This window comes from Phascolarctos cinereus, unplaced genomic scaffold (assembly GCF_003287225.1).
Source record: "Phascolarctos cinereus isolate Bilbo 61053 unplaced genomic scaffold, phaCin_HiC Scaffold_726;HRSCAF=1367, whole genome shotgun sequence".
NCBI lineage: Eukaryota > Metazoa > Chordata > Mammalia > Diprotodontia > Phascolarctidae > Phascolarctos > Phascolarctos cinereus.
Window position 1 is genome coordinate 388,794,124 of NW_027556098.1, and position 117,243 is coordinate 388,911,366.

Here is a 117,243-nt window from a genome sequence, read left to right on the forward strand (position 1 = left end):
GGACGGTAGAGATCGGGGCATATCAGGATACTCCACGTTGGATACCAAGGGGCAAGACTGGGAAAGATATTCCTTGTGTACTAAGCTAGATGGTTTGGGAGCTCCTCGAGACACCATTAGGTTCTTATATTTTGAGTCTGGATTCTTCTCTAAAAGGTCTTCCATCAGCAGAGAGCGCAAAGCAATCTGAATGGACAAGGTCTGAGGATGGTCTTTACTAAACTCAACATCAAAATCCTGAAATTTCAAGCTCACAAGACCTTGGGCTCCTAAGGTCAAATCTCCACTCAATTGAACCTGAAGCTCTGAAATACAAAAGTTGGCTTGGATCTGTGTGAAGGATTTTACTTCCCTCACAGACAAAGACTTCTGAGAAGTACTGGAAAAGCTAGAATGGCTAAATAATCCATTCTCTTTCCGTTCAACACAGGGCTCACCACCAGCACTCAGGGAAGGAAGAGGAAAATTAGGGCTAGGTGATGAGGAAGAATTGGATGGAAATTTATTCAAGTCTTCGCTGTAGACTAGGTTGTCCAACGTTTGTAAAACTTGCTCATATACGTGTTTTGCCAACACCACCTGCATTTGAAGAGATAGACAGTTACTCAGTTTCTCCCATATTTAAGCTGATGTGAACTCTTCTGTGAGATTTCTTATAGGATTTCTTGTATAAAAGTTATGTCTCCCCCAATTACACTTTAAGTGAAGAACAGAAAAAGTAGATTAATATAATCAATTAGACAATGAAAAACTAAAAATAAACTCAATAATACAACATACAACAAACCCTATAGCATAAATTACCAAGGGAAAATGTCCTAATTGAAAAGAATTACTGGGAAAATTAGAAAGCTGGCAAGCAAAAATTAGACCACCATCTCATACCATGTACCACAAAAACTCAAAATGAATATTGCCCCATGTTTTATAGAAAAAAAACTGAGGCCATTTGCCATGAACCACCTCTCCCTTCTTTCTTGTTTCCTGCCATTCAGATGCCTTCTGCCACTATCTCCTCCTTCACTTGGCCTTACTTTACCAAGACTAACCCATCTACTGCTTCAAGCGATCCCATTCCATCCTTTCTCCAACAGATTATCTCCTGTCCTCCCACTCTTAACGCTTATTTTTAATCTCTACCTGCCTAATGGCTCATTCTATATTGCCTACAAACATGTCCATGTTTCCTCTATCATCAAAAAACTTGAACCCTTCCATCCCTGCTACATACCATTCTACATCTGTTCTGTTTTCTTCTCTCCTCTTACTCTCTTTTTAACTCCTTACAATCTGGCTTCCAATCCTAAAATTCCACCATAACTGCTCTCTCCAAAGTTAATAATGATCTCTTCATTGCCAAATCCCAATGGCCTTCTCTCAGTCCTCATTCTCTTTGACCTCTCTGCAGTCTTTAACACTGTTGATCAGTCTCTCCTCAAGCAACAAGCATTTATTAAGCACCTACTATGTGCAAGACATGCTGCTTAGTGTGGGGGACACAAAAAGAAGCAAAAGACAGTTCCTGCCATTAAGGAGCTCACAATCTAATGTGGGAGACAATATGCAAACTGATATATACAAAACAAGCTATGTATAGGATAACTGTTGTTGTTCGGTTGTTTTACTCACATCCAACTTTTTGTGACCCCATGTGGGGCTTTCTCGGCCAAGATATTGGAGTGGTTTGCCATTTCCTTCTGCAGCTCATTTTACAGAAGAAGAAACTAAGGCAAACAGGGTTACATAACTTGCCCCAGGTCACATAGCTAGAAAGTGTTTGAGGCCAAATTTGAACTCAGGTCTTCCTGACTCCAGCCCAGTACTCTATCCCTCTGTACCACCTAGCTGCCCTATACAGGATAATTGGGAAATAATTAAAAGACTGCTGACTTCTTGGCTTCCTTTAAGTCCTAACTAAAACCCTACCTTCTACAGGAAGTCTTCCCTAACCTCTCTTAATTCCAGCACTTTCCATGTTGATTATTTCCTATTTATTCTATATAAAGCCTGTCTGTACATATTTGTTTGCATGTTTTCTTCCCCATTAGATTGGAAGCTTGTTGATGGCAGGGGCTATCTTTTGCCTCATTCTGTATCTGCTGTGCTAAGCACAGAATGTGTAGGCACTTAAAAAGTTGTTCTTGATTGACAGCAGGATCTTAGTGTTATCAATCACTACTTAAAACTAGAAATCTGTCCTGATATTCATTACAATGGGGTTTTACTATTAGCAGTCATTTAAAATCACAAAGCAAATATTTTGGAAATGAAAAAGTTTTTACCTGAACAGGATTGACAAATTTCCCTTCAATCTTCATAATACTTGAGGTTCCCACATCATCTGGGCAATGGGTGAAGGTCAGCTCACATTCCCTCTCTATAGGGATCTTTTCCAGTTTAAATTGGATGGTGGTATTGTTCAGAATGTGGAAAGCTAACAAGACGGGAAAAATAACTACGTTCAAAGAATAGTGTAAATTTAAAGCAACAATGTACACTTTACCCTACTCAATGTTACTAACGACCAAATGCAGCATCCATGAGTTTAATTTGGCTCATGAGGCAGCCTGGAACTGAGGGTTATTCAGAAAAAGAACAGTATGGAAATTATAGTTAAAACCAGTTTGCAATGTACATCCCAAGACTAGTATCTAGAAGTGATAAAAGACCAAAGCCAGTTGGCATGAGGATGAACACTTTCGTAGAATCAATTCAATTCAATTTACAAGTATTAAGTTCCAACTGTACAAGGCCATATGATATGGTAGACATTGCACTCGTTCAATGTCAACAGCAGGGCACCCTAACTTTCAAGATCCCACCCACCTCCAACTAAGCTGCTTGACACTTAACTAGCTTCAAAGCACATCATGATGGCAATTAATCTCTGAGCCTTGGTTTTCTCATCTATAAAACAAAGGGGTTGGACCAGATGATCTCTGAGATCCCTTCTATTTATAAATCCTATGAGGCTATGAATTTATGTTCTTATGACTTGTACTTGACTAATGGGCATATAAAAGCACTTAAAAGACCAGGCTGCTAAATAAATGTAAATATCAGCCTGCAATGATGCTATTATTGGTAATGTTTTTACAAGTTTCTATTCATATGACCATCATCTATAGCAATGAGTTATAAATTCATATACTGGTTTTTTAAATGGAAATTTAACACCTAAGACTCAGAGCAAACAAAGATCAGAAAAATGCACCAAACATACTGCACTGAATAGATTTTCAGATTTTTCCCATGTACTCATTGATTTGGCAGATTTTTTTCCTCTTCTTTTCTTGACAAATATTATTTGTTCTAAGGAATGGTTCTCTGGGAGAGGAAAGGAGAGATACTAGGGGGACAAATCTGATGACCAAAAAAAGGATATTTAAAACAAAACAAGGGGAAAAAATCTGATGAAAAAAATTTATTTAAAACAACAACAAAACAAAAACATAAAAACCCAACATAATCTAAGGTTTACTTGAATTCTATAGATACCTACATTATTTTGGTCTATAATTATTAGTCTCTGATTGGACTCAAAATGAGATCCTATTCCAGGTGATCTGGATTAACAGCCTTGTAAAATTAACAAGAAGGACCTCCTAGCTACAGTGAAAGACTCTTACTATCAATCATTCTAGCCCATGTGGACTGGAATACGTAACCAAGAAATGTCAATGGCAGCAGCTAGGTGGCGCAGTGGATAGAGTATCGGCCCTGGAGTCAGGAGAACCCAAGTTCAAATCCGGCCTCAGATGCACAATACTTCCTAGCTGTGTGACCCTGGGCAAGTCACTTAACCCCAATTGCCTCATTAAAAAAAAAAAAATTTAAAAAAAAAGAAGAGTCAATGGTCCCAAAGTCAAATCAGACCTTTTCACACTTAGCACTTCTAAAGAATTGCTCATTGAGATATCTCTCTAAATAATCATTCATAAAATCACCTTAACCTCATAACGTACCCCTTTCCCTAGGAGGTCCAAGAAGAAGCTGTGCTACTCTCATTCATGCATTTTGCAGAGGAGATATTCCTACTTTAGGAGTGAAATTTGACTACGTGACCTCTAAGATGTTACGGTTTGCCATTTAAAACAAGTCTTTTTTGGTGAAATATGACCTGAAGTGAAGGGAATTCTAATTACCCCTTCTCTAAAATAAAAATTCATTATCTGTGGTTTTTGAACAAATTCTTCTAGGAGATTTTCCTTTTAAAAGCAAACTACCAAATGACCTAGGATTGGATTCCTGAATTCCAAAGAGTCACATAACTCACCTTGACCTCTATGCAGAGATTCAAAGAAATCATGTCGGGTGAAATGAGTTTCCTCCTGGCTATTAACACTGGCAGGACCAGAAGGAGGGTGGAGAGACTGGCTTACTTCAGATCCAGAACCTTTCCTGCCTGCCAACTGAGTGCAGTTCAAAGAATACAGTTTAATATCTTTGATTTCTACTTGAAGCCGGTCACTTCTTGATTCATCTTCACCTGCCACAAAATTCTGGATGAAGATCTGTCCTAAATGTCCTACCAACAGCTCAGGACTTCCAGGCTTTCGAGGAATTGAGACAACGGGTGATTCTATGTTGACATTTAAGATAAGCTTCACAGTGTCACTGACAGTTGTGGATAGGTCAAAACCATAGACCTCATTTTCCTCAAAGATAAAAGGATCCCGAGGCTTTCGAGGTGTTTCAAAGAGAGAGACCATCTCACTGTACTCTGCAGTTTTGGTGGCCAAAACTGTGGTGACTTTGGAGGCTGCACTTTTCAGCATGCTTTGGAAATTCTCTTCAAGTTCATCCATGGACAGTGTTAATTCCTTTAGAAATTTAGCAGAGTGGTTATAATGCAGGGATGCCATCTTCAGGTTAAGAGAACACTCCTGTTTAGACTTCTCAACAAACGTGAAACTCAATGCTTCTGTGAGGGCGGCATCTTCCATTTTAACAAAGAGAGATTCAAAGTAGCCAATATCACTAACAATGTTTTCATAGTCTATGGAATTTCCAATGCTGACAACATACTGGTTCTTGATATTATCTTGCGTCAAGTCCATTAGCTGTAAGCAACCAAGAGAACCATTCACATCAACCCTATTACCCATGGAGACATTCACTTTGGTTCCACCTATACTTGCAGTTGCAATTTTTCTGCCATATTTTTCCCCGTTTGTCATTCCCACCGTCCGAAGGAGCAGCAAGTTGAGTCTATGAATATCCACTGCAACCTCTGTGTTTTGCTCATAAGTAGACTGAAACGTTTCTTGTTCCCCAAAACTTCGTTCAAAATCCGTCATCAAAGGCTGAGGGCTTGAATCATCTTTTTCCTTAGGAAAAGATTTTTGAAGAAAACCAATCAGCTCTACAATTGTTTCTGGATTCAAGATGATATCTAAATTATTTACCTGTAATGATATTACCTGGAGAGTGCTGTCTAAATTCATTGAGGGGCATTCTGAACTAACAAACTGGTATTCTAACTTAATGAGTGATTCCTGATCTTTGGCGACTATATCATTAAGTGAAACATTAGTGGCCGCAATACATCGATCGTTCAGCGTGGCTGCATCAGGTCCAGAGACAGGTGACTGAGCCCTGCTATCCCGGAGGCTTCCTGTTGGGATATCAAAACTCAAGTTCTTGTGTGAAGCCATCAAGAGATCAAAATCAGCACCATAAGTCTGCATAGTGTCCACCAGGAGTAAGCCATGGACAGTGAGTGACACCTCAGCATCATAAGGCCGCTTCACAAAATGAGCATTGGTACTAAACACTTTGAGCACAGAAATATAACGACCATTGCTCTCCACACCAAGCTGCATACAATTAACTTTAAACTCAGCTAAAAGGAGCTGTGACTCCACCAGAACCTCCCTCGTGTGCTGCTCCAAAACCACAACGCTCTGAGTCAAATTCATTACTGAGTCTTGCAAACTCCCTCCTTGTGCCTCTTCGGTAAAAATCTTCTCCTTGATCAGGACATCAGAAGGCTTCACTTCCGATGTGGTCAGGAGGGCAAAGCAATTCTTCAAGGCAGATATCTTATCCTCATTGATGTGGATTTTCAAATCTGGTAAATTCCCAGAGAGCACTGCCCCGGGGTACCTGGGATCTGACGTATAAATCAATCGGCGTTCCAACTGTAAGTGCACGTTGAATTTTTCTACCACGTGGGTTGGCCCCACATCAGTGTCCTGAACATGCTTCCAATTGTCTTCCACTCGTCCAACCATGATCTGGAGGTCCATAAATGACAAGGAATACCTCTCATACATCTTTGTGCTCATTAAATGGGCTTGAAGTTGCTCTTCACTGAATTCAACTGCAGGAAATGGCGGGGTCTTCACTTCATTCCTGCTGCTCGTCTGAAGGGGCGGGGTGTTGGGGGGGGTGGCAAGAGGCGTCTTATATTCATCATCACTAAGCTCATTCACGTCAGAAGAGGAACTGTCTGTGCTTTTCTTCTTACAATCATCTGTAGACAGAAAGGAGAAAAACCAACATCAACTTCTCTTCTCCATTCTGATAAACAGCGGCCTTCTTTCCTTCGACGCAATTTTAAGGAAGACTCAAGAACTATACATTCCATTCAAAAACTGTGTCTATTAACTGGGGAAAAGCTGAACACGCTGTGAATCCTGAACGTGAGGGAATATTACTGCACCAAAAGAAACAACAAAACACAAAGATTACCAAGAAATACAGAAAAACATATGAAATTATGCCAAGTGAAGAAAGTAGAATTAGAGCAATGATAGCACATTGAATATAATTATAAAAAAGGATAACAAGACAAAAGCAAAAGAGATTATAAAGGGATATAAAAGCAAACAGGAAGATTTTATTATTTTGCTAAAATTAAGATAGAAGTTGTTTGAGCAAATTATAACGATTACATACAATCTTTTTTTATTTTACTGTATATCTAAATGTTTTTGTAGATATTCACTAAGCTTAGAAATAAGTTAAAAAGAAAATTTACTTTAAAAAAGTTCTGCCTCTACAGTCTGTAGTCATGAAATGTAGATCCAGAAACAAAAATAAAAGCCATGCTACATGTAATTAGTTAATTACTTACTGTATCACCGAAATCATTTTTAATGCCTAAAATATTTAGCTTTATAGAATGGTTAGCTGTATTCTGTTCTAGATTTGGTTGATGATTTTGCTAAATAATTCTGATAAATTTGGTTCAAAATGTCTTACTATTTATTACTTCATATCGACAAATCATTGTCAGAAAGTTGTAGATTTTAGGAAAGCAGATTGGTAAGTAGGCTCCCATGGAATAAAATTCTTCAGGGGAAGAAGTCAGCCCAGGAGGGATAGGATACACTCAGGAATAAAATTCTGAAGACATATAGGGAAATGATCCCAATGAGGACAACAGGAGTAACTGATCAACTTAGATTTTAAAAGGAATGTATCTGCATCCTCGGCCATCACCAGTCATCCTGACCTTTGTCTTGCCACTGGGCTCCAATGACTCGCAAGGAGAGAGCAAGCCGACTGCTTTGCAAAGCTCTGCCTCACTCAGATTCAATTCATGCGCGGGTCAAGACATTACGTTCATGATGTCCTTGGTCCTCCTCGAGAACAAAGATGAACAACAACAAAAGAAATGTACAAAAGATGGCAGCAAGGACAGGTAGCAAAGAATGATACCACAAGGGTGTAGCATGGTCCTGTAAAGATGGTGTCAGGAAAACTAACTTCAGAATGAGCCTAGGCTGGCAAGACTAAAAAAAAAGATTGGTTTATTTTTTAAGCTACACCAGAAGAAAGGGGAGATGGGATCAAAGATGATCTAGGCTTCTGCTTGAGGTGGAGAAGACAATGACAACTCACAAAAAAGAACAGGTAGAGCTGCTCAAATCCTTTGTTTCTATCTTCTCTATGTGGAAGAATGGCCTCTCTCCACTGCACATAACAGAATGAAAATGAGTAACAGGGAGTCGGTAACCAGAATAAGTAATGAGATAATAAGAGAACACTTAGCTTGTTCTTGATAAATACAAGTTCCCTGGCCCAAATATATTCAGAGGTCCTGAAAGAATTGGCAGGTATAACTGCGGAGTCATTGAAACTAATATCTCAGGGGCAGCTGGGTGGCGCAGCGGATAGAGCACCGGCCCTGGAATCAGGAGGACCTGAGTTCAAATACGGTCTCAGACACATAATACTTCCTAGCTATGTGACTCTGGGCAAGTCACTTAACCCCAACTGCATCACTAAAAAAAAAGAAAGAAAGAAAGAAAGAAAGAAAGAAAGAAAGAAAGAAAGAAAGAAAGAAGAGAGAGAGAGAGAGAAAGAAAGAAAGAAAGACAGACAGACAGACAGACAGACTAGTATCTCAAAGATCATGAGATGAGAAGATTGGAAAAGAGCAAATGTGCTCCCAATTTTCAAAAAATGAGAGCGAACAGTCTACAAACCATACACTACTGACTTGCCGTTGATTCCTGGGAAAATTCTAATACAGATCATTTAAAAGATGGCTGGTTTGCATCTCAAGAGGAAATCAGTGATTACAAAGAATTAGCCTGACTTTATCAAAAACAGAACATGCCAAATTAATCTCATTTTTTTCTGACAAAGTTATTAAACTAGTGGTCAAGGGGACTGCTGCAAAGACAGCTTTTCATAAAGTACCACCCACTAATCTTGAGAAGAAAATGGAGATATTGATTATACACAATTAAACAATTTAAAGGATTCAGACCTGGTTCAATGTGCAAAAGGCAGGCAGTCCAGCCCCAGGGAGCTGTGGTTGGTCTTGTGCTATTGACCATTTTTATGGATGATGTAAGTAAAGGCACAGATAGTATGCTCCCCCAATCTGCAGGTGGCACTAAGCTAGGAGGACGAATAACACACTGGATGACCAGGTCAGGATTCATCTTGACAGGCCAGCGCCCTGGACTGAATCAAATAAGAATTCAATGGGGAAAAACGTAAAGTCTGAAACGTGGGTATTAAAAAAGTCACTTTCGGCACAAATAGGGGAATCACAGACAGACAGGAGTTGTTCTAAAAAAAGATCTAGGCATTTTAGCAGCCTGCACAGCACATTATGAATGAACAGTGTGATATGACCATCAAAAAAGTTACTGCAATCTTGGGCTGCACGGGACAAAGCTTCCCATGGAGAAGTATGGGTCACCTTTACTTGCCCTCATCAGACCTCATTTAGATATCTGTGATCGGGTCTGAGTGCCCCAGTTTAAAAAGAATTTTGATCAGCTAAAGAGTGTCCAGTGGACAACTAGGCTAGGAGATGGCTGAAGAAGACTGGGGGCGGGGGGAGAACGGATACCCTAGGCACATGATAGCTGTCTCATGAGGACAAGGGATTAGACTTGTTCGATGGGGCTCCACAGAGTAGGACTAGGAACAATTGATGAAAGTTGCAAAGCAGCTGATTTATATTTGATGCCAGGAAAAACTTTCTAACAATTTAAGCTATCCAAAAGTGGAATAATCTGACTCTTAGAGAAATGATGGGCTCCCACTCCCTGGAGGTCTTCAAACAGAGGTTGGATGACCACTTACCAAAAATGTTACAGCAGATAAGAAATGATGAGCAAGTGGACTTCAGAAAAACTTGGAAAGACTTGTATGGACTGAGGCTGAGTGAAGTGAGCAGAACCATGAGAACGTTGTACACAGAAATAGCCACACTGTGCGATGACTGACTTCTGTTTTGTCTTGTTTCTTCTTTCTCATGGTTCCTCCTATTAGTTCTAATTCTTCTCTACAACATGACTAATGTGAAAATATGTCTAATAGGAATGTATATGTAGAGCCTATATCAGACTGCACACCTCTTGGGGAGGGAGGGAGAGAAAATTTAAAACTCAAAAGCTTATGAAAGTGAATGTTGAAAACTAAAAATAAATTAATAAAAAAATGTTACAGCATGATTTTAGGAAAATGTAGAAAGACTTGAATGAAATAATGCAGAGTGAAAAGAGCAGAACCAAGAGAACGCTGTATACAGTAAGAGCAATAGTGTCCAAAGACTAACTGTGAATGATTAAGCTATTCTGAGTTATTAGATTCATATCAACTACAAAGGACCTATGAAGGAAGATGCTATCCATCTCAAGAGAAACAGCTGATACAGGGAACTGTGTATTGTATAGTTTCACATATATGTCTGGGTCAAATGTTGGCCTTCTCTAGTGCAGGGTTCAGAGGGAAAGACGAAGGGAAACAGCTGGGAACTCAAATGTAACCAAAAGAAAAAAAATTTTTTAAGAATATTATAGGGGCAGCTAGGTGGCCCTATAATATAATAATATAGTGGATAAAACACCAGCCCTAGAGTCAGGAAGACCCGAGTTCAAATCCACCTCAGATACATCTCACTAGCTGTGTGACTCTTGGCAAGTCACTTAACCCCAACTGCCTCACACACACACACAAAAAAGAATATTACAGCAGAGACACCTTTCATGAAGGGGTTAAACTATATAAAAGCTGAGGTCTCTTCCCATTTTTAAATTTTGTGATTCATTACAAAGAATTTTAAATATACTAATAATGAAAAGAGTATCAGACTTACTAATGCAAAAAGTACCTTTTAGATCTAATTAGAGTTATGAGATCTACCTTTCTGGAATCTCTTTATGAAACAAACCAAGTAAAATCTCTAGCTCTCTACTCTAAAAATAAAACAACTAAAAACACTAAGCACACAAAATATCAGGACATTATAGACACCTCATTGGGGGGAGGTAGTAGATCACTCTAAGAATGCCCTTACCATGTTTCCTCTAGTGCCACCCATACCTTGAGTGTTGGTCAGCAATATCCTGCCCAGGTCCACGACAACTAACACAGGATTCTTGAATTTGAAATCATCAGGGAATATCACCTGAGGGGCAGAAATATCCAGCCGAACCGTCCAACGTTTGCTCTCCTCCTGTGAAAATATTTCAAATGACAAATAAGCATTTCTCACTCTAACTCTTGAAATGGAGCATCAATTGAGCCAGCGACTCTGCCGATGGAGTTGAAGCTCTGCCTGCTAAGACAGTAGGATCCCTGGCTCCCCTGCAGCCTGGGATCTCCACACACCAGCTGAGATGCTGAGACTGCGGCCCTGCTCTGCTACTTGGGTCTGAGCTCCATACTGGCTGTTTCCCTCTGCCTCTTTTCTTAGCACGCTGCCCAGGGCCTTCCTAAGTGAGCTCACCAGCCCTGCAGGCAGGTTCCCTTCTCACTCTGCCCCAGATCTGTGCCCTCTCTCCTCCCCTTGGCCTCACGAATGCCCCACTTCCTTCAAAGCACAGCCTGAATGCCCCACGACACCTCCCACACAAGGCCTTTCCTGATTCCCCAGCTGTTAGCTTTTGAAACTCCTTTAAATTATTCTTATATACATTTTATATATGCTTATCTACATATGTGTTCTATTCCTCCACAGAAAGGCAACTTCCTTTTAGGAAAGGAATGGTTCATTTCTGCCTCTAGCAGTGAGCACGACGCCACAAGTGCAGTAGGTGCTTGCTTGATAAATGCTTGTTGAAAGGAGCTGATTCTGTTCCACTGAAGTAGATTTGACTCCATGAAACTAAGGACCCTGTCCTAGTAATCTTTTTCTATTTCCCAGTGCTCAGCATAGTCATTCGCACATTGTGAGCACTTTATAAGTAGCTGCTGAACAAATACACGTCCAAAACCAGTATGACAGGATCTTCCTAACACGAACAAGGATCAGATCTGAAATGTTTTCTTCACAGCCACACAGAGCCAGAGGCGAAGGCCCATGCCACTTGACCCCATCATGGGGGTCAAACACAGCTCCATTGTGTTCATTTCCACAAATCGATGCCTGCTTATTGCAGACCCAGGCCCTTGCTTGCCATGGCCTACAAGATGTGAGCTGTCGAGGTCCCTGAGCCTTAACAGGGTGAGGCAGCATGCCTTATGAGACCAAGTGTCTAATTTTTACATCTAACTCCAAATTGGGATCAGCTGCTAAAGCACTTAACAACAACCCAACAGATCAAAGGCATTTAAGTACAACCACTCACAATGAAATCACCCACTAGCAAGCGGTCAATAGTTTGTCGGATTTCGGCCTTTGTCTGCATTTTCAGTTTGTTATACTGTCTTCGGGCAGCTTCGGCAACTCTCAACTCAAGTTCCGACTGATAGCCAAAACCTGGAACAGTGAAATTAGACAAGAAACCAAATGGACTTTTGGCTGGCTAGATGGGCAGAAGAGTTGAAGGAAGTCTCTTCCTGGAACTGTTACTTCCCTAAGGAGAACCATGCTCAAGAAAGGGCAACAACCACGAGAGTTCCCTATAGCGATATGCCCTGAAGTCATCTCTAACAAATGAGATAGTGTATGGAGGCGTCTTCAATTAAAGGGGTCCTCGAGTTCTTCGACCACATTACACTGGACCTAAACCACTATATCCTAGATGACTAAAACATTAAAATTTAGTGGCAGAGGAAATAACTCCTATATTATGTATCTGGAAAAATTACATTTTAGCTAAATTTTCTTTTTCATGGAGTGCTTCAAAAATAACACAAAACTGTCTAGGAGAATTGCAACAGAGTAGTCAATTATTACTGCTCAAAGGAAGCAACACAGACATTGTTCTTGTCCTCCAGGCCTAGTTCCCTGAACCTTTCTGTTAAGGCCTTAAATCAATAAAGGTCAAGTAGGTTCATCATCAAAATAAAATATGGGCTCTGAGGAAATTAATGTTAACAAGAAGCTGACTAAAGGGGAGAAAATAATACTTTAGGATCTTGCCTTCTCTGCAAAAAAGTCAAAACACCAGGATTCTTACTATAATTTAAGAACTAAGGGAAACCATAATTATTTACTGCACTTATCTTTCTACTGCTGTTATGGAATGAACACTGCTAAAAGCTTCTACAAATGACCAGGAAAATTTAAAAACTAAAAAAGAAATGAACATAAAACAAAACAAAACAAAAAAACCAAAAAAGTTAACCTGAGGTATGAACCTTTCCCTTGTAGAAAAAATCTGCTACTTTCTTAATGGCCTGAGGATTATAAACAATATTCAAAGGCCTGGTGCTGACGTTCAGCCTCCTCTCAAAGTGACTGTGTATTGGATTCTTCTCATAGAGCATCTCGAAAACTGGAGAATCTGGATCAGTGGCTGGAAAGAGAAAACAGATCTAATAAGGAGGAAAGATGGCCAAACAAAGGCAAAGAACACAGAGGTCCTATCTGGGGGAAATCTGTAAATGAGATGAAATGTACTAAATTATCTCTTCAGCTATTTGGCATGATGATAACACTGTACTGGCAAAGGACTTTGCAATGATTTCTACTGACTAATTCTAAATGGCAGCACCAGAAAGAAAACTCATACAGTCTTCACCATTACTACAAGTGAGGAAAATGAGGCCCTTTTTAGTGGTTTCTAGGTGAAGGACTTGCCAAACGGCCACAACAAGAAGCCGCAACAAGAAGAGTTGGGCTGTGTTCACTTGGCATGACCAAAGTAACATCATTCCTAATGGAAGGCATTACATTCTTCTACTTTTCTGATCTCTTAAGTTGGCACAGTAAGGAAACATACTATATTTAATCCGATATAAAGAGCATATTTAATATAAAAAAATCTGCAATCTCAAAAACCTGTGAAAACTTACCAGGACACTGATCACTTCTGTCTGAAGATGTTGTTTGGAGACCAAAAGACTGTGAGACACTGCCAACTTCTTTTTGCTATTTTACAACACAGAATACACAGGAGGGTAGGCGAGTTAGGCACAACATGTATTTTTCTTCAACTTCATGAGGAAGTGCAAGCCTTTAATGCACCTTAAATGTATGCTCAATATAAAAAACAAAAAATTACAGGTCATGTCCACGCTGTACTTGAGAGAAATTACTTTATATTGTTTTTTGCTTATTTCACGGGTTTATATTGTCCCCCTGATGAGCTCAAGTCCCTGCTAAATCAGAAGCTGTGTACCCAACTTCTTATATAACCCTACCACAGTAGCCTGCTCTGTGCACTGCCATCATTTCAGTTGATTCTGAATAAAATACTAAAGGGGAATGGATTCTTCCAAGTTTAGAACAAAGTCGCTATGAACAGAGTGGTAGCTAAACAATTTACTAACTTAACCCTTTGGCCAAGTTTGGCCTAATAGGACCAAAGGTCACTTGAGATACTTCTATTTCTCCCCTGGCTTGGAAAGATATACAAAGTATACCCAGAAAGCAGCAAAGGACAGGCTACATACGAATTAGAGTCAGGAAGGAAGAAATTCAGCTATTAGCCTCCAAATGCAGCAGGACAGGTGCTTACACAACTCTCTTCCAAGTCAGAAAATACACCGTACTCCAACTATTCAGGGTGACTTCAGGACAAGAATTTCCAACAAGTACCATCACCAAACTTGTGACAGATAAATTTAAGCCAATCCATCTATTTCTTAAGAAGTGGTCAGATGGTGGAGTGAATAAAATTAGCATTCATTATCACCTGCTTGAAAAAATTTTTCACTTGTCTTAGGGATTTGAAGGGATAATGACCAACACTCTGGGCACACATCAAACTACACCATGGTACATACAGGGTTAGGGAAGACAAGAAGGGGAAACATCGTTCCTTCAGTCACCAGGTCCTGGAGAAATAATCCACCCAACCGAACCAAAAGTAAAGAAGAATTCCTCCGAGGCAGGGACTCTGCTAAGAGTTTCACATCTGGAAAAGACAAATTCAAGAGCTGGTATTTTGCCATGTCAAATTGAACACATCAGTCATACTTCAAGTTTTAAATTCTGCCAAGGCAGATCATGAGCCCTCTCATTCTCAATAGCTGATCAACTCAAGGGGCGAGGATAAGGAACGTTCTTCACTTAGGAGTCTTTTCAAATGTAGTTGGTAGCCTGCCTTCAGACCACACAGCCAGAGCCCACAGCTGGGGCTTTGGGAGGCCATGGACCCCGCTCAATAAGCGGTCTTATAGTGAAGGCCTGATGACCACTTGTTGAGAACATGTACAGAGCCTCGGTCAGTGGCAGACAGGACTTGATGGCTTCTGAGGTCCCTTCCAACTCTGGGATTTCATAATGTTATGATTCTGTGAAGCCAGAATTCACTCTTGGTAACACTGAGTTCAAATTCACCAGAGACACGTCTTAAAATTTCATGTGTATTATCTAAGCAGAATGCATATCTGCACTATTCATTCATACAATAAATATTTATTAAGCATTTACTACGTTCTAGGCACTGTGCTAAGTCCCAGGGATATAAAAAGAGGCAAAAGACAGTCCCTATTCTCAAAAAGCTAACAGTCTAAGATCACAGGATTTGGTATTAGAAGAGCTCTCAGTTAGAGCTTAATTCAGCTTTCGCTTCATTTTTCAGATAAGGTAGCTGTGGCCTACATAGCAAAAGTAGCCTGCCCATGGTCATACAGATAGTTAGCTAAGTGACAGAGGTAAGATGTTAGCCCAAGTTTCTTGATTCCAAGTTCAGTGTTGTCTACACTACACCAGTCTATCTCACTCCCCTAACATAATTACTATGTAAAGAAGCTTGGCAAAGAAGTCCAGTTTACTAGTTCACAAAAAGTTCATGCCAGCCCAGTTCTTCCTTCCTTACAAAGGCTAGCACAGGAATATAATTAAACGATTTGGCATTATTTATTATTCAGCCTTCATAAACTCTTGCTGAACTTGGGCAAGTGGCCACTTCGGGGCTGAAATGAAGAATTTAAAAAAATAGCAAGAATACAGCACCAAGATGATGGCTTTGATTTCAGGTCACCAAGCTGATCAAATATTTAGGAAGCAGTTAAGTGTACAATGCCTAGGGAGATGAAAGGCAGTGGATGAATGTCTCTCCCCTACCTGAAAATTCGAGCTGCATGAAAGCACTCTCGTTCCCTGGAGAAGCCCCTTTCTCCTGATGTAATAAAGTCACCATCCCACGCTGTAACTGCAAATTCAGTTTAGCAAAGACATGGTCTCGCTTTGTGAACGTATTCATGCAAGACGCATCTGCAGTTGGGTCAAAAAATTCTTCGGTGCCTGAAGAGTGGAAGCAACAGAATCCTTTAGATGAAGCATTTTAATGAACAAGAATTCAAGCACTCCGAGGACAGTTATGACAACACTACCTGGCTATGACAGAAATAATGGGGGAAGAAGGGAGAAGGACTCACAGGGAACAGGTAGAGACCTCATTTTGTAAAGAAGCAGCTCTTTGGAACATAAAGAAATCCAGACGGACTTTTATGAAATAATGCAAAGCAAAAATAACGATAATGATGATGATAATAAAAGCTGAATCAGAACAATTACAACAAATATGTGTACAGTAGTTTAAAGTTTTGCAAAGAGTTTTGCATACACTATTTCATTTGATCTTCCTAACACCCTTCTGAAGTTACTACTCCAGGCCATGTCATCCCCGCTGGATAGATGAAGATGAGGAAGCTAAGGCCCAGAGAGGGTAAGTGACTTGCCCCTGGTCACACAGCTAGCAAATATCAGAGGCAGGATTTTAAACCAGGTCATCCTGACTTCAAGTCCAGTCCTCTAACCAGGAAGCCAAGCCACCCCTACATGCTATTACCAGATAAGAGGAAAAGTGAATGAAAATTAATGGACTAACAATCCTGATGGAGACTCAGAGATTAATAATGAAAAGTTACTTTATACAATGAAATTAATCCATTTAAACATAAGGAATTACACTAAGCATGTCTAGTTGTATTTATGTTCAATACAAAGTTTTTTTAATAAAACATTTAATTTAAATATATACAAAATACTGCACAGGCTGTGAGCAGAGCCAAGAATGGTAAAAGAAGGGAAGAAGACCACTAGCCTTAGTCTTAAGCTCAAAAGTAGCCTCAAATTTAGCAAATAAAGAACTATTATGACTCATCTATGAAAGTTAGATATTTTTTCCTTCATAACTACAAGAGAATTCAATTTAAACAGGGAAAAAAATAGGAAAATATTTGTTAAATTAACATGTGGATTCCTGGCAGGGAAGGGCGGGGTAAGGAAATAACTTTTTATAAGGACTTTTAACATCTGATTATTAAACCAACGAGACAAAAAGTTGATATTCTATTAATCCTACACTAATATTCATTTCTAGCTCAGAGATTTAGGACTAATAACTCCAGTAACCAGTTTAGAGTCTAAAAGCTTTCATCTTCTTCTTGTCTATTTTCCTGTAATAGTTGCTACTTATGGTTTTTTCTGAAACCGTATATACTACAGTGGTTTAAGACTTGGCCCTTTTTACCCAGGCAAATGATTTCCAAACACTTTTTTTTTAAATGATATGAAAAAAATCTGAGGGTATATACACATATGAAACATCAACTCCACTACGGGGCCTCACTGAGCTGAAAGGCAGCTCTTCTGCACCACTATTTCAAGAACATGCCAGCAACCAGGCTTCTCTACTCTCCACCCATCTCCTCCAAAGACTTGGCTAACCACCTCATTACCAAATGCATAATCTTCCCCAGTTCTGCAACCATGATCAAATCAACTCTACCACTGGTCCTGGATGGGGTCTGCCGAGCTCCTCCCCTACAGCCCCACTCTCTATCGCTGTAACTTTCCAGATCAAAACGCCTCTCCCTCGCTCCCATTCCTCTGCATAGCTTTTCTCTTATTAGACTACAACTTCCTTGAGGGCAGAGACTATCTTTGGCTTTGTACTTGTTATCCCAGCACTTACCAGAGTATTTGGCACACAGTCAGCCAATAAACATTTTGTTAAGTGCCTACTTTGTGTCGGGCACTGTGCTAAGCCTGGGGCAGTCCCTGTTTTCAAGGAGTTCACAGTTCAATGGGGGAGACAACATGAAAACAACTATGTACAAACAAGATACAGAAAGATGGGAGAAAATACCAATCAACAGAGGAGAAGTTGGCATGAAGGGGCACTGAGAAGGGCGTTCCTGTAGAAGGTGAGATTTTAGCTGTGACTTGAAGGAAGCCAGAAATCAAAGATGAAGAGAAAAGATGCCAGGCAGAAAGAACAGACAAGGAAAATAGCTGGAGTTGGGAAATCAACTGATTTACGAAAGGAACGGCAAGGAAGCCAGTAGCAGGTGGGGGTGTAAGGTGTAATAATACACTTAATAAATGCTTCTCCACTCTTTCATTCAATTCTCATTAATGAGACCAGTTATTTCACTTCACCTTAAGCAAATATTCCCTAAAAGCAGGGAACTGCAAAGTCCAACTCCACACATACCGAGGATTTCTTCAGGATTCCACTGTTCCTGCTTTTCTGGGACTAGCCCCTCAATCGGTCTTCCTTCAGGAGTTGGCTGACCATACCAGCCTCCCCATCCAGGAAACCAAGACTGAAGATACTGTAACATCCCACTGCCTCCACTAGCTTCTGGGTCCATGGGGGATTCTCCAGGAGAACCTGATAAAGGTTCTCGTAGGCTCTGCTCCAATCAAAAACACAAGCGAATGTGAGCACCAAAGGAAAATGAGAACTGTTCTGCACTCTAAGAGCCCCTCACCACTGCCTATCCCAACCAGAGAGGTTGCAGGCAACAGGATCAGAGACTCTGAGGAATGACTGAACGCCTAAAGAGTGTACAAGGTGCACAGCAGTCTGAACAAGCTGTCGAGAGAAGAGTAATTTCTTACCTCTGCCAGTTCTTCCTGTTTGTGGAATCGGTCATGAACCAACTCATGTAAAATCTTTAGCTCTTCAAAGCTCTGTTCCTCTTCGATTCGACACATTTCTTCCTAGTCCACAGAAATACCAACAGGTTTCACAGCCCAGTCAAACCAGACACCCTCATAAACCACTTAAGTAAGCGTGGCCTTAACACTCCAAAACCAATGAGTCTCTCCTACATTTGCTATCAGATGAGTGCACGTCTGTCATGTTTGTCATTAAACAGCCTTCCCACATACTTAATTAAGCATGTTCCATTTGAGCCCAGACAATATCTTGTGTGAGAGTCAGTGGGGCTTACTTAATAGAGAGCTGACCCAGGAAGAAGACCTGGGCTCAAGGGCTGCCTCTGACACAGAACAGCTGTGTGACCCTGGGCAGATCAGCTAAAACCTTCAGTGCTCCAAGCAACAAGCAGATAGGCAGAGAAGCTGCCCATTGATGTCAGTAGGGGAGGCTTCCACACTGATCGCTCTCTATACCAGGGATGCTACAGGTCCAGAACAAACATAAAACAAAATAATGATAACAAGGGTAGTAGTAATAATAATAATAGTAATGCAATGTCTAGAAAGCATATTACGTGTATAGAGATCAAAGAGCAGTATTTTTGAAAGAAAAATTAAGAACATGATATATACTAATGACAACTAAGTAAAAGGAAAAGTAAATGGGATGACCAGATGGATAAAACTACCTGGAGACTCAGAATGAATGTCTGACAAGCTGTAGCATTTTTTACATTGAAATTCATTTGGTCAAACATTAATAGCTGTAGTTTGATTGTTGCAAAATAACTGCAAGTTTAATTAGTTGTATTAATGTTTCACTTGAAGTCTGTAATATATCAATTTCTTTTAAAAAGGATTTATGAGTACAAACACAGCACTAAGAACATCTGTGCGCCTAAGAGCAGACCTCTTTCCCACTACTAATTCATACAGCAAATTAGTCAGGACAGAGTCTGTGCGGTTTGAATCACACTACCTGTCTTGTGCTAGTTGGAAAAGCGGGACAGTCAAACACGTATATATGAGGAAATCAAAGAGCAGACACACTCGACTACTGCACATTCCCAAACAGTTCCTTCCAGTCCTTGTTTTAGGGACCTCTGGAGTGCAGGACAGGGAATTATATTTATATTACATTGTAATTATAATGTAGCCATTATAAATGAGCTGTTCATCTACTCCCACCTCCTTGGCTATACCCTTAAGAACATAACATGAAGCAGAACCACATTTAGTATCTTCCCATAACTTCTGAATTGGTTTCAAATGTCAATGGCATTGATATCAAAGGAATTTTATGAGTCACACATCTGCCACTAAAGTCTAAGACCTCCAGCATGAAATGAAGGGAATGATTTTCAAGCCATACAAATCCTGTCTTAATAGCCCCGTTAAAGGGGAAAAAGAACATCTCTTGATTGGAATAGTTTGATGTTTCTATAATGATTTGTGTTAATGAAATGCTTTATTAAGAGACATCACCCAAACCAAAATAATGAAGAAAAATTTAGTGGCTTATGGGGAAAAAAAAACAAAACTAACAAAATCACAGCAAACAAAGAAGCAAAGCACAGCCACTGAAAGCCCTTCCAGCTTTCCACTGCCATGGCCTGATGGCAGAGGAAGGTGAGGCAAGAGACTCATACCGTGGCCCCAAGAACAGCGGCTCTGTACTCCTCTGACCCTTTTACAGCTACCCACAGTGAGTCTGGAACAGGGATCATCTTATTCTTTATACGTATACCCCTGGTGCCTAGCATAGTGCCTAGCACACAGTAGGTGCCCAACAAATGCTTGTTGATTGAAGATATACTTATGGAGCCAAGTGGAACTCTGAGCAGCTAGGGGATACAGTGGATAAAGAGATAGCCTTGGAGTCAGGAACACTTGAGCTGGAATCCTGCCTCCGAATCTTACTGTGTAAGTCACTTCATCTCTGTCTGCCTCACCTTCCTCATCCAAAAAATGAAGATATTAGTAATATCATCCAACTCAGAGGGCTGTTGTAAGACTCAAATGAAATAACATGTGTAAAGTGCTTAAATGATCTGAAAGCACTATGTAAATGCCAACTATTATTATATTATTATTATTATATTATTATTATTATTATTATTATTGTTATTATTATAGCAGTTCCCAGACCCAAAGTAGTCTTCTTTCTTCAGAATGAATAGGATTCAGGAAGAGATAAGCCAGAATTTCTATTATTTAGTACTGGGACAGCCATGGCATTTGAGGATAGAGAGGAGGTTCTCATATGTAATATGGGCAAGTTTTAGAATATAGACGCCTGTATGAACAAGGGTCCACTAAAGCCCCACATTTCCAGAAAGTAGAGGGATGTGAATGGCAGTAACCCATAACCATCTCTGCTCCCTCCCCATGTTCTACCCCAAGACTAACGTGAGGTCCTCAAGGCCTTCTCAAGGCAGGAGGTCCAGGACATTTACTCCTCCTGCAGTAAGAACTCTGTTTTGTCATGTAATGAGAAGAAAGCCTAGCAAATGTTTAAGAAATGCTGGCTGTACAGCCATTTCAGTTCAGCACTGGTATTAACATCCTTCTCCTCCCTGACAACTGAAGATCAGCAACACAAGACGCCATCTCCATTATGATCTCCACTGCCAAGTCATTCATAAAAAGTCAACGTAGCAGTCATTTCCCATTTTCTCACCTCCTCATCTGCAGATAGCAAGGCTCCTTTTAACTTATTGAAATACTTATCGGTGTATGAGACAGCATCACGGGCCCTATGCAATGCGAAGTCCCAAGTGCATCGTTTCCTCTGCTCTCTGATCTCAGACAAATTAGCATTCAAAGCAAAGTACCACCACTCCTGGCAACTGAAACATTTCACGATAATACATTACATTATGAACAAAGAAAAGACAATTGATTCAGCTGATTACCTGGAATATTTTTTCCCTTAATTCCAGGCTTCTACCAGGGAAATTACAAGGTCACATCTCCTTGCTACTCCTAAGTTTGTGCTCCTAGAACACTCAATTTAATACCAGCTTAAGCCAAATATATCTAGCCAGGAAGGTCAATCACTACCAATCTTATACTGGATTTCCAAAACCAAAAATCAATGATTTCTTATTTTCCTTGTCATTGTTTCTCTCCAATGACATAACAAAAGGATAACTACATGGTACTGTCTATTTTATGGTAATTTTCAAAAACTTTATTACTAAAGGTCTAACATGGAAAACTTAGAAAGCAAATGAAAATACATGAAGCCAGAAATTGTAAGGGGTTGGAAACTTATTACTTGGAAACTCTTAGAAGCACTTTTTTATGGCAGTTAGAAAGTTGGATATATTCCAAATTATCAACCAAAAAAGCTAACAAAGAAAGAACATATGACTACACCAAACTCCTGCAAGAGTAATCTTCAATCTAAATTAAGCTGACTGAGTCTCATCAATTCTTATGACACTCTTGAAGAAGGAACCCCCAAAACAACATCAATGGACAATAAAACAGTAATGCCTCTCTACAAACACAATGTGTACAGGCTCTTCTGTCCATGAGCTATGTGCTTAAATAAAAGCATTCACGGCCTATTTCTGAGCTCTGTACACTTGTGGTCAAGGGAAATCCAACACATCAACTTCATAAAATCTAGCTTCTGGACGATTACAAATGAAAACACGCTTACTTCTCTCAGATATTGCTACTTTGGGTTTCCATTTTCGAAACTTCAGCTGCCTCTCCTTTCGCTCCAGCTCCTTAAGGAACTCCATAATTTGCCGATACTGCAGCTTTTCATAAGAAGTAGAGGAAAACCAAGTTAGAAACAATTCCTTTCATTAATCAAGACACCCACGTATCTTAGAGGAGCAATGAACAACAAGTAATTAATTCCAAGTCAAGCATTAAGTCATCATGTTTGCTCAATAATCAGAGCAAAATGGGGGGGGGGGTGCATGCGCGTGTGTATGCACACGCGCTGCAGTATTCCATAGCACAGCCGCTCCATGTACAAAATCATACTGGGCAGGCAACTGTGAGATGGGAGATTGAGCACTCACACACCCACATACCTCCTTTCCGCCCCAGAAATGAGGGGTGTCAAGCCTTGCTGAGTTCCTATTCTCCACCCTACATACCTCACAGGGAGAAGAAAGGCTCTCTACCTGAGAAAGTTTCAGGGGGATGGTCTCCAGGTGGATGTCACACTCAATACGAGGAGTGTGCCGGGACCTCAAAGGCTCCTTGGAACAATTTCTCTTCAAAAGGGCAGATGCACATACAGGCTCGAGGATGTAGTGGTGATCACGGCTTTCCATGCTCTTGTCCATTGCTTCCTGCAAGTCATAAGCAAATTGATTCTGTTTAAATAATTGCTTTTTAATGGGCATCTTTGTTGGGTTTTGCTAATGTCTGTTTTTTTGTTTTGTTTTGATTTTTCAACAATTTGATCTACAAGTATTTCAACTAAGCTAAACTGGAGGCTAAATGTGTTCCAACAGCCTTTTCTAGTTCAGGATTAGATTTGGGGAAGTATGATTTAACCCGGGGTCTATCTGAATACGGGTAATAATGAGCTAACTCATAAGGAAGTTCCGCTGAACTACATGACAATATTTAAATCTTTTAATCAGATGGCCAAAGAAAAAAAATCGGCAAAACAGCACACGAGCAAAAATATTTCTGAGACCGCTGAAGTGTGTCTAATTTTTTCAGATTTCATCACAAACTATAATGTATCAGGCTACAATTGCTTTACAATGGCATTGCTAGAGTTGTCCTTAATATATATTTTATATCCAAAAAAATCTCTTACAATTACTTTTCCTTATTCTTTAAAACAGGGGTTTCTTAACCTTCTTTGCATCCAGGACCCCTCTGGCACTCTGGTAAGGCCCCTATGGATCCCTTCTCAGAAGACGTTTTTAAGTTCATAAAATAAAATAAAGGATTACAAAGGCAGCCAAATGTACTGAAATAGTTTTCAAAATTGTTTAAGCTGATGGACCCTAGGCTAAGAACCCCTGCATTAAATTCATGCCAGTTGAGATGGTCCCTCAGGGCTGGCTCTTAACATGGGAAAACACTTGCTGCACTCATTTAGAATCCTGGTGAGGATTTGAAAGGCCAATGATTGACTCTCCAGCACTGTTCTTCCCTACTCTGAGGAGCCAAGTTTCTCTAATAGCCACCTACCTGTAACTCCACTTGAGGTAAATCCCCCAATAAAGTGCAATCCACATCCCAATAGATACTGAACTCAGCCACATCTAACTCTTTTTTCCTCATTAATTTCTGTACCTAAAGTAGAAGAGACAGGGAAGATGGTGGGATTCAGTGAATGCTTTCTTCCTTTGCGAAACCATGGTGAGAATACATCAATAACCAACAGGAGTCACAGACCCACACAAAGCACAGTACACACACACACACACACACACACACACACACACACACACACACAGTAGAATAGATCTCATGCTAATAACGTTAATGATAGTTCCCATTTACATACTGATGAAAAGTTTGCAAAGTACCTTCCTTACATCAGCTCAACTGAGCTTCCCAACCCTTTGAGATGGGGACCACAGGTACTGCTATCCTCATTTTACAGATGATAAAACTCTGGCTGAGACCTACCCACAGCCATTCAGTTAATAAGAGCTCATGGTGGTATCTGAACTCAAGTCTGCCTGGTTGCAAGCACAATACTCTTTCCATCCTGCTCTAAGCCACAAAGAAGACACTGCTCACTACCTTTTTGGTCTTAGTATTTTATACTTACAGGCTCATTCACAGCATTTTGCATAGACACATTTTTTATGCAGATGCCAAATGCAAAAGGGTGGGAAGGATTGGTCACGTCATCTTCAAATCGCAAATGGACATCTTGAATTTTTAACTGAATGGGAAAGAGAAGACAGAGAGATGACTAAGGTACAAGTTGCTAGTAAATCATTATGAACAAAGGCCAACTAATCTTTCAAGTACTTAAAAAAACCCAGCAAAACGTTCACACTTACCAAACATACCCATTATGCCCAGAATCTTATGGCATCCATAATTAAACCATGAAATCTGGCACAGATTTCCTTTGGATTGGTGTGAGAAGAAAGAAAGAACACTGTCTTTATATAATGTAAAAGCTTTACTTTGTTTTTAAACTCTGGTCGGTTGTGCCACGGCACAGGAATGTGTGTCTGACCAACGTCAGCTGGCCTTCCTTCCCTTGTTCTGCCTGTTGCACAGGCCACCTGGGATATACAACATTAACAGCACCTGTCCAGTTTTTCCTATCTCTCGTCCCCTTGTTACCCATTATGCTTAAAATGATGATGTGTTCTTCCAGGTTTGGTAATGTATCTTCTTTCCTTATGGTAAGGACATAGGAGCTAAAAGTCAAAATGCACTCCGCCTCAAAACGTTAAAATAAAAAATCAATAGTACCTAAAATTAAAACTTCCTGAAACAGAATTTAACACCATGACTTCAAAAGTTCCACTCCTTTCAAGACAGTTAACAAATGGAATAGCTTCTGCCTATTCCTCTGTCATTTGTGTACACCACAAAAAAAAAAAGCTAGACACCGTAACCACGGCTAGGCCTCATAACAATCGTGCAAATTAGCACTGAACGTCATGAGACAGGAAAAATATCTAAAGAAATCAGGGGGAAGGCAAATCAAAATATCAATAAAAACAGAAAATATGATCAAAAAACACTGAGGCTGTCATTTTTCAGATTATTACTGTTCTTTGCCATTTGTTGCATCATCACAACGGAACTGATTAGGAGGAAACAGATGTTAAATGACTTAGTTGGCTTTTCTTAATCCAAAATATATTACACTTAGAATGAAAGCATACTATATATAGAGATTTAACTACACCATACGTGGAACTATATACATTGGCTCATAGGATTTAGAGGTAGAAGTGGGTTAAGAGATCCTGCAATCCAATCACTTCATTTCATAGGTGAGGAAACTGAGGACCAGGGAAGTTAAATAAATCAACCCTGAAATAATGGAAATAGAAAATAACAGAAAACAAAAATTTTTAAAAAGCATGTATTGATTACAACTATAATATGGAAAAAATATGTATATAGTCAAATAGAAAAAGAATTTGGAATAATCGAGTTTAATTTTAATGTTCAATAGGTCTTTCTTATCTTGCAGTTGGTTTTATTGGGTTTATCAAAAAATAACTATAATACAAATGTCATAGCATCCAAAAATTAAAGCTAAAAGGGAATTCAGAGGTCATCAGTAGAATGTAAACCCCTTAAAGGCACAGACTTTTCATTTTTCTCTTTGCATCCCATTTGCCAGGGCAGCCAGGTGGTGCAATGCATAAAGTGCCAGGGCTGGAGTCAGAAAGACCTGAGTTCAAGTCTGGCTTCAGACACTTACTAACCATGTGACCTTGGGCAAGTCACTTAACTATGTTTGCCTCAGTTTCCTCATCTATAAAATAAGCTGGACAAGGAAATGGCAAACCACTCCAGTGTCTTTGCCAAGAAAACCCCAAATGGGGTCACAAAGAGTCAAACAGGACTGAAAAAAACGATTAACAACAATCCCATTTACCTAGATTATAATAGGCATTTAAGAATTTAGCTTACCTCTCCCCTTCATTTTACAAATGAAGAAACTGAGGCCCAGTGAGGTTAGAGAACTTGCCCAAGGTCCCACCAATGGAAAAGGAGGAATTCTAATTAGGCCCTCTATTCCCAATTCCAGTAACTCTTTCCATTGTACCATACTATACCTTAGGAAAGAGCCAGGAAAAATGCATGGCCCAACACCCAAACATTTCACCATGATCTATCTCAGTGCATCTGACTAATATCTGAGCAGCAAGAAAAATGGGATGGAACGGAATGGAAGTGAACACTGCACTAGAGGCTGGGGACAGCCTTCATTGGGCTCCAGGGGTGAGAACTTGATTTTCAGGTTTTGTATATGGCACAGTCTGAAAAGTGTATGAGCCTGATCAGCATTCTATACCAGCTGAATCCACCTAAAACTCAAGTTATGAATCTAAGAAACCACTTTCCCTTCCCAAGAGCAGCGAAGACATGCAGTGGCACTCACCTCGATATTCTCCACAATCCTGGTGACCACAGAGGCCGTGACAGAGTACCAGTAGGATTCTCCTTTCTGCTGTTGCTCATTCTGAAGAGAGAGAGAGAGAGATGGTGCTGGTGGCTTCACACACTTGCACTCATTTAACAAAGGCTGTCAGGGTCCTGCCTTACTTTCCATTTTTCTTCCAGGGCTTGAAGTAATGCTCTCTTACGCTCCCTCTCCAACAGCTTTTCCTTTTCATCACTGAAATCCTGTGGTTTCTCAGGGGCACCAATTAAATGAAGCTTTGAAATGGAGATCACCCAAGGGTCCACGTGAGGACGGTAGAAGGGAATCTGAAGGGTTATCTTCCCAATAACACCTAGAAGAGGTAGAAAAGGCCTATTTAAAGCCTGTAAAAACTCCCCATAAGCAAGATATTAACAAGAGTGTTTCATGAATAGGAACAGCAAGAAGAAGACATCAGAAGACAGAAAACTGGAAGACCAAAAAAAAATGTTAATTAAGATGGGTTCCATTACATCAAATATAACATCTTCCACTTGAAAAAGATGTCTTATAGTGAGTTATCTGTATTAGTGTCAATTCCCTACTAGACAGATATTAAGAACGAGACTGATGTAGAGCCAGAAGGGCCTTTAGAGATATCTAGTCCAGTGGTGCCAAAATTAAATAGAAATGGAGGCCCCTAAATCGTACATAAGGATCCCTGCCAGCCACATACTAACTTAGAAAACTGCATATTACCATTATCTATGTTTTACTGCGTTATTTATTTTGTTAAATATTTCCCAATTACATTTTAATCTGTCTGGGGCTGAATTCAGGTGTCTTAAATGACTCAACCAAGGTCATGACCCTTAGTTCTCCTTGGTCTAGAGGGAATACGCTGGAGCCTGAAGTCAGCAACCTTCCCCATCACTCTGTCCCTGCACCTCCACGGCCAATCTTATATTACATTTTATATTTTGTTATAATATTATATCATATTTTGTATGTGATATTTTTTTATCTTCCCCAGAACCTATGCCTGCCTATCCCTATACTTGAGTTATAGGGACAGCTTTTAGGATATATTCGTTAATTCTCTTAAAGCCACAAGTGTGACAAGAGTAAAACTTAATATTTTGTTAACTGAATCCATTCTTCAATTAGAAACTATAAGCTTCATATGACCCAAAACTGTAATGTATAGTTCACAAAGCCTAAGAACACAGCTAAAGAAATATTTTATGACTGACACATCTTAAAGAGTTACTAATATAGAGTGGGATTTTCCTTAAGTTTGGCCCAGTTTTATTAACTTTTTTTTAAAAGCTACCATAAAAAAAAATCAAAAAATTCATTTAGTTTTAATTCAATAGTTTTGCAACTCTTAACTGCTTCTTCCCTTCACCCCACCCCCCAAAAAAACCCTATATAAATTTGATGTGTCCACGTTTCTCCCCACAGAATGGATCTGTTGCTTTACACACCAGCATCTGGCATGATGCCTGGTCCACAGATGGCACTTAATACATGCTTGCTGATGGCCCTGTGTGACCAGGCAAGAAATCCAAAAGCAAAGATGAGAATGGGAGTTGGCAGCAGAGGTGATGGGAAGGGATGCTGACCTCAAGGCTCCAGCACGTCTCCTCTGAACCAAAGGGAACTCAGGGAAGAGTCCGGACCCTTAAAGCCATAAAGAGACTCTGGTAAAGACCAGGCTAATCCCTCTCCTCTAGCCAAACCTACTTTAATGATTAATGCTGTTTGTCCTTCATTCTCAAAAAAGGACCATGACATTGGGGAGATAATGCCATGACATGCAAGTGAACTGGATTTAAGTGAGGGAGGGCTGGCAAAGTCATCAGCCTCACTTTCTCCTCCGGAGCCATCTGGATCCAGTGGCCAGATATAGATCAGGACAACTGGAGATGGCCCAGGATACAGTGGGAGACCTTGGCCTTTTCAAGGTAAGGTCTTTAACATGTGTTAGTTTGACAGAGACAAGCCAATTCAATGATTAACACTTAACAAGAAAAGAAGCAAAGAACAGCCCCTTTAAAAAAAAAATCTGGGAGGGGAAGACCCTCAAGGTTTCTGGCCAAAAGAGAAACAACTGCTATTTACATTCGTTCTGAGCCAATCAGGACCTAAACAATAGAGTTTGGCCTGGGACCTAATGTTGGCCAAACCTACCTGCTTTTACTTCAAATGGTAATTCCAGCTCTTTTAAGGCATCTTTCTTTAGTGGTAAGTTTTCCAATTCAACTGCACCTACAAAAAATTATAAGAACTAATAACTTCATTCCCAACAGCCAAAGTGAAGAACTAGGAAATGGAAAAACAACAATGGAAAGTAATATATCATCAATGAAATGAAAGAGAGACAATTCATAATTCAGATGACCTTCTCAAGAATCATTGGTCCCCCTTCTGGAACGCTACCTGTGTTTGCACAGAAGCTAAAGTTTTTAAAATACACTATTTACTTCTCTCAAAGTTCCAACCGCCACTACAAAGCTTGTACTGAATCCAAGGATGGGGACTGGCCAACTTTTCCCCCCCTCCCACTTCAGCAATTCTCTACACACAACTAATCTTTTAGAGCAAATCACTAAGTAGTATCCAAACCAACAGATCAGTAAGCCTTTTACTCTAAGAATAAGATATGGAAGAAAATGTCTGGCACACAGAAGTCACAAAATAATGTTTGTTGACTAAGAAAGCTGTATTTTTTTTTAAATGGGTATTACATATTTTAGTGCTTGTATATTTATTCTGTGTGCTACTGATCTGCAATAAAACTAGTACTGCATGCAAATAAAGGAAAGATAAAAGTATAATGGGGAAAGTGCTGAATTTGGAAGAGTTGTGGGGTCTGGTTCTAATATTTCTTACATGTATAATCTTGGGCAAGTTAATTAATTTTTATGAGAGTGTACTGCTCTATAAAATGATGGAGAGAAGTGGTCACAGTGGAGAAGATGATCTGGAAGGGCCCTTTCAATTCTAATTCTATGATCTGGTGGAAAAGAATATTTTGGCTATTCCTGATTAAGTCCAGTCATCTCATTGTTAAGACCGCTACATGGAATCAAATGCACTCTCACCAAAGGTAGAGTCAAAGATACAAAGGGTTCAGTGACAATCGCCTCTCTGAGGCAGAAGGAGAATTAGGCACACACACTGACGTTTTCAACCTTTATCTCTTAAATAAGCTTAAAAAGGGGAAAAAGTACATGACTTCTTTCCTCCTTTGATCTTGCAGCTACCCCCGGCTCCAAGGACACCAGTGGCCAATCAAAAAATTAAAAATTAAAAAAGCTAAATGACAAAAAAGCAAAGAGTTTTTTCAGTCCTCCTTAATCTTAGTACTTTCCCTCTGATACTGTCTTCAATTTACCCTATGTGTTGCTTCTACACAATTGTTTGCATGCTGTTTCCCCCATTACATTGTGAGCTCCTTGAGAGCAGGGGTTGGTTTTGAAGTTGGTTGGTTTCCACCTTTCTTTGTATCCTCAGTGCTGAGCACAGCGTCTGGGACATCACAGGCATTTAATAAATGCTTATTGACTGGAATGGAGCGGACGTAAGGTTGGGTGGAAAAAAGGAAAGGGAGACAAGAAAGGCCAGACACTCCAAAACAAATGCAGACAGAGAAGAAAAACAATATTTTTAATTCCATTCATGGTGGGAAAAGTTATTAAAGATTGAACATTTCCAATTCCCCTCCCATGCTGACTGGTCAGATTAGCACAAGTCTCTCCTCACTCCAGTCCATCCGGCACTCAGCTGTCAGAGTGATCTTCCTCAAGCACAGCCCTGATTCTGTCACCCCCTACTCAGTAAACTCCATTTCCCCCTCCTTTCAACTCTAGGATCAAATTAAACATCTTCTATTAGGTCATCGAAGCCCTCTATAAGCTAGCTCCCCTCACCTATGGAGCCTTCTTATTCCTTTCCTCCCCCAGCATGTTCTCTTCCCTCAAGCAACCTGGCCCCTGAGCTGTTCCATAAACAAGACATTTCATCTCCTGACTCCAGCCATTCTCTCTGGCTATCCGTCATGCATGGAATGCTCCCCCTCCTCATCTCCACTTTCTGCCTCTCTTTGCTTCCTTGAAGTCTCAGCTAAAACCTCACCTTCTAGAGGAAGCCTTTCTTGACCCCTCTTCTAGTATCTTCCCTCTGTTGGTCATTTCCAATCTATCCTGTATATAGCTTGCTTGTATATTAATTATTTGCATGCCGTCTGTCCCAATAGATTGTGAGATCTTAAAGAACAAGAACTGTCTTTTACCTTTCATTGCATTCTCAGGGTTTAACAATGTGCCTGGCTCACAGTAGGTGCTCAATAAATGTTTACTGACTGACTGTCATAACTCCTCACCTTGAGAGGAAATAACCCTTATAAAAATCTTTAAAATGTATTTTTTTTAATTTTTAAAATTCCCTACACCAAAGAAATCACAGGTCCAATGCCTATTTCTATCCTCATTTACTTCAAGCAGACTGCCAAACACATTCACAAAGCCCCATGTGTAGCATTTTCCTGTAATCTAAAAATTCCCCATCTATGAATAGCACAAAATCTATGTAATAGAACTGAAGTGAATTTAGAAACTGGTTCTTTCCAAAATTTTAGCCATCTCCTGAATCTCTCTCTTCTGTTCTGAAAGTCAGACAAAAACCCATATAAATGCTCACTGACTTAAAAAAAATACAAATAACAGCATCTGAGTTTTTGTATATGGCCAAACAGAGGTCAATTTTTAATAATATCTATCTGGTAGATTTGTATGTGGAACAGAAAAGGAATATGAGGGAAAGGGTATAGTGACAGAGTGAGAGCTAAAGCAGTAGATTAAAGTTGTATTTTTTTAATTAAATTCACAGGGTCAGTAAAAATCTGTTACTAATGAAACAGCTGGTCAAATAAGTTGGGACATCAGGAAAACCCACTGGCCTATCCTGGATGACCTATAACTACAAAAAGAAAAGCATTCACAATTATAATACAGTGAAAGCAGTAGATTTAGTTATATACAAACTTATCTGAATTCTATTCAATACCAGCCTATCATCTGTACTTCCTACCCATTCTGAATCATTTTATTTTTATCCACATCTGTTAAATGTGGATATCTGCAAATTTCTAACTCCCTTTTGACAATTTTATCTCAGCTGAAAGAAGCAGAATGCCTTGTAAATGAAGTAATACATTTTTAAAGCATGCCTGTGAATGACAGTTGAGATTTATAAAAATAATTACTACAATCCCACACAAAAAAATTTACAGAATCACAAAATCTCAGAGTAGGAAGAAACCCAAGAGGTAAGCTAGTCCAATCAATCAACAAACAAGGACTTGTTGAGCACCTACTATGTGCCAAACACTATGCTAAGAACTGGGATTACAAAGACAAAAGTAAAACAGTCCCTGCCCTCAAGGAGCTTACATTCTATTGGAGGACACAACAGGTACAATCATAAGTAAAAAGAAAACATATCCAAAGCAAATAAAAGGAAAGCTTGGAGAGGAAGGAGCTAGAAATGGAGCTGTGGAGGAAATGCACATACAGAGAGGAGCAGGTGAAAGGCATGGAGACAGAAGATGGAGTGTCATGAGTAAGAACAAGGGACAACCAGGCCAGTTTGGCTACAAGGCCAGTATAGGCCACAGAACTCACCGAGGAAGGGAATATGTAACAAGCCTGGAGAGATATGAAGAAGCCTGGTTGGGAAGATCTTCAAATATCAAACAGAGGAGTTTATATTTGATCCGGGAGATGACAGGGAGCCACTGGAGTTTGTGGAGTGAGGAGGTGACATGGTCAGACACATACTTCATGAAAGTCACTGTAGTGACCACGTGGAGGAGGGAATGGAGTGGGGAAAGATGTGAGCCAGGGAGACCCAACTGGCAGACCACTGAAGAGACGATGGGCCTAAAATGGGTTGGCAGCAGTGTCAAAAAAGAGGTAAGTGAGAGATGCTGAGGAGACAGAAGAGACAAGATGTGGCAACTGACTGGATATGCGGGACAGTGAGGAATTAAGGATGACATGAGACCGAAAGGATGGAGTGACTTCACCACCAACAAGAGAGACGTCTAGAAGAGGGTGGGTTTGGAAGAAAAAGAGTAAGCTCTGTTCTAGACGTGGTGAGTTTGAGATGCCTACTGAACATCTAGATCAAAATGTCCCACAGACAGTTAATGGTGTAGGACCGGCATGCAAGAGAACAAGTAGGACTGTCCACAGATTTGAGAATTATCTGATTGGAGATAACAATTCAACCCTTGGGAGCTGATTCAGTCAACTGGAGAGTGTGTAAAGAGAAAAGAAAAGAGGGTCCAGCAGAGAAGCTTGGGAGCCTCTCATGTTACTGTAAGAGAAATAAAGATCCAGAAGGCTGAGGAGGGTTAGATGGGTAGAGGGGAACCTAGAAAGGCAACATCAGGAAAACTCAGAGAAGAGAGATTATCTGCAAAGAGAGAATGGTCAACAGTGGCAAAAGGTACAGCCAGACAAAAAAGGATCAGGATTGAGAAAAGGTCATTAGCTCTAACAATAAGAAATCATAGGTAACTGGAGAAAGAAGTTTCAGTTGAGTGATGAGGTGGGAAACCAGGATGGCAGAGGATGTAGAGATATCTTGTGAGGAGAGGAAATGGAAGAAACAAGTATAAATAAGTTTTTCAAGAAGTCTGGCAGAGAAAGTGAGGGAACAGGCCAGTAGCTAGTGGGTATGATAAAATCAGTGGGAGTTTTTAAGGATAAGGAGATGGGAAATTTTTTAGGCTGTAGGGAAAGAATCAGTAGCTAGAGACAAACTGAACAAGAGAAAAAGGAGAAGATACTGGAGGCTATCTGCTGGAGAAGATGGAAGGGGATGGAACAGGAGGTACTGGTATAGAGTATAGCCTTGCTGAGAAAAAAGGCCACCTCTCATCAGAGACTAAAGCAAGAGACAGAACAGGAAAGAGTAGACGATGTCAAGTGGTTGTGAGATGAAGGGAAAGAAGAAGACGCTCACAGTAAAATGCCCTATTTTTCTCAGTAAAAGAAGACACAGAAAAAAGTCCCATTTTTCTCAATGAAATATGAGGCAAGGTCCTCAGCTAAGAGGGTAGAGCAAGAATGTCCAGTGGAAGAGTTAAGGAAAGAAAAGAAAGTTTAGTAGAGACATGCCCAAATAAGTCCAAGATGTACCTAGACATGAATACTCTCTATGACAATCCCCAAAACTGGTCATTCGGCTCTCATTTGATGTGGAATCTAATACTTCTTTTTTCTTCCTTTTCTTTCTTTCTTTTTTTTTTTTTTTTGGCTAGGCAATGGGGTTAAGTGACTTGCCCAGGGTCACACAGCTAGTAAGTGTTATGTCTCTGAGGCCGGATTTGAACTCAGGTCCTCCTGAATTCAGGGCCAGTGCTCTATCCACTGCACCACCTAGCTGCCCCAGAATTTAATACTTCTTGAGGCAAACTGATCCTAAATCTGCTTCGCTGAAACTTCTAACCATTACTCTATATTCTGGATTCTGTGGTCAATCCCAGCCATTCTTCCATATGACAGCCCTATAAATATGTCCAGGGGTGTAGAACCTGCAGCCTTGAGGCCTGTGTGGCCCTCTAGGTCCTCAAGTATTTGACTCAGTCAAAAGGCCACACCCAAAGGACCTAGAAGGCCAACAGAGTATTATTATCTCTCTTATTCTGAACAATACCTTCTAGTAATGCACCATGAGAACACATTAGCTTTTTTGGCCACCATGTTATACCTTGACCCTGATTAAGTACAGAGAGACTATTACCTCCCTTTAAACACTACAACTCTCTTAACACAATATTTTTATTTCATTAAACACAGTGCTGATGTGAGCATTCAGTCCAATAAAATCCCTAGATTTTTTCCAGATAAACTGCAATTTTGCCATGCCTCCTCCATCTTATACTCACAAAATCGATTTTTTTAATCCAATTGTAAGACTTTACATTTGTCCCCATTAAATTCCATCTTAATATATTCATCCCAATATTCTAGCCTGTCAAAACCTTTTGGGATCCTACGCCATTCTGTGTTACCTACAAATTTCATAACCATGTCATACGTATGTTTATCCAAATCATTGATAAAAATGTGAAGAAGCACAAGGCCAACTCCTAATTCTTGAGATACTTCACTAGAAATCTCTCTCAAAGCTAACAATGAATCATTAATGACAATTTTGGGGGTCCAGTCATTCAACTGGTTTGGAACCATCTAACTATACCATACTACTGCCTATTCTTATTCATGGATCATTTTCACTTTCCCTAATAAGGGCACTGTGTCATCAAGATCTTTAGACAATATTTTGAATGAATGAGTTAAGTAAACATTCAGCCTATACCTAATGGTCAACCTTTACAAAAGAAATGTTCTCTCAGTACATTTCCAAACAACAAAGACTTCTCTGACACTGCATTTAGAATCTGAGAATGTCAGAGCTGGGAGGCACCTCAGAGATTATCCAGTCCAATTCATACTTGAACAACCCCCACAACATTCCTGACATCCATAGTAGCTATCTGACATCCACCTGAATTAGGAACAAGGAATTCACAACCTACCAAGCCAGCTCTGTTAGGAAATTCTTCCTTACATCAAGCCAATCTGTATCTGCAAGTTTCACCAATTATTTCTAGTTCTGCCTTAAGAGACCAAGTAAGAAAAGCTGAATCCTTCCGTCACCTAACAGCTACCTTCAAAACTGATAGCACATATTAACCCGTAGGGATGAATTCCAATCTCCAAAGTTCATCTTCTATAGTTAATATGCTCAGCAGAAATACCTGAAGTACAGCTAACAGAACCTCTTAGAGACAAATACTTTGACTACTGTAGACACTTTCCATTTTCCATGACCTCTGCCCCCCAAACAAATGAAATCATCCTTTCTTTCACACAGCATTCAGACGCCCTGGGGAGAGCACTAGCTTTGGGGTCAAACAACCCAGGCTCAAATCCCACGCCTGTGTGGCCTTGGGCAAGTGACTCACCCTCCTGGGGCCTCCATTTTTTACCTGTAAAATGACAAGGTGGATCTAGATAGTCTCCGAGTTCCTTTCCAGCTCTAGACCTACAACCTTTTACCTATCTAGTAAAAGTCTGGCTTAAATCCAACCGTTCTGGTGAACAATCTGGAGCTACACCCAAAGGGCTATAAAACGGTGCATACTCTTTGACCCAGCAATATTACTCCTGGTCTGAATCCCAGAGAAATCAAAGAAAAAGGAAAAGGACCTACTTGTACAAAAATATTTATAGCAGCTCTTTTTTGTGGTGGCAAAGAATGGAAATTGAAGAGGATGCCCATCAATTGGGGAATGGATGAACAAGTTGTGGCAAATGACTGTGGTAGAATACTACTGTGTTGTAGGAAATGACAAGGAAAGCAGTTTCAGAAAAACCTGGGAAGACTCACATGACTCATGCAAAGTGAACAGAACCAAGAGATCACTGTACCCAGTAACAGCAATATTGTAAAGATAATCAACTGTGAATGACTACTCTTATCAAGTTAATGATCCAAGACAATTCCAAAGGATCCATGATGAAAAATACTGTCCATTGCCAGAGAGAGAAATGATAAAATCAATGCAAACTGAAGCATACTTTTTTTACTTCCTTTATTTTTCAGGGAAAGGGAGGTCTGTGTTTTCTTTTGCAACATGGCTAATTTGGAAAAATGTTTTATATAACTCACATGTATAATCTACATCATATTACTTGCCTTCTCAAAAAGGGGAGAGGAGTGGAAGAGAGGGAAAGAATTTAGAACTCAAATTTGTAAAAAATGACTGCTAAATTTTTTTTACATATAATTGGGAAATATTTTACAAAATAAATAAAAATACATTTTTAAAAAACAGTTTAGTTTACAAAATAAAATTTTAATGAGAGCAATTTAAAGGGAGAAATTTTCACACCAATCAACTTTTTTCAATAGCAAAACCAAACAATTAGAATTTGTACTCCCAAAAGACAAGAATCATGTTTGTCTTCTGTGTGGTATATACAATATCTTACATATTTAGGTATACATAATTATGATAAGAATCAAAGTTGTTCATAAGATTAGGAGCTAGAAGGTAACAAAAAACATCTAGCACTTTTGGTGTTAGAAAAGAATTGTAAACCTAGTGGATTCACATCAGTGGGGAATGGCTGAATAACTTGTGTCATGTGAATATAACAGAATATTATTGTTTGGTAAGAAATAATAATGGGGAGGTAGGTTGCGCAATGGACAGAGCGCCAGGCCTGGAGTCAGGAAGACTCATCTTCCTGAGTTCAAATCTGGCCTCAGACACTTGCTAGCTGTGTGACCCTGGGCAAGTCACTTAACCCTGTTTGTCTCACTTTCCTCATCTGTAAAATGAGCTGGAAAGAAAATGGCAAACCAGTATCTTTGCCAAGAAAACCCCAAATGGGGTCACAAAGAGTTAGCCATGACTGAAATGACTTAACAACAAAAAGAAATAAGTATGAGGAATTTAAGAAACATGGGACAATTTGTATAAGCAGATACAAAATAAACAAAAGAATAATATACAAAATGACTACAACAATAAATGAAAAGATGCCCAAAAGGTAGGTGGACTCTAAGTAAATGAAAAACCAATAAAAGCCCCAAAACAGATGATGAAACTATCTCCCTGGGCTTGCAGTGAGGTGGAGGACTCACAGCAGAAAGTTGTATACTCAGAAGCGGTCACTGGCTTTTGTTTAACTGCTCCTTTTAGATACAAGGGAAAGTTCAGTTTCAAAAGCTGGGAAAGAGAGAGTATGTCCAGAAATGACTGCAGTTTTTAAAAATATTCTACTGAAAAAAAAACCATAAAAAATATCTAACTCAACTGCCTCATTTTACAAATGAGGAAAATGATTGAGAGGAATGAAGTCTCTTCTCTGAGGTCCCAAATGTGGGTTAGAGCCTGGATCCTCTAAGGCTCTTCTGTTCCTTGCCAGGTTCTGCTCCTAACTCTCCAAGCTGTTCTCTTGCAGGCTCTGAAAGTCTCTATTTTCAGAAGCCCCCTCACGGTACTACTGGACTTCACCCTGGGACCTCCCTCCAACCCTGGATTCCTCACCCTGGGAGTTCACTGCACCCCTGCTGCCCCTTTCTCTCACTCAAGGTTTCCTGCCAGAACCTCTACTCTGATATTTCATTACAGGCTGCTCTCCCTCCCCTCCACTCCACCCCACCTTCTCCCACCTTCCCCATCCCCCTACCCTCACCCCCTGGACCACCTTACTTTCCATACCTGGTACTTTCTCCCTTCCTCCCCACACAATTTATCAGATTCCTTTCATGTATTCTCTTTCCCCCATTTGCATGTAAACTCCTTGAGGGCAAGGACAGTCTTTCTGCTTGAACCTGTATTTCCAGAGCTTAACACGGTGCCTAGCACAGAGTACTAATGCTTAATGATGCTTGCTGACACTATACCACCCTGCTTTCAGAAAATCTATTTTAAATTCCACATTAATAAAGTAGCGCATATTTTATAAAGACAAAAACTCAGAATCACATATGAAATCTTATTTCAAAATCTACTTGTCATCTATAAAATCTATAGCAAATCAGTGGTAAACTTAAGTTACTTTATCAAATGAGATAATGCATATAAATTGCAAACTCAAATGGAAACTACTACAAATGACATCAATCACATAAGTACATAGTGACTTTTAGATGCATTTTGTTAAAAAACGAAGTTTAGACATTTTATTATTCTGAATATAAAAGAGAATCATAACTATAAAGAGTCATACAGTGCCAAAGACAAGCAAATATATCCATACCTTTTAGAAGTGCTACAGAAAGTTGATCAGTGTTCAAATTATTGACATATTTGCCCAAATAAGTATTGAGAACCCAGGCTACAAGACCTTCCAACATGACTGTGTCTTGAGGGGATGTTTAAGACTCCAATGTCATTCTCTCTCACACACACTCATGGTTACAGAAGAATCTATGGGGGAAAATGAGAAGAAATGGAATTACTAGGTGAATCTCCCTAAATTGCCCTCAAGCACATCCCTATTTTTTTGGCAGCTGAAAGTAATTTCAACTCAGAGATTTAAAATCCAAAATATGTCCAAAAATCCATTTTGAAAAAAAATCATTTCAATGAATCAGTCAAAGAGAACACCAACAAGATGCTTCACTGAATTACATCAGGAGTGGATTATTCTAGATCAAGTTAAAGCTGAAGTTACTCTACTGACCAGAGAGAATGTACCAATGTTCACCAATCTTTCCTAGATTTGTCATTATAGGTCACCCTAACTCAGGTTTGGAAATTATGATTATATCATGATTAGAGGGGATGAGAATCTGGAAAGGAACTTTCTTCAGGTTTCTAGATGGACGTTGAGATGTCCCTTCCAGATCTGAAATTTTGTGATTCTTTTGGAGTATTACACACCTTTAAATATGGAGGAATTCATTCATTATCCATAGATAAATTTGTAGTAATAGAAAAACTATTACTATTAATAAAAGTTAAAATGCTGATAAGTCCTAGGAAAATTTAACACTAATTTATTCACTTATTATGAAAGCAAATGAACTCTCTTTGGTTCTAACTACTGGAGCTCAATACTGAATTACTGACTTAGTAATACCTACAATTCAGTTAGCATAATAGAAATAGAACTGGGTTTGGCATCAAAAAGCCTATATTCAAATCCTGGCTCTGAAAATAATCTTAAATTACCTCACACTTTTAGGAGCTTCAGTTTTCTTATCTATAAAAGGGGGATAATGATACTTGAATTGCCTACCTCACAGAGATGATAGAGGGCATGAATTTTGTAAGCCTTAAAACACTATGGAAATGTAAGCTACCATTATGATCTACTAGTACTATACCCCAATCCACATATGAGGAAATGAGGCACAAAAAGGTTAGATGAGTTTCTCAGGTCATTCAGCTAGTAAATCAAAATTGGAATTGAGTTATGAGTCTTGCCCACTGATCCACTTTCGCCTCTCTACCATTCAATTCAGACTTAGGCAAGAGATACTTATGATGTCTGCCAGGGCACTGATCCCATTTGAAACATTTTTACCTTCAGGATCATTTCCAAGTATTTCTGTCTTCCCTCCCTACCCCCAGGATTCACACTGTTGCCAGATGCACAATACCATCTACTACTGCTGAACTAACAAAAATATATAATCCATTTCTAATAAATTGTGTTAGCTCAGATCTCCCAGCCAGTCTTAACGGCTATTGCCCAAAGGCAGTTTGTAACCTAAATACAGTACTATATTAAAAATTAAAGAAAATAAACTTTAAAACAAGTAGGATCCTGAAAGTCATCTATCATCCAAACCCCTCATTTGAGGAAACTGAGGCCCAAGGGAACATAAATGACTCCGCCACAGAACCATGCACCTCTTTACTGACAGATCTAGAACAAGATGCTGTGTCTCCTGACTCCTCCTGGTCCAAGATTCATTCTACCACATCATAGGAGACTGAATAATTCCCTTTAAAAATGCTCAGAAAAAACAATATTTTGTAGAAACCAACAAATTTTAGGGAGGTTGTTGGGTATGCCTTACATAAAGATGAAATTTAAAAAGTAAATATGAAAACAAACATCTTCCTGACAGCCTGAGAAAAAGATACTTGACATGAAAATAGGACTACTGTAATCTTAAATGATTAAACTGACTGACAGATTATAGAGCTGTAGTGGCTGGAGAGGCAGGGGTGCAGGTCAAGAATGGGAGGGTATTGACACTAATTCTTCAGGGCAACTTCTCCCACAAGAACCAAGCGTCAGTCAGTACTGACACTTATTATTAAACTCAAGTTGTTTGACAGCTATTAGTTCTTTCTACTGTCCTGTCTAATCAGCGTCAAGTACTAACCCCTTCCTGGTCCCTTCTCACCCTGCACTTCAGTCCCGCCAACACTCAGTGGTTGTTCCTGGGTATCAATCAGTCCCAGTTCGCCAAGTGGCTGGTTGGTATGCATGACCTTGAGTTAGCCAGGATCCTCCTTCCTGAAAGTGGCCAAAGCCAAAAGGAAGGAGCTCCCCAGCTCCCCTCTCCAAACAATGCACCGATTTTTTCCCAGGGTGGCTGATGCAGGTTGTAGCAGGGATACAAGTGTGCTAGGAGGGGAGCCCTGAAAGGAGGCAGGCAGAGTATCCCAGCAGGAAAGGAAAATATCAACAAGTGACAGTTCCTCCTCCGCAGCCCTTCGGGCTCCCACCAGGGACGGGAAGGGAGGAAGGGCACGAAAGAAGCCCATCACACTGCCTAGTTTCCTGGATGGGGGGCTGAGGGTGGATCCCTGTTGCCGGGGTCTTGCACAAGAACAGCCGGGCTCTTCGAAGGAGGGTCTGCCCAGGGACCTGGATACCTCCCACCCAACACCAGAAGCCTGGGATCACTCCAGAGGGCTCACTTCCGAGAAGGGGGTAGGCAGTTCAATGGCCTGGGTGTCTGCCAACTTGGGAAGACTGCACCCAGAAAAGAGGGACCCCCTCCCCGTGGCTCAGGTGCCCGGCCTCACACGGACCCAGGCCCGGGCACTGAAAGGGACTAAGAGGGGAGAGGGCTCAAGCACCCGGCCGGGTCTGACCCATCTCGGGGTGAAGCTCTGAAAACCTTCCTGGGGGGAGGGCGGGCCTCAGACGGGGTCCTACTAATGCACTTTTGCACCAACTCTCAGACCCTGCCAACTCACACTTCCCACACTCACACCTGCTCTCTAACACCACGTCGTGTCCACACCGGCTGCTCACACCCACGCTCACATTCCTAGTAAACTCATCCTCACACCCACTCGGAAACATCAGCATTAAAGGTGCACACTCGGTCATATGCACTGACACACTCGGTCACACACACTGAAAACATTCACACTCAAAATCACACGTGCCGACACTCGGACGATCACACCCACGGGCACTTTCACAGTCGGCATGTATTCACACACACACAGGCACACTCGCCCCGGTCACGTGTGTCCACTGACACACTCGCCCCTACTGGCCCGGTCCCAGTCACGTGTGTTCACACTCAGGCACACACTCGGGGTCACCCACGCTCACACGCTCAGGTGACCCTCACACTCATCCCCCAGGGCCCCACCCTCGGCCGCTCGATCACCCCTTCCCGCCGGCCCCGCGGTGAGGGGTGGGGGTGGTCCCGGGGGTCCCCGCCCCGGCCGCTCCGGCCTTAGGCCGGAGGACCCCCGGACCCCCCAGCCCCACCCCGCCCCTCCCGCTCCCCCCAGCTCCCCACCTGCCGCTGCCTCGGCTGCTCTTCCTCCTCCTCCTCCTTCTGCTCCTCCCCCTCCGGCCCCTCAATGGCGCCGGCCACCGCTCCGTCCAGGCCAGACCTGATCAATCGAGCCCGCGCCCGCGATGTGGGCCCAGCCCAGTGAGCGAGAAAGAGCGCCGAGTCATCGATGGGCTCGCCCCGCCGCCCCGCCCACTCTCCCGTAGACCTTCCCCGCCGGGCTCCTCCCCTTTCCGCCCCAGCTCCATCCTCCTCCCTGTCCCGTCCCCCCCCCCCCCGTCCTTCTCTGCTCCTCCTCCGCTCCACCCCTCAGGCCTACCCGGGGGCGCCAGGGACTCTGGGAATCTGCTAGTAGGTGTGGGCTCGGGCTTGAGTGACCTTGACCAAGCCGTGCGCTTCTCTAGACTCCGGGCGCCTGCGGGGGAGGGGCGGGGCGTTACCGTGACGGTGCGGCCGGGCGAGCTGCGCCTTTCCTCCTCCCCTTACCTCCTCCGCCAAAGAATCCTGGACTCAAAAGAGCCGGGCTTCGGGCAGAGAAAGCTAGAAACTGGCTCTGCCTGTTGGTGAGTGGATGCACTTACTCTTGCATGTGCTAGGCGCTGTGCTCAGCCCCGGCGCTGAGGATACAAAGTAAGCAACAAGCCAGTTCCTGCCCTCGGGGAGCTCCCAGTCTACTGGAGGAGACAACGTGTAAACAACGAAATACAAGCTATATATGCTGGATTCACCGGAGATTATTTTAGAGGGAAGGCGCTGGCACGATGGGGGATTCAAGAAAGAAGGTGGAGGATTTAACTGGGGCAGCCAGGAGGTGAAATAGAAGTGGAAGATTTAAAAAAAATAATGGAGTGGACTGATAAAGAACTGATTTGGACAACATCAAGCAACAAGCAATTAATAGGCACCTACTATATGCCAGGCACTATACCCTGGCATTGGAGATAGAAAGACAAAAGTGAAACAGTCACTGACCTCACGGAGCTTAGATTATTGGAGGAGAAAATAGATACGTATGTACAAAATAAATACAATGTTATTTCAATAGGAAAATACTGGGAGCTGGGGTAAAAGATGAAGCAGTTTTGAAAATGTCAGTTACTTTCTGACAGGGATTGTTTAATTCAATCACCAGTGCCTGGCACACAGTAAATGCATAATAAATGATTGATTGATTTAACCCAGTTTGAAGGAAACTAGGGATTGGAAGAGGAGGGAGCGCCACATACTTCCTTGAGATTCCTCCAGCGTCTGCTGGATACCCTAACAAGTTATAGACTCTACATTTTCCCAAGCATTTTGCTAAAACGCATACCCTTCCACTCTGCCTCAAAGGTCCCCTATCATTCAGTTCCACCTGAAGCAAGGTCCCTTTAAGGAATTAGGAAACCAGGGTCTTCTGAGATTGTTCCTGAAATCCCCTAACTCCACTTACAAATAACCAGTTATGTTCTTTCTGTTACCATAGAATGGGGGCTTTTACTATCAAACAGCGAATTTCCATTCTACATTTAAAAAAAACTGGGAGATGGATAACAGCTGTTTTCCCAAGCCAGAGAGAGGCGGAGGGACTTGCTTAGGGTCACACAGTAATTCAAAGGGCAGATTGAGGCCTAAGGATAAGATGGGAAGTGGTTCCTTCACCATGCTGAAGTCCTACTGTCTATCCAGTAAGTGGGAGAAGTATTTTTGTTTGCTCTGTTCCTAACTGATGCCAAATTGACATTGTGCAGATCATGGTGGGCAAAACCAAGCTGCTTGGAGAACTGTCTTTCCCTCCCTGTTGAGGTGTTATAGAAAGAGCTTTGGACCAGGGTTTTAATCCCAACAATACCACTTAGGCAAGCAGCTTCCTGGGCCTCCATCTCCTCCTCAATGAAATGATGGATTTGGAACAAGGTACCATCCAACTCTGGCTTGCCTTTCATACCATCCTTCCTATTTGTTTCCTGTCACCCATGGACACTGACAGAATTTCTCAGGTCAGTTAACATTAGGTTCAGATCCAAATCAGGGGACCCCAAAAAGAAACCAGGCTTCAGGCTGATAAAAATCAAAAGTCAACCCTACAACACAGAGACAACATCAGAAAGCCCCAACCTTTTCTAAGATCACCTTCTGTTTACCTTTATACATCTTGCATGTAAGCATCTAATTTGTAGCAAGCACTTACTGATTAACTGACTTTACATGCCATACCATTTGGTCCTCACAATAACCCTTTGAGGTAGGTACTATTTTTATCACCATTTGGCAGACTTGCTCAGGATCCCACAGCTACTAAGTGTCAGAGGCCTGACTTGGCCTGCCTGTTCCTGATTCCAGACTATTAGTATTGGCCCAAAGTGGAGTGGGCCTCACTTGGGAAGGCAATGGGTTTCCTTTCATTAGAATTCCTTTTCAGGTGCTGGTTGAACTACACCCCTCTGAGGTCCCTTCTGGGATGATTCTGGGATGTAATCCAAGTGGGCACTGGCTCTGTTTAGACAGGTCCAAACTTGTGGTGCAGAGAAAAGAGAGCTAGAGCTGAAGACAGATGCCCTGGGTTCAAATCCCAGCTCTATCTGCTAGTCAGCAGGAGCAAGAGAAGAATAGGTATGGGAAATCACCAGCAGGTCAGTTTGACCAGAGCAGAGAGTATATATGAAGCAGACAAGCAGGGCAGTTTGGTTACTATCCTGGTCAGTTTAATAGGGTAGGTAGGTTGGGACTTGTGAGTTCACTGGGAACTCCAAGGTAGGAAATTCCCTATACTGATGCCTGTTAGTGCATTCTCTATAATTTGTACTCTGTTACACAAGGTTAAAAATGACTTGCAAAGGATCTAAGACATCTCCAAAAGTCTCATGATGGAAAATGCTATCCATATCCAGAGACAGAAATATAGAGTTTGAATGAAGATCAAAGCATACTATTTGCTCTTTTTTTCCCCTTCTCTTTTGTTTCATTTCTTCTTTCTTGTGGTTCCCCCTATTGGTTCTAATTCTTCTTTACAACATGACTAATCTGAAAATATGTTTAATAGGAATACATATGTAGAGCCTATATCAGATTGCACGCCTCTTGGGGAGGGAGGCCAGGAGGTAGGGGGAGAAAATTTAAAATTCAAAAGCTTATAGAAGTGAATGTTGAAAACTAAAATAATTAATTTTAAAAAATGTTTTGCAAATAAGGTCTTAGAGTCAGGGGTGGGGAACCTGTGTCCTTGAGTCCACATGTCTCCCTCTTGACTGAATCCAAATTTCACAGAACAAATCCCCTTTATAAAAGGATTTGTTCTGTAAAACTTGGACCCAGTCAAAAAGCCACACCCAAGGACAGGGAATTGGGAAAAGACACCATTGTCACCTGGCTAGTTCAATAGCTTTCCTGATACCTGACAGTTAGACACTAACTGTGTGACCCCAGCCAAGTCATTTGACCTCTATCTGCCTTAGTTTCTTCATCTGAAAAATGTAGATAATAATAGCACCTCCTTCCCAGGGTTGTTGTGAAGATCAAATAAGATAAGATTTGTAAAACACTGCAAAATTTTAAGTGCTATATAAATGCTAGCTGCTGCTGTTATTATTGTTATTGTTATTATTGTCTAGAGTCACACAGTCAGTATGCATCACAGGTGGGGCTTGAACTTCTTCTGTCTTCCTGGCCATCTCTCTCCCCACTATACCACACTGCCTCGTAGTAAACCAACCTGAATGTACTCAACCTTGTTCAGTTTAAAATACAGTCTTTTTTTTTTTGCATGTACACTATTAGAAATCCAGTTTCATACACAGTCTTTTTTTCTGTTCTTTGCATATTAAAATGTCCATGTATGTGACATTAGTAATAAAGAAGATTTAAAGAAGAGAGCGCATGAAAAGAAGTAACAGGAAATCAACAAATAAGATGTTTTCTCATCTTGAAAATGATGTTGTGCCACATGCTCTGGAAGCTTCCCAGTCCAAGATGTGGTGAACCCTTCCACAGTTAGCAGAGTGAGACAGACGGTGGAAAGCACATTGGTTCTGGGGTCTGAGGACTTGGGTTCAAATGCTGCTTCTGACACGGATTACCTGTGTGACCTGAGGCAACTCACTAAATTGTAGGGGCCTCAGTTTCCTCATCTGTCAAATGAGGGGGCTGAAATAGAGATCGCTTCCAGCTCTGTTCTGTGATCCCAGTGGACAGTTTCATGAATTGCTGTGGCCAATAACTATTCATCCCTGATCATGACATCCTCAGATAAGCTGCAGGAGAGCCCCCGGGGTCTGTCACTGAGTCTACACTCCAGAGCTCAGGTTCCATGGATACAGCCTTGGAGAAACCAATCTCCCCAGTCCTCCAGATTCACAACCTGGATCCCTCACTCTCTCTCACTCCCTACATGCATCTATTGCTAAGGCCTGTTGCTTCTGCTTTTGAGGTGTCTTTCCTATGCTCCCCTTCCCTTCTCTGACTCCACCCTGTCAGACCCTCTGCTTCTCTGATTGGAGAGTAGGACCATGAACTCCAAACGTCCATTTAAGGAGAGAGCTCATCTCCTCATTTCTCACCTGGCTGCACTACTTTGAGACTTCTCCAATTTTTCCTCCATGCCCCCACCCCACTCCTACCTTTACAATTTCTTTTCTGTTTCAGTCTTCTCCCATTAGATTGTATGCTCCTTGCTAGCAAGGATTGTCTTTCTTTCTTTTTTTTCTTTTTTGTGATTACATCCCTAGCACTTAGTAAAATGCCTGGCATATATAGCAGGTGCTTAATAAATATTAATTGACTGACTGACTAACACTGAGACCACCCTTGTGCAGACCCTCATCACCTCCTCGAGTCTTTCTCCACTCCAGTCCATCCTCCATTCAGCTGTCAAAGTGATCTCTGTAAAGAACAAGTCAGACCACATCATCCCTACCACCACCACCAGTCACTCAACTCCAGTGGCTCCCTATTGCCTCCAGGATCAAATATAAACTCCTCTGTTTAGGATTTAAATCCCTCCAGAACTTGGCCCCCCTTTACCTTCCTAGTCTTCTTACCTTACTCCCTATCATGTATTCTAGGACCCAAGGGCACTGGCCTCCTTGCTGTTACCTGAGACACTACATATCTGGATTCCTGGCATCTAGCAAATCCCCATACCTGGAATTATTTCCCTCCTTCTCTGTGCCTCCTGGCTTTCTCAGCTTCCTGCAGGTCTAGCTAAAATCTTACCTTTTGTAAGAAACACTTCCCAGTCCCTCTTAATGCTAGTGCTTTCTCTCTGTGGATTATCTCCAGCTTACCCTGGAAATATCCTGTTTGTACATAACTAAAGGTTGGCCCCTCCATTAGACTTTAAGCTTCCTAAGAAGAGGGACTGGTTTGTTTCTTTATTTGTTTTTGGCCTTTCTTTGTATCCCCAGGAACTTAGCATAGTGCCTACCACCTAGTACATGCTTAACAAATGCATTGACTGAGGACAGTACCTGACACACAGAAAACATTTCATAATTGCACGGAACAGACTTCATTCTTGACCGACCCAGGGTCATTGCCACACCTCAACAAATATCCAAGGAAGGAATTATAAAGTTATCAGCAAATAATGACAACCTGAATGATGATGATGTTGCTTCAAAAGCTGAGTCTCATCCCTGGCTTCCTGCCACTTTGGATAAATCACTAAGTGTCCTGGAGCCTAAGGATAATTAAGTTTGTTTATAATATGCCTGGACTCACTATTAGAGATGTAACCTGATATTCTTTCCTAAGGCTTCAATTAGCCTTCAACCATAGAAAAGCACAAGATGTCAACTTGAGCTTGGTTGCACAAATTATGATACACGAATGGAATGGAATAGAATTGCACTGTGAGAAACAATTGAACATGGAAGAGTCAAAGATCATGGTGAAGAAGACTTATATGAAAAAAGGGGGGGGGCAGCTGGGTGGTGCAGTGGATAGAGCACTGGCCCCGAAGTCAGGAGGACCTGAATTCAAATCCAGCCTCAGACCAAACACTTAACACGTACTAGCTGTGTGACCCTGGGCAAGTCACTTAACCCCAATTGCCTTAGGAAAAAAAAAGGCTTATATGAACTGATGCAAAATGAAGTGAGCAGAACCAGGGGGGAAACAATTCAAGTGATCTTGTGAGTAGGAGTAATGTCAATAAAAAAGAATATACAATGAGCCTGTAATTATAATCACCAAGAGTGGCCCAAAGGAACTGAGAAAAAATGTTTCTCTTGATTTCAGAGGTGTGGGGTTATAGCTATGGAACTCTACATGCTAGTGCATGTATGGATAGTCATTGTCTTGGTTGGTTTTGCTGATCTGTTTTTTTTTTCTTTTTTAATCTTTGTAATGAGGGAAGGGTCAAGTGTAGGGAAGTGAGGAAGGATAGAATTAGAAATGAAGAAGATGTATAAGCAAAGGGCATAAATAAATTTGTTTTACAAGAAAAAAAGAAAAGAAAACTGTTCAAATAAAATAAAGTTTAAAATGAGTTTAAAAAAAATTCAGAAAAAAAATTCAGTCTTTAAATTGCTTTAAAAAACAAAGAAAAAGAAAACATGGAATACAAAGAACACAGAGCTGAGATTTCAAAGGCAGGTATAAGCAAGAGAGATGTCACTGACTGTCAGTTGCCCAGCTGTCAAAATATATAATTGATAAGAAAGACGGGAGCACTCAAGCTTTTAGGATCATAAGATTTAGGGCATCTAATGGAAAACTTTTGACACCATGACCCGGCACCAGGTACCTTCTCTCCCACTACACACACACACACACACACACACACACACACACACACACACCCTATTCAGTTTCTTTTTATATGTTGTCTTTGCTCATTAATGTCTAGGTTCCTTGAGGACAGAGATTATCTTTCTTCCCATTTATTTTTATATTCCCAGTGCTTGGTACATGGTAAGCTCTTAATCAATGCTTGTTGACTGACTAAAGCCCAGTCTTGGAATCAGGAGGACTTGGATTCAAATCCTGCCTCTGACCCTTAACCATCCATTTAGAGATAATTAGTTGATGCTTTCATTTTATAGATGAGGAAACTGAGGCAAGTATTCAAACCCTAATTCTCTGACAGCAAACCTGGTGTTGTTTGCATTTCTCAGTCTATTTTCTCTCATCTTTCTTTAACTTGAATGAACCCAAGAATGTTGTGGTTGAGAGAGAGAGAGAGAGAGAGAGAGAGAGAGAGAGAGAGAGAGAGAGAGAGAGACATACAGAAAGCTGAATAAGATCACTTCTTTATTGGATCATGCCCCATGGCCGAAGAGCAAGGTCAGTCTTGGAAGTGCTTAGAACCACAAAAGCTCTGAGTTGGAAAGTCTCTCAGCCAGCTCAAACACAAGCAATAAATTTCTTTCATTCTCAAGATCTAGGGCAGCATTCATCTGTAATGGGGATCCCCAGTCTTGAGGGGTATGCATTTGCTGTATGCAAAACAGTCACCAGTATTCTATCTCTGTGTCTCTTTGTTTCTGTCTCTATCTCTCTGTCTGTCTGTCTGTATCTATCTATCTATCTATCTATCTATCTATCTATCTATCTATCTATCTATCTATCTCTGTCTCCAAGGGAAAGAGCTGGAAGGGCCCTTTAAGGAACTCTAGTCCAATCCTCTCATTTAACTGATGGGGAAACTGAGGCACATAGAGGGGAAATTTAGCTCACCCTCATAACACCCCCCCAAGTCCAGTTTATCCAGATCTAATTTATAGCTAAATGAACAGAAAATTTAAATAGTGCATCCAGAGTCATGCAGTAAATCAACCACTGGGAAAGAGGAGAAGGGAATTTACCAGCTTACCAGCAGCAGATACCTTGATTCTCTCTCTAGTCTATTAAGTTGTTGGTGAAAACATAGGGGAGCTCCCCTTTATTACAATTAAGTGCCTGAGTGAAGAACATGTCTGCCAGGTAGGGCCAGCCCTCGAGTAGACAGAGCAGGGAAATCCCCTTTTGTCCAGAGCTATAACTTGTGTGTGGGAGGTCCATTCATGCCTTTATTTACCTCCCCAGTCCAGGCCACCATACCTGACATTCTGCATGTTAGGGAATGAGTCATTTTGTTGGGTCTTGAAATCTTGTCTGTCTTCCAAAGTCTCACAACCCTGAAAGGGCTGTCCAGGGACCAGGAATAGCCTACAGCTCATACCTTTACCACTGGACCCAGGAAAGGGTCCTAGAGATGATGAGAGTAAGGACCCTGTCTGAGACAGTTCTTAATATAATGAAAAGGTCACTAGATGTGGAGTCCTGTATCTGAGTTCTATTCCTGGTTCTGTTGTTCCTACCTCTGTGATCTCCAGCAAAGCTCCATAGACCTCAATGTCTTCATCTGCAAAATAAAGGGTAAGGACTAGATGGCTTCTGAGACCTCTTCCACCTCTGAATCTATTATCCTATAATCTAGGGTGCTTCAAATCCTGCTCAGGGCCAACTCTAGACATCAGTTTGTGATCTTGGAACAGAAAGAGTTATTGGGTCATTACAAAAAGAACTTGAGATGACGATAATAATGATGATGATGATGATGATGATGACGATGACGATGATGATAGTAGCTCACATTTATATGGTGCTTTACAAATATTATTTCATTTAATCCTCACAGCAACTATGTAAGGTAGGGACTATTATTATCCCCATTTTACAGATGAGGAAATGGAGGTTAAGTGACTTGCCCAGGGTCACACAGCTAGTAAGTGTTTAAGAGGAGATTTGAACTCAGGTCTCCAGGGGCGGCTAGGTGGTACAGCAGAAAGAACACTGAGCCTGGAGTCAGGAAGACTCATCTTCCTCAGTTCAAATCTGGCCTCAGACACTTACTAGCTATGTGACCCTAGGCAAGTCACTTCACCCTGTTTGCCTCAGTTTCCTCATCTATAAAATGAGCTGGAGAAGGAAATGGCAAAGCACTCCAGGATCTCTGCCAAGAAAACCTGAAATGAACAATAATACTTCCTGACTCCTAGTTCAGCACTCTATCCACTGTTCCAGGAATGTGTGTGGTGGAGCCAAAACAGAAACCTGCCTTTCCCCTTGAAAAACAAGCTCCACATGACTGCTGCTCTGAGAGAATATAATGACTCAGCGAAACATTGGAAGATTTCTCTGAAACTGATGCAGAGTGAAATGGGCAGAACCAGGAAACAATAGGGACAATAACTGCCAACAGTGTGAGTGGAAAGAACGATAACAACAAAATAATCAAAACTTATTGATTAACTATAATGACCAAGCTAGGCCTGAAAAGAGAGACAGGAGAAGGTAACCTCCTCTTGCTTCTTTGTAGAGGTGAGGGACTACGGGTGGGGAATACTGCTATAGTGTCCTACTGGGTTGACCTGTTGGTTAGTTTTGCTGAATTGATCTTTTTTTTCCCTTTTTTATTCTTTATTCTAAGGAATGACTCTCTGGAAGGAAGAGGGGCTAGGGACATATTAAAAAATGCAGATGATGTAAAACAGAAGGTATCAAGATATATTTTTTAAACCTCAAGCTCTATATGGTACAACATGCAGTGAGATAGGACTCCTTTTAAAGAAACCACCCACAGAAGCCAGAGAGCTTACCCAGCTCCCAGAATAGGTCTAAACAAGCATTTGGTATGTCCCCTCAGGCATTTCCAGACAGAGTTGCCTCTGTTTATTGACTTTACATTTAGAAGGGAAATTAAAGATCATCTTATCTAGTCTAACTACCTCCCCCATTTTATAGATGAGCAAATTGAGCCCCAGAGTGGGAAAACATAACTTATCCAAACCTGCTCAGCTGACCCAGATCCTCCAAAACTCAGACTTTTCCCCTTACATCATGAATCACACAATTTCCAAGTCAGAAGGGAGCCGAAAGAACTGTCACACTTGATCAAGAATCCCACCTACACCAGACTTCTACTGAGGGGATACCCCTCCCCCCTATCCTTCCCCCCCTCCCCCCTCCTTCATGACATCCCATCACCCTTTGGGCTAGCTTTTATTGGGAGGACATTTTTCCTTCCAGTGGGCTAAAATTTGCCTAGTCTTCATTTTAAGTAAACCTGTGTTATAGGCAATGAAAGGTTTAACAAATGGAATGTTTAACTCCCAAAAACAGGACATGCTTTTAAGTTAAATCTGCATTAATAATATTTTTCTCCATCACTTTCCTAAGTCTGGATAATTAACAAAATAACAAATCAAGTCCTGATTTGTACTGTTCGGTTTCCCAACTGGTTCCAGCACACCCCTGGTTACAGGGTTCCCAACTTAACTTCATTGCTGAATAATAACACCTTTGTAGAGCCCTTTAAGATTATGAAGTATTTCATTTTTAAAAAATACAGATTTCCTTTTTTATTATGAACTTAAACATAAGCACTTCAATATGTAAAGAATTGAAAAGTATATAAAACTGACTTTCTATTACTTACAATTTGGGTTTTTTTAAAGTGTCTATTAACTTTAACATGATAGGAAAAATATTGTCCTCCTTGTCTTATTTAATTCTGAACATCTTTGGTACAAAGCACTTTACATCCATTATCTCATTTCATCCTCACAATAGCTATGGGAGATACAAATATTATTTTATAGTCTCATTTTCCAGGTGAGAAAACTAAGATGCAGAGAGGTAAAAACTAGAAAAGATAACTAAAACACTTGATGACAGAATCAAAATTCAAAATTATCTTCATGGACTGGAACATTTGGCCAAATCTAATCTGATGAAATTTATTTGGAATTAATGTAAAGTTTTACTCTTTGGCTCATAAAATCAGGATGGAGACAGCAGACTAGACATAGGTTTCTCTGAAAAAGACCCGGGGGAATTTAGGGACAAACTCATTTTGGGGCAACAGGGTCCTGATATGACGGCCACAGTACAGTATTAGGTTTGTGTCCAGGAATCTGGAAGTGATAGACCCACAGTGCTCTGTCCTAGCCAGACCCCATCCATAAAGAGCATTAGAATGACCACAATAAGCTGGAAATCCCACAGAGGAGGACAACTAGCATTGTGAAGTGCCTGGAGATCAGGAATATGAAGACTGGTAGAAAGAAATGAGAATATTGGGTATATAAGTATGTATATATACAGATATGTGCATATATGTGTGTTATACACGTGTATACACCTGGGTTCAAATTTATGCATACACATATATATGCATACACACATTTATGCATTTGTTTACCTATATTTATATAATATTTACACACATATACAGCTGGAACCAGCTGATTGAGAAGAGCTCTGTGTTAAATTCTCAGTACGAGAATTTATACCTTGGAAATCAGCAAATGCTACAAAGCAGGGCTTAAGTCACTGTCTTGTTGATAGCCTATGGGGGTGGGAGGGGAATGTTAATAACAGATTAAATTTAAAAGAATATGTGCGTAAATCTGTGTACATATACATGAATAGTGGCATGTAAGTGGAATATATTGCTAACTATTATTGGTAGTATATGTACTAGTATACTATACACACACACACACACACATATTATAGCTATTATTAACAGTTGTTGTTTAGTTATATCTGACTCTTTGTGACCCTTTGGACATTACTGTTCATGGGGTTTTCTTGGCAAAGATACTAGAGTGGTTTGCCATTTCCTTCTCCAGTAGATCAAAGCAAACTAAAGTTAAGTGCCTTGCTCAGGGTCACACAGCTAGTGAGTATCTGAGGCCAATTTGAACTCAGGTTTTCCTGACTCGAGAGCCAGCATTCTATCCACTGAGCCATCTAGCTGCCTTCGAGACAAATGGAGGTTAAGTGACTTGCCCAAGGTCACAGTAAATGTCTGAGACCAGATTTGAGCTCCAGTCTTCCTGACTCCAAGACCAGTGCACTGTCCACTGGGCCATCAACCTTCAGGCCTGACTCTAACAGGACCCAGAAACGTTCTATAGTTTACAAAACGCTCTCCTTCTGATAAGCCCGTGTGGTAAGTAGTGCAAGCATCATGATTTCCATTTTACAGATGAGGATGCTGAGGCTTATCATACTTAAGCTTGAAGTCACCAAGCTGACAAACACAACTGTCAGAGTGGGCGCTGGGGTTCCTGACACAGTTCTGGTTCTTTGCTCTTTGCCGTGGTGTGCCTCATTGACCTTTCTAGATTTACTTTACATTATTCTCCCTCACATATCTAAGGTACAATGAAACTGGCCTGCTGTTCTGCCTACATGAAGTCTGCACATCTGTTCCCCATGCCTACAATACTCACCTTTGCCTCTTGAATCCCCAGATCCACTTAAAGCTTAGCTACAGTGCTGCCTCGTGCCTGAGGCCTTTCCTGGTTCTCCCACCAGAAGTTAGCATCCCTCGCCCAAAGACTTTGCATTTACTTTGTATAGTCAAGAAGCATTATGAAGTGCCTGCTATGTGCCAGGCACTGTCTTTTTTGTTTGTTTTTTAGGTAATTGGGGCTAAGTGACTTGCCCAGGGTCACACAGCTAGTAAGTGTCAAGTGTTTGGTCTGAGGCCGGATTTGAACTCGAGTCCTCCTGACTCCAGGGCCAGTGCTCTGTGCCACCTAGCTGCCTCAAGGCACTGTCTTAAAGTGCTGGGGATTCAAAGAGAGGCAAAAGTCAGTCCCTGCTCTCAAAGAGCTCACATTTTACAGATGAGGAATAGGAGTGCAATACATGCCTGTCAAATGGAACTGAAATGGTCATTCTTAAAATCTTCCTTTCCAAATCCTTCAGACTCTCAGCTTTTCTCTGAGTATCAGAATCCCAAATTATGCCCAAGCCTAGGTTAGAAGAGCCAAAGTCAGTGTAAGCTGTTTAAAAGTAGAAAATATTTTATTGCAAAACTATTTTATTATATAGTGCAAACTCTCATTGTATATCACGTCCAGGACACTGGCCTTGTGTCGCCTGGCCCATTTGGGAACTCAGGCAGAAACCTCAAGTGAGGAAGTCTATCGTAGTCTTTCCCGAGAGATGGGAATGAGGCGTTTCTGCAAGTGGCCACTAGAGGGGGCTCTCTTCCCATAATTGAATGACGTGGGCTAGGGTCTTCAGGGTGCAAGTTTCTGTTTCAAAGACGGAGTCCTCAAAGGGGAGAAATGACCAGGGGCCAATCTTAACCAATCAGTTATTACAGCTGCCAAGCGCCACATTCAAGTCCAGTGATTTTTTTCTCTTGCCCCCTGAGGTTGGTTAGAGTGGCTTTCACTTCAGCCAGAATCACGGAGTACAGCTCCACTTTGGATCTGGCCAGGTCCATAGTCCTGGCATCTTCTGCAAGGGTAGTCAATAATCACAGGAACACAGTTAGGCCTGGAAGAGACTTTGGACCTCATCCAGCCCAACCCCTTCATTTTACAGAGAAGTCAATGGACTTGTCCAAGGTCCCACAGGCAAACAAGGATTTGAATTCTGGGCCTTTGACTTCAAATTCATCCAGTGTCCACTGCAGTGCACCGCCTGTCACTGTTTGATGGACTTCTAGAAGATGTCCTAACTGACTTCCAGAATTCCACAGAAGAAGGAAAGTTTATAGAGAACTGGAAACAGCTTCCTGCTTTTGAATCCACAGTGCCTTGCACACAGTAGGAGTTTAATGAATGTTTGTTGAATTGAATAGAACATTCTACTCAGCAATCTCTTCTACAGTACACAAAATTATTTCTAGCATACACACCTGCATATACGCATTCTCACAACACAAATTCAGGTCTTTGGGGATATGGCACAAATGTGGCCCAGTGACTCATCCTGGGCCCTTGGGCTTTGAGGTAAAAAGGGAGAGGAGCAAAAAAGTACACAGCCAGGGACAGGCCCCCAACCTGAGGTAGCAGATTTTGAAAGGCTCGTGGGGCCTCACACAGCTCCAATTCCCGTCTCCTCCCTTAGTCACAGATTTAGAGCTAGAAGGTCCCCAAAGGTGACCTAGTCCAACCCCCTTCATTTTGCAGATGAGGAAACTGAGGCCCAGAGAGGGAAAGTTATTTACTCAGGATCATAAAGGGAATGCGCAGCAGAGCCAAGATATGAACCTGGCCCTCTGGTTCCAGATCATTCATTCTATTCCCCTATACCATACTCCCATATGAAAGGGATCACTGCTTTGCCAAAATGAAGACTTCAGATTATGAAGCCTAAATGAGCAGGGTTTCAAAGAGGAAAGGGGGCAGGTTCAGGAAAGTCTTAGTCACCGGCCTTCTATGGTGGTTACAAGTGTCATAGAACTTGAGTCACAAGAGTCAACCCAAGAAACAAACCTTTCTCCCCATCATGAGCATCTGAGAGGTTCCCTTCCCACTCCCACCCCAAGCCTCTCAGCATGAACTGTCCTAAAATCTCAGAGTCTGAAAGGGACTCCCTACCCACCACCACCACCGGCATGGCCCTACAGTTCGTAGGATCATAGATTTAACACTACAAAAAACCTTGGAGGCCATCTAATCCAACCTTCTGGTTGGACAGATTAGGAAACTGAGGCCTGGAGAGGTCAAGAAACTTGCCTGAGGTTATATAGCTAGTAAGTAGCAAAATGTGTGATTCAAACCCAGGTCTTCAGATTCCAAAATCCATTGTTCTTTCTGCAGTACCATGCTGCCTTTTAATAATCCCATCTCTCTCCCTCAGTTGCACCCTCCCTCCCATTCCCCAGCTATCTCTTCCTCCTAGCCTACCTGAGGAATATGGGGATAGGAATCCTGAAGTCTTCATGGAGAGAAGGATCAGGATCTAAGAGTATTCTTGGCTTACCAAGAATTTGGCATTTAGAAGTAGCCTTGGAAATCCTCTAGTCTCTCTCCTTCATCTGACAGATGAGGAAACCAAGGTCCAGAAAGGGAATATGGCTGAGCCAAGATTGCAAAGTTCTTTAGAGGTGGAGCGAGAAACCCACATGTCCTGACTCCCAGCTCAGGCGCCATGATGCGTCTTGGAAGAGATAAAGCAGGATAAGAAAACTGAGAAAGGGGAGAAACCAAGGTAAAAGGCATTCAATACCTCTCCCTGTCATCTCTTGTCCCCACTCTCTAAAGGCATGAGACAGGCCTCTGAGGATCAAGGCCCTTGGAAGGGGGGGAGGCTGGCCCAAGAAAAGCAACAGAATCCCACCATAAAAGGCAGACCTCAGAAACAGTACAGGGGTCCCTCTGAGAGTATCCTGATGAGGTCACTCAGCTTCTGGTCAGATCCTTCCAGTAAAGGGGAGACAAGAGGCCCAGCTTGTTAACTGAGTTTCATGCCCATATCCTGTATCCCGATGGGAAGCGGTTTCTCCTCTAAATCTGGCAGCAGGGTTTGTGGTGCATTCTGGGAGGCTGGCTTGCCCTTCCTGGGGCTCTCCTCTTGGGAGAAGGGGACATCCTCATTCCAGGGGGAGCCTGAGGAGCTGGCTTCAAAGTCAGGGCAGCTGCTCTGTGATGAACACTGGGAGGTGTGGTCGGAGTTACACACATTGACGATGCAGGTCACCTTGACCTGGGTCCCTCCATTGTGGGAGTGTTCTGTCAAGACACAAAGGAAGAAAGAAGGGTCATTCCACAGATACCAGGAGCCGGGAGAGCTGGAGGGATTGGAGGATGGGCTGGAGGATTCTCACTCTGGAGCAAGGGTGTTTAACCCAGGGTACCCCATGGGGTCCTGGGTAGATCTGTGAACTTAAATAGGTAAAAAAAAAAATCACATCTTTCTTTCTTTTCACTAACATCTAACTGATATTTAGCCTTTCTTTCAATTATTTTAAAACATTATTCTGAGAAAGTGTCCATAGGTTTCTCTAGTTTGCTGGAAGGCTCCATAAGGCAGGGGTATGCTGGAAGCAGTTCAAACCAGGTGTTAAGCCGATGGTTATGTTTTTAGTGTGAGCATTTATATATATACCTCAGAAACCAGCAAATGCTACAAATCACAGCTTGATTTATTGTTTTCTTAATTGTGACTAAAGAAAATGATGAAGAAAATGTTAATTATGGCAGATCAAACTTAATTGTGCATTGTAATATAGTATATGCATATATACATATATATATATATATATACATGCATATATATGAGAGCTGATTGTTAACTTTTACCAGCATGCCCCTGTGACCATGACACAAAATAAGCTTAAGAATTCCTATTCTATAGGTGCTACCTCAGACACCTACTAGCTGTATGACCCTCTGCCTAAGACACTTAACCTGTCTGGGTCTTGGTTTCTTCATCTGTAAAATGAGTGGATCAGACTTGATGATTTCTAAGATCCCTTCGGGCTCTAAATCTGTGATCTTTTGACCTTATGGGACAGGAAATCTAGCCATCAAAAAGTACTTAAGCACCTACTGTGTACCAAACGCTGGAGACACGAAGAAAGGCAAAAACACAGTTCTGCCCTCATCTGTAAAATGGGCTGGAGAAAGAAATGGCCAACTATTCCAGTAGCTTTGCCAAGAAAATACAAATGGGGCCATGAAGAGTCAGACATGACTGAAAAGCAACTGATTATCTATCTATTCATCTATCTGTCATCTATCCATTTATCCATCCATCTATCTATCTGTCATCTATCTGTATCTACATCTATCTATCCATCTATCATCTATCTATATCTATCATCTATCTATCTAATTCTATCTACCCAATCATCTATCCATCTATCTATCATCTATCTATAGCTATATCTATCTATCCATCTATATCATCAATCATCTATCTGTATCTATCTTTCTATCATCTATCATTTATCTGTATCTATCTATCCATCCATCTATCCATCTATCATCTATCTATATCTATCTATCCATATGTCTATCTATCATCTATCTATAGCTATATCTATCTATCCATCCATCTATCCATCTATCCATCTATCTGCCTATCTATCTATCATCTATCTATCTAATCTCATTTGATCCTTAACAACAGTCCAGGGAGGTATTATAAGATAAGAATTCCTTATAAAGAGGACCTTGTTTATATATAAGCAGGTGTTACAAAAATATTTGAAAAGGCTTCTCTTAAGTAGTTTAAACATTCCCTGGGAAACTGTTTGTAGTTATTTTCACTTGCAGATACTTTCCCCCACCCCACCCCCCACAAACAGCCCTCTTTGGGTTTTCATGTAAGTGCTATATTTGGAAAATTATGGTTTGACCCAGAGGTATGATCCACAGTCCTGTACTAATGAATGGTGTCAGCGGGGTTTCACTTCACCATGTTCCTGGGTACAGGGAAAGGGAACCGAGATTGCAAATGTTTTTCAAGGATAATCACTACATCAAAGACCATGGATCTGTAAAGATCCCTCTTCATTTGGCAGGTAAGGAAACTGAGCCCCAGAGAGGAAGTGATTTAACAGATGGGGAAACTGAGGCCAGATTCATTCAGATACATTCAGAGAGAGGGAAAGTAATTTCTAGGTCTCCTAGGTAACTAATGAGTCAAATGGATAAATGAGAGTTGACTACCTTTTCTTCCTTTTAATCCAATTTAATCCTAATCCTTTTTAATCCACAAAAACAGAGCCTGGGACTCTATTGGAGAAGGAGCCTCTTACCTGAGTTCATGGAGCCAGCCCTGGTTCCCTGGCCACACTTGGACCTCTCTGAGCTTGGAGCCTGGTGCGAGTTGTTTTCTGTTCCCTTGGTCTCCTGGAATTCCTTGGCTTCCCCACAGCTCAGCGTACTGTCCAGGGAGTTGCTGCTGGAGGTGGCTTCTGAATCTAGCAGGTTCTGCTGCTCTGTTCCGGTGCGGCCCAAGAAACTCTGGTTCTTCTCAGCTACTGAGTGAGGCTGGACAGGGAAACAATGACATGGGACCATCAGGAGACATCGGATTGGGGCTTGGAGGGAGGGACTTATTAGAATCATAGAATGTCTGAGCTTTAGGACCCTGGAATATCAGAACTAGGAGTCCTTAGAACACAGAATGTCAGAGATGGGAGGGCCCTTAGAACACAGAATGTCAGAGATGGGAGGGTCCTTAGAACTTAGAATGTCAGAGTTGGGAGGACCCTCAGAACTGAGAATGTCGGAGCTGGGAAGGGTCTTAGAACACAGAATGTCAGAGCTGTGAGAGTCCTTAGAACACAAAAGTTCAGAGCTGTGAGGGTCCTTAGAACCCAGAAGTTCAGAGCTGGGAAGGTCCTTACAACTTAGAATGTCAGAGTTGGGAGGACCCTTAGAATAGAAATGGCCGAGCTGGGAGGGGCCTTAGAATACAGAATGTCAGAGTTGGAGGGACTTAAGATGTGGGACCTTATGAAGGGTCCTTAGAGACCATGCATGCCAGGAGGTATTAACCTTTTTTGTTCCATGGATATGCCTTTTAACAGTCTGGTAAAACCTATGGACCCGATCTCAGAGTAATGTTTGTTGCTATCATTCATTATTGAAGGAAAGGCTACATTTCAGTTAAAGGTTAGTGAAAAAGATGCCACTTTTTTTTCTCATTTGAAATCTCTCCCAGAGTCTACTCAAGTTAAAACTTCATCTGTGCCAACTTCTTCATTTTAACAAAGTAAGGAAACTGAGACCCAATCGCAGGAAGCCACTTATTTGTCCAAGGTCTGCCAGTGAGGGAGCCAGTGGAAGAATCTGGCCTGGGGCTTGGCTCGATGTCCTTTCCACTGGGCCATCGTCAAGTGGGAGGGCTGACCTGAGGACTGTCTCTGAGGCAGTGAGTCATTATTATTACTGGAGCCATACCTAGAAGCAGCCCCCTCTGGGGTGAAGCCAGCATGTCTCTGCATCATTTTTCTGGGATGCATCCGAGGGTCCCGAGTGTGACTAGCTGGAGTTGGAAAATCTAGGAGCTGAGATTGCTGAAAATATTTTGTCATATTGCCCTTTGAAGGCAAAAATCACCTTCTCAAAATGCCTATTTTGAGACTAGCCAGGGGAGCTCGAATATGACACAAGGCTTTGTTTTATATGAAGGAGCTATCAGTCTCCTTAGTACTATGGAGAGAATGCTGGCCCCAGAGTCAGAGGACTCAGGTTCAAATCTCGCCTCTAATGGTTATTTCTGGTATCATCCTGGGCAGTTCACATAACCTTCCTGGGCCTCAGTTTCCTCATCTGTAAAATAAGGAGGTCAGACAAGATGGCCTTTTGAGACCCCCTTCAGCTTTGAATCTGGGACCCTAAACCTAGGGAAATCTCTGCCACGTTTCTTGTTTTCCCCATAGTACCAGTTGTAGGGGAGGGGAACTTAGTCAATTTAGTCTGACTTGACTCTCTGGGAGATAATTCTGTGCCTCAGTTTCTTTACATGTTAAATGGGCATACTAACAGCACCAAATTCCTGGGATTATTGTGAAAATCAAAGGAGATAATATTTGTAAAGTACTTATCACCCTGCCTGGCACGTAGTGGGTGCTTCATAAAAGGATGGCTAGGTGTTAGCTGAAATGGTAGCTTAGATGGCACAATGGATAGACAGAGTACTGGGCTTCGGGTCAGGAGGATCTGAGTTCAAATACAGCCTCAGATACTTACTAGCTATGCGACCCATGTTCAGCCAGTCCCTAATCAATGGGCATCCCCTCAAGTTCCAATTCTTCACCACCACAAAAAAGAAACAGCAGTAAATATTTTTGTACGCATGGGTCTTTTTCCTTTCTTTGATCTCCTTGTGGTATAGCCATGATAGTGGTTTGTCTGACTCAAGAGTTTCACTGAGTTTTTGTACATAGTTTTAAACTGCTTTCTAGTCCAATTCAAAGTTCCACCAACAAGGCATTAATTTGACTGTTTTCCTGATGCTTCTCTTGTGTGGATTAGATGATCTTCCCAGTCCAGACTTGTGTCTTCTAAGGACCCTCCCAGCTCTGACATTCCAAGTTCCAAGGGCCCTCCCAGCTCTAATATTCCCTGTTCTAAAGGCCCTCCTAACTCTGATATCTTGTGTTCTAAGGGCCCTTCCAGCTCTGACATTTCATATTCTAAGAGCCCTCCCAGCTCTGATATCCTGCGTTCTAAGGGCCCTCCCAGCTCTGACATTTCATGTTCTAAGGGCTCTCCCAAGCCCTGACATTCTGTGTTCTAAGGACCCTTCCAACTCTGACATCCTGTGTTCCAAGGGCCCTTCCAGCTCTGACATTTCATGTTCTAAGGGCCCAACTAGATATGACAATCTGAACTAAAACCCATAATTAGCTGAAGTATGGGGGACAACAAAATGAGTTGGTTTTTGTTTTCTTTCTCTGTTGGGGTAAGAGGAGGACCAAAGTGAAGGGAATGTAAGCTTAATTAATACGACTCAACAGTGTGACACATTGAACTAAGAAGCTGACAGGACCTTCACTTATATTGAGGGAGAGGGTAAAGTCTTGCTCTCCCTCCCCTGGTTGGACTACAGCTGGGTCACCGGGTTCAGTCTGGAGCTTTCTCTGTACATTAGGAAGGATAAATTGGATTGTGTCCAGAAATAGGGAATGGAGAGAGAGCTGGCAAACACCCCGTACAAAGTTCAGCAGAAAAAAAAACCAAACAAACCCACTTCCCCAGTGTGACCTGGAAGAGAAAAGACTTAGGCCATGGTAACTATCCTCAAAGATTTTAAAGGCTGTAATGGGGAAGAGGCAATACATTGGTTAAATTGGTTTAGGTTTTGTGTGACAATTAGAGCTTCCCATGAGTGGGAAGGGCTGCCTTTGAACATGGTGGGGTTTCTCTCACTGGAGGTCTTCAAACCTATTGGAGTACATTCTGGTCAGGACTATTTTAGAAGGGATCCTAGTTGAACTCCAGGATGGACCAGTTGGCCAGTAAAGCCCCTTCTGATGGTAAGATGCTGGGATTCTATGAGAATGGGGCTCCTGGGACAGTTCGCCCAGGGAAACCCCCTGTGCTTGCTAGGACCCACTTCCTTTTTTCACTGGGTCCCTAGCGTAGGTCCCAGACCATGCTCCCCTGCTGGCTGAGCCACTGAGCTTTACCACCCAAATGTCACTTCATCAAAATCACCTAACTTGGTACTTTTCAAAGGAGTTTTGTCTTTTCAAGAAACAGGAAGGATTATTTTAATGGAGTTAAGCAGAACCGAAAGACCCAAAGGCCAAATTCACCAACCTAACCTTCTAACAAACACATAGACCTCCTCCCACAACCTTCACCCCACGCAACTGACCAATACAGAAAGAATCGAAATTTATCACTTGTGTCAACCAAATTTCAGTTCCCTAGAACTGAAGCCTTTGGAGGGAGAGAGTACCGACTTGATTTATCCTAATAATAGGATTCAAGTACTCAGTCCCCAAATGGTCCCAGTGAGTACAGACTTGATTTATCCTAATAGTAGGATTCAAGTACTCAGTCCCCAAATGGTCCCAGTGATTCAGGAGCCTATCAATCCAACAGCACCTGACCCTGACATCAGGGAAACCCGAAGAGGGAGGAAGCAGCCGTCTGCTGGATATGAGTGTCAAGAATTTGGGCGTGGCTCTCCAAGCCCCATACCACACAGTAATGGGCTAGAAACAAGAAAACAACTCTGGTTTCATGGTACCTCTGAGAGGCTCTGGGTAGCCTAGCTGAAGAAAGTCTGATCATTAGCAACATACCAAGCACATATAGCTTCATTGTGCATGGAAGTGTCTAAGGCACTGATTGACGAACGGGGGTCCAGCCTAGCCCTGCCCAGTCCAAAGTGTACAACTATATGGTCCTTTGATATCATGATGGATGTAGGAGTGCACCACTCTCTCCACTGGTGGAAATCTCCACCGAGCCACATCATCTTCTCCCATCTATATTTTTTTTGTTCAGTCATGTCCAATTCTTCGTGACCCCATTTGGGGTTTTCTTGGCAAAGATATTGGAATGGCTTGCCATTTCCTTCTCCAGCTCATTTTACAGATGAGGAAAGTGAGGCAAACAGGATGAATTGACTTACCCAGGGTCACACAGCTAGTAAGAGTCTGAGGTCAGATTTGAACTCGGGTCTTCTTGACTCTAGGCCTGGAACTCTATCCACTACATCACCTAAATTCCCCCTGTCTACATACCCTTCCACAAATCTTCCCCAGGGCCTAGGCCCTTCTTCTAGATTTTGTGGATTTCAAGGGAGCCCAAAAGCTATTCGTTGGTTTTCCCTTCCTGTCTGCAAATGGCCTTCTTTTCTGATCCCACCTCTCTGAGGACATCCTCAGGGGTTTACTGACACTGGTCCTGAGCCTCTCTATTCACTATCTCATAAATGAACTGTAGCTATAATTCTTCTGTGAGGCAGTGTTCCATGATGTGCAGCCACAGATGATCACTGGCAGAATTCTGGGATTAAAAAGAGGGATAGCTGTTTGCCCAGTGCTACTCCTTCTGAACCTCTCTGCAGTATTTGACACCATTAACCACGCTTTCCTTCTGAAAACTTTCTCCTTTCTGGGTTTTTCCTAAAATTTCTCTCCCTTTGTTTTCTTCCTGTCTGACCAATCCTTCTCAGCCAACTGGAGCTTCAGCTATACCACATTGCCTAATTGTGGGTGTCTCATAGGCAGTGCAGTGAATAGAGTACCAGGACTGAAGTCAGGAAGATCTGAGTTCAAATCCAGCTTCAGACACTGTGTGACCCTGGACAAGTCACTTAACTTCTATTCTCCTCAGTGTCCCCAGTAGGGATAATAATGGCACCTAGCTCCCAGGGCTGTTGTAAGGATAGAATGAAATAATAATTGCCAACTGCTTAGCACAGTGACTGATGCATAATAAGCACTATATAAATGTTATCTAGTATTATTGTTCTAACCTGAGTCTGCTTCTCTTTCCTCTTTACACACTCTTTCCATGACTGCATCAGCTCTCTGGGTTCAATTGTCATTTCTAATCAGAGTCTTAGAGTGATATATCTAACTCCCATCCCATCACCAACTGGCTAATGGCCGTCTTCAACTGAAGGTACCAAAGATACCTCAAACTCGACATATCCAGCACAAAACTCATTATTTACCCCTCCAACCCAACCCTCTTCCAAATATCCCCGCTTTTGTTGAATGCACCACCCACCTCCCAGTCACCCTGGTTCACATCCTTGGTGTTATCCTTTACATCTTACTCTCCCATATCTCACACATCCAATTAGTTGCTCAATCTTGTTGCTTCTATGACCACAACATGTCTTACATAACCCCCTTCTCTCCATTCAGACAGCCACCTCCCCAGCTGAGGGTCTCATCACCTCTCACCTGGACTATTATAATAGCCTCCTAATTGATCCCTCTACCAAAAATCTCTCTTCACTCCAATCCATTCTCTATGTGGTCACCAAAGCGGTTTTCTTAAAGCACAGGTCTGAAGAAATGAGAAAATGCCCCTTCCTCCTTTTGCAGAGAAGGGGGATTATGGGTATAGAGGAGGGGAACTCTGGGTGTAGAGTATTGCATATACCACCAAACTCAGTTGATGTATTGATTAATTTAGCGCAACTGCTTTTTTCTTTGTTATAAGGAATAGCTTACAAGAAAGGGAAGAGGAGAGATATTGCAAATGAAGATAATCTAGAAACAAATTATATAAAATAAAATAAAATGAAAATAAAATAAAGAAGAAAGAATCAATGAAACATGAAAGAAACACAGAAGCGAGTAGAAGGAATATTGGGCAATCTTGGATCTACTATATCAAATTTAATATATATTTCTAAAAGCTGCACATAATTCATGGTGTCATGCACAACCCCCCTTTTTTAGGATTCATATGAATAAACTCTTTTTTTGGTTGATGTTCATAGCAATAAAAGACATTTTGAAATGTGCTATCAATAAGAATTAACCTTTTTTTATAAGTCTGAACAGAAAAGAAGGTAGAGTTGGTCATTTATGGGGTATATGAGAAAATAAATGGATAGTCCAAATCCTACACTGATACTTTTAAAATAGTCAAAGCAGTAGAGCGAGGTCTCCAGCAAGCTACTTGGTTTTTTATGAAAAATTTAGAAAAAGACAGAGAATAGCAGAGGTGTGGAGGGCTGATCAGCACTGTGTACCTGTGGGAGGGGTACCCACCCCACAGAGTTCACAGGTCCTTCTACCGTCTCAATGTAATATTTTAAGGAATCAGGATGTTTCATAATAAAAATTGTTCTTTGGGGAAAAGAGTGCTTTATCTGGCATCTTCCTCAGCTAGCTTGGGGAGTTGAGGAGGTAGGTGCAAGCCTTCTATAGGCCACTAGATGGTGAACCATGGATAGCCAATAGTTCAAGCTTAAGGAGGAGGAGAGAGCTACCAGGGAGAGACTGGCAAACTAGGGAAACTGTGGTCTATTACACTGATATTAAAATTTTTTTAAAAATATTGAAATATTGTGATACAGTGGAAAGTTTCCTGACTAGGAGTCAAGAATTCTTTCTTCTTAATCTGCTTCTGCCGTAACAATGATAATAACTGGCATTTATATAGCACCTACTACGTGTCAAATACTTTATAAATGTTATTTCATTTTTATCCTCACAACAACCCTGAGAGGTAGGTGCTAGTATTATTATCTTTATTTTACAGAGGAAAGTGAGGCAAACAAAGGTTGAATTTGCCCAAGGTCACATAGCAATTTAAATGTATAAGGCAGAATTTGAACTCGGGTCTTCCTAATTCCAGGCCCAGCACTTTATCCACTTCCCCACCTAGCTGCCTCACTTTGTGCCATGAACTTTCTGTTCAATTTGGGTAAGCCATTTCCCTTTTCAAATAGCCTCTTATGTATATAATGAGGGGATTGAGCTAAGAATCACTCCTAGCCTGACACCCTATGTTTTAAGGGCCCTCCCAGCTCTGACATTCTGTGTTCTGAGGGCCCTCCCAGCACTGACATCCTGTGTTCTAAGGGCCCTCCCAGCTCTGACATTCTCTGTCCTAAGGACCCACCCAGCTCTGACATCCTGTGTTCTAGGGGCCCTCCCAGCACTGACATTCTGTGTTCTGAGGGCCCTCCCAGCTCTGACATTTCATGTTCTCAGGGCCCTCTCACTTCTCACACTCTGTGCTCTAAGGCCCCTCCCAGCTCTGACATCCTGTGTTCTAAGGGCCACACACCTCTGATGTTCTTGTTCTAATAACACATCCACTTTGGGTGTTATGTTCAATGAAAATGTTGGACTATATTAAGAGGCATAATTAGATTACAAGAGAAACAGTACTTGGGATTCCCCTTTGCCTCCCTTTTCTAAGAATCAGCAGTCATTCACTACTTGTGCACATAGACTGTTCTAACCCGCGTCACCATTGAGTGACAGCAGTGAGGGCAGGATGTGGTGAAGATTCCCAATTCAGCAGTTTAGAGAAACTGAGAAACACCCAGTTAGAAGGGAGGGGCAAAAACGTCAAGTCAGCCATGCTAGAGGGCTCGGGCCAGGTTTTAGAAGACCCTATTCCAGGCCTGAGGCAGGAAGATGATACTAGTCATCTTTAGCCGGTCTCTTGGATTGTTTTCTTTCCTCTTCATATGATAAGGCTAACTTACATTCAGAGCAAAATTCACCACCACCCCGATCATCATTGCTCAATTGTACAGCCCCTGATAATTTCCAAAGCACTTTGATTTCCACGATCACGTTGGATGCTTCTCTGAGAAAGTTGAAGCAGGGGTTGTTGTCCATCTGATTATACAGATGCAAAACTGAGGTCCAGAGGGAGAAATGGACCTTAAGAACCAGAAGCCCCGGTTTAGAGTCCTGCCTCCATCAAGTGACTCTGTGGAGCAAGTGACCTCCCAATGCTTGGCTTCAGTTTCCTTGTCTACAGAACTAAAGGGTTGGAACTAGAAGGTCTGCCTCTAAGGGTTTTCCTGGGTCTGATGTTCTGTGTGCTAATGCTCTGGTTCTAAGCGCTTTTGTAAAGCTCAAAGTGTTGTATAAGGTAAATTATTAGTATTATTATTAAGTCCCTCTCAGATCTGACATTCCCGGTTCTTTTTTTTAATTAAATTATTTTCAGTTCCAAATTCCTTCCCTCCCACCTCCCCCTCTCCTATCCATTTAGAAAGCAAGAAAAACAAAACACTTTACAAACATATATACTCAAGCAAAATAAATTCCCTCGTTAGTAGTGACATCCTCTTTCCTAAGGCAGTTCTGACATTTTGTGTTCTAAGGGCCCTCCCAGCTCTGACATCTGTGTTCTAAGGGCCCTCCCAGCTCTGACATTCTGTGTTCTAAGCGCCCTCCCAGCTCTGACATTCTGTGTTCTAAGGGCCCTCCCAGCTCTGACATTCTCTGTTCTAAGGGACCTCCCAGCTCTGACATTCTCTGTTCTAAGGGCCCTCCCAGCTCTGACATTCTCTGTTCTAAGGGCCCTCCTAGCTCTGACATTCTGTGTCCTAAGGTCACATAAAGAATCAGAGACAAGGTTCCTTTTCCCATACCACAATGGTTTCCTATCAGACTGCAAGCTTCTTGAGGGCAGAGAGGAGGTCATCTCTTTGCCTGTTCTCCAGAGAGGCAGTTCCATAAGTGACTATCAGCTCATTCCCTGCAGACACACCCATGGCTATATCCCATATGTTTCCCTTTAAACCAAGCAACCATGAAGCAAAACTTACCACTTTGGTTTCCTCTTTGACGCAGGACAAGAGCTTTTCTACAAAAACAAAAACAAAAAACAGGAAAGGAAACATTTCAACCACCATCTCCCCCAAGAAAGAAACTGCCAGGAAAGGGTCAGTAGGAATGGTTGGTAAATCCTTGGGTAAGAAGTGAGCACCCCTCTAGAGTCTTGGCTTTGGCCTACCACTCCAGCCTTTTTGTCCCTACCTGATCTCTATTAAACTCAAACCAGTTTCTCTGTCTTTCAAATAATATCCTGCACATTCCCACCTCCAAGCTTTTGCTCAGGCAGTTCCCTCCACCTGCAGTACTGTCTTTCCATATCTAAATTATACCCACACTTCAAGCTGAAATGCTACTTTCCCATGAAGCCTCTTTTACTTTCCCAGCTAGGTACAATGTCTCCCTCTTCTGAACTCCCACAGTACCATGTTCCTTTCCTATAGCATTTAGCATAACCTGCCTTGTTTTCCTTACTTGTCTTAATGTCTTCCCTAGAAGACTGTAATCTCCTTGAGGTCATGGACCGTATCCTGTACAATTTAGAACTCTCCACATGGTAGACACTCAAAAAATGTTTGCTAGATGAATGAATGATGAATCCATCCTTCATGCATATTCCTGGATAATTTTTCTTAATGAATGTAACACTCCTGTGCTCAAAAATCTTCAGTGGCCCTCTATTGCCATTAAAGTTCAAACTCTGTTGTCTGGCATTCAAGGCCCTCCACAATCTGGCTCCCTCCTATATTTCCTGGCTTAACACTAATCACTTCATGTTCCAGCCAGGGTGATCTACTCTCTGCCTTTTTCCCAACTATGCCTTGTCCTGTCCCAGAATACGTCCCATGCGTTCCCACCTCATATTGCTGCCTATGCTTTACATCTTCCTTCCCCTTCTCTTAAATTTCTACCTGTCCTTTAAATGCCTTTCCTTAAGGGAGCTTTCCTCGACACTCTCTCCACCCCATCTATACTCTCTCTACCCCATCTACACTCTACTGACTTTGGTAGCTTTCCTTCTTAGATGTTATATAACCCTTTGCCTTGGACCTCTCATTATAGCATTGTAACATTGTGTATTACAGTTATTTTGTGAGTCATGTCTGATCTTCTTTCTCTTGATCATACGTTCGTTAAAGGAAGAGATCTTATCCTAAGTTTGTATTTCCCCAGCACCTTGGAGAACAGGTGCTTAATAAATGTTTATCAAATGAATGATTGACTGAACACAACTTACTTTTTCTCTGAGACAACGTGAAACGGAAAATCAGACCAATTAGTAGCGAGATGACGACCATCAGGCCCAAAATCCACCCTAAGGAGACAAGAAACCCTTCATAAATTCATGAAAGGACAACTCTTCCCCCATATATAAGACGAACATTATCTTTTTCCAGTTGGGCAGACCCAGAGCTAGAGGGATATTGAGAGTTGTCTGACCACATCCCAGCCTTCCAGCCACTGTCAGGGAGAGTGGGGCAGTGTCCTTGGCCTTCGTGCCAGAAATGTTTGGGTGGTGATGAATGGGGCAAATTCCCATCACCACCCTTTGCCCCAGTCCCAAAAGGAGGCTCTGCAAAGCTAGTCCCTCAATGCAATTCTATGTGCATTCTGGTCTCTCTGACACCAATTTCTTCCAGCCAAAAACCAAATCAGATTGTGTTGACTTCAAGCCTAGTTAGTTTCCCAGGTTTCTGTGAGATCAAAGCAAGGACTGATCAGAGAATACACTCACATCAAAGAAAGGCCTGAGAGAAGAATACACCCATATAAGCATTTGGGGGTGGAGGATGGTGAGATTTAGTCTGCAGGGATAGAAAGCAGACCTGTGATGTTACTAGTATAGGAACTCCTTTCACTAGTACAGATTGGTACTTTCTCTGCAACTTAGAACCTTAGAGAGTTGTTTGGGGGCCCTGAGAGATAGTTGACTTCTTCAGGGTCACACAGTCAATATATGTCTGAGGCAGGATGAAGTCTTCCTGCCTTCCAAGGCCAACTTTCTATCCACTGTACCTAACGTGCGCTCTCTCTCTCTCTTTCTCTCCCCCCCACATATACATATATACACACATGCACACATACATATGTATACACATATACATGAATAAATGTTTATCAAATGAATGAATGATTGAATGAAATTTAGTTTTTCTCTGAAACATGAATGCATACACATATTATATGATAAAATTTATGTCTATATCATATATACACATATAAATGTATAATAAATATAAGACACTATACATACACATGTGTACATATGTATAGTATACTATATGTGTATATACACATATCATATAATACATGCACACACATAACGTGTTACATATGTGTACATATATTTTATGTGTACCATAAGAGGCCCTGTACAAGCAAATGTATACATACACACATATATGTGCGTATGCACATATATGCATATGACACTGTAGTATATTTACTCATACGTGTTGTGTATGTGTATATATGTACATAAATGTCTACGTATACTACTGAGGCAGACTGTTTTTATATATACAGTATACATATATACATGTGTATACCTGTATACACGTACACAAATGTATACTTATAAGTATACACACAAATATATATTTAGGTATATTCTGTGTGTATATATGTATGTGTGCATATATGTATGTATACATATATATGGGTGTATGTCTACACACACTTATGCTTTTCCCTGGCCATCCTTCATTTCTGGAACTCTCTCCCTCTTCACCTCTGCCTCCCAGCTTCCCTGGCTTCCATTAACACTCAGCTCAGATCTCATGTTCTAGACAAGGCCTTCACCAATCCCCTTCCCCTCACTGGCCCAACCCCCACTGCAGGGCCTTGCCCCGACGTTTGTACCATTTCTATCGTGCACGTACAATTTTTTCACCTTTTGTCTCCCCTCACTAGAGTGGAAGCTCCATGAGGGCAGGGACCATGTTTTCGCTTTTCTTTGTATCTCTGGCCCCTAGCATAGAGTTAAGTTCTTAAGAAAGCTCGTTGCCTGATTGGCTGACTGTTGCTTTCCCCCTCAGACTACAAACTCTTGTTTTTGTCTTTTTCTTTTGCATCTTACATGGAGCCTTGTGTGGGGGTCATTTAATAATGCCTTTTGATTGATTTAAAAAAGGACAAGGGCACACACTTTTACAAATCCGCAGGTGGGTTTGGAAAGGGATACAAATAAATACACCCTCATTGCTATTATTTTGCTTTTTTTTTTGAGGGCAATTGGGGTTAAGTGACTTGCCCAGAGTCACACAGCTAGTGAGTGTTACATGTCTGAGACTAGATTTGAACTCACATCCTCCTGACTCCAGGGTCAGTGCTCTATCCACTGTACCACCTGGCTGCCCTGTCTTTTTTTTTTTTTATCAGAGGCAAATCATCCTAAATTTAAGGCTTTGTTTGGAGATTTGCATCATCCATCCATCCATCCATCAGCAGGTATTTATTAAGCACTAACTATGTACCAGTGCCCTGTGTTAAACACTGGGGGTACAAAGACAAAAGCAATAGTTTCTACCTTCAGGAAGCTTACATTCTATTGAGGGGAAACAACACAAACCCAGATAAATAAACATGAAACATATAAAAAGTAATCAGTCAACAAACATTTATTAAGCACCTACTATATGCCAGGTACTGTTCTAGGCACTGGAGATACAAAAATGAAAATTAAATAGTCCCTGTCTTCAAGGAGCTTACAGTCTATTGGAGGAAACAACACATAAACGCACAGATAGAGACACAGTAAATGCAAGATAATTGGTAAAGGGGAGGTACCAGTGGAGGGGAAATCAAGAATGGCTTCTTGTAGGAGGTGACCTTTGAGATGAGCTTTAAAGGAAGATAGAGATTTTAAGACTCCATATTTTACTTATTTGTGCATTTGTATATTTATTGACTAGATTCATACCTCTGTTAGACTTCGAGAACCAGTGATTTTGTTGGGCAGCCTCGTGGAGGGGCAGGAGGGAGGATAAGCCTCTCTGAGCTTAGTCTGAGTGGTTCTCAGACAACATAGCCTCCTGTGTGGGAAGGCTTTCCAGTCTGGCAGGCTCTGCTAGAGTTTATATTCTAATCGGATAGCTTTATGAGACTGTAAGGTCTCTATAGGCAGGGCCCTTATTCATCCTTTGCAGCACCTAGCAATGGTCCTTGAACACAGTAGGTTATGGGTCATGTTTGCTCATCGGAATGAATATATACTTACAAATGAGCTATTCCATCAGAGGCTGGGGTGAATACCAGAAACAGTGCCCTGGGCAAGCAGCACCATGCATGTCATCATTTGCAGGGTGGGAGCACAGTGGGATGGCCAAAGAACTCACTCCAGCCTGCTGTCTGGAGGTTTCTATTTTAACTGATTTTAATTATTTTAGCTAATTTCAACTAATTATTTTCACTAACTATAGGCTTAACTTTGCTGTTTTTATGATGTTGAAAGAGTCAGGATGGATGTAGGCACCCTCTAAGTTTGATGGCTTAGAGCATCAATTACTGTTCTGACCTCCATAAACACACACCTACACACATGTACAGGCAAAGACTGGCCGTGTTCTTCTTCTCTCAGATATGGTTATTGGCACCTCTGATTGAAAACTAGCAAGGAGGAAAAGGAAAGCAGAGAGGAAGCCCAACCCATTTTGTTTCCCATTCCTGGCTGCCCCGGGGTTTACACACACAATCCTAAGATGCCATGGTGCATCCGTTGGTAGAACTTATTCCGATCACTTACCAAGTGGAAGAATAGGGCCACTGGAAAAGACCTGACGGATAGTGGGCTGTGGCTGGGGTTGGGGAGAGGTGCCCAGAGTGACACTTGGCTGAGAGGTCCACATTATATCTTTGGGATTCATGAACCCAGGCTGACGCTTGGAGAGAGGGGGACCCGCCTTTGGAGGAGCAGAGACCATGTCATTACAGATAGCATCTGAGGTTGCATTACCAGGAACAGCCACAGAGTGACACCTGTAAGAGAAGGAGGCTTGGGTTCATGTGAGAGCAAAGATGAGCTGACCTTGGAATGAAGGAGTCCTCCCCTTGGCTGGGAATGTCCTTAAGATCCCAGGGCACTGGGGAGAGGCTCTGGAGACAATTGGCCCCCAGTAAAACTATGAGAGCAAAACTTTTCCATTCCTCCTTCAATTCCACTTCCCTATCCCACTCCCAAATTTCCTGGTGTCTCTCCCTATGATGTATGGCCAAACCTGAATTTCCACTTTATCCATGCATCCCTCCATCCCCACCCATCAAAACTGCTGTGTCCTGTGTCCTGGTCCTTCAAGATCCTGCTCACTAGTAAGGTCAATCTGACAAATCCATGATAAGAGATTAATGATACCCCATTTTTAATAAGGGTCCTCAAAGTCTTGACCCAAAGGAGTTAGTGGTGGGAATACCAGAGGCTAGTGGCAGAGACTTAGGGGGTTGGAAGACTCTTCAATGTCTAGTTTATGACTGGCCAGGAGACCAAGGAGACTCTAGTTGAGACCTTTTATCACCCCTAGCCTGGACTAGTATAATGGCCATTAAATTAACTGGTTCCCCACATCAAGTCTCTCCCCTCTTTGATCCTGCCCAAGCCATAGTCCTAAAACACAGGGCTGACCTTGTCACTCTCCTGCTCAAGAAACTCCTAGGGCTCCCTATTAACAATTGAATCAAATACAAACTCCTTTGTTTGGCTTTTAGGATGTCTCCTAGGCTCCAGCCTAAGTCATCTTCACCCTATTCCTTACCCATGACATTCCACCTTCCATTTCTGCGATATGCCTGGAAGGGACTCCCTTCTTATTTTTACCTCCCAGCCCTCATTTCTTTCAAAATTCAGGTCAAGTGTCACCTTCTAAATGAGGCCTTTCTTGATCCTTATAGCTACTAGAGCCTTTCTACACCCACCCACCCCAAAATGACCTTGTATATACAGAATGTCCCAAAACTCTTAGTGCAATTTTAAGCTATGATTATTAGCAATAATAATAATCATAGCTAACATTTATGTAGTGCTTACTATGTGCCAGAGCTGTATTTAATATAAATGCCTCAAGAACAAGGTCTAATTTTCAATAGGTACTTAATAACTGCCTATTGATTGATTCTGCCACTTAATACCTTTATATGACATGGGCAAGTCATTTTTTTTTTGTCTCTGAGCCTCATACTCTTTATCTGTAAAATAGGGATTATAACAATCAATAATATTAATAATCATATAATTATATTTCATTATATTATATAACTATATAATGTTATATCATATGATTATATCATAATATAAGCTATTTTATCATATAATTATATATTATATAATATTCTAATGTGATATTATGTTATACTATACTATATAATTATACAATACCATGATATTATAATCCTACAATATTATAATATAGTATAATTATTATCATCATTACATTAATAATTAATAGCTTGAGCCCTCTACCTCCAAAGACAGTTATAAGGAAAGGGCTTAGTGAATCCCCACCGTATGAGTATCAACTCACTTCCCAATCTCACGAATTTATTTCATATTGTGCATATATATCTGTGAACACAGTCTATCCTCCAGGTAGAATGTAAATTCTCTGAAGCCAGGGACAGTCTATCTTCCCCATTTGCATCCCCAGCACCTAACACAGTTTGGGGCATGTAGGAAGAGCTTAATTAATGCCTACCGATTGACTGACAGACACTAAAGTGCTATATGAATGTCAGTCATTATCACAGAAGTTAGAGGCAGGAGATCTGTGTTCAAATTCTGGCTCTAACACTGGGATCATGGGCCAGATACTTCATCTTCGTAGACTTTTGTTCACTCATCTATACAACAGGGACAACATTGTGCACCTCACACAGTTTTTGGGAGAAAAACACTTAGTTATTTTTTGTGGCTTTGTACACATAGCAGATTGAGCACTGGCCTTGGAATCAGGAAATCCCAAGTTCAAATCTCACCTCAGAAACTTGTTAGCTGGGTGCCCCTGGGAAAATTACTTACCTTCCTCAATTTCCTTTTTCTCATCTGCAAAATGAGGATAATAATATACCTCCTTCACAGGGTTATTGTGAAGGTGAAATGAGAATATTTGTAAAGTGTTTTGCAAACCTTGAAATATATTACAAGGTATCATTATTACTAATATTATTGTGTCTGCTGAATTGAATTTATAAAACCTCAAAAGTACTACATAATGACAGTTACCATTATACTTAGCCTACCCCTGCTCCATGGCTCTGGTCACTCCTATGTTCCTTCCCTCCCCTCAAGGTAAGGACTAACCTGGCAGAAACCTCAGAGGATTTAGACTTGGAAGGGATCCAAGAGCCCCTAATTTTATATCTCATTTTACAGTTGAAGAAACTGAGGCCCAGAGGGTATCTGAATTCAAGTCTTCTGCCCCCATTTCCAGTGTTCTTTCAACTATGTTGTACTCACTGCCTTGTACTTCCTGGCACCTGGCACTTCTTGTACTGACCTCTGGGAAAATGCCACTCAGCAGAAAACTTCATCCCAGCCCACCAGACCCACAGGAACCAGTTACTCACACTCGGTGGGGCTTGCAAGTGTCTGTAGATGACACAATGTCTGAAAAGGTCCCTGGGGCACAGGCAGAACACTCCACATTTGAATTCAAGTTTCCTGTAAGCCAGGGGAAAAAATCCAGAGAATTTCAGTGATTTTCAATCATTGGGTCTAGATATCAAACTGTGTCTCTCTCCAGATCACCAGCCCCAAGGAAGGATTGTGAGACAAGAGCCCCAGGGACAGAGTGGGGCATAAGGAGCCTCCCAATGGCACATAGAGGGAATTGAGAAAAGTCAGCCCAGAAGGTGCCTACGTATGAATTAGTAAGTGTTGGTACCTGGCTCCACACTTGTATCTATATGGGCACAGGGCACAGGGAGGCAGAGAAAATCAGAGCTGGGAGGGGCCTTAGAGCACCTTAGAGCTGGGAGAACCCTTAGAACATAGGATGCCAGAGCTGGGAGGGCCCTTAGAACACAGAATGCCAGAGCTGGGAGGGTCCTTAGAATATGAAATGTCAGAGCTGGGAGGGCCCCTAGAATACAGAATGTCAGAACTAGAAGGAATGTCACAGAATGTCAGAGCTTCTAACCCTCTCTGGTGTCTGAAGGATCAAGCCTGTTCCCTCCTCCACAACCACCTTCCAGCCTCTGCCTCTCTTAGGTGATCAAAACTCCATCCCCTGCCTCCACTTCTAAACGCCTGGGAGTCAGACTCAGGCCCTAAGAAAGCCAAGGTGATTTGGTCATCAGAGGCCATTTACTTTGGGTATAGTGATCTCTCCTTTTGCTGAATCATCCCTGAATACCTTTAGAATGGGTACTATAAGGCAAGGGTAAAAAAGTCAAGGATGTATTTGCTTTGCATTCATGTTGTTGTTCAGTTGTTTTAGTCACGTCCAACTCTTGGTGACCCCATTTGGGGTTTTCTTGGCAAAGATACTGGAGGGGTTTGCCATTTCCTTCTCCAGCTCATTTTACAGATGAGGAAACTGAGGCAAACAGGGTGAAGTGACTTGCCCAAGGTCACACAGCTAGTGAGTGTCTGAGGCCAGATTTGAACTCACAAAGATGAATCTTCCTGACTGGTACTCTATCCACTGTGCTAGTAGCTGGCCCTGTTCATTTTGTACTGACTCATTATACTTCTCAGTACCTTGGTGTGAGACTCCAGTCCTGGGAGTTCAGAGTGGAAGCTTCTTGAGGGCAAGGACTGCTTCCTTTTATATTTCGTATTCTCGGTAATTAGCACAGTACCATGTTTATACATAGTAGGTACTTAATAAATAGATGAATGGATGAGTGAATGAGTGATATGAGGTGCAGGAATGAATGAGCGGGAAAAGATGTCCAATGATTTATTGAAAACAGCACCATATTTAGGGAAGGTCAGATGGAAGGAAGGGAGAAAGAGAGGGACAGAGGAAGGAAGGAGAGAGGGAGGAAGAGAAGGAGGAAGAGAGGAAAGAAGAAATGAAGGCAGGAAGGCAAGAAGGAAGGAAGGAAGGAAGGAAGGAAGGAAGGAAGGAAGGAAGGAAGGAAGGAAGGAAGGAAGGAAGGAAGGAAGGAAGGAAAGAAGGAAAGAAGGAAGGAAGGAAGGAAGGAAGGAAGGAAGGAAGGAAGGTGTGAGAGACAGCTCCAGGCCTGGCGCTCTATCCGCTACATTAGAAGATGGAATGATAATCCTAGACCTCATCTTGACTACTTGCGTCACCTTGGGCAGGTCACTTACCTTCTCTGGGCCTCAGTTTCCTTCTGTATACGATGTAGGGGTTGGCCTAATGGTCTCTAGGGTCCTGCCAATGGGATTCACACTCTACCCTCCCCCATGTGAACCCTGGGCTGTAACATGGAGGGAAGTTCCTGAGCCCCAGCTCTCCATCCCTCCTACCTGGCTTAGACACTCCAAAGCCCTGGAGACACTTTGTAAACTTGAAGCACCGCAGGCAGCTGCCCTGACTCCTTGTTATGCAGAAGAATCCAGGCTTGCAGGCACAGATTCGGTTTTCCCGTCTAGTGCAATTCTGAATCTCCACCAAATCTAGTGTTGAAAGCAGAGAAAAGGGATGGCCTCCAGCCTGGAGGATGTGGTTTTCCCTGTCATCATCCCTTAGTCCAACTCCAGCCAGCCCCAGGCCTCTTGCTTGTTTGTAAAGTCAGCCGTGGGTCACTTGTAGAGATATGAGGAGGACGGGAAAAAGGGGCAAATTCTCAAGTGCTCCAGAAGAAGCTGTTTACCTAAAGGCAGAGCAGAGGATGCTTCGGGAGGAGCGCAGCAAGCTTTTCAATAGACCGAGAGCCAACTGCAGGGGAGGGGCGCTGGGGAACGGTCCAGGGCCTGCCGTGCCTTACCTGGATTACAGCGGCTGCGACAGCTGTGACATTCCTCCACCCAGTTCCAAACCTCAGTATGTGTGTCCCGGTCACAGTCGGTGCAGACAGTGTTTGAGTCCCTAGTACAAGAGTGCAGCACCCGTTGTCCTGGGGAGAGAGCAGCCGGTGCATTGTGCGTTGAAAACACAGTTCAAAATTTTAAAGAACAAAAACCATGGCCAAAACATCTCAGCTTGGCCATCAATATGTCCTGTCATATCTGTAGAGCAGCGGTAAAGAGTCCTGGGTTCGAGTCCCAATTTGCTGTGTGGCCTTAAGCAATTTCTCTAACCTCTTCTGTTCTCAGTTTACTCTAACGGAAAATGGGGATGCTGATGCCTTATTTAGGGCAGCTACTTTGGTGGTGCAGTGGATAGGGCACTGAGCTCTATCAGGAAGACCTGAGTTCAAATGTGACCTCAACTAGCTGTGTGACCCTGGGCAGGTCACTTAACTAACTGGCTTGCCTTAGTTTTCTCGTCTATAAAATGGGCTGGAGAAGGAATTGATAAACCATCAATTGATAAACCATTCCAGTATATTTGCCAAGAAAACTCCAAATGGGATCACGAAGAATGGTCTCAACAATAAAATTGTAAGTGGGAGCCGTTGAATTCTATGCCCCTGATTCAGTGCGAGGTGGCTGTCTGCTGACCAGATTCCAAAGTCAGAGAGGGGCCAGTTTTGGAGATAAGAACTGAAGGTGATAGCTATTCTGAGAGATGCTCTTCAGACCTGATTTAGGGCCAATTTTCAGCCTTGACTTCTAAAAAGTGGAATTAGGAAGTGACAACAAGGAATGGGAAAGGGGAAGTTTCAGTCTTTCTGAATCCTAGACCTCAGTCATCACCGAGCCTCCATTTTCTCAGCCATAAAGTAGGACTCAATTCAATTCAACCTTTTGAAAAGATTTTCCTTCCTGACTTCTCCCTCTTGGAATCCCTGATTCCCTTCAAGGTTCAACTCCAATGCTATCTCTTTCTTTTTTTTGGGGGGGGGAAGGAGAATGGGAGGCAATGGGGTTAAGTGACTTGCCCAGGGTCCCACATTAGTAAGTGTAAAGTGTCTGAGGCTGAATTTGAACTCAGGTCCTCCTGACTCCAGAGCATGTGCTCTATCCACTGCACTACTTGGCTGCCCCTCCAATGCTACCTCGACAGAAGGCTTGATCCCCTCCCTCCACTGCTAGCATTTCTCCACCCCTATCCCCCCACCGTTACTTTGCACTGACTCGGTATAGAACATCTATTTACTTATCTGTGTACGTGTTATTTTCCTCCCCCCACAGCAGAGGACAGTCCAGCATCTCCAATCTAGTCTCCCCAGGATCTAGCCCAGTACTTGCCACATAGTAGGCTCTTAATAAATGCTTGTTGGATTGAATTGAACATTAATTATAGAAACAAAACATCCCCACTGCTGGATTTAGCCAGCGGCTTTGTCATTCATTTGAAAATTGATGTGGTATAGTGAAATGGAGGTGTCGAAATACATGACCTTTAAAGGTCCTTCAAGCTGTAAATCTAAGATCTTAAGATACCATGTTGTCTATACAGAGACATCCTTCCTCCCCTAGTCAGAGAGAGTCTAGCCATGGAGAGGGTCGTGGCCAGGGAGAGAGGTTTCCAGGCCTCTGAGGGCTCTCCGCCTGCTAGGGACGGCTGGAGGCAGGAGAGGAATCCTGGCCAAAGATGGGTGGGCCTTCATTAAGAAATCCCTTGACTGTCTTGTTCTTCTTCTGTTCACAGGTCTCTTCCACCCTTTCTAACAGCTCAGTCTTGGCCTTTGCAACTGAGGGTGTGGCAAGGTGCATGTGTGAAAACTGGGGTGGTGACTTTAGGCTGTGGGTGACCAAAGTGTGGTGACTTTAGGGTGTGTCTCAGAGCAAGCGATTGACTTTAGGTGAGTGGGTTGACTTTAGAATAAGAGTGAGGGTGAGAGTTTGGGTTAAGTGTGAGGATGGTGACTTTAGGGTATGAGTGAGGTGACTTCATAATGATTGTAAGGGCAAGGGCGGTCACTTTAGGGTGTGAGTAACTTGAGGGTCTTGATTTTAGAGTGTGAGTGAGCTGACTTTAGGATAAAAGAGAGGTGAATGGATCACTAGGGAAGTGAAGTGAATGGGTGACTGTTGAATGAGGTGAGGAGGTGAATATGGTGCACGAGGGAGGTGAGGTGAGTGAAGAGATGATGGCTCAGCGAATCAATGAAAGGCCTAACTCCTCACTCTACCCTTCCAAAGGGAGGAGCTGTGCTCCTTCAGTGACTGTCCTCCAGCCTGTGGACTGCTGTTGTATGCCTTCTCTTACAAAAGCCAAGACTCCAAAGCTGAGGGTAAAGGTATGAGTGGAGAGAGGGATGATGTCAGTGGCTCAGCCTTGGCCCAGTTGCGGTCTTGGAAGGTTCCTACCTCATAAGATGATAGATTTAGAGCTGGAAAAGACCTTAGAGGTCATTGAGTCCACATTTTAATGGTGAGGAAACTGAGGCACAAGGGAGCTCACATAGGCAGAAAGTAGCAGAGAGCTAGGCTTCTTACCCAGCTCCTCTGACTCTGAACTCTGACCCCTTTCCACTTCCTTTGGTAATGCTGGTTATATCAGGACCCTATACAGACCAGCATAGGGCAGCTAGATGGTGCAGTGGATAGAGCACCAGGCCTGGAGTCAGGAAGACCTGAGTTCAAATCCAGCCTCAGACACTTACTCTTATGACCCTGGGCAAGTCACTTAACCTCTGTTTGCCTCAGTTTCCTCACCCGTAAAATGAGCCAGAGGAGGAAATAGCAAACCTCTCCAGTATCCTTTGCCAAGGAAAATCCCAAATGGGGTCATGAAGATTTTTGAAATGACTGAACAAGCCAAAATGGGCCAGCACAGTAGAAAGTGGGTGGGTTGGAAATCAGGAGATTTGAGCTGGAATACCAGCTTTGCCACTTAGTGGCTGTGTGACAAATTACTTCACCTCTGAGCTTCAGTTCTGTCACCTATAAATGACTAAGCTGGATTTGATGACCTCTAAGGGCCCTTCTGGTATGTGATCCTAGAAAACGGTTAGGCCTCAATGTCCCCATCTGTAAGTGCATCTCGTACCGTCTAGGTGCAACAAGCCGGGACTTTTCCAGCTGTGTTCTGCCATAGTAACATGCCCCCTTGGAGTCAAAATTCTGGGGCTACATTCAATCGTAGCCAAATAGGCCCTTCATGGAGGCAGCCTGTGATTTGTTCTTTGAGGAAACAACCCCAGTTTGGGGGGTGGGGCAGCCAGGAAAGTGAGATCCCTCGCTTGCACGGAAGAGTGAAGTGGAAGGGTGAGGCAGTTACCTGGGGGACACTTGTCACAGCACATCTGGATCTTATCATTATAATACTCTATCTCTGTGTTCCTGCACTTGCCCTTTGGTTGTGGAATATAAGGCAGAGACACCTGAAGGAAGAGAAGAAGAAAACGTTAGCATCTGTTACACTCCGGCCAGAATCCCAGGCCTCTAAACTCCTTTTCTCTCTTTTCCCTGAGTATGGTATGGTTTGCATTGTCAAAGTGGCATAGTAGAGGCAGAGGCTGCTTCAGCCCTGCCCTTGATGTATCTTTGCTCTGTGACCTGGTCATATCCTTTGACTATTTATCGATTGGGAAATGATTTGTATTCTTATAAATTTGATTTAATTCTTTATATATTTTAGAAATGAGACCCTTATCAGAGACATTGGTTGTAAAAATTCTTTCTCAATTTTCTACTTTCCTTCTAATCTTGGTTGCCTTGGTTTTGTTTGTACAAAAACTTTTCGATTTAATGTAATCAAAATTATTCATTTTGCATTTTGTAATGTTCTCTACCTCCTGTTTGGTCATGAATTCTTCTGTTCTCCACAAATCAGGTAGGTAAAAACTATTCTTTGCTCTTCCAGTTTGCTTATAGTATCAGCCTTTATGTATAAATCATGAACCCATTTTGACTTTATTTTGGTATATGGTGTGAGATTTGGGTCTATGCCTAGTTTCTGCCATACTCTTTTCCAGTTTTCCCAGCAGTTTTTGTCAAATAGTGAGTTCTTATCTGGCTCTGTGACCTGGAACAAGCCTCTCTATTCCAGACCTGATTAAGGCTCTAAGTTGCATTTGACGCATGATAAATCTGAGGCTCAGAGAAATGGGGGGACTCAGTCAAGTAGTAATCAAGCAATCCTTCCTTCGAGGATCCAAAGCTCCTAAGAACAGAGTTGGCATTGGGACGATAGGGGGCCCCAGTAATTTTCCAAAATAGAGGGAAGGAGGAGCTTTGTCCCAACCCCGCAGGTGACTGTGTCGCAAGCAGGCCCCATTCTGGCAGAGGAAGCCAGCTTGCCAACATGAGGAAGTCATTAAGGTAAAGGAAATCAGAAAGCAGCCAGGGGTTTCTGCTGACTAATTTACACTTCTTAAGATTGCCTGGTCCAAGGGAGCTATGCAGTGACCCAAACATTCTGGAAAACTATTTGGAACCATACCTAAAAATTCATTAAACTCCACCCACCTTGGACCCAGTAACACCTTCCCCAAAGACAGCAAAGGACTCATACGTATAAAAATATTAATAGCAGCTCTTTTTGTGGTGGCAAAGAACTGGAAATTGAGGGGATGCCCATCAATTGGGGAATGGCTGAACAAGTTGTGGTGTATGATTGTAATGGAACACTATTGTGCTATAAGAAATGATGAGCAGGCAGACTTCAGAAAAACCTGGGAAGTCTCATGTGAATTGGTGCAAAGTGAAGTGAGCAGAATCAGGAGAACACTGTACACAGCAATAGCAATACTGTAATGATGATCAACTGTGAAATACTTAACTATTCTGATTAAGACAATTATCTAAATAAATTCCAAAGGACACATAATAAAAAAAAAATGCTATCTGCCTCCAAAGAGAGAACTAATGCACTCTGAGTACAAATTGAAGCATGCTTTTTTCATTTTTTGGGGGGAGGGGCTGTGTTTTCTTTTGCCACATGGCTAATATGGAAATATGCTTTGCATGATTTCATATGTATAATCAATACATTGCTTGCCTTCTCAAGGGGTGGGGGAAAGGTGGGAGGGAGAGAGAAAATTTAGAACTCAAAATTTTAAAAAATAAGTGTTAAAAAATTTTAATGCAATTATGCAACATTTAATGAAACAAAAATATATTTTAAAGAAGAAAGGAAAAGGAAAAAAAAGAAATGAAGAAAGAAAGCTGGTTTCAGAAAAATCCGGGAAGATTTGTATGAACTGATGCAGAATGAAATGAGCAGAACCAGGAGAACAATTTACATAATAAAAGCAGCATTGTAAAGACAGACATCTTTGAAAGACTTCATGTCAATGCAATGACTAGTCACACCACCAAGACCAACATCAGAGAAGTCATGATGAAGTCCATTATCCACCTCCTGATGGACAGGTGATGGACTCATGGTACAGAATGAGAAATACATTCTCGGACACGGCCAACTTATGAATTTGTTTTGCTTGACTGCATATTTGTTGCGAAGGAGTTTGTTTGTTTTTAATTTGGGGAGAAATTGAGGGGAGAAAGGAACTAGTGATAGTGATGGCAAAAAAAAGTATAGAAAAGAGGTGACTTAGCAGTAATTATCAAAACTGTCTAATACTGACTAAGAAATAGAAAGGTAAATCAATGGAATAGAGTAGACATACAATTTACAGCAGCAAATAAACACAATAACCTTACATTTGACAAGTGTAAGGACTTAAGATTTGGGGATAAGAATTCATTATCTGGTAAAAATTGTTAGGAAAACTGGAATGGAGTATGGCAGAAACTGGGCATAAACTAATATCTTATACCATTCACCAAGAGAAGGTCAAAATGGATATATAACTTAGACAAAAAGAGAGATTTTACAAGAACATTAGAAGAACACAGAATATATTACTCATCAGACTTATGGATCGATGAAAAATTTATGAATAAACAAGAGATAGAGAGCAAAATTAGGTGTAGAATGGATTGTTTTGATCATATTGAATTTTAAAGTTTTTGTACAAATATAACGGATGTAGCCAAGATCAGAAGGAAAGAAGAAAATTCGGTGAAAATTTATAGACAGTTTGTCAGATAAAGGTCTTATATCTAAAACATTTAAAGAACAAATCTATAAGAATACAAGTCATTCCCCAATTGATAAATGGTCAAAGGATATGCATATCAACAGGCAGTTTTCTGAAGAAGAAATCAAAACAACTATAGTCATATGAAAAAATGCTCTAAATCATTATTGATTAGAGAAATGCAAATTAAAACAACTTGAGATACCATTTTATACCTAGCAGATTGGCTAAAATGATAGAAGGGGAAAATGACAAATGTTGGAGGGATTAGGAAAAATCGGGACACTAATTCATTGTTGGTGGAATTGGGAACTGATCCAACCACTTTGGAGAGCAATCTAGAATTATGCTCAAAGAGTTATTAAACTACCCTTTGATCCAGCAATATCACTATTTGGTCTATTTCTGAAGACAATTAGGGAAAAAGGAAAGGAACCTATATGTTCTAAAAAAAATTATAGCAGTTCTCTTTGTGGTGACAAAAAACTTGAAATTGCAGGGATGCCCATCAATTGGGGAATGGCTGAACAAGTTGTGGTATATGAATGTGGTGGAATACTACTGTGCTGTAAGAAATGATGAGCTCGAGGATTTTAGAAAAATGTGGAAAGACTTGCATGAAATAATGAAGAGCAAAATGAGAAGAACCAAGAGAATGTTGTAGACAGTAACAGCAATATTCTTTTAAGAACAACTTTGAATGAATAAGTTATTTTGACTATTATAAATAGTCAAGTTAACTATAAAGGACATATGAAAAAAGATGATATCTGCATCCAGAGAAAGAACTGATAAATAGAACTATGTATAGAATAATTTTACAAACATATACTTATTTGTGTCTAATGATAGCCATTGGGTGGGAGAGGGAAGGAAGAAAAAAAGAAATTCACGTGATAAATTTGTTGTATATTTGAAAGGAATAGCAAGTTGTACATAGTATTTATACTATCATATTTTTATTGTACTGTTATAGAAATGCTTGCTTTATTCCATAGATTAAAAGTTAAATTAAAAACAAAAAGAAAAGAGGGTGACAAGCATTTTTTAAAAATGCACAGTAGAGAACAGAAGCAAATTCAAAGAGAGGAATAGACAAGCAGGACAGCTTTGAAACTAGCATGTTGAATTTATTATATTCTTTTTAAAAACCAAACTATACATAACAGATATGTCCAACTTTATATACAACCCTCTGTGTTCTTTTTATATGGAAATGTTCATGTTTGTTAGCCTTTATCAAGTTCGGAATAGCAAAAAATAAAAATTATTAAAATGCAAAAAAAAAAAAGATTACCTGGCTATTTAAGGACATCCTCTGAGGTCCTTGTACCACATGAATCTCGAAGAAAGAAAAACCAACAAAACCCTCTAGGCATGAGGAATACCAAGATATCAGTTTCTCACCCTAGAACACCAGGTTCCTAAAAATAATTTAAATTCCTCCAACAATAAAGCCCAGGCATTGAAGAAATACATCATCATTAGTGGTCTCTGAGGACCCAGCTCAGAACCGAGTACCCCAAAAGATGGAACCTAATACTATCAACTCCCAAATACGCAGGCCTCTGTGAAAACATAAAACAATCATTTATTAAAGGCCTATTATGTCCCAGGCACCGTGCTAAATGCTTTACAAGCATTATCTCATTTGATCCTCACGTGCTATAAGGTATACCTGGGAGGTAGGTGCCATTATTATTCCCATTTTACAGTTGAGAAAACTGAAGCAAGCAGAAGTGAAGTGACTTGCCCAAGGTCACATAGCTAGTAAGTGTCTGAGGCTGGATTTGAACTCAGGTCTTCTTGACTTTCAGGTCCAGTCATCTATCCACAGTACCAGCCAGTTACCCAATTATGCTTGGGACTCTGTGAAGACAAGAGTTGTCTCCCACATGGGAATAGAGTCTCCATAAGGAAGGGAAATGTGGCTCCCCATTAGAGTAGCAGGAACTGTCTCCCACACTTGACTGAAGGCGCCCTGGGTGTAGGAACTCTGTCCCCATAGTAGACTGGGAGCTTCCTGTGGTCAGAGATGCAGCTCTGCCAATCAGACTGGGGCTCTCTGGGTACCAGAGCTCTGCTTCTCCTTCAGACTGGGTGCTTTCTGAGACCAGGGAGAGTCTCCCCATACAGCCCTGAGAAGTTCCTGAGAACAGCAACCATCTCCCCCATCAGACAGTGGGCTCCTTGAGGACAGTGACTGGGTCTCTCCCATCCGATTTGGGGTACCTTGGGTGCAGAGACTCTGCTCCCCTAGACTGGAAGCTCCCTCAGAGCAGGAACAGTGTCTCCCCGACTGCCTTTCAACATAACTCTGCATCCCTCCCTGGGATGAGCACAGGGCTCTCGGTCGACCCAATGGGCCGTGATTCGTACCCAGCAACTTCGTTCAGAACTAAACAACCATCATCCATGAAGCCTGCTTTACTCAGTCTTCTAGATCATCTCCTCCAAGAGCGGAGCTGGCTCTTCCAATGCCCAAGAAGCACTGGGTTGGAAGGAGAAAGATTTGGTCTTTACTTGCTTTCCCTCAACATTAGCCAATTAGAGTTGCCAGCTGGGCTTGTATTGGCTGGGATGTGTTCACAGAAGCCGTCTGTTACCGATTTGTTGCATTACTGCACTTCCCATTTATTTATTTTTTCTTAAGCTTTGATTTCGGTAACTGTAGTTGCAACAGCCAGTTCTGCCCAGACACAGCCCATTCCCCAGCCCTTCACTCACCCATTCCAAAGTGGCAGCTTTACAAAGGTGGGGGTGAGGACTTCCTGTCCGTGTTCAAAGATCCTGATGGGAAAGGGCCCTGGTGATTACTGGCTGGAGAAAATCATCTCTCTCTGACTTTGACCCCACTAGGGAGGCCAGGTTGAGCAAATCTGCACCCTCACTAATCTGAACCCTCACTCCCTCGGATCACAGCGAGATTGGGGGGCAGGGAGCCTGAGAAAGAAAACAAGGCCAGCTAACTGCCCCAGATGGTCCTGTCATCTCACTCTCCGGGCTCAGATAGCTTTCTGACATTTTCTCATCCCTCCCAGGCCCGTTGCCAACTAAGATCCCAGCTTTCTCTTTCTTTGAGCAATAAACTTTGCTGGCCTTATTTACGAAATCAGGCTAAAGGGGAAAGTCTTTGCAAAGGAGTCAGAACTAAACAATGGGCAATAGAAAGCCCCGACACTGGGGATGTTGAAACACAGAAGAGTTCTCTCAAAAAGGATAGAGATCAGGGCAGCTAGGTGGCGCAGTGAATAGAGCACAGGCCCTGGATTCAGGAGGACCTGAGTTCAAATCCGGCCTCAGACACATAACACTTACTAGCTGTGTGACCGTAGGCAAGTCACTTAACCCCACTGCCTAGCCAAAAAAAAAAAAAGGTACAGAGGGAGACTGAGGAAGCTTAGATTATCAGACCTGGAAAGGACTTTAGAACAGAGACTGTCAGAGCTGGAAGGGCTCTTAGAGCACAGAATGTCAGCTCAAGTAGTGACCTTAGAACACAATGTCAGAACCTATCATCCTAAATTTATCTTCAAGGCAAAAGTTCAGAAGCACCCACGCCATCATCCTGACCCCTCAACTCCCACCCAGACCCCCTCCTCAACAATATCCAAGTTCTCTCCATCATCTCACCTCGTTCCATCTATGCCCTAAAGACCCTGATCTCTCTATTTTCCTAGGAAAATCTAATAACTTTACCCTTCTTGATGGCTTAGTGGGAAATCCTTTCCAGAAAACATGTTTTAAAGTATTCAAACAGGAAGATAATTCCTTAGCCCCAAGGAGTAAAGAGTATGGAGATTACAGGGCCCCTTTGGCAGGCCATGGGTGCTTTGGATGAGGAGTCCCTTAACACTGGATTTACACCACGGAGGCAGCCACGGCCCTGGCCTGGATCACCTCTCAGCCTCCATTTCCCCATCTGTACCTCAGGCTTACTTCTTGGGAGGAAGGAAGCATATGGTGTTTCATGAACTCAACATTTCCTTCTCATAAACAAAGCCTTCTGACTCTCAGCCTCTGGTGAAGGATGTCCTCAGGATTTCTTCAGAAATGAACCAACAGGAAGAGAGATTTCTGTCTGAAGGAGTTGATACAAGTAGAGGACAAGACCTCACCCTCTTTTCATTCATGAGGTCCTAGATTTAGTGCTGGAAGGGGCTTTAGAGGTCACTTAGTTCATCCCCTGAGTTTAACAGGTGAGGAAACTAAGGTCCAGTGAGTTTCAATGGCTTGATTCAAGATCACACAGCTGGCTGTGTTTAGATGCAGATTTGAACCCAAGCCAGTGCCCTATCCACTATGCTGTCCTCTCAGGGGAATGGAATTAGAAGACCTGGTTTTAAATCCCAGCTCCGCTACTTCTCTTGTATGTAACCTGACCGAAATGCCACAAGTCACTTCTAAGAGCTCTATAGGTTCTGACATTCTGTTTTCTAAGGTCCCACCCAGCTCTGACATTCTAGATTCTCAGATTCTAAAAATATGCCCTATTTCTTCAGGGGCAATGGAAACTGACAAGTAAAACATGCTGGCGTTCAGTCTCTACAGACAGAGAAACCACCGATGATATTATTCACCCGATCTGCCTGTCTAGACCTTATTGCCATGAATGCTAAGTACCCATTGGAAGCTTCACAGAATGGGGCTTGGAGGGGGGGAGGGGAACAGAAGGGGTCCCTGGGGGTGAAGATAGAATGCTGAAGCCTGAAGCATTGGGTCAAAGAGTCACCCAAACCTCAGAGACTTCCAGAGGAGCAGGACATGGGCAGGGGCAAAGAGAAAAGGGTGAAAACTGGAGCTCTTTAAATCACACCCACCCCATAAGTGCAAGACATCTCAAAAGTATTTACCATCATCAACTTAGGGCAAGCTGCTCAAGTCTTATGTGGCCTCTCCTCATCTGTACAACCAGGGGCTTGGGCCAAATCTTTAAGAGCTTCTTGGCTTATTGATATGACTTCCTCAGATTAGCTTGTGTTAGACTTGGTTGTGTCCTTGCTGGGACCACCAAGTAGAATGTCACTTCCTTGAGGGTATATACTGTTTGGTTCTTGCCTTTGTATGTCCAACACTTAGCTCTCTTTCTGGAAGCTGGGGCTTACTATGTGTTTGCTGAATTGAATGTGCTAAGGTCACTCCCAACTCTGATGTTCTATATTCTAAAGTCCCTTCTAGTTTTGACACTCTATTCTCTATTCTAAGGGTGCTCCCAGCTCTGACATTCTGTGTTCTAAGGCCCCTCCCAACTCTGACTTTCTGTGTCCTGAGGGCCCTCCCAGCTCTGACATGCTGTGTCCTAAGGCCCCTCCTAGCTCTGTCCTTCTGCGTTCTAAGACTGAACTAATTCCTTCTGTAAAATCCTGTAAAATTTTGATTCAGTCAAAAGGCCACACTTAAGGATCTAGAAGGCCACATGCGGCCTTAAGTTACAGGTTCCCCACCCCAGTAGGCTGTGAGGTGGATCTCAAAGCAACGGGCTATGGACGAAGAGTTGAGGGGCAGGGAGAAAAAGGAATTGGGTCCTGTGGTGGCCGTGAAATTGAAGATCCCATCCATTCTATCACTTGTACTAGAAGATGACCCTCATCTTTCTAGGACCATGGTCCCTATGATGACAGCAATAATAATTAATTGCTATTTATCTGGAACTTTAAGAGACAGTGTGACCTAGTGGATAGAGAACTGGCCTGGAAGTCAAGAAGAACAGGGACTGAGTCCCAACTCTGACCAATCCTGAGCAAGTCACTTAACTCCTTAATGATCCCGCAGCAACTCTTGAAAACTATTTAAGCTACCGAACTCTATAGGTAGGTGGAACCTTCCTTAAGAGCTCCCCTATAATACTAAGATCAAGGCCTTGGTTTTTAATTTCTTATGTCATATCTGTTTAGGTAGATAGTGCTTCAAAAACTGCAAAATGCTCTACATGCATTACTCCATTTAAGCCTCAGAATGACTTCGTGGGGCAAGTAGTAGAAATGTTATCTTCATTTCACAGATGAAGAAACTGAGGCACAGAGAGGTTAAATATTTTGTCCAGGGTCACAGAACCGGTATTTGAACCCGGATCTCCTTAATTCCAAGTCAAAAACTCACCAGCTCACAGATTTCAAGCTAGAAGCGTTCTGAGAGGTCATGAAGTCCAACCTCTTCTTGTCCCATCTGCACTGCAGTAGTACTCTTGAGGACAACAAAGAGGAAGACAGATAACTCCCTTCCAACCCATCCCTGGGAGTTTCAACTACCTTCAGCTAGAGGGTAATGCAGCCTCAGCTCAAAATCCCTTTGTCTGAATGATCTGACCTCCCCGTGGTAAATCATCACAGGCCGTATGGATTTAACCTGGGAGGGACCATAGAAGTAATACAGGGGAGACCATTTTTCCCCTACTTCCCATTCTACAAGCTAGTCTACCCCCTTTGACAGCTGCCTCCTCCTGTCTTATGGTGCAGAGGAAAGAAGACAATTTATAGTCAGAGAAATTGGATTCTGCAGAATAAGGGGTCTGGACTAGATATGCTCTAGGATCCCTTCTGCTTCTAATTATATATTCCTATAATCTCACATTCCAACACCAATATTGTTCTCGTTGTTATTAACAACCCAAGAGTATAGGAAATTGCCCAACTCTGAGCCATCCAGTCTACCTGACTCCTTCCTTCCTGGACAAAGATGGCTGTTGGCAAAGCAGGCTGCAGAACCTTCACTTCTCCTATTTATAAATAGGAAGGAAATTGGTTTTAAAGGCAGAGCTGGCCTTCTGAAAAAGCTGAGTTGGCATGCTTTGGGTCTTCTGCCCAAAAATATCACCCTTCCTGCCTCTTACTCAATTACAGATTTGAGGATGGTTCTATCTTCAAGAGTTCTCTTTTAAAGGGCAAGTGTTTCTGTGAGTAGCTCATAGGGTCATCAGCTATAGAGGGAATAAGCAATTTATATGGCACCTACTATATGCCAGGCATTCTGCTAAGAGCTTTTTTTTTTTAAAAAATATACAAATATTTATCTGATTTGATATCCCACACCAACCCTGGGAAGTAGGTGCTATCATAATCTCCATTTTACAGATGAGGAAGTTGAGACAAATAGAAGGTAAGTGACTTGCTCAGGGTCACACAGCTAGTAAGTGTCTGAGTTCAGATTTTAACTCAGGTCTTCTTGACTCCAGGTGCAGCCCCAGCCCTCTGTCCATTTCACCACTTGGCTGCCTCTAGATAACACAGAGGTGGGAAAGGGAGATCAAATGAGCAAACTTAGACCCAGAGAGTTAAAGTACTTCATTAGTAAAACCTGCCTGAAGGTTGGGAGCTGAACAAGGTCATCTCTCCAGGTCCCTTTGAATTCTAATATCTAGGTATTATTTCATGATTTCTTAAAGGAATATACTTTAATCTATAGTCATACAGAAAAAATGCTCTAAAACACTATGGGTTAGAGAAATGCAAATTAAAACAACTGTGAACTACCACCACACACCTATCAGATTGGCTAATATCATAGAAAAGGAAAATGACAGATGTCGGAGAGGATGTGGGAAAATCAAAGCACCAATGTACTGTTGATGAAGTTGTGAACTGATTCAGCTATTCTGGAGAGCAATTTGGAACTATGCCCAAAGGGTTATAAAACCATACATACCTTTCACCAAGGGTATACCACTATCAGGTCTGTATCCCAAAGAAATTAAAAAAAAAAAAGAAAAGGACCTATATGTACAAAAATATTTATAGCAACTCTTTTAGTATTGGCAAAGAATTGGAAAGTGAGGCATTGTCTATCAATTGGGGAATGGCTGAACAAGTTGTTAAAAATGATTGGGATGGAATATATTACTGTGCTATGAGAAATGATGAGCAGGATGGTTTCAGAAAAACCTGGAAAGACTTATATTGAACTGATGAAAAGTGAGATGAACAGAGCTAGGAGAACATGGTACACATTGACAGCAATGTCGTATGATGATCTACTGTGAATAACTTAGCTATTCTCAGCAATACAATGATCCAAGAAAATCATGAAGGACTTATGATGAAAGGTGCTGTCCATCTCCAGAGAAAAAACTGGTGGAACCTGAATGCAGATCGAAGATACTTTTTCTTTACTTTATTTTTATTGGGGTTTTTTTGTCTGTCTTTTCTTTTCCGAATGACTTACATAGAAATGTGTTTTGCATGAGTATACATGTATAACCTATGTCAAATTGTTTGCCTTCTCAATGAGGGTGTAGGGGAGGGAGGAAGAGAATTTGATTTTTGGAGATTTTTATTTTTTTTTTATTTTTGTGTGAGGCAATCGGGGTTAAGTGACTTGCCCAGGGTCATGCAGCTAGTAAGTGTCAAGTGTCTGAGGCTGGATTTGAACTCAGGTCCTCCTGACTCCAAGGCTGGAGCTCTATCCACTGTGCCATCTAGCTGCCCCAAGAAGGAGAGAATTTGGAACTCAAAATTTTTGGGGAAAAAATGTTAAAATTGTTTTATATGTGATTGGGGAAAAGAAAATATTAAATTATAAAAAAGGAATATAATTTAGTTATCGACAACACTTTAGCAAAGAGTAGTTGACAACCAGATAGGATGCAGACTAGAATGTATTTTTGTATTTGTGTCCCCAGGGTTTAGCATCATTATCTGGGACATAGTAGGTACTTAATAAATAGAATGTAGAATCAGTCAATCCATTGATCAGTCAGTCAGTCAATAGAACATAGGATAGGTGTCTGGGAGTAAGTAGAAGAGGCACACCGGAAGGAGGGGTGGGAAAATCAGAGATCAGAGTTGTATTGGCCTGGAAAAGGTCATCTACAGCAATTCCTTGCCTGATGGAATGCAATGTAAATTCCTCGAAGGCAGACACTGAGTTTTTTTTTCTTTTTTCTTTGCCTCCCTAGTATTTACCGAAGTGCCTGGCACATAGCATTTGATTTATTGCTAATAATAATAAGAATAATAATGACAAATGCTTATTGATTTATTGATTAATGCATTCATGACTCATTTCTATAGAAAAGGAAATAGGCAAACCGATAATCAGCTTTTCCTCCATCTTAATTATACCTGGGCATCTCTGGCTCTTGGAGGAGAAAGCTGCCCCCTTTAAGTTCTGCCCTCTCCAGGTCACTGGGTTAGATCTGGAGTTAGAGGGACCTCTGAGACCATCCATTTCAAGTTCCTAAAATGAAACTTCCTTTTACAAATGAGGAAGTTTAAACACAAGGAGTTTATATGATTTGCTCAAGGCCACACAGGTAGTAAATATCAAAGGAGAGATCTGAACTCAAATCTTCTGACTCTCAAGCCAGAGTTCTTTCTGTTCCTGCAAGGCTATCTCCTACCTTATTAACTGCATTGAACAGACAGTAGGACCTAGCAAGTGACTGAGGCATGGATAAATGGGCACGGAAGGTGCGATGTGTTTCAGCATCTAGGCGAATGTTCAGAGGGCACCCACCTGGCTCAGTAGGTTAAGGTCCCCCCAAGGTGTAGAATCAGATATCAAAGTGGGAGAGAAAGGAGAAAAGTCTTCTCTCAAATTGAAGGGTGGTCAATCTCCTCCTGACCATCAGACCCCAAAGATACTGGAAAATATTATCAAGCAGTAGAAAAACCACATCATTTGCAAACAGGCCCCATCTGCACCTTTGAAGCTGGGGCCTAGAGCCTCTCTGGTTCATCATATTTTTAGCTAGACCTCTGGGAAGTTTAGAAGGAGGCTGAGAGTCATGGGGCCCCTGGATCTGAAACATTAAGAGCACTTATGCCTTAACTCAGTGTGGGTAAGGACACTCAATGCGCCTGTAATGGAGAAAGAGAGATGAAATCAATTTCTAAGGGTAGACCACATCACACCTGACCCCAAGGGTGTCACATCCACAACATGACTGCCTCCTGCCTTAGATGTCAACCCCGGCTGGCATCTGATACTCTATGGTTGAGTTCCCCAGGCCTTAATCTTCAGAGATAGAATCAACATCGACAGAGTTATCTGATTCAAGGGCCAACACCCATTCATATTTGTGGGGAGGAGGGTGTTGCCAAAAACTGAACTTTCTGAAGACTCAAGTTCCATCATCATTTGGGGGTCAGAGTCCATTTCCCAGGAAGGAAAGAAATGAGTTGGGCCCAGGCCAAGAAGTGGTAAGGAGATGGGCTTGAAAAGAAAGTGAGAGGCTCTTGATCAGAAAGAGAATCTACTACTCACATGAAAGTCTGTGTTATCACTGTCATCCCTCACACTTTGCACTTTGGTCAAAAGTTAAGCAGAGACCTTTCCAGTCCTTTTTCACTTATTGTCTAAGCCTTAAACTATCCTGGTGAGATAACAGTTCAAGTCAATTCAACAAACATGACTAAATACCTACTCCATGCCAAGCACTGGGGGATAAGAACAAAACCAAAAACTAATTAACACCTGCCCTCAAGATGTTTACACTCTACTGGAGGGAAATGACAAGTACATAGAGAAGTACATATGAAGCCTGGGAGGAAGCATTATCATGCTACAGGAGAGAGCTGCTGCTGGTGCTTACTATCTATGTGGTCTTGGATGAATCCCTTAGCTTCCCTTGGCCTCAGATTTCCTTACTTCTAAAAGGAAGGAGTGGAATTAGAGGGTCTCTGAAATATCTTCCAGTTCTAGAGCTAGAATCCTGAAACAAAGTCAGAGAGAGAGAGAAACAGAGACAGAGAGAGACAGCCAGACAGAGAGACAGATCGATAGAGACAGAGAGAAAGAGATAGAGACAGAGACAGAGAGAGAACAAAGGGAGAACACTGAAGACAGAAGAAATTAGAACACACTGCTAGGAAGAGGTAGCACTTGAGATATAAGGGAAGTTAGGTCATCATGGAGAGATGCTCTGGCCTTGGAATTAGGAAGATCTGAGTTCAAATCCTACCTCAGACACTTAATAGTTGTGTAACCCTGAGCAAGTGACTTAACCTCTCTGAGCCTTAGTTTCCTTATTTGTAAAATGAAGGATTGGACTTGATGGCTGCTGAGGTCCTAAACTAGCTTGAAATCTAAGCCTTCACGATAATGATTACAAATGATTACAAATCACTTTTCTCTAGAACATCAAGGTCTACAAAAAGCTTTCTTCACAATGACCCTGAGAGACAGCTGTTGCAGAGGTTTGACAGCCCACTGTCACAGAATGAGGTAGTTTCAAGGCACAATGTATCTAATGTCAGCATCAGCATCCAGAATATTAGTCCAATGCTTTTTCCGTTATACCCGACAGCTTTCGTAAGCCTTTTGTCAGAGAGGGAATCTATAGCATTAGGAAGAGGAAAAATAATAAAAGTGATGGTAAAATTTTCAGTACTTGAAGGGTCTGTAATTTTGTAGGTATGGGATATTCTCTCCCCTGGCACTGATTGCAAACTTTCCATAGCTTTGTAGATGGTCTTTGAGAGTCGCTGGGACAGAATACACACACACACACACACACACACACACACACACACACACACACACAAACATATACATATAAATGTATACGCACATATTACCACTCAATGGCCAACCTAATGATAAGTTTCTCCAAATAGCTGGTCTTTACACAGTGACATACTTTCCATCCCCAAAGCCTTTGTAGTTTGATGGGACCATTCAGAGAGGAAGAAGCTTTGAAAAAACCCTGGGTAACCTCTATGTCATGAGGAGATAGGAGAAAGAGACTTCAGTGGAGGAATAAGAGTAGTGAACATTTGTGTTGTGTTAATTCATTTCCTTCAAGTTTGAGGCAGCTTTGTTTTGGAGTCGGAGATCTTGAATTCAATTACTGCCTCCATCACTTATTGTCTGTACGACCTTGGGCAAATCACTTAACATCTCCCTAAGAAATGACTTAAGGGGTTAGTATCAGAGAAACCTGGAAAGACTTGCATGAACTGATGCAGAGTAAAGCGAATAAAACCAAGAGAACAATTTACATAATGACAACATTGTAAAGACAAAAAAACTGAAAAATTTATGAGAGCTCTAATCAACCCAAAAACCTCCCATGAATCCAGAGGACCCATGATGAAGACTCCTGCCAGAGAGGTGGCGGACTCAAGGCGCAGAATGAGACTTTCGGCTTTTTGCTTGTTTGGTTTTTGGACTGAACTGGGCGTCGGAGGATGGGTTGGATTTCAGCAAAGGGGAAATACCAAGCAAAGATGAAGCCTTACATTTGATTAAAAAAAAAAAAGCAAGCTTCTCAAGGGTAAGACTTGTTTTATTTTGGTATTTTTATCCCCAGCACCTAGCGCAACGATTGCTGTATGGTAGCTGTTTAACAAGTGCTTGTTGTCAATTGAGAATAATAAGAGCATAACGATCATAATGTCTGCAAATCACTTTATAGATAACATCTCACTTGATCCTCACAACAGCCCTAAGGGGGAGATACTGTTAACTCTATTTTACTGGTGGGGAAACTGAGGCTGAGACAGATTAAGTGGCTTGCCCAGCTAATTTAAGTTTTGGAGGCAGGATTTGGACTTGTCTTTCTGACTTCACTAAATGTCTTCGTGAGTCCACCTTAAAAGGAACAAAGATACAAGATTATATGGTGAAGCAGAAAGAAAGGAACTAGGCTCATCTGCCCAGGCTGTGGGCTGCTTCCCAGGTCCAGTCAAGGTAAACAGGCACTTTGCTTCCTCCTGCAGAGCTCACAGCCCACGGGCTATTAAACCACAGTGATGTCACTGCCCTTTTAAACAACACAATCCCTGCTGCTGTGGAAAAAGATTGTGGTCCAGGCAGGCCATGAGTCTCAGGCTGTCAGCCAGCTCTTCAGAAGGAGAAAAACAGTTCTGCCTTCATTGTCCCCACCCCTCCACCTGAGGAGGAGATGAGAAAGAAACAGGAGTAAGAAGCCTGACAAAACACAAGTCTTTCTGTTCACCAGTGATGAAAGACTTTGCGAGAAACAGTCCATTATCCATATGGCTTCCTAGGAAAGGGCAAACCTGGCTGGGGCAGGAGGGGGAGGTTGCTGGGAGTTGGGGACCCTCTAGAGAAGTCCCCAAGACAAGCACGAGAGGAAGGCAGCACGCTCTCTCCCCCCTTGGCTGGGAAGGGCCGTCCTGTGCTCAGGGCTATGCTCAGCTCCTTAGGATGGCCAAGCAAAGCCCTGCCCAGGGGCCTCGGCATCCCAGCAGTAATGACTGTATGGAGTAGAAGTGAATCACAGACCATCAGAGCTGGAATGGATCAGCCAAAATGGAAGCTGCGATTATAGGCTGGAGCCAAGAACATAGACATCAGAGCCGAAAGAGACCTTAGAACACAGATTGTCAGAGCTGGGAGGGAGCTTAGAATACAGAATGTCAGTGCTGGAAGTAAGCTGAGAACACACAATATCAGCACTGGAAAGGATCTCAGAATGTAAAATGTCGTAGCTAGAAAAGACTGCAGAGCAGTGCTTCTCAAAACAGAATTTGGGGACCCTTGGAGGTTCCTGAGACACCTTCAGAGGATCCATGAGGTCAAAAGACTTTTCATAATAATACTAAGGCATTTTATGTTGAATGCAGTAGAACTTAATAGATATAGCCTACATAAACACATAGCCCACTTGCAGTGGGACAAGAGGTCCTCAGTAATTTTTGAGAGTATAAAAGGGTCCTGGGACCAAAAAGTTTGAGAACAGTTGCCTTAAATGTATAGAACAGGTTCCCCACCCCAGATATGGAACATCAGACCTGAGAGGAGTCTTGGAATATAGAATGTCAGATCTGGAAGGGCCTTAGAACATAGAAGGGGGACTTAAAACAGAGGATGTCAGCTGGATGTTAGAATCAAGTTCACTCGCAGGGCTATACAGATGAGGAAATAAAGACTACAAAGAAATGTTTGGATAGGAACCAGCAATTTTCCACCTCAGCAGAGGTTTGAACTGAAGGAAATGCATTTTGACTTTAGCAAGAATTATTTCATAAAAAATAAGGAAGAATGATCTAGAATAAAGGGTGTTTAACTGGGGAAAAGGTTACTAAGGGAAATTGCTTAAGTGTCTATCCTGAGAAATATTTCAGAAGAATAGTCTTTTGCATTGCCATGGGGATTTAGTTATGCTTTCCAAACATCCTGAAACATGCGAGCTCATTAAATTCTCACAACTTCCCCAGCAGGTCGTTAGGGCAGATTCGGTTCCCATCATCATTGTTTTTCAGATGATCAGAGAAGTTAACTTCATGATCATGAAGCTGGAAGATTAACAGCCTAAATGAACAACCTTCTATTTTCCCCTCAACTAGGCAGCCTCCAGCAGTGCTTGGGTGTGTAGTCTGGCCTGAAGGCAACATGCTGCCAAGGTCCCCTCAAAAGAGGCTTTGAGTCTCCAGGCCAACACACGCTCAGGACCTGGCCCAAGAAATCCCTATATCATGCTGAAAAATCTAAGAAATTCTAAGTTAACTAGATGGTACAGTCATTAGGAAGCTGGGCCTGGAGTCAGGAAGACCCAGAGTTCAAGGCCAACCTCAGACACTTACTAGAGCTAAGACCCTGGGCAAAGTAACTTAATGTCTCTGTAGCCTCAGTTTTCTCATCTGTAAAATAAGGTTAAAGCCAGCACATAACCCGTCTCTCTGTGTCTTTAACTCTCTCTGTTTCTCCTCACAATCCCTGAGAAGTAAAGAAGGGGAGGGGGGGAGCATCTAGGTGGCCCAGTGGATAGAGCACTGGCCCTGGAGTCAGGAGGCCCTGAGTTCAAATGTAGCCTCAGGTACTTACTAGCTATATGACCTTTGGCCGACTTGCTTGAAGCCCTATTGCAAGAAAGAAGCAAGCAACGAAGGAAATTGAGATGCAGAAAGTAGAACAGCATGCCCAGGCCCAAGGAGCTGCAGGAACCAGGACTCTAACCCAGATTCTCTGACTCTAACCAGGCCCATGGCTTTTGCGCCCATGCCATACTACATCTTGGAGTGAAGCATCAACCCTGAGCTAGCAGCTCCCTTCGGAGAGAATTCACCAGGCACAGCCTCACCACTCAGACCCAGCTCCCCACGGGCCCCTAAGACTTTCCACCATTATGACTCATTGCGAAGGGTGGGTGTGTTTGTTTCCTGGTCCTCCTCCTTCTTCGCAATCCTGTGCTGGAGAGAATAAAGCCTGAGAGGAGGCCAGAGCCCAGAACACTCTCCAAAGACAGAAAAGGGACGGGGTTGGGGAAAGAATGGCTCGACTCCTCTGGGAAGAGGAAGCCATGGAGGGAAGATTCTGGGGTAATCAATTCAACAGGCATTCATTGTGGGCAAGGTGAGAGGCATGATGGGGTGGACAGAGGGTTGAGCTTTGGAGTTGGAAAGATCTGGGTTCAAGTTCCACCTTTAACACATACTGACCATGTGAGCTCCACCAGTCATCTAACCTGTCCTGGCCCCAGGCAATTCTCTATCAATAAATCTAGCCAGGAAGCATTAATTAAGCACCTACTGTGTGCCTGTGCTAAGCACTGAAGATAGATACAGAAGGTAAGTAGCTTATTTTCTCCTTGAGGAGACAATACATGCATATATACTAATAGCTAACACTTCTATAGTTTAAGGTTTGCAAAATGTTTTACAAATATTATCTCATTTGATCCTTAAAACAGCCCTGGGAGGTTAATGCTATTATTATGCCCATTTTACAGATGGGGAAACAGAGGCAAATGAGCTTAAATGAGTTGCTCAAGGTCACAGAGCTTGTAAGGTCTGAGGCCACATCGAGGTCCCCCTGACTCCAAGTCCAGCTATACCTCTGTACCTCCCAGATGCCTTTACATAAGTATATTCAAAACAAATGCAAGGTAATGGAAGGCAGAGGGGTAGGAGACAATGATCAATGTCCTTCCTAAAATGGGGTGGCCAGAACAAGCAGAAAGCTCACCTCCTTGGTCTTGGACATGAGAGCTTTCTATTAACACAGCTTAGGCTCACATCAGCCTTCTCAGTGGTTCTATCAGAGACCACGGATGCATATCAAGCCTTCAGTCCAAGACAGTCCTGTTCTTTTTCAGACAAACTGATATCAAGCCCTGCTTTCCCCAGCTTGTATTTGTGAAATGAATTTCTGAAGGCAAGTGTAAAGCTTTATATGTATCTCCATTAAGTGTCAACTCATTAACTTAGGCCTAATGTTAATTAGTTCTTCAATATCTTTTTGGAAACCTACCATCCAGTGGTCACCATCTTCTCTTTCTCTTTCTCTTCCTGCTCCTCCTCCTTTTCTTCTTTATCTTTCTTCTCACCTCCTCTTTCTTCTCCTCCTCCTCTTTTTCCTTTTCCTCCTCTTCCTTCTCCTTCTCCTCCTTTTCTTCCTCTTCCTTCTCCTTCTCCACTTTCTCTACCTTCTCCTCCTCCTTCTTTTCCTTTTCCTCCTCTTCCTTCTCCTTCTCCTCCTTTTCTTCCTCTTCCTTCTCCTTCTCCATTTTCTCTACCTTCTCCTCCTCCTTCTTTTCCTTTTCCTCCTCTTCCTTCTCCTTCTCCTCCTTTTCTTCCTCTTCCTTCTCTTTCTCCACTTTCTCTACCTTCTCCTCCTCCTTCTTTTCCTTTTCCTCCTCTTCCTTCTCCTTCTCCTCCTTTTCTTCCTCTTCCTTCTCCTTCTCCACTTTCTCTACCTTCTCCTCCTCCTCCTCCTCCTTCTTTTCCTCCTTCCTCTCCTCCTCCTTATCCTTTTCCTTTTTCTCTTCCTCTTTTTCCTTCTCCTTTTCTTCTTCCTTCTTCTTCCTCTTCTTCTCTTCTTAGAGAAGTTGACTAACTTACCCCAAGTGACATAGCTATTAACAGCAGAGCTGGACCTAAGCCTGTTTACACTCTATGATATACTACCTTTTCTGGATGAAGCCTCCAGGTCCTTCTCTGCTTGTTATTGTCAGTCAACAATAAGTATTTCCTGCTTCCACTGAAAAAAGCTGTGTCAATAATATAGAGAAAAGTAGCATGCTAAGACTTGACAATTTTGATCAAGGCAGTGACCAATCCTAACTTCAGAAGACTAATGATGAAGCCTGCCTCCTGCCTCCTGCCTCTTGCCTGTGAGGTGCTGGACTAAGGTGGGGAATGGGGCATACATTGTCAGACATGGTCAATTTAGGGATTTGTTTTGCTTAGCTACTTTTTTGCTGTAAGAGAAGGTTCTGTTGGACCAGGGGAGAGGGGTTATTGGGAAGTGATGGTGATGTTAAAAAAAAAAAGGCATCACAAAATATTAAAACCACAACGCCTTGTGCTAAACCTCAGAGGAGAAAGGTCAGGGTTTTCCACACATACGGTCCCAGAGTCTCTGCCCTTTCCCTCTGACTCCACTTCAAGCAGTCAGTGTGCTGTGTTCTTTCTCCCACCACCTAACATATGCACACCTCAGGAATCATTCTGATATCTGATACTACCTTTAGGAGTAGGATTTTTGAGCCAGAAGGAACCTTAGAGAACAGAATGTCAGAGCTGGGAGGCACCTTAGAGAAGAGAATATCAGAGTTGGAAGGGATCTTAGAACACAGAATGTCAGAGCTGGGAGAGTCCTTAGAACACAGAACATGAGAGCTGGGAGGAGACTTAGAGACCATCTTGTCTTAAACCCTCATTCTACAGATATGGAAGGAAGTTGCCCAAGCACATATGATTGATAAGTAGCAAAGCCCAGGATTTGAACCCAGGCCCTCTGGTCTAGTGCTTTTTTCACACCGCCTTTGTTTCCCTTCTCCCTCCTCTCAGTTGATTCTCTTGGAGTGGAATGAAAGACTCAGGTGGCTGACAGGATTTTCTACACCCATCAGTGAGGGAACAACATTTAGAGTGAGGGGACTCAGCTGCACAGAAGCTTCAGGGTTGGCCAAGGGGAGGAAATATGCAAGCAAGAGAAGCCATGGTCCCAGCCTCTACAGCAAGCCTTTCTCAGCTCCTCTTACTTCTAGCATCTTTCTTCTCTTAATAAGTTCCTACTTACCCTGGATATAGTTTGTTTGTATATATTTGTCTGCATGTTGTCTCCCCCATCAGCTTGTGAGCTCCTTGGGGTCAGGGACTGTCTTTTGCCTCTTTTTTTGCATCCCCGGCACTTAGCATAGTGCCTGGCACGTAGTAAGTACTTAATAAATGTTTATTGACTGAATCCCTGCCACATCTACACCACCAGCCCTTTTGAATATTACACATCTCATGAGGTTAGACAACATCTGTACCTGGTTGCAGAAAATACAAAGACCAAGGCAAAGAAACAGATCAATAATTTTCTAGTGGCAAATGAACCTCTGCCGATGGGTCTGGAGCTGAATGAGGCAATCAGGGAAGACCTTCTACAGGAAGTGACCAACCTTAGAGGAAAGATCTCTACATAAACAGCTCTCAGGGATGTTCCTTTCTACACTGGTGCCCTCCATCCCACTCCACCCCCTTCTCCACCTGAGGATGCCCACAGTGATCAATCTGATATCCAGCTGAACCACAGAACCCAATGACACTCGCTCAGCACCCAGCTTCCCCTCCCAGCTCCCCGGGTGTGAGCTAAGTCCCGGCAAGCTGTCAGCTGTGGGCTTCCGGCCAAGTTACATGTGGTATTCATTCTGAGTCACTGACAGTCGATGGACAAGTCACGGTCCTGGGGGTTGGGGACAGGCAGGAAACGTGCATTCGACAGGGTCTGTATGTGCACGTGTGGAAGGGTCTTTGATTATCAGGGGAAAGACTCATCTCCAATCTCTGCCAACCTGGCAAAGCAGGCTGCTTGAGGCCTAGAAAGGAGATAGAAAAATAAAAAATCCAGGAAAAAAAGGTAGAAGGGGGAAAGAGGCTTCCTGTCTTCCCTGTAGCAATATCATACCATTTCCTTAAAATACATAGAACCATAGGGTCATAAGTTGAGAGATGGGTGGGCCCTCAGAGGTCTAACTTATCACACAGCAAGAACATATAACTATCCCAGGTCTTCCTGGCTCTAGTCTTCAGACAGTTTGAATCCAGCCTCAGACTCTTACTAGCTGTGTGACCCTGGGCAAGTCACTTACCTCCTGTCTGTCTCAGTTTCTTCATCTATGAAATGGGGATACCAATAGCACTATCTCACAGGTTGTTGTGAGGATCAAACAAGATCATTGCAACCCTAGAACATAATAGAAATGTGACCTGCTATCATTATTCTCCTTTTGTAGCCTGAAACCTGTCCAACTCCTCTATATGAAAGTGCTGGAGGGAGCTGGACATTGGGGTACACACCATAGGATCATAGATCTAGAGTAGGCAGTGATCTAAGATGCCATCTAGTCCAAGCACCTCAATTTACAGATAAGGAAACTGAGGCCTGGAGAGGTTGCCAGTCACTAACGTACAACTATTATTAAGGGTTTACTATGGACCAAGCACTGGGCTTGGCCTGGTGAGAGCCCTGGCGAGACAAAAAAAGATTCCAAAAAAGTCCCTGCCCTCCAGGAGCTTACATTCTATTGAAGGAGATAACATGTTGGTATATACAAGACACAGAGTAGATAAAAGGTAATCTTAGAGGAAAAGGCAGTAGCAGGGACCAGGAAAGAACCCCTAAGAAGGTAGTATTTGGGCTGAGCCTTGAAGGAAGGTAGGAATTCTAAGGAACTTACTGAAGAAGACACAGGTAATCGGTTTTAGACGTGGGATTTGAACCCAGGGTCTCTAGACTCTAGAGCTAGAGATCTTTCCATTGCACCACACTCCCTCCAATAGGGGCAGCTAGGTGGCTCAGTGGATAGAGTGCCAGGCCTAGAGAAAGGAAGACTTGAATTAGAATCCAGCTTCAGATACTTACTGGCTGTGAGACCCAGGGCAAGTCACTTAATCCTGTTTACCTCAGTTTCCTCATCTGTAAAATGAGCTGGAGAAGGAAATGACAAACTGCTCCAGTATCTTTGCCAAGAAAACCCCAAGTGGGGTCATGATGAGTCGGACAAGACTGAAACAACCCAATGTCACTCCCAGACCTCTGCCAGAACAGGTCAAATGTCTGCCCCCTCCGAAGTAGCCCCCAGCAGCTCACATCCATTTCTATGCCTCCTGATGTATACCTTCCAGCATGGATGGGCCCTTCCAGGAGATTCTTAGAATGTGGGAAGAAATTACTAACCTGGGAGTTAGCCAGCCCCAGCTCCCAGTGCTCAGACTATTCCCCAGTTCCCTGGAGTAAACAGCACCCAGACTTTTACTAGCCTGATTTAACTTAAAGATGCCAAATCGACCTTGTCTCAGGCAATCAGAAAGCATTTATTAAGCAACTATTAAATGCCAGCCATTGAACCAAGTCTGATATATCAAGAAACAGCAAAAAGCTGCCCTGCCCTCAGTCAGCTTAAATGCTATTGAGGAATGGGGTGGATATAAATAAGTGAATATAAAACATATCTGGAGGAAACAGATGGTAGCCTCAAAGAGGAAGACACTGGTTGGGCAGAGGGACACCCAGAAAGGGGGGATTTGAGCTGAGTCTAGAAGGAAGCCAGCAGTTAGTTCTTAAAGGGGTGAACCGGGAAAGCATTCCAGGCATGGGAGACAGTGGTTAGCAACAAAAATAATAAACATTTATTAAGCACCTACTACGTACCTGTCGCCATGCTAAGTGCAGAGGATACAAATAAAAGCAAAAATGTGGTATCTGCCCTCAGGGAGCATACATTCTAACAAAAATAAGTAGCTTGCAAATACATCTTTTTTTTTTTTGCAAATACATCTTTAATTGGGATTGGGAACAGACCTGTGATTTGATTATTATAGAGAACTCTCAGATAACGAAACTTCCTCTGCCAGTATAAGTCGACACTTTCTCCGTGTCCTATATTTTTCAAGAGTTGATTGAGTCACTGGGAAAGTGACAGCCAGTATGTCAGAGGACAGACTTGAACCCAGGTCTTAGCTTTGAGGCTATCTCTCTATCTGCTATACCATAAAGCCTCCTTGCCCCCTAAATACTGACAAATAACAACTTTTAAAAAAGTCAAGAGGGTCCAGCAGCTTTGCCCTTTAAAAAGTCCTGACTTCTTGGCTTCCACTCTGGCTAGATGTGGGAGTGACTCAAGGAAATGCCTCTGGCAGGCTGGCCCCTTCAATTAGGAAATTTCCCCTGGAGCCAACCTCTTGGCTGGTCCAATCCCAAAGGCAGGCCACTCCCCATCACTGAGAAGAGGCAGTCACGGGTTCCTGGCAGGAGAAGTGGGCTCCATAGTAACAGTCATTTCAGGAACCTCATCCAGAAAGGAGGCCACACTGGCAGCCCCAGATATAGAGAAGTCATCCTCTGCTCTGGCTCAAAAAAGCAGCCCCCAAGAATCCTAAAATAACATGACCACCCATCTCCTCTTCCTCCTCTGACTTTGAGATATTTGGAGCAGGTCCTGATTTCAGTCCCTTCTCAATAAATATTGAGTCAACAAATATCTCAATAAATCTCTCAATAAATATCCAGTCCCTAGCTCAGTAAAGATCATAAATATATCTCAAGAGGCTGCATTAGTGTCTAACATCTGAATAGCTGCCCGTTCCATTTTTCACAGAGAATGAGAATTCCCAGTGAGAACTTAGGCTCTTTCCCAGGATCTTAGCCTTAGAAGGGGCCTCAGAGACCACCCATCAATCAACTAAATGAGTATCTATTATGAATTGGGCATTGGGCTAGGTGGTAGGGAATACAAAGATTAAAAAAAAATAGTCCCTGCCCTCAAGAAGCTTCCATTCTACAGCTAGTCCTACCTGTATCTGAGCATCAGCAAGATGTAATAAAGTACTAGCCTAGGGAGTCAGGAAGACTTGGGTGTGAATCCTACCCCAGACACTAACTGTATGACCCTAAGCAAGACACTTAGCCTCTCAACCTTAGTTTGCCATATATAAAATGGGTATGATAAATAATAGCCTCTACGGCACAGGGATGTTGTAAGGATCAGACAAGAAAATGTATGCAAAATATTCTGCAAACCATGAAGCCTGAAAAGAGCAAGAGTTCCAATATTAGAGCTTCTACTGCCAACCCACCGTCTTCCAGCCAGTGAGAACAAACCCAGCGCCTCTAGAGATAGCCCATTTCCACATTGGGACCGTTCCTATTGTTAGGAACATTTTTTTCCTCTGATGTCAAGCCTTAATTTGCCTCCTACAGCTTCCACCTAGTGCTCTCATTTCTGTACTGTGGGGCCAGGAAGAATAAATCTATTTCCCCAACTATCTTGGCCCCACCCAAGTCTCTTCTCCAAAGTCAACACCTCCACTTCCTTAAACCAAGAGCTTCCTCTCTTAGGCTCTTGACAATCCTGGTGGTCCCCTTGGGGATGCTCTGCAGTTTATCAACATTCTTCCAAAAATGTAGCACCCCAGACTGAACTTTGGACTCCAGCTGTGGTCCTACAGTGACCTCTGTGGTTCTTGTGGCCTGCGAGGTCCTGTGGCCAGTCAAGCTCATTTCATCGGTGTTCCCTATCACCAGCACTGCCGCAAAAGCTCGATTCATTGTCTGACCATTCTGTGTTGGCTTCCATTCAGAGTTACAAACCAGGGGCCTCATAGTGTAAAACACACACGCGCACACACACACACACACACACACACACACACACACACACACACGAGACAAAAGACATAAATCTAAAAAGACCGAGACAGCGAGGTGGCTCAGTGGATAGAGCGCTGGGCCTAGAGTCAGGAAGACTTGAGTTCAGATCCAGCCTCAGCTACTCATTAGCTGTGTCACCCTGCATAAGTTACTTCACCTCTATCTGCCTCAGTTTCCTTGACTGTAGAATGGCTATAATAACCTCCCAGGGTTATTGTGAGGATCAAATGAGATAGTATTTGTAAAGCTCCTAGCACAGGGCTGCCCAGCATACAGCCTTTGGGCAGCTTGTGGACCACCAAAGGATTTCAGGCAGCCTGCAAAAAATGTAGAGGATGTAAAAGAAAATAAAGATGTAATGAGTGTGTTGCCCGTGCCCTGTTTAAACTTGCCTTCCACTAGTCACTATTGTGTCCTTCATGTAACTTGGCGGGTGGGTTGCCACTGCACACTCTCTGTTTGTCGTGTGACCCACGGCAACCAACCATTGTCAGTCTGTCTCTAGTCTGAGAGGAGTGATTTCATGATAAATAAAAATCTCAAGTATTAAGTGTTATTAATTGATATTAATTGAAATTTCCCCTTTTTTCAATGATTTATTTGCAAAATAGTTTAATTATTAATTATACCTTTACTTGGAAAGTGAGCCCCTAAAAACCTCTCTGCAGCCCGAAGAAGTTTAGCCTATTTTAATTTTGGCCCCTACCTACTGCCAAGCTGTGCAGGTCTGCCATAGCACATAGTAGGTGCTTCACAAATGTTTTTATATATAGGCTGCTATAGCACATAGTAGGTGCTTAATAAATGTTTTTATATAATTCCTGGTGTTCCTTCCAGTTCTGATCTTTTGCCCTATGGTCCCTTCCAGATCCAATATTCTGTATTCAGAGGTCCCTTCTGCCTCAGACAATCCATGGCCTAGGCAGCTGGGTAGCCTAGTGGTTAGACTGCTAGATTTGGAGCCAGGAAGACTGCCTCAATCACTTACTAGGTGACCCTGGGCAAGTCACTTAACCTCGATCATCCTCAGTTTAATCTTCAGTAAAATGGGGATAATTACAGCACCTACCTCACAAGAGTTGTTGTGAAGATCAAATGAGACCAACTAACAAACATTTATTAAGCACCTACTATGTGCCAGACACTGTGCTAAGCACTGGGGATACAAAAAGAAGCAAAAGACAGCCCCTGCCCTCAGGAAGCTTACATTCTAATGGAGGAGACAGTATGCAAACAAATATATACAAAGTAAGTTATAAACAGGATAAAAAGGAGATAATTAACAGAGGGAGGGCACTGGAATTAAAAGGAGTTAGGGAAGGCTTTCTGCAGAAGGTGGGATTTCAGCTAGGACCTGAAGGAAGCCAGGGAGTCAGTAGTCGAAATGGAGGAGGGAGAGTATTTCCGGTATGGCAGACAGCAAGAGAAAACGTCCAGTTATCCAAATGTATTGTCTTGTTCATGCAACAGCCAGGAGAACAATGTCACTGGATCAAAAAGAACGCCGTGGGGAGTCAGGGAGGGCTAGGTTAGGAAGAGCTTTGAATGCCAAACAGAGCATTCTGCATTGGCTCCTGGATGCTATAGGGAGTCACTAAAGTTTACTGGGGGGATGGGTGCGTGTGACATGATTGAGCCTGCATTTTAGAAAAATCACTTCAGTGGTTGAATGGAGGATGGATTGGAGCGGAGAGAGACTTGAGGCAGACAGACCCAGCAGGCTATTGCAATAATCCAGGCATGAGGTGATGAGGGTCAACATCAGGGTGGGGACAGTGTCAGAGAAGAGGACGGTCAAATTTGGGAGATGTTGCAGAAGTGACATCAACAGGCCTTGGCAACAGATTGTGGATAGGGGGGATGAGAGATGGCAAGAAATCCAGGATTACTCCTAGGTTTCGAGCCTGAGGGACTGGGAGGATGGTGGTGTCCTCTACAGTAATAGGGAACATGAGAGGGGGGATGGTTTAGGGAGGAAGATAATGAGTTCTGTTTTGGACATACTGAGTTTAAGATGTCTACTGGACAATCCTGTTAGAGATGTGTGAAAGGCATTTGGAGATGCAATAGCGGGAATCAGCAGAGAGATTGGGACAGGATAGGTAGAGTTGAGAATCATCAGCAGAGAGAGACAGAGACAGAGACAAAGACAGATCCAAGTTAACTGATGAGATCACCAAATGAAATAGTATAAACTGAGAAGAGAAGAGGGAAAGAACCCTGAGGGACACCATCAGAGGGCATAATCTGGAGGACATGAAGCAAAGGAGACACAGCAGGAGCAGAGCCAGGAGAGAGAGGTGTCCCAAAAACCTAGACAGAAGGAAGTGTCAAGGAGGAGATAGTGATTAACAATGTCAAAGGCTGCTGAGAGGTCAAGGAGAATGGAAATTGAGAAAAGGCCTTTGGATTTGACAACTAACAGATCATTAATAATCTTAGAGATAACATATATATAATGGGTTTTGCAAACCTTAAAAGGCTACATAGCTGCTTCTTATCATTATTATTATTATTATTATTATTATTATTACTGTGTTCTAAGGGCCCTCCCAGTTCTGACAATGAACAATTCTAAGATTAAGAATAAGGACCCAAGAGAACAAAATATGTATGCGTTTCTCAGGGCCGAAAATTCTTATCTGTCAGTTTCTTCCTTTCCCTCCCTCCCAGTCTCAGCCTTTCTTATCTCTCTCGGTCTCTCTTATCTCAATCTCTCTCGGGTTCGGTCCGAGTCTGTTTCCGTGTATGTTTCTGTATCTGTCTGTTTTTATCTCTCTCCCGGTCTTTCTGACTCTCGCTCTCAGTCTCTTTTTGTCTCTCTCTGTCTCGGTCTATCGATCTCTCTCCCGTCTTATAAACACACAATAATCAGGTATTCTAAGAAAGAGGAAGAATATTCATGTAGGGCAAAGGAAATACATGTCTTGAAGAGCAAAGACAGCCGGGCTTTGATGGCACCAGGTGTGATCTGTGATGTGCGGATCACCCCGGAACAGATGCGAGATGAAAGGGGCTGTCTCCCCTCAGTCAAAAAGAAACCACCGGGGAGCCGCGGGCAGCTGGAGAAAACATAACCCTCGAAATCCAGGCCAACCTTAGGGACTTGGGAGGGAGTCGGGGGAGAAGAGGGGGCAGAATGAAAAGGACTTGCCAGGCATTTCAGCTCTGGGGGCCCCCTAGTCCCTGGGTGCAGCCGACGAAGGTTACTCTGCAAGGCCAACCAACGTCCCGGAGACTTTCAACCCTGTGGGCAGACAGATCTTGGACCTTGGAGAGCATTTGCCTGCCTCAACTCCCGTTTTTATGAGGCTTTTCAAAATTTGCCAAACTTCCCTCCAAACAATCTTGGGCGGGAGGGAGTACATGAATTGTTCTCACTATCGTCAGTCAGCCTTATTTTATAGAAAGGGAACGAAGGCCCAGAAAGATTAAGGATTTGTCCGTCAGCACTGGGCGCACGAGCGTCCGCGCAGAAATCCAAACCCACCCTTTCCGGACTCCAGTACAGAGCTTCGGAGGGCGTATATTCCAATGCTCGCTTAGTCCCCACGGTCACGCTGAGACCGCACTGTCCCGGGGCGCCCCCGGCCCAGCCAGACCCGATTTTCCGGCCCCGCAGTTGAGCCCCACGACGACCTCCCGGGTGGGGGTAGGCTGATCTACAATCAGCGTCCAGCGGGAGATCCAGACGCACGTGCCCGGGAGCCGCATCGAAGCGGACGCAATTGGGAAGAGCTTCGAGGGGTGCTAAACTCCCCCCAGAGGCTCCCGCCTGGGAGCGCCAGTATGGAGCTAAAAAGCCATCAAATCTAACCCCATCATCTTAGATGAGGAAAGTGAGAGAGGAAAGCCCAGAGAGGTTACGTAACTCGTCTAAGAACGCTCAGCTCGTAAACAGCAGAGCTCATATTCAGCTCAGGTTCCCTAACCTCAGATCCAGGGCCCTTACCTCTACAGAGAAGTAGAGAGGAGAGCAGGACTGAGTGGGAGGGGGTGCAGGGCTGACTTGGAGGGGTGCAGGGTTTCTATCTATCCTTATGAAGGGAAGAGAAGGAAAAGGCGCGGCAGAAGCCAGGGATGAAGTGCAACCCACCTGGACGGGCACCGCGTCCCCCAATGCCCACAGCTGAAGTCCGACGGCGAAAGTAATCCAGGCGGCGGTGGCGAGCTCCATCTCGGAGTGGAACGGGGCGGAGCACTGCCCGTCAGGGAGGCGGCTTCCACAACTGTCTGGGCCAGGAGAGCCGCCCTGCTCCACTCCTTGGACAGAAAGCGAAAGCTGCAGCCTGGGGCAGAAACAGCAGGCAACTAGAGGGGGCGGGACAGTTCTGCCTTCCAGGGGAGGTGCAAGTTACAGACCCGCCCGGAGAGTTAGACTCAGAGCCCAGGGACGCTCCCCTCTCTTCCTCCGCCTTGCCCTCCCCTCCTATCGGAAGCTAGACTAAATATTCTACAAATTATCTCTTCCCCTGCCCGCATGTGGTGGGGAGGGGGTACAGTGCGACCGGAGGTTTGGGAGTGTTAGGAAACTAAATCATCTCGAACCTGTCGGTCCAAGTACATCTCCCCCTCCTTACCCCCCTCTCCACCTCCTTTGATCCTTCCTGATGTGGCCCACGGCCCAGAATTGGCGCATCTCTCCTCTGAGACTCTAGGACATAGAGGATCTGCCCTGTCTGAATGAGCAGAAGCTGCCCACCGTAGCAGTAAGATGAGAAGACCAAGGTTCTACCACTTAGACATGTGTGACCTTGGACAGGGAGTTCCCCGTTGCTTATCTTTAAAATGAGGGCCATGTTAGCTACTTGATGGGTGTAAGCATGCCTGTAGCATGACATCAAGGATGACCTGCCCTAGAGAATTGTCAGAAAAGATGTTTGGTGGAAGGCTATTCTGTAGTAAAGCAGGAATGGAACAGAATATATTTTCAACGGGTAGATTCAAATCAGGACACTTTTTGTTTCTACCCCCGTGACTTTGACCAAGACATGTAGTAATGGCCACCCAAGTCATTTCCAGCTCTCAAAAATTCTCTGACTTGAGAATTTGGTTGCTACCAAAACAGTTGAATGTGAATTTTATTTTAACACCTAGCTATTCACCAGAAGAGAGGTGGAAACCGGGACTTCCACTAAAACAGAAGAAAACAAAAAAGTGGTAAGACTGAGCTGGCAAGAAAACTGATGATTAAGGGGGAAATATTCTTGAAGAAACTCACACCTGTGTGAATATATTTGAGGGTAATGAGGCCACCAGATTACTGTTTCACACAATAACAGAATTTAAAGGAAGGGAAGGTACTTGGGTTACTCTATAGACTAACCAATGCTTCAAAAGAATCCCTGTGCTTGACAAGGGGTCATCTGCCCTCTCTATCTGAAGACCTGTAGTGAGGGCAGCCCACCTGTCAATGCCCCCAGGCAGCTCATTCAATTTTAGGGTAGTTCTAATACATTCTGCCAATCTATATGATGGAGTTGACATTTTACTGAGTAGAAAACAACATGTCCACAGTGACTGTGGTTGTGATGTGGTGACATTTACATCATGGTGTTGGGAACCCATATTTGGGGGTTTCTGAATGTTCTAGAGTCCATAGAAACAGCATAACCAGAAACTCCAGTGGCTCATAATTTTCTCCAGGATCAAATATAACATCCTCTGTTTGGCTTTAAAAGAGCTTCATAAATTGTCCTCCTTTTCCAGTCTTCCTACATCTTCCACTCCTCCATATAGTCTTCAGTCTAGTGACACTGTCCTTTCATCCTTTAATTCCTGTCCATTTTCCCAGGCCATCCCCCATAACTCCTGACTTCCCTGGTTTCCTTCTAGGCTCAGTTAAAATCCCACCTGCTGGCTCTTTCTGTGATGGAGAAGAATTGGAAACAGGTGCTCATCAATTGAGGAATGGCTGAACAAGTTACGGGATATGAATGTGATCGAATACTATTGTGCTATAAGAAATTACAAAGGGGATGGTTTCTAAAAAACCTAGGAGGAAGTATATAAACTGATGCGAAGTGAAGTGAGCAGAACCAGGAGAACAATGTACACAGAAACAGTAACATTGTAAAGATAATCAGTTGTGAAAGACTTAGTAATTGATCAATACATTGATCTACCACAATTCCAAAGGTCATGATGGTATATGCTATTCACCTCTAGAAAGAGAACTGATGGACTCAGAGCGCTGATTGAAGCATATTTTTTTTCTCTTTCCTTTTTTTCCCTTTAGAATGTAGTTAATGTGAAAATATGTTTTGAATGACTTCATATGTATAATGAGTATTGTATTTCTTGCCTTCTTAATAGATGGGGAGAGGGAGGAGGGAGAGAGAATTTGGAACTGAAATGATACTTTCAGGTTTAAAATCCCTTTACATGCATAATTTCATCTGATCTTCCCAATGACCTATGGGGCAAATAATGTCAGGATGAGGCAATAAGAGGCTTAGAAAGGTAAGAGATTTGCCCAAATCACACAACCAATATGTGTCAAAGGCAGCTCTGGAAACCGCCCCTCTCATTTCTCTTAAGTAGTTGTATGAGGCCTCCAGCCCTTTACTATCTGAGTGACCTCAGGCAAGTCACTTAACCTCTATTTGCCTCAGGTTCCTATCTGTCAAATGGGGATTATAACACCTACCTCACAGGGTTATTTTGAGGATCAAATGAGATAAAGCACTTAGCATAGTGCCTGACACACAGTAGGTGCCATATAAATGCTAGCTATTACTACTACTACTACTACTACTACCACCACCACCACCACCATACTACCATTACTACCACTACTACGACCACCATTCCTCCTCCTCCTCCTCCTACTTCTACTACTACTGCCACCACCACCACTGCTACCATCACCCCATAATTCAAATCTTTGCCTTGCCACTTATTAATTGTGTAAATATGGACAAATCACTTTACCTTTATGAGTCTCAGTTTCCTCATCTGTCAAACAGGGATAATGCTATGTGTAGATGCAATGTGACAAAGTAGTCAGAAAGCAGGGCTAGAGTTCAAAAGACCTGGGTTTAAACCTCACCTCTTCACACAGTGGCTGCCTTCATGGGTAAGCCTCCACATGTCCCTTAACTTGCCAGTGAGCACCCTGGCTCTACTCTCTAAGGCTACATCTTATTAAGAAGAGGGTGATTTCCTCATCAGGAGTTCCTAATGCCAATGAAATAAAATCTGGGGTGTGTGTGTGTGTGTGTGTGTGTGTGTGTGTGTGTGTGTGTGTGTGTGTGTGTGTGTGTTTTGTCCCTACTGTACTGTTGTGAGGCTTCAATGAGATGCTGTGCGCAAAGTATTTTGAAAACTTTAAAGTACTATATAACCTGGGCAAGTCACCTCTATCTGTCTCAGGTTCCTCATCTGCAAAATGAGGAGAATAATAGCACCTACCTCCCAGAGTTATGAGGGTTAAAGGAGTTAATATTTGTAAAATGCTCAGAAAATCTTAAAGTGCCACATAATTGTTAACTAGTATTGTTCTTATTGTTATTTTGTTATATGTCGAAAGCCAGGACCAGGGATTCTGCTTCCAGAAGACAAGAAAATGGGAAGTGACTTTTTGTTGGGGAGGGGGAAATCCAGTCTCCTGACCTCTAAGCTTTGGAAATTACCAGGTTCTCAAATATCATGTAGAGGGATGGGCTGGGGGCTTTGCAAGTTTGTGTAGAGATATGAGGGCATTTTGAGGGTACATTAGGCATGGCCTCAAAGTAGGGGGTGGAATTAAGCACTAATCCCTAGAGCAGAGGCTTTTTCATGAATATTTCTATACTTCAATTGGAAGCAATTTCAGCTGCCCCGTTGGGGAGTTGGGTACTAGAGACAAGGGCTTAGAACCGGATGGGATCAGTGCCTTGTTTGTACCCTGACATCAGCTCAAGGTTCTACTGTGTACTTCACCTGAGTGCCCATACCTACACTGGAAAGGACCTTCCTTATCTTTATCAATTGAAAACCAAAGTGATTTCAAGTTGAAAAGGACCCCCTCCTTTCATGATTGAGCCCACCCCATACAGTGGGCTGCTTGGGCAACATTAAAAACCCACCTTGCTCCAAGGTGTGTGAAGGAGCCAGCTGCCTCTTTCCCTCTATCTTTCACTCTCCACATTACTTTCTCCACCTTTTCCTTAGAGACCAGAGCTGCCTGGGAATGAAGCCCCAATAAATCATGGTTGATCTTCAGCAAGTAGCTACCTTCTGTGGTTCAAAGCTGCCCTGTTCTGTTCTATTGCTCTCTTTAAATTCTTTTCTAGTTGATTACATCTTACCCTAGCCTATCCTACTCTAGCCTATCTTCCTAACCTAACTTATCCTTCCCTTCTCTCTCCTCCCCTATCCTATCCTGTGCTATCCTATCCTATCTTATCCTGTGCTATCCTATCCTATCCTATCCTATCCTATCCTATCCTATCCTATCCTATCCTATCCTATCCTATCCTATCCTAGTCTCTTACCCTATCCTACCCTATCCTACTCTACCCTATCCTATCCTATTTTACTCTATTCTATTGTATCCTACCCTACCCTACCCTACCCTACCCTATCCTACTCTATTCTGTCCTGTCTTATTGTATTACAGCACATCACATCCTGTTTATCCTATTCGGTTCCCAGCTTTTCCAGTCTATTCTACTCAACTCCATTCTACTCAGTTCTTTTCCAGTCTGTTCAACCAGCATTTATTTTAAAAAATTGGGACTGTGTGCCAGGCACTTTACTAAGTGCTGGAGAATACAAAAGCAAAAACCTTGCAGTCTTTTGCCTTAAGGAGTTTAAATCCTTAAGTTGTGGGGAAACCCAGGGGAAAAGCCTTTAATGCGTAAAGATAAATCAATACAAAATGAATACCAATATGCTAACAAACATATAAGGCATTTTGAGGTTTACAAAGTGCTTTACAAATGTTACTTTATTTGATTCTCACAGTACTGATGAGAGGTAGGTACTGTTATCCCCATTTTACAGATGAGGAACTGAGGCAGACAGAGGTGGCTTTTTTTTTTGTTTGTTTTGCTTTGTTGCTTGCCCACAGCCAGTAAGTTTCTGTGGCTGGATATGAACTCAGGTCTGTCTCTAATTCCAGCACTCTATCTGCCTCCAAATGCTAATTAAAAAGTAATTTCACAAAGGAAGAGCGCTGACATTGGCCAGGGCGGGGGGTGGGAGTGCATGTTAGGATCAAACACTACATATAGGAGTGAGCACTTGAGCAAGGTTTGAAGGGAACTAGAGATTCCAAAAGGTAGAGGTGAGAAGGGAGAGCATGCCAGGCACAAGGTACAGCCTATGCAAAGGCAGGAAAGTGGGAGGTGGAATATCATATAGGAATTTCAAGTAAGCTAGTATGCCTAGAATGTCTAACACTTAAAGGAGAGTAATTAGAAACCAGGCTGGAAAAAACAGGTTTGAGCTTCTCTTTGTGAAGAGCCTTGAAAGCCAGACAAAGGAGTTTAGATTCTATTTTAGAGGAAACCGCTGAAGCTTCTTGATCTGAGGCGTGGCACGATCAGACCTGGGTAACAGGTATGATGAACTTGGCGGTGGTGTGGGAAATGGATTGGAGAGGGAAGCGGTCAGAGGATTCAGCTGCATTTTCTCCTGTAAGTCAGTTCAGTGTCGGATGAGCCCTCAACGGTTCCCTGGGTGAATGATCAGAATCTGTTGATTCAAGGCTTCGTGTCTTAGCTCTTGGGTCCCTTTTAAGCCTAGCAGCGGATGCAAGGTTCACAGTTCAATATATGCACTCACTAGTACCCCTCCACCCTCTCCAAAGACTTGCTTGGAAATGAGTAGTGTGTGTGCATGCATGTGTGTGTTTAGCTCTTTACTCAGCAGAACTCTGCTCTGACCAGGGTCCCTTGCTGATTCATGCCCCAAAATAACGGGAAGAGATGTACGATGTGAACCAGACCCTGGTAATAGCCTCTCCCTCTGTCTCCCTCCTTCCCCTTCCAGTAACTGAACAGAGTTGGGGACTTTGAGTAAGAGGAGACTGAACACATAGGGAGGTGGATGAGGAAGATTTTGTGGACTGGGGCAACTTGGGGGACAGAATAATGTTGGTCCTAGATTCTGACATCTACTAGCTATGGAACTCTGGGTAAGTTACAGGATTATAGATTTAGAGCTGTAAGGGACATTAGA

The 117,243-nt window shown here is 42.5% G+C and overlaps 2 protein-coding genes across 3 annotated transcripts in view; both read right to left on the reverse strand.

The window, feature by feature from the left end:
* Window positions 1-42,167, reverse strand: part of VPS13D (vacuolar protein sorting 13 homolog D) — a 328,743-nt gene extending 286,576 nt beyond the window's left edge. The window contains exons 1-21 of the mRNA XM_020973579.2: window positions 42,084-42,167; window positions 38,618-38,787; window positions 28,959-29,036; window positions 26,948-27,138; window positions 26,784-26,864; window positions 24,471-24,587; window positions 23,882-23,986; window positions 22,852-23,022; window positions 22,370-22,476; window positions 21,384-21,552; window positions 18,662-18,763; window positions 18,252-18,453; window positions 15,875-16,054; window positions 14,590-14,720; window positions 13,657-13,732; window positions 12,987-13,157; window positions 12,045-12,175; window positions 10,798-10,930; window positions 4,277-6,478; window positions 2,283-2,434; window positions 1-579 (exon numbers count right to left, since the gene is read on the reverse strand). The exon at window positions 1-579 is cut by the window's left edge and continues 444 nt beyond it. Coding sequence (XP_020829238.1) covers window positions 1-579; window positions 2,283-2,434; window positions 4,277-6,478; window positions 10,798-10,930; window positions 12,045-12,175; window positions 12,987-13,157; window positions 13,657-13,732; window positions 14,590-14,720; window positions 15,875-16,054; window positions 18,252-18,453; window positions 18,662-18,763; window positions 21,384-21,552; window positions 22,370-22,476; window positions 22,852-23,022; window positions 23,882-23,986; window positions 24,471-24,587; window positions 26,784-26,864; window positions 26,948-27,138; window positions 28,959-29,036; window positions 38,618-38,714 — 5,175 coding nt within the window. The 5' untranslated portion in view covers window positions 38,715-38,787; window positions 42,084-42,167. The remainder of the gene's footprint in view (window positions 580-2,282; window positions 2,435-4,276; window positions 6,479-10,797; window positions 10,931-12,044; window positions 12,176-12,986; window positions 13,158-13,656; window positions 13,733-14,589; window positions 14,721-15,874; window positions 16,055-18,251; window positions 18,454-18,661; window positions 18,764-21,383; window positions 21,553-22,369; window positions 22,477-22,851; window positions 23,023-23,881; window positions 23,987-24,470; window positions 24,588-26,783; window positions 26,865-26,947; window positions 27,139-28,958; window positions 29,037-38,617; window positions 38,788-42,083) is intronic.
* A 12,677-nt stretch (window positions 42,168-54,844) lies between these two features.
* Window positions 54,845-111,405, reverse strand: TNFRSF1B (TNF receptor superfamily member 1B). Of its 2 annotated transcripts, none has more exons than XM_020973616.2 (10): window positions 111,173-111,405; window positions 81,768-81,870; window positions 78,424-78,552; window positions 77,963-78,112; window positions 76,093-76,186; window positions 73,283-73,515; window positions 69,776-69,853; window positions 68,532-68,569; window positions 59,560-59,794; window positions 54,845-57,526 (listed from the first exon to the last, which is right to left on the reverse strand). In XM_020973616.2, exons 1-10 carry the CDS (start codon window positions 111,251-111,253, stop codon window positions 57,249-57,251), a joined length of 1,419 nt encoding a protein of 472 aa, XP_020829275.1. In that variant the 5' UTR covers window positions 111,254-111,405; the 3' UTR covers window positions 54,845-57,248. The 2 variants fall into 2 exon arrangements, with proteins under 2 accessions (XP_020829275.1, XP_078001796.1); XM_078145670.1 differs by lacking the exon at window positions 111,173-111,405 and adding an exon at window positions 103,517-103,536.
* Between the last annotated feature and the right edge of the window lie 5,838 nt (window positions 111,406-117,243).

Coding starts and splice junctions, on each gene's coding strand:
- TNFRSF1B (XM_020973616.2), bottom strand. CDS start 111,253: ATGGAGCTCGCCACCGCCGCCTGGATTACTTTCGCCGTCGGACTTCAG. Junction 73,516..76,092: donor ACTTGCAAGCCCCACCGAGT/GTGAGTAACTGG, acceptor CTTCTCTTACAG/GTGTCACTCTGTGGCTGTTC. Junction 69,854..73,282: donor TGGCCCTATTCTTCCACTTG/GTAAGTGATCGG, acceptor TTGTCTCCTTAG/GGTGGATTTTGGGCCTGATG.